We start from the raw sequence: 144,179 nt of genomic DNA on the forward strand, positions 1-144,179 counted from the left end.
TGAAATGTTAAGGAATAATAAATTCAAATTAAATTAAAAATCATTCACTTTATGCAAAATAGGAATCTATTGCCGCATGCAGTAAACATTTATTTAAACATTTATTTAATCTGCAATGCTAGTTATGTTTATTTGATTTGGACATGCAAGTTTACATAATCCCAACAACTTATACATTGTTTATTTATTGTGTGCTATGATGATAGGGCTAGAGCTTAGCTTTCTTAACATTATTAAAAATCTCACACTAACATGAAGGGAAGCACATGTAAATCAACAATAATTATGGGAGAAGAGAGAAAATGGTAAAAAGAAAAAATGACAGAGCCCTCAACTTCTTGTTGTTTTCAAAATTTAGCTCGGGTATTCTCACCCATTTCCAAAATGACATGACAATAGAGCTTGGCAGGGTATTAAATCTGTTTCATGCCAAGTAAATAAAGAGTTGTAATGAGTAATAACAATATTGATCTTTGAACGTGATGGAGATAATCCTTGGACGCAGTGCAGGGTTCCAATCCCTAAATAAATAAATAAATAGTAATGTGGGCATTACGATTTTGTACTGTGCATACAGTGGAGAGTTCAATTTTGCATCTTGGGGAGATGAGTTGGTGGGGCGTGGTAGTAAGATCGCTTTTATTGTGGGTAAGTGAGATGAAGTAATGTCATTAGCCATCAGAGATCAAGTCATGTCAGCCATGATCAGAATATTAACCTTAGATGCGGACAAAATCCACCATTGAATGTAGGAAAGGAAAGAAATAAAGAACATTTCACAATCTTCAATAGCCATAACATACCTAATAGGTTTCCAATGTTGACCCCAACACTCGTTTATGCATCACAATGATTGCAATCTTCACAAGCTTTTTGGAATATTAGGGATAGACTCGAATCGTATGCGAAGGTTTGCTACTTTGATGTTTATTATCTTCTGATTTATCATGTTCAAATGTTGTAATGTCATGCTGTTTGATAGATTGTGTGTTTTTCTCAAGAACATACCTGCAAATTGTGCACGTAGATCTGAAGCTCTCAAAAGGAACAAATGCAAAGGATAAACCAATTGTTCAAATGCCATATTGTATATCTTTAGAGTTGATATTTTATTTTCTATTATATATAAGATTTAGATGTGATATATTAATTAAATTTTAGTGAGTTACTATTGGTGTAACTTATTCATGAGAAATAATAAATTGCTGTAGTCAATCTATTGATTGTAAAGGAAGTATAATATTTTATCTATCATGGGAAATAATGCTAGAGAGAAAAAAACATCCTAATGATGCACAACTACTTTCCCCTAATGTTTAAAAAGACAAATTACGTGGTTCCTTATTTACCCATTTACAAACAAAAATTAACAAAATTTCCTTCCATAAAGGCTATCAATGTAAAGTGGCGACGAGTACTTACTCATGAGCCATGGTCCAGCCTAGTTCCATAAGGGCCCGTTTGGTTGCCGGAATACAACCAGAATAGGAATAGGAAATTAGAATATGATTTGTATTCTTTGTTTGGTGCGTGGAATAGGAACAGGGAATAGGAATACGTATTCTCATTTTAGCCCCAAAATGAGCTTTTGTCCATTCCAAAAAATACCTGTAATTGGAATTGCTATTCTTGCATTCATTTTAACTTTTTCAAATTTAATTAAATTTTCAAATCCGCTTTGACCTGGGGTGAGCGCTGGAACTTTGTTTTCAATATTTTCAAATATTTCAACGATTTTCCAATGGCGCCGGTTGTAAGTTAACCCTATTCCAATTTAAGCTTGCATAACCAAACAAGGGATAAACAAGATTGGATTGCATTTTTTCATTCCTATTCTTCATTTTCCATTCTCATTCAAATTTTCTATTATAATTCTCAATTGCTACGCTTGCAACCAAACGGGCCCTAAGTCAGTGTGATTGATTAAAGCGAACAGGTGCGGCAAATCTTTACCCAATATCACACAGGTACCCTCGGGCGTGTATTTCATCAAACGATGTGCGGTGTTGTATAAGTGACATTGATCACGTACAGAAACGGAATAAAAGCACATTTGTGATGAACTGATTAAATTTAGCGATCCACACAGGGGAAGCTAGATTTTTGATGTTTTCTAGTGGTATTTTCTCGTTGAGCTTCTTATGAGAATTTATTGAATGGCACATGTCACCTATCATAGTTGTTTGTTGCAATCAATACCCTTTTATTAAAAAAAATATCATACGAGCAAAGCGTTTGGTCTCTTTGAGTAGTTGCAATGTCTGTATCTGGAATGGCGGATTCTCCTTCTTCCCAGGCAGAGGCAGAGGTAGAGGCAGAGCGTGAGAGGGTCTCTGAAAAAGGTGGCCCCTCCTCGCCCTCCAAGAAGCGGCCCAAGGTAACAAGTGTTGATGATCACGAGCCTTCTGCCAAGAAACCAAACAATGAAAAAGAAAAGGCAAAAGTGGAGAAATCGGCGAGGAAGAGCGGCACAATATGGGAAAATACTGATGAGATAACATTCTTGGAACATCTTGTGGCCGTGTGTAACGAGCGCGAGTGCATTCCCAAATCTTGCTTTTTACGAGATTGTTAGGCCCCATTTAAAGGATGATTTCAGCAATGACCAGCTTTATAATAAGAAAAGATTCCTCAAGTCTAAGTATTACGCTCTGAAAAGGAAGAAGGAGAATATGGAATCTGGTAAGGTCGGAGGTCATGAGAAAAAGGAGGAGAAAACTGATGAAATGGCAGTTAGGAGAACAAACGAACAAGTGGGCAATCCAGAAGAGCAGCGGGGAGAGGAAGAAGAAGCGCCTCTGCCTCAAGTTGCAGCAGTGGTACATCAAGTAGATGCTGTTTTGCTCATCTGCATATGAAGCCCTCCTTAATTGGTACACTGCACAGTTTTTTTGTTCTTTGTTCAGACGCGTTTTTATTTTTATTTACTAAATGTTTTCCCTTGCCGCAACTAATGCGTGCTATTATAAAGTTAAAAAAATAATTATTGTGATGATGGTTATGATATTATTGTTTAAAAAATTAGGAATCGGTAGTGTATTATACAGTCTTTGTTTAGGTTTACATTGAGCACATTTAGACTTTAGTTAGGGTTCAATGATAGTGACAGTTGACAGATTAAACCCAAGAGTTCTTCACCGGTTGCATAGTATGCTGTCATTAACAGTTTAGATGATCAAAATATGATATTGTTATTGTAATTTAGTTGTTCGGTTTTGAAGGATATATTTTCCAAACTATGATACTGTTATCGAAATTTTGATGATCAAAATATGATATTGTTATTGTAATTTAGTTGTTCGGTTTTGAAGGATATATTTTCATTATCTGTATCTAGGAGATGTTTACACATTTGAAGCATTGAACCTTTTCATGAACTTATTACTTATCTATTCAAGTGTTATTTTAATATTAGTGTGCTAATTCTAAGATTAAGCCTATATGATTAGATTTGTTATCTAATTTAGAGAACTTAAAGTATGATACTATTCTCATCCGTATCAACAATACATCATTTTCCCATATGATATTATTTAACATCTCACCCTTGATGTTTCCATCTCCATAGATTTAATTAAAATGATATGGAAAAAGTAAGGCCACTTGGCAATGGAATTGTAGCAAATGTAATGTTGGTTCTCTTGGTGAATAAGAATAATTCCAACTATGTGTTAATTGCATTCTCACCAAGGTGCATTAGTTACACACTATGAATTATATGTTATGCAAATTTGAGTTTAAGGCTAGTTCACTTGTTCCTTCGCATGATTTGCTCTTTTAATAAGAGTGTATTTTAGTATAAAGATTGCATTACTATACATACTATAAATTAATCAATGAGAAATAGTTTATTCATTTTTAGCAGCTATGTTTTCTCTCTTTCTGATCTGTGAGCTCGCTTCATTCTTTCAACAAGATTCTTAAGATTCTTATTTGTTTTGGCTAGTTACAAAATCTTTCATGGTATAGAGTAGGCATGCTAGAAAGGAAGATTTTTACTTTATTTGTAGGCATTGGAGATCAGAGTTAGTTTAGTATGATTTTTTTCCCCCCCATTAGATTGTGGGTTGTTAATGTGTTTTCTTTTGTAATGACAAATTGAGATATAGTTTTATTTTTGGGAGAGATCAATTGTAATGCTTACCCCTAGTTTACTTTTCATGTTCTATTGTCGAATTCTTTTAGGTGAGCTTTATGGTTATGTTTTGTGGTTAGCGGTACTTGATTATTTGATTTGATTGGATGTTATTTCATACTCAGTTTATATCTTTGATGACCTACTTGTCATGTGTTCATGATTATTCTTTCGATGATCATACATATATCTTCATATAGTGATTTTACTTATTTCATGATGATAGTTAGATTGATTATTTATATGTAGTCTTCTATAGTTATTTACCCCATACTTGCATATATATGGTGTACTTAAATGTTTTATTTTATGTTTGATGTTTCGGATGTGGTTGAGGGAGGGAGTTGTAGTCACTTGCTAGTCAAGATTTACACGATGTACTACTTCTTACCATTGTTTGTTTAGTTTAGATATATATGTATATGTACATTCTTGGGTTTTATGCAGATTGTAAGAACTGGGCATCGACTTATCTGAATTGTTAGGATGATTGTGTCATATCATAGTATCTCAATAAGAAAGAGGGGAGATAGTTCTTGAGTCCAAATCCTGAACTTAAGCCAATTGTCTTAAAAAATAGGATAAGTATTTGAGTAATGTACCTTTATGAATTTGTCAAGTGATGTGAATTCAAGATTTTGACCCTTTGAGTTTGATTTTATACCCTTATTTTTTAGATGGGTTTTCTTATTTAGTTTTTGGATTTGTTGTGATCTCTAAATATTGTTATTAGTTAAATTAATAAAGATATTTTTTAAAAATGTCTTATTTGATAAAAGTAAGTGGGAATGATTTAAATAAATTTTATTATAATTTATAGAACTTTATGATTAGATTTGTTATCTAATTTATAGAACTTTCAACAAGTGTTTTGTATATTATAAACTTCTCTTATAAAACAACTGGTTATAGAATATTGAAACATTTTAGATAATAAGTTAATAGGTAGAATCAAAGAAAAAATAACAGAATTAGATTTTTGTATTCTATATAAACATTTCAACAATTGAAATCAAACTTTGTAATATAGAGAATTAGTTAAGATTTAAAGTGAGCAATCTAAATGAATTAATTGAGGAGATAAAAAAAAAATATTGCTTTTCATAAATTAAAATTTATTATAAATAAAATTTCTATCTAAATGAAAATATATTAAATATGTTTATTTTTCTTCTATTATACAAAATTTTAACAAAAAATTAAATCCATACTTATATATAACAAAAATAGAATTTATTACCAAAACTTTAGTAGAACATAGAATAAAGCAAAATTTAAATATATTAAAAATACTTACTAATTATACTCTTTTTTAGTCTTATTTTTTATTTCTAATATATTTACTAAACCTCTAATTCTGATAAAAATAAATTTTAAAAAATAAATATAGTAAACAAATGAACTTTTTTAATTCTTAGATGATTAAAAATTCAACTCTTAAATTACAACTAACATATCTATATGAGTTATATTGTGTTCTATTTGAAAACATGTATCACAATGTTATAATAACATAATCATTTGAGGTCTAGGTTTAAGAATAGTTCAAAAATATAAAAAAATATTTTGGTAGAGAACATATATAATTATTCACATTATTATTTTAATTATTTTCAAAACTAAACTATATACATGAATTAATTGATGAGGTAAGAAAAATTGCTTTAACATATTCATAAATTAAAATTTAATATAAATTAAATTTCTATCTAAATTAAATTATATGTGATATGCATATATTATTTTTCTTCTATTATAAAATAATTTAACAATGCATTTTATACATATTTATTTCCTAAACAATTAATAGAACTTATTACCAAAACTTTAGTAGAACTTTAATAGACCATAAGGTTGGATAAAGAATTGATTATTAAAAAAATAAAAATAAATAAATAAAAATCACTTTTTTTTAATTTCTAATATATTCACTAAACCTATAATTCTAATAAAAACATATTTTTTATAAATGCATATAATAAGTAATATACAACAAATGAATGTTTTCTTCTTAGATGCTCCAATTTCAATTATTAAATTACAACCGACATATTTATATAAGCTATATTGAAGTCTACCTTATTTTTAAAAATGTTAATAATTTTATTACTATTTTAGTTAAACATTTATGAGAAAAGATAAAATAAAATATTATTCTCAATAGAAAATAGTTATTAATAACAAATCATAGAACTTTATGTTTTAACTTATTAATAGTCAATTTATTATTTAACAATTTTTAGGGTGTGACATGTATATATTTCTATCAGTTTATTGTTGCATGTACACAAACATGCAACTGCTAGTTATTTTATTTGTAGACATTGCAGATCCAAGTTAGTCTAGGATGATTTTTTCCCCCAAATTAGATTGGGGGTTGTTAATGTGTTTCTTTTTGTAATGACAAACTGAGATAAAGTTCTATTTTTGGGAGAGATCAATTGTAATGCTTACCCCTATTTTACTTTTCATGTTCTATTGTCGAATTCTTTTAGGTGAGCTTTATGGTTAGCAATACTTGATTACTTGATTTGATTGGATGTTATTTAATACTCAGTTTATATATTTGATGAGCTACTTGTCATGTGTTCATAATTATTCTTTCAATGATCTTACATGTATGTTCATATACTGATTTCAGTTATTTCATGATGATAGATGGATTATTTATATGCATTTTTCTATGGTTACTTACTCCATAATTGCACATATATGGTGTACTTGTATGTTTTACTTTATGTTTGACGTTTTCAATGTGGTTGACGGAGGGAGTTGTAGTCACTTTCTAGTCAGGATCTATATGATGCACCACTCCCTACCACTGTCTGTTTAGTTTAGATTTATATGTATATGTACATGCTCGGGTTTTATGCAGATTGTAGGAACTGGCACCGACTTATGTGAATTGCTAGGACGATCGTGTCGTATCATAGTATCTCAATGGGAAATAGGGGAGGTAATTCTTGAGGCCAAATCCTAAACTTAAGCCAATTGTCCTCGAAAAAAGGACAAGTACCTAAGTAATGCACTCTTTTGAATTTTTCAAGTGATGTGAATTCAAGATTTTGGCTTTGAGTTTGATTTTGTACCTTATTTTTTAGATGGGTTTTCTTATTTAGTTTGTGGGTTTGTTGTAATTTTTAGTTATAATTAAATTAAATAAAGATATTATTAAATGATTTAATTTAATGAAATTTTTACAAATAAAAATCAAATTTGAATTATATTTAATTAATTGAGAAATTAATTAAATAGAAGAAACAAAATTTAAAGATTTAATTTAAAGTCCAAATTTGGTGTACTTATATTTATTATTAATTAATTTAGAAGTTTCAATTTAATAATGATCTCTCTCTCTCTCTCTCTCTCTCTCTCTCTCTCTCTCTCTCTCTCTCTCTCTCTCTATATATATATATATATATATATATATATATATATATATATATATATATATATAGATTGTAAATAGCCGAAGCCTAGATTAATTATTATTAATATTTGTTAGAATTTATTTTTAATATTATATGTTAAGCAAAGTAGATTCGAACTCAAGACCTCCCACATGAGAGGCTTGCAAGTTATCGTTGCATTGTAGGCTTTTTCCTAATCTCTCTAAAAATTATTATTAGTTAAATTAATAAATGTATTTTCTAAATATGTCTTATTTGATAAAAGCAAGTGGGAATAGTTTAAATAAATTTTATTATAATTAAAACGCAAAAATATGCATAAAGAATTAAATAGAGTAAAATAATAAAAGAAAAGGCTTTTGCATGTTTGTAAAATTGAAGCCTTGGGTTGAGAAATTCTTTATTAGGAGATTAGAGCTCATTTCTCCACATAGGTTTTGGAGAGAAAAATTTAGAATTAGAGCAAAAGAATTGTTGAATGTTTCGAAGGGTTCGGATTTGCATTCATTCATAGGTTGTCTCAAATTTTAGTTGTTGTTTTGAGGTAGGGTTTGAAAATTCATTGTAGAATTTTAATGAAAGATTTGTCTACTTTGTGTCTTCTGGGCGCTTGCATAATGCATATTATTATACTGAATTGAAATTTGGATAAAGAATTATGTTGTATATTTTGAAAAGAAAACTTATTAATTAAGAAAACTTGGCCATGGAAAAACTGTCGAAAATTATTATGACTATATTCTTTTAAAACCCTTTTCTAATATAGATAAAATTCTATTAAAGACGATTGGAAGTAAACAATAAATTGAATAGAAAGGCATTCAATTTTAAACTTGTCATTAGAATCATGTGATTATCATGAATTTTATAATTATAGATAAATATTTTTCTTATACCTAAAATGATTTGATTGCAAAATTTATTGTTAAAACAAAAGATTAATTGAGAGAACATGTTCTTCCATAGATTTGTTTTGAATCATAAGAAATGGAACATCATTACCCCTTTGAAGGAGGAAGGAGCGAGGACCCTGAAGGAACAAGAAGATATGGGAAGACACACAGTGGAGTTCTTCACAAATTCTTATAAAAGGGAAGATGAGCAGAGCAACAATTTAATCAGGAGAAGCATGCTCAACAATATCCCAACTGTCCTAGGGGGTGAAGAAAATGATAAGCTCAAGTAGAAAGTCTCAGAAGAGGAGGTTAAGAGTGTGGTGTTCTCCATCAAATCCTATTAGGCTTTGGGCTCGGATGGCTTCTTGCTTGCATTCTTCTAGCACTTCTAGGAAGTGATAAAAAATGAACTTATTTGGGCCACTAGGGATATGATCAGAACTGGGAGGATGCTAAGGAGGATCAATAAAACCTTTATTATCCTTGTGCCTAAAATCCAGACACCAAGAACCATAAGGGATTTTAGGCCAACCAAACTTTGCAATACCATCTATAAGGTCTTCTCTAAGGTGTTAGTTCACAAGGTTAAACCTTTCTTGGACATGGTTATTGGGAGCTCTCAAAAGGGGTTTGTCCTAGGATGTCAACTCCTAGATGTTGTGTTTAACACACATGAAATCATCCACTAGGTGGACAAAAGTGGAAGACCGGGTATGGTCCTCAAACTGGACATCTCCAAGGCCTATGAAAGAGTCAATGATTCTTTCCTCTACGATGTCCTAAAACAAGTGGGGTTTAGTAAGAACATTGTGAATATCATAAAAACTATGGTGGAAACCACCCAATTTGAGGTGTTGCTTAATGGGACTCCCTTGGGCAACTTTCAAGCTAGAAGAAGCCAGAGACAAGGTAATCCTCTTTCGCCTTAGCCTTTCATTATGGTGGATGAAGTGTTAGGGTTTAAAACCAGCTACTACTCTAACACCTGAGGTCTATCCTACAATTTGTGGATGACACTTTTCTTTTCAGAGAATCCTCTATCTAGGAAGCCAGCACTTAAAGGACCCTCCTCACCAATTATGATAATTTCTCAGGTCAACAAATTAACTTGGTTAAAAGTAAGATTTATTTTTAATACACTTGAGGTTTTGCAGGCGAAAGTTAAAAAGATACTTGGTTCCCAGTTAGACAACATCCCAGATACATACCTTGGCCTTCCTCTAACTACCAAGGAAGTATATTCTACCACTTTTTGGAACTCTATTATAAAGAGAATGCAAAAAAAGATGGCTCGATGAAAACGGAAATTATTAAGCAATGCAGGTAAACTTCAACTCCTGGTGGCGGCTCTTCAAGGAATACTAATATACTTCCTTTCAATTTTCAAGACAAACTCGAATATGGTGGATAAACTTGAAAAGTTACAAAGGAACTTCCTTTGGTCAGGCACAAAGGAAAGAAACAAATGGAGCCTCATTAGTTGAGAGACTATGTGCAAACCTAAATATAAAGGGGGCCTGGGAATTAGAAGAATTGCTAATACGAATAAGGCTCAACTCACTAAGGTTAGGTGGAGAATGGTTGAAATAAGATTGGTTGGGGAAGGATCATGAATGCTAAATACCTAGCTAACACTCTTTAGATAACCTCTTTAATAATGACCTCCCTAAGGGCACGAAGATTTGGTACAAAATCCTCAATTGCAAGCCCCTCCTATGGAAGGGTGTGAAATGACTGGTTGGGAATGCTAAAAGTATAATATTCTTGGAGGACAATTAGATAGGGGGGAAACCACTCATCTACAACTAGTTTAGTGGGCTACAAGAACCCTTAAAAAGGAATATGGGAACAAAGGTGGAAGATTATATTGATAATCAAAGGAAATGAAAGCATCCACCTTGGATATCCCTAATAGAGAGGATACCCTTGTTAAAGATCTGTAGGAAATGATGTGCCACCACACTCTCCCTATACATGTACAATGGATGAGGCGGTTTGGGATAGGAGGGCCAATAGTTGGTTCTCGGTTGGCTTTGCTTACCAACTTATTTTTGAGAATGCTCAGACCTTGATTAGTTGGACCAAGGTCTGGAATAAACACTTATTGCCAAAAACCATTTTTTTGTGGTCGACAGTCATGCATGGTAAGATCCTTACTATTGACAACCTCCAAAGGAGAGGTATTTAGATAACTAATCGATGCTACCTCTCCAAGGAGGACAAGGAAAGTATTGCTCACCTCTTTTTGGAGTGCCCCTATTCTTTAAAAGTCTAGTCCTACAATCTAGAATAAATTCTCAATGGGTTAGGTCATCAATAAAGGTTTGGAATAATTCATGGAGAATTGGGACTTCCCCTTCATCTTCCCATGGGTCAGAGTCCTTTGGAATCTCCTCCCCCAACATTTTTTTTGGGGTTTTTGGAAGGAGAGAAACAACAAGGTTTTCAGGGAGGAAAGGGGTGAGTTAGTGGTGGGAGAAACTTTGAGTAAGCTCATCACAGAGAATGTTATGGTGGAAAAATTTAAAGTGCCATAGAAACCCTCGAGCAAGAAGGAGATGGATATTGCTGGGAAGTAGAATATTCTCCCCAACTTCCAAATTTTTGATAATTCAAAATTGGTTGCTAGAAAAAATACCATGGTTACCAGGAGACCTGTCTCCCTCCTAAAAGTCGTGTCTCGGAGACTTTTCGCATCTCCGAAGACCTCAAAAAAGGTTGGAGACTTCACGAAAAAGTCTCTTGAAGTCTCCCTATCTCCTAATCCAAAAAGTGAAGTCTCCCCGAAGTCTCTTGGTAAAATATAAATGTAAAATATAATATTAAATAATTTTATATGTTTTAGCCCTCATTTTAAAATTTTCAATACAAAAATTAAGACCATTGACAATTTAAATCAAATGATTAAATCATTTAAAATATTTTTGAAGAGTGATGATTTTTTGGAGAGCATGATAGCTGAAGACCTTGAGATGGATGATCACAACCTTGTGGAGTAGATAATAGTACCATCGACATACTAATACTAGATATAATTATGTTTTTGGTTTATTGTACAAAGTGTTCATTTTTGTTTGCATATCAGCAATTCAACATCAAACTATACTTTTTTGAATTTAAAATTTGAATATGTAATGATAATCTCAGCGATTATCAATCTGATATGATGGTGATCATATGCAATATTCAAAAAAAAAAAATATCCATGAGATACAATATTGTGATCATGTGAGTTTTGAAATCTTTAACTCTATGAGTCTATTTTAATTTTTATTGTGACATTACTATTATTATTTACTTTAGTCTTATAGTATTACTATTTTCAAATTTTGTATTTACTTTTAGTATTAGACTCTTTAAATTATTAAAAAAAATTATTAAAAAAAAATTGCTGTCTCCAAGTATCCCCGTCTCCTATTCGAAAAATTATCATACCGATACCAGTACCAGTACCGAAGACCTCAAAGTCTCCCCGTCTCTCGGTGACCTTGAAAAATACCCGATTCCCCCCTTTGGGTCCATGGTCAAACTAATTTTTGATGGTGTTGTGCCAAAAGAGGGGGGGGGGGGGGGGGGAGTGATAGCTGGAGGTATACCAAGGAATGAAAAGGGTGATGTGTTGGTTGCCTACTTAGGACATTTGGGTTAGGGAACCAATAATGCGACAGAGGCTACTACCTTACTTTGTGGGCAAAAATTCTCTATGGAATTAAAAGTGAAAAGAATATTCGTAGAGGGGGACTCTAAACTCATCATTGACTCTGTTCAAGGGGTTACTTAGCCCGGGTGGGCCCTGCATCACATTTTGGGTGACATTTGGCAGTACCTCACAACCTTAGATCATTACGACTTACAACACACCTACATGGAAGGCAATGCAGTGGCAAACACTTTGGTTGGTTTGGGGTTTAATTTGGAGAACATAAAAAGCTAGAAGAGTGCTGAATCATTGCCTAACTATATAAATTCCCAAATTATTAGGGAAAAGACTCCTCTAAATCAGGTTAGATGGCCTTCCAATTTTGGAGAAGGGTCCATTTTGGCAGAATTGTTATCATTATGATAGTTAAGATTGTCTTGAGTTTGACAAGATATTTTGCAAGGATTGATTATGTGGATTAATTCATGAATGGGCATAGAGAAGGGGATGCAATTAATAATACCGAATTCAATATTTGTGCCATCATTTTTCGACATTATGGCATGATTACGAAAATAAATCACATTACGACTAAGGCTAGATCTTTAAGGTATTTTTTGTGGATTTCTTATGCTCCTATTAATGATACTTTAAAACAGTTAGTACATTCTAGAATTAACAGTCTTGTGAAGCATAACAAAGACAGTTCTTTTATAGTTGGTTATTGCATTTCTAGCTCCACCTTTGTGATTTTCTAGGTGCAAATGAGAATTACTAAGATTGAGGAGGGGGATATCATTGAGAAAGTTGTTCATATGGGTGGAGATATGACCAGGTTGGAGCCCACTAAATTGGAGGACCTCTCTAGAAAACATGCCACTTGGATTCTATTGAAGGAGGGATGGTTCGTACCCTACATGCAGGCTATGGAGGGCTACAATAAGAACTGTTTACGACAATTTGTTGCTAGCTAGAAGGATAGGCATGCGGGCAATAATGACATTACGTTCTAGGTGAATGAGGAGTCTATTGCCATGGTGATGGGATTGGACATTGCTGGACGAAAATGACATAAAGTTACGAAGGAGTGATGAGGCAATGAGGCTCCAGACCATTATAGCAGTGGTTTTAGGAGGGATAAACTGCTAGAAGCTTGGGATGATGTTTGTCTGATAATCATGAAATACCTAATGCTGGAAGGAAGGCACAATGTGTATTGATTTTATCACTTCCTACTTCTTAACTATTTTTGCAACAGGGAGCTTATTTGCATATTTTTCTTTTTAATGCATGTGCTTGAAGAGATTGTGCTGGATGTTAGAGAAAAAAGAAAGAAAGGGGCTGACTTCACTATCCTTCACCAAGGGCTCATGTTTCTCCTTTTCCAATTTCACCTATCTCTTTTCCCACCCCATGTGATTGCATTTGACAATGTTCTCCCCCCTAGGGCTCCCCTATGCTTGGAATTTGTGGGTGGAAGTTATGCCCCACCCCTGAGCCTTCCCCTAGCCAAACCCCTTTTAAGGGTAGGAAGAATAAGTTGGCCTTGGAATAGACTGCTAACAAGAGAATTAAAATGAATAAAAGGGTGGGGGTGAAAATTGGGGATTCAAATGAGGAAGTTGGTGAGGGTAGAAGAAGGTCGTGAAGATATGCTAAGACCTGTGGAAGAGTTAAGCAACTAGGTTGTCGCTCTCAGGAGGATGAAGAGGATGATACTAACTCTGAAGAGAGTGACATGAACTCGAGGAATGACCAAGAGAAGGGGAATGATGAAACAGAGAAATATACTAACCCACTTTTAATAAAACATATTTTAAATTATTATGAAATAATCTAAATTAAGTATAACTTATATTATTTTACTAAAGTTTGAAATTTACCAAATTTATATTAACTAAGACTTAATTTTAAAATTGCAAACTAGAACTAATTTTAACATTTAATTAAATTTTTAAATAAAATAATTTTATCTTTATATCATTTATATAAATGAAAACTAATTTATAACTAAATAAATTCATAAATTATTTAAACAAACTAACTCATACTAAAACTAGAAAAAAGATTCTTATAAGAAATCTTACTTACCCTCCCTCTTAATTTTGATTTAAAGATAAACAATAAGTGAAGAGGTTTAGGCCCACCTCCCCTCTTACCCACGTGAGAGTAAGGAATGCTTGCTAATTTTAAATAGAACAAGATAGTCTATGTTTACTTTAATTATGGCAAATAAAATGTCTTACGGACATTTTTTTTCACACAGATTACTTTCTCGATGAGTGAACTACCCAAATGACCCATTTCCCTTTCCCACCACACCCCATCCATCATCCCATCTCTATATGCCATCCCCCATCCCATTCAACTTGTTGTTTTCTTTATCTTGAAAAATTAAGATTAACTAAATTTAGTGTCATTTTTTTTCAATTGATTTTTAATAAATTGAAACACTATATTGAAATGCTATATGATAAATTTAAATCTGTGAGCTCACAATCCTAAAATTAAATCAAGAAATAATAATAAAGTTATTTGAGGCTCATAAATAAAATAAAAATTTAAATAGAATGACCAAATTAAATTAAGAGATCTATTAATCAAGAAAAAATAATTTCACCCTCTATTAAATTTTTAATAATATTAACTTATTTGTATATTTTATATTTAAATATATTCACTTTATTTATTTATTTATAAAATTTTAATAAAATAATAAGTGTCACATTCACAATGTTAATAATAAGATTTACTCTAAGCAATAAAAGTAAATCAAATATAACAAAGGTTCTAGGAAATTTAATTGTTCGATGATAGATGTTCATGAACATTTTTAGTTAAAATAAATAGAAATCATTAAAAAAAATTAAAAAAGTTATTTAAATACGTATAAGTTAATTTATTTTTAAATTTTTTAAATTTAAAATATTGGTAAATAGAAAAAAGATATCTATAAAATGCATTATATTTTTTTATTGTTTTAAAATTTATTATATAATTTTTGAAAAATAATATAATAATAATAAATTTTTTGAACATTATGTTTATCATGTTTTAACTTATAACAAATCATAAGATATTTATGCTTTAGATAACGGTAAAAACAGGTTTTGAAGGGACTCCAAAACCCTTTCACATCCTCAAAAAAGAAAAAAACAAGCCATCCATTAGGAAAGAGTTCTTAAACCTACTATAAGCAGTACCAAAAATAGGTTTTTACAGGGACCTGAAACAACTAACAAAGTCCAAATAAAGTACCCAGGTTTTACAAGGACCTAGAACCATCAATATAGTTTAAAAATTAAAAGACAGAAAATAGGACCAAACACAGGAACCAGAAGTAACAACCAACAAACAGGACCTGAACAGGAACCCAACTAGAAAAGAAAACCCAGGAAACTATTGCAGTTTTGTAATCATCATAACTGCCTCCTTACCAATCTTAGCCATATCTTGGATGGAGTTAGCAGATGAAGAAGCAGCAACAATCAAAGCTTTCTTCCTCAAACTCTATCTTGTCCTCTTGCTAGGGCCCTCCGAAGATATGGTTCCTTTATTTGCTCTTTTACCCAATGTCACCGTAGCAACACAGATGCTTGAAGTTACCTCCTCCATTTTTGTTCCACTTTCCTTGATAAGCATTCTAATATTCTGCTTGTAATGCTGAAGTTTTTTTGGTATATCTCCCATTTGCACCTCCATGTGTTGAATAATAGCCCAGTTAGCCTCTTGGTTATGTTGCAAGGTTTACACTTTCTTCTTCAGCCCCATTATTTCATTATATATCCAGGAGTCGACTTGAAGGAAAGAGTCAACTTTTTGTTTGGCAGAGTGTAGGAAGGAAAGTTTGGTTTCCCTCTCCGAGGAGTCACCCGTGTCATCAGCAGTGGTGTGTGGGAAGGGGCCAACTTTATCAATTTGTACCTCCCCATCCAACGACTCCTCCTCAGCAGACTCCACAGGGACATGTTGACTCGGGACCTCCTTATCTTGTCCCTCAGTCTCCTTTACAGGAGTGGAAGCTATCCCCATGTTTTCCTTCTTACTTAAAATGGTTGGATCATCGATTAAATTTTCTTTCTCTTTATCACCTCCCCCAGACACAATATGAGTACCCTCATTATAAGACTTACTTTGTTCCGAGTTATCCTCGGTAGTATATTCCTCTCTCCCTTCCTCCTTTTTGTCTTTCGTATCTGGATAACCATCCAGGTTAGAGCTAAACTCTCCAGCATCCGTCCCTTCCTCTTCCTTAGGGACATCCTTATCTGAGCCTTCAGTACTCTCCACCTTTGTATCCTCTTCCACAATTTTTCTTCGAGAGTTGGAGGGTTTCAGTTTAGCCTTAACTTTGTCTTTAACATTCTCATCAGTTTTACCTTTTAAGGGTTTAAGATTCTTATGCTTACTAGTGGAAGGAGACGAATCAATGGATTTATTTTTACAAAAACCCTCAATGAGAAAAATTAGACCTTCATGTGAGATGGGTCGAGACTGTTTCTTTCTATGGGCATTCAAACTTTGGAGCAAAGAAAACTGCAAATAGAAAGGGAAGGAAATTATGTCCTTGTACCTGAAATGGTTAAGAAAGACAAAGTAGAATTTGTGCACCTTTTTATTCCTTTCATCAAAGATAAAAATAATCACGAATACAACCAGTTACATCACGCCAAATACCTTTAATCTATTGCACATCAAAGAAGTCTCCATTTTTCTCCAATTGCATCTCCTCTTCATCCCTCTTTGAAAATTTTTTGTAGGCCGCATTGGAAATACTGGTATGCTTCGAGAATTTGATACCTTTCATGGGGAGACCAGTGACCTCGGCAATGAATTCCTCAGTAAGCTTTACACAAATTTCATGTAAATTAACTTTGTTGTCCACCCAGTTTTTGAAGAAGGCGGTGGTGACATGGGATTTGAATCTATGCAACTGCTCCAGGTAGCTGATCACCTTCCCTTTCTGGAGAATCTTCCAAATGTCCTACCTAGCCTTCCAATTGTCACTTTTTTTGGTCTCCTACTTCCTCGATTCACCCCCCATATTACAAAGTGAACAAAAAACTAGAGACACCCAAATACTGATAGCAGAGAGGTTGAAATGACACTAGTTTTTTGTGACACGATGTCGAGGTCACCTTTTTGATGATACATGCAGAGAACATATAACCTTCACATGAATGTACCTCCTTGGGGATGGTAATTTAATAGTCGTAATGCCACTCCTGAAAATCATTAAATTTCTAATCCAAGCAAATATTTCCCACTTTGGAATGAATAACATCATAATTAATAATCGCTTTAAGATCAACATGCTTGATTAATTCATCAAGGCACCTCATATTTTTCCCTCTTTGAATTGCATAATTTTCTATCCAATCAACGAACCCTTTGGCTTCTTTATAAGTATGGGAAATGACCACTTTTTCAAAAATTTGAAATAAGGTTTTGATTTTCATAACTGTAGCCTCTATAGACCATGAGATAGAATTTTTATTATTAAGGATATTAATAATATTCAGAAAAATCACCTTCCAACCATAATTTGGAATACCCCAATTCAACAGCTAAAATAGTGGTATAAAGGGAAGCAGTAGCTTCAGCAATATGGCTATTGGAGTGACCAATAGGGATAGCAATAGCATCAATAACATTTCCCACATGATCTCTAAGAAGACCTCCACATCCTGCTCTTCTCGAGTTACCCTTAGCAGCTCCATCAAAGTTCCCTTTGATCTATTCATTACGAGGAACAAGCCATTTTATGATCGATCTAGGATTATCAATTTTCAACTTAGATCCTTGAGATCTTAAAGGGTAATCAAGTTGGAAGGTTTGAGTAGGCTCCCTCTGGGACTTAAAATTCTCCTTGAAGGATCTGATGATATTCTGACCAAGCACCCATCTTGGAAGATCTTTATTTTTGAATATCTTGTTATTTCTTTCTTTCTATATGCCCCACCAAAGGTGGGGAGGGTTAGTTTCCAAAGAAATTGATCATCAGGATCCTTTGAGGGGCATCTCCAACTCTTGAAAGAAAGATCCAAATTGTTTTGATGGACCCATGTCATACCCCAAAAATTCAAAATCTCAGTGCAGAATTCCTGGGTAAAAGAGCACCTCAAAAATATATGATCTCTATCTTCAAGTCCCTTTCTACATAAAGAACACCTATTTACCAAATTTATACCTTTTTTTTGCAAGTTGTCAAGGGTCAAAATTTTGTTTTGGAGAAGAGTCCAAAAGAAAATGTTAATTTTGGGTATGAGACCCTTAATCCAAACTTGTGACCAGAGAGGTTGATTACTTTTATCCTGAGAAGCAAACATAGAAGCGACTTTAAATTGCCCACTAGGATCAGCATTCCAGATAATCTCATCCTCAAGATAAGGGTAAAGAGAGATAGCATTTAGGGATAATTGAATATTATTGAAGCCTTGATCAACATTAGTTAAATACACCCATGAGTCATTCTGCCAGTAATGACTAACAAGAAGGCCAAATCTCTGCTTGCATCGATCAATTAAGGCTTTGTCATGAAAATATTTGATCAAGGGATGGTCCATAAGCCAGGGATCCTCCCAAAATTTCACTTTTAGCCCATTACCAACTTTCCAAGAACAACCTTTTCCTAAAGTTTTCTTGGTCCCCTAAATAGCTCCCCATATGGAGGAAGAGTGAATAACATCAGAAGAGTCGAGGTAATCAGGAAGGGAAATAGCATTGAAGAGATACTTATGTTTCCAAATGGTACTCCACTCTTTGTTGTCATGGTAAACTCTCCATCCCTATTTGGCTAAAAGTGCTTTATTCAAACTTTTGATTTTTTGAATTCGCAGTCTGCCTTCACTGCGGGGTTTACATACTTGATCCCAAGCAATTAGATACATTCTCCTTTTTTCCTCAGAGCCAGTCCATAGGAAATTTCTTTGAATTTTATCAATTGACTTAGCAATTTTAAAAGGAATTTTGAAAAGACTTAGATATGTTGGCATTATGATACATTTTTGTCATTAGTTACAACACTTATTGGATTCTGAATACTTACTGAGCTCTCACCGGACATTCCTTTGTAAGCCAAGCTTTACCTAGTTCTCAGTGTTTACCGAGTGATCGAGGTGAACAAAGAAGTCAGTGTTTACCGAGTGATCGAGGTGAACAAAGAAGCCAGTGTTTACCGAGTGTTCGAGGTAAAGAAAGGAATCAGTTTTGACCGAGTGAAGATGTACTTAGTATTGACCAAGAACTTCATGATAACCGAGCTCCTGAGGTTATCAAGGAAATTTATTTTACCGAGCTCAGATGGTTATCAAGGAAACTAACTATCACCAAGTCACAAGGTTCTATCGAGTGTTTCCTTTGATCACCGAGCTACAGTTCAGATAGAAGTGTTCACCGAGTGACATCTCTTCTACCGAGTCTCCAGTGGTTACCGAGTTCAGAACTACTCGAAGTGTTTAGTATGGACCATGTCTTCACTTCTACCGAGTGCATGACGATGCCGAGTAACGCAGTGGACACCGAGTATCAGAAGGACACCGAGTCAGTTCAGTGAACCCGAGTTTTTACCTTGGGCCAACTTTGTATAGAGATTTGCACTTGTTATTTTGGCCGACCTTGCATGTATTGTTTATTTGGATGGTATATATATGCAATGTATTGTATTATTCAAATGCAATGGTAATGAATGAAAATGTGAAAGTGTGAAAGAAATACATGCGTGCGAAAGTATGTGTGCTGAGTTGTGAAGGTATTCAGCAAGGTCAAGTTTTGGAGCAAAAAAGTTTTATCTATCACATCAAGGTGAATCAGAGCATAGCAGATCTTATCAGCAATCAGTTGTAATCAGATCCACTATTTCATTCTAACAGGTGAATCAGTTTTTGTAAATCCTTTAACAAGGTAGACTTAACAGTCTTTTGTAAATCTCCTAATAGAGTGCATACTTTATTGTATGTTTGTAAATCCTCTAACAAGGTGGATCTAGCGACCCTTTGTGCTCCTAACAGGGCAGATCACCAGAAGTGGTCATTGTAAGCCTTAACCGGCCAACTTCATACTGCAGTAATGAAGCTTTGTGGGTTTCATCCCCACCCTAGTTTTACTTTCTATTTGAAAGGTTTCTGGGTCACCAGATCTGTGTGTTCAAGTGTTGCAAATGATTTTGTTTCAAGCTTACAATAGGTTACTTGGATGAATGGTGAATATATCAGTATGCAATTTTATTGTTTGAAATATTAAAAGTTACTGATTCACCCCTCCCCTCTTAGTAACTTGTCATATCTTGAATATTTTCAACAATTGGTATCAGAGCAATAAGGTTCTCAAGATAAAAGTTTCACAGCTTGAGCAAAGATCAAGGACAATGGAGATATTCAGACTTGACAAAACTATTGAGAATGAAAAGCTAGATCTGAAAATGGCCATGGCTCAACTCAATGAAGCAAAAGAGCATCTTTCACAATCCTTGAAAAGAAGAAAAGAACTTGCAAGGCAAATGAATGACCATCAGTATGTTGAAGAAAAGATTGAAGATCTCTCACCATCAAGTAGTTCAGATGAAGCTGACAAAGCAATCAAAGAACTTTTGGAAAAGAATGGATCTCTGCAGGAAGAAGTAAGAAAGCTTAAAAGGGAATAAGAAATCCAGTCCATCAGGCTATGTGAAATCTTGGAGCAAAGGAACAAGGCAGCTGAAGACTTAGAGGTAAGGAATAATCAATCCTCTCAGCTTGAAAATCTTGTAACTCAATTATCTAATGCAAATGAAGAAATTATGAATCTAAGATCTGAGAATGAGAATTTGAGAAATGACTTAATTACTGAAAGGCAAATCAATGCAAGCTTACAAAGTGATCTAATCTCTAAAAAACAAGTCAATGAGAGAATGGTAAAATCTCAAAAGGACATGGATCAATTGAATGTGCAAAATGAAGAAAACTTTCATAAACAAAATGGTAAAGCAGGCCTTGGATACAAGGAAGAAGGTGAATCCTCCAAACAGGGTACTCAAAAGAATCAAAGACCTACTTGCAGCCACTGTGGTAAGTTAGGTCATACATCTAACAGGTTTTGGAGCAATGGAAAAGGCAAATTTAATGGAAAGTGCTACAATTGCAATCAGCATGGACACAAAGCCAATGAATGCAAAGAGAAACCGAAATTTGAAGGTAAATGTCACAAATGCCAAAAGCAAGGTCATAAGGCATCACAATGCAAATCCAAATCATTTAATCTAGCTGAACAACTTGTCAAAGAAATATTTGGTTGGGACTACAACACTTGATGCAGATGTCATTATTGTGGAGAATATGGTCATACTGGCATAAACTGTACAAAGCATCACCTAAGAAAAAGGGATACCACTATAAGATGTTATACATGTACAGAACTTGGTCATATATCTAAAAAATACATGAACATAAAGAAAGTCGAGGATGAGAAGAAAATCAAAGTAGACAATATTCGGAAGCAAATGAAGCAGCAATGGATTCCTAAGTCTACCGAGCCAGATAATTCAAGAGATGGAATGGTCACTCAAGAAGTGAGTGACTCTACCATTTCCAATTAAGACTCATCAGGATAAGACCAGGACTGTATCTACAAAGCAATATCCTAAGCAGTCCTAGAATGAAAATATGATCAAATCAGTATTTCAGATACATCAGGATCATGGTCGGTACATGACCTTACCGAGCTCAGTCGGGTGCAATAAGGCTTCTTTCACCAAGTTGCACTTACCGAGCATGGTTGGTTCTTCTCTTACCGAGTTAAGGTCAGTTTAACCTATTTTCTTTTGGTCACCGAGTTGCGAAGTTTAAGCTGAGCTAGTGGATGAAAGTCTGTCGATCGCAGCTACCTCCGTACTGAACATTAATGGCAAATTTTTCATCAAAAGGGCAGATTTTGACCTCATTTTTCACCGCGAATTCGAGATTTACACAAAAAAAAGGGCTTTCAAGCGAGTTCAAGTGATTTGAAGAGATTTTCCAGCGAAGTATTCTTACGAAACCTTCTCACTCACCGAGCAGCAATGGCATCCGCAAGCACCAGCAGCAGCAAGGCGAAGAAGGGTTCCGAAATGCTTGTGAAGGGAATGGAATGGAAGGCACCTATGTTCAAGCTCGTTCCTGCCATTGCTGAATCGCTCGATCCCAATGGAGCTCAATCACAGATTCCACCCAAGGTACTCCTCGTGAATGACATTCGCACTCATTTTAAGTGTGCTATTCAAGAAATAGGGACATTGGACATGGATAATGCCCTAGCGGAGTTATGTGTAAATGGTTCTCTCAAAATCTAGCACAAGCATTTGGAAACTAAAGGTTTGACTCACATTGCGCATATGCCTAGAAACTTCCAAACCAAATGGATTAGGTATATCTTGAGTCGAGTGCATAATGGTCAGTTGTGGTTGGAACAACCCATTTTGATAACCAAGAAGATGATTCACAAAATCACGGGTCTCCCGATGCTCAGCAAAGCCAAAACCACCAAAACCCTAGGACGGGATGAGTTACAGAGGCAAACCCTAGCCGAGTGGGATGGTAGAGGTTTGAAGGTTAACACTGTAACAGATCCGGAACTAAGATTTGGCATACATATTATTGCATATAAGTTATATAGTTCCAGCAGGTTAAATAGTGTACCGTGTGAAGCTATAGATTTGGCCCTGAAAATTGTAAAGAAGAATCTTGAGTTTGATCTATCAGAAGTAATGTTGAAGCAGTTAAACAAGAACATGGACAGTATAAGGACATCGAAGAATAACCCCTATAAATTTGGATCTCTGTTAATATGTTTACTATTTTATGTACAAAAATTCTTTCCATCAAAGGGAACCGTAGAATGGAGAAAAGATGTCCCAATTTTGTATCAGATTAAAGAGTTTATAGCAGAGATGGGAGAAAATTTTGATAGTATCATGGATAACTATTTTGAAGACTTTAAGGAGAGGATGAATAACCGATTCAGAATTCCTCCTAGGCTTGTTGAAGAATATAAAGATGATATATGTTTTATGGTTGACTGTGACAAGGTGTACATACAAGCAGTTAGACCCCGAGTTGCATGGGTGAAACCTCTTCCATATGAGGTAAATATTGATGAAACAAGGGATATCATTGAAGCACTGGTAAATGAGCCAGTAGACCCAAGGCAAAGGATTTTTGGTACTTATGATGAAGCAAAGGCCAGAATTGAACTGGAAATCAAAATTCCACAGGCCATCAACAAAGGTAAGAGGAAAGTGGCCAAACTGAAAATTGCAATGGGTCCTCTTATGCTCACCGAGGGAAAAGGTGAAGATAAAGAAAGTGAAGAAGAAGAAGAAGAAGAAGGAGAAGAAGAATCAGAAAAAGAGCAACCGGCAAAGAAGAAAGGCAAGGTAATCATTACCAAGCCCAAGAAGCAGCCTACAACAGTATTTACTCGGAGGACAAGAAAAGGTATTCAAGAACCTATATTGGTCAAGCCTACACCTACATTCGAGAAAAGGCTCAAATCATTGGAAGAAGGAGCTGGCATCACAAATTTCAAGGCATTGAAATTTGAGACAAGGACTGATGCAGAGAAAATGCAGATTGAGGAACTGGTACTTAACAAAATGGGAAAATGGAAATACTCCCCGGACCAGATTGCTCCTCATATCTCTAAAGAACTACTGGAGAGAGTACAGTCAAGATGGGAGTTAGCCACCAAGACGGTAAAAGATATATATGAGAAATCCCTGAAGAATCTTTGGCCTAGTCTCACTGGAGCAAAGGTAAAATCTGAATTGAAAACCTATGAAGGTAAAATGATGATCAGATTCCACACTTGTTTGATTTTGATCAAAGATATAGAGCATGTTGTAAATGATGCTACAAACATGTGGAAAAACATCTATCATCTACATAAGCCCAGTGTAGACCCAGTAGAAATAAAGGATGATGACAGCAACAACAACAGTGATGAATCAGATAGCGCTCCATCCATCATAGTTACACCAGGAGAGTTGCATGTAATGATGGAAGACAAAGAGGAAGAAGCTGAAGAGGAAGATAAGGAGGATGATCCGATAAAAATTGCAGCAATAGTTATTGCATCCCTTCCTCACTCCCCAGCTAAACTTGTGACATCATCAAGGTTGGAGTCAGCTTCAGCAGGTTCATCTACACCAGATTTACCATCTACACCTGCCATATCTCAGCTCTAGGTATCATCAGTGGAAGTGACTACCACTTCGTCTACCGAGCTGCACCCCTCTTCATCTACCGAGTTGGCCTCCTCGACTCCATCATCATTAGTTGGTATTGCTGTGAGTTCTCCAATTTTGACTACTCCAATTTGTTCTACAATTTTGTCGCCATCTACTTCAGGCACAGTGAGCTTAGATACTATATTACCGAGTGTATCACCATTTTTGGCCAGTACTCAAATTTTTGATCCTGTACATACTCCTATTGGCACTCAACCCTCAAGCATCCTAGTTTTTACTGCTAGTCCTTTTTTCTCTACTGTTGTTTCTATTCCAAAGGTCAAACCAGTCATCTTAGAAGTCAAACAAAAGAAACCATTAAGACTTATGATCATTGGAAAGGAAATTCCTGAAGACATTGACTTGGACACAAAGATAGTAATTCCAAAGATTGACTTTGATAATGCTACCATTGAAGAAATGAGGTATGCTAGTCAACTTATTGAGAAAAAGGCTACTCAGATGCAGTTAAGATCGGAAAGGGATAAGGAATACAGGATAATTGAGGATGCCCGGAACATAATTACTGAGGCTATAGGTGTTGATGTTGATACTTCTCAACACATTTTGATTCAATTGGAAGAGGCAGTTAATAAATTCAATGAAGATGCCTCCGGACAAGAAAAGCTGATTGAGCGTGCAGCAAAGAAATTTGATAATAAGGTGTTGGGGCACATTGCCCAGAACATTGCAATAAATTAGGTTGCATTAACCTCAGTTTTGGCAGATATGGAAAATTCTTTTAATAATGTAACATCTCTTTTTGCTAAGCTTTGTGATGTTACCGAGTACACTAAGGGAATAAGAGAGAAACTAAATAAAATTGATGAGGATCTAAAGGTGAGCACACAGAACTTGAAGCTTGACCCCAGTTCAAGCTCATCTCATCACCTCAGGATCAAATTTTTGTCAGAGAAGCAAGCAGAGCTGTTGAGAGAAGAGGCAAGGATCCGATCTACATTGATAGATATCCAAAACATGATCCTTCCCATCATGGATTCAATGCAGAAGCACATTGCACATTCAAAGACATTAATCCATGATAATAACTTCTCCATTGCAGACCATGTGATTGAACTTTCGGATGAAGTTCAAGTAGCTCTTTCCACCTACAAAATTTTGCAAGAGAATTGGGATAAGACTCTCCAGCTTATTCTTCAGGTACATTCAGAGTTCATCTCTCATTTTGGTGTTTCTATATAAGTATATATATTCTTTTATTCTTTGGCATTATTTTCAAAAAGGGGGAGACTATTGTTGGATATGTATACTATGGGGGAATAAGTGTTTTCGAAAAAATTGTACAAAGGAAGAGATATACAGCTCATGTAAATACTGTATGTACATTCTATGGGGGAGTTGTATATAATGAAGCTATGTATATTCAGAATCAGTCATCAGCATGTCAGATAAATTTTGTCTCATAAGTGTTTTTGTCACTAATGCCAAAGGGGGAGATTGTTGGCATTATGATACATTTTTGTCATTAGTTACAACACTTATTGGATTCTGAATACTTACCGAGCTCTCACCGGACATTCCTTTGTAAGCCAAGCTTTACCTAGTTCTCAGTGTTTACCGAGTGATCGAGGTGAACAAAGAAGTCAGTGTTTACCGAGTGATCGAGGTGAACAAAGCAGCCAGTGTTTACCGAGTGTTCGAGGTAAAGAAAGGAATCAGTTTTGACCGAGTGAAGATGTACTTAGTATTGACCGAGAACTTCATGAGAACCGAGCTCCTGAGGTTATCAAGGAAATTAATTTTATCGAGCTCAGACGGTTATCAAGGAAACTAACTATCACCGAGTCACAAGGTTCTATCGAGTGTTTCTTTTGATCACCAAGCTACAGTTCAGATAGAAGTGTTCACCGAGTGACATCTCTTCTACCGAGTCTCCAGTGGTTACCGAGTTCAGAACTACTCGAAGTGTTTAGTATAGACCGTGCCTTCACTTCTACCGAGTGCATGACGATTCTGAGTAACGCAGTGGACGCCGAGTATCAGAAGGACACCGAGTCAGTTTAGTGAACTCGAGTTTTTACCTTAGGCCGACTTTGTATAGAGATTTGCACTTGTTGTTTTGGCCGACCTTGCATGTATTGTTTATTTGGATGGTATATATATGCAATGTATTATATTATTCAAATGCAATGGTAATGAATGAAAATGTGAAAGTGTGAAAGAAATACATGCGTGCGAAAGTATGTGTACTGAGTTGTGAAGGTATTCAGCAAGGTCAAGTTTTGGAGCAGAAAAGTTTTATCTATCACATCAAGGTGAATCAGAGCATAGCGGATCTTATCAGCAATCAGTTGTAATCAGATCCACTGTTTCATTCTAACAGGTGAATCAGTTTTTGTAAATCCTTTAACAAGGTAGACTTAACAGTCTTTTGTAAATCTCCTAACAGAGTGCATACTTTATTGTATGTTTGTAAATCCTCTAACAAGGTGGATCTAGCAATCCTTTGTGCTCCTAACAGGGCAGATCACCAGAAGTGGTCATTGTAAGCCTTAACTAGCCAACTTCATATTGCAGTAACGAAGCTTTGTGGGTTTCATCCCCACCCCAGTTTTACTTTCTATTTGAAAGGTTTCTGGGTCACCAAATCTGTGTGTTCAAGTGTTGCAAATGATTTTGTTTCATTCTTACAGTAGGTTACTTGGATGAATGGTGAATATATCAGTATGCAGTTTTATTGTTTGAAATATTAAAAGTTACTGATTCACCCCTCCCCTCTCAATAACTTGTCATATCTTGAATATTTCCAACAAGATAATAAGTAGGAATGCTTTGGAGACAGGCTTTGAGAAGAGTTAACTTACCAGCTTGGCTTAAAATAATTTCTTTCCAACCTGCCAAATTTTTGTTGAATATGTTAATAAGATCTTCCCAAAAAGCATCAAGGACCTTCAAGCCTAGGGAGAGCCCCATGTAAGAGGATGGGAGAGATCCTATAGAACATCCCAGGATTTTAGCAATTTTAAATTTTTTGTTTGTCATAGGCCTTAGCAATGTCCACTTTTATAATGAAGCCCTGATTGTTAGAACAAGACAAGGAATGAATATTCTCATGAGCAGAGATGATAGAGTTAAGGATTTGTCTACCAAGGACGAAACCATTCTGTTGTTTCGCAATAATCAACGTGATCACCTGAACAAGTCTAGAGGTGAGAACTTTGGAAATAATTTTATAGAAGGAATTACATAGGCTGATCAGTTTAAACTGATCTGGAGAGTTAGCCCCAACTTTCTTAGGAATAAGGCACAGAAAGGTGGAATTGATTTCCTTAAGTATTTGTTTTTCCCCATAGAATTCCTTAACAACATCACAAACATCTTTACCAATAACTTTCCAAAGCTTTTGGAAGAAAAACATGGGAAATTCATCAGGAGCAGGGGCTTTATCTCCTCCCAAAGAGCTTACAGCTTTGAGAATTTCATCATCCTTAGGAATTGAACATAACATTTTATTCTATTCCATTGTAGTCAGTGGAGGAATCACTTTGATGAATTCAACCTGACTATCCACATTGATGTTGGAATCAGCCATCATAAGGGAGGAGAAAGAGGTCACCATCTCATCCATGATAGCCTTGTCTTCAACAATTTTCACATCTCCATTTTTAAGATATGATATGTGAGTTTTGGCCCTATGCTTCAGAGTGGAGACATGGAAAAACTTTGTATTTTTATCTCCTTCCCTCAACCATATCAATCATGATCTTTGTCTCCAATAGATTTCTTCTTTAGTGATGATGTCATGGTATTGGGCAAGCTTTTCATTTTCTTCAAGGAGGAGATCAGAAGTATTTATGAACTCCATTAAATCCAATCTTCCTTCCAACTGAGTAGCATCACCTCCCATTTTCTCATGGTCATAAAGAGGGACATTAAAATTTTCCACAATGATCCATCTTCCAGAATAGTCTTTTCTTATAAAATTAGAAACCAAATCCTAGACCTTTTTCCTTAGATGCTTTGTGTTTGGAGCATAAATATTCACAATATACCAATCTTCCTTCTGTTCTGAACTAGTAATTTTGGCTATCATAAGGTGTTTACTAGCAATCAAAATTGTTCCAGAGAAATAGTTCTTCTTCCATAACAGCAGAGTTCCCCCTGATGCCCCTTCTGAACTGCAAGCATTTATTGAATAGTTATTGAAAGCTTTAATATGTTATGCTTTCTCTTTATTCATCTTAGTCTCTTGAAGCAGGAGAAAATCAGGCTTTTGTTCTCTAAAAAATCTCCTAACAATGTCCAATTTATGAGTACTGTTCAACCCCCTAATATTCCAAGTAATGATCTTCATATCCAATTTTTAGGAGTAAAATCCAGAATAGTTGCTTTCCTACCATCAATAATATTCTGCATACTTTCTAACTCTCTAATTTTCTTAGTAGATCTTCTTCCTAGTTTGACCAGGGAGCCAACATCCAGTTTCACCTTAGTGTGCTATTCTATTCTTTTCCAAGTTTTTTTCGAATTAGAAACAAGAGGTTTTTCCTTGCTATGCTGATCTATTTTGTTGCTTCTAGTCTCTACCCCCTTCGTATTATTCTTTTTTTCAGCCCTTTTCCTTTGTTTTGGTTTATGAATTGAGCTATTTTCTTTCACATTATCTAGGGGAGGAGGCTTCACCATAGAAAGGTCATTTTCTACCTGGGTTTGCACCTGAATCTCCCTAGATTGAGAAAAAAGAGGATCTCCTTCCTCAGGTAAATTTCCAATATCAGCCAAGATTTCACCATTTTCAAGCACAATTTTGTCATCAATATCTCTCCATTGTTCTTCTATTCTCTGATAAATAACAATTTGTTTTGATAAATCTGCCCAATTTTCCAATTCTTTTTCAGGTAAACTGGTTTCAAACTGTAAACTAGGACCTTCTTTCTCAGAGTTGGCTTCCTTAGAAGTGAGCTCTTTCACTGCCTCAGCTTGTGGAACTTGAAATTTTTCGTTACTTTTCTATTCTTGGCATTGGCCTTCTTTGGGTTTCCATACTTTCTTATGCTAAACCTTGTTCTTTTCCCCTTCCAAACCACTGCTAGCCTAGTTTTTTACTTTTGGAAGGACTATTTTTAACCAAATGCCCCTGCTTCTTACAAGCATAGTAGGAATTAGGAAAATCTTCAAAAAGGATTTCTTGAGTTCTTTTACCCAACTTGGAAATCAAATCCACCTTTACTGGGAGGTGATTCAGGTCTTCCACCTTAACAAAAAGTCTGGCACATTGAAGTTTGGATCTAGAAGCCGTAGCATTATCCATAGCTACAAGCTCTCCAAAAAAACTAGTGATACCTTTAAGGATTTCTTCATGCCAAAATTCTAAAAGGAGTCCAGGAAGTTTGGCCCAAATGGGAGTGGTTAAGAAGAAAGAATTTGAAAGATCCATGTTGGGTTCCCAGTTTTTAATGGTGAGAGATTTTTTACCTAAAGACCATGGCCCTCCACAAAGAACTCTATCCAAGTCTTCTTTACAGTTGAAGATAAACTAAAAGAAGCCATTCAACATGGGGGCAATATCTACCTCTCCTCTAATAACCCATTTCATTTTCACCATCTTTCTAAGTGATTCAAGATCTGGTCTAGCGCCTAAAAATTTTCCAACCTAAGTGAAATCCATGGAAGACATGGAAAAATCAACTAAAGGGTCAGGAATAAAAACTTGAAACTCACCTTTCTTCCAGCAGGTCTTGGCAGTCACTGACGTGAAGAGAGTCTTTCTAGTTGGTTTCCTTCCAAACAGGGATGACCAAGTTTTCTGTTCTGAGACCCCTTGCTTCTACCCTCCAAAGGGCTTTTCCTTGAAAGAAACAACATTTTCTTTCTCCTTCTCGAGATCTTGTCCCGACACATGAGAAGCGGACATAGAATCCAAAGGTGGGACACAAACCCCACACAAAGGTTCAAAACGTCCTAAAGACTTTCCATTGTCCACATCAACCAAAGATTTTGACCATGTAAACTTCTCAGTATCCTCTATTGTTCCCCCAGGGTTTGTACCACTAGCCAGATTCTCCCCAACTAGTTTCCTGCCTGCATGCAAACTAGCTAATTCAAATTCTGAAAGGGCACCCATCAGGCTTTGTTTACATATTCATCTTGTTAATGTGTTCTTGTACTTTCTTATATAGACTTTTGATATCCAGAAGATATTTATGTTAATATGGTAATTTAGAACATTATTTTATTGATGTAATTAAGTTTAATTTAATTAAAAAAACTATTAGAATAAATTATTTCACTAAGAATTTAATATAAAATTTAGTATATTCTAAAGTTTTATTTTACTTAAAAATAAATAAAATTATATTACCCTTATACATTAAATTTTCTTTCTCTAGATAAAATGGTTAAAATCTGCTAAGAAAGTTAGTCAATTTTTAAATACTTGTCCCACTCAAAAGTATATAAAATATTTATATTCATCTACAAGGTATTATTCCAAGAGTCAAATTCTAAATAGAGTTAAAACAATCATTAGATAACTCATATTACACTAATTCAAAAAATGATTATCCAAAAATATATGGACCATGACCCTTCATTATAGTAACATCCATACGTGTAAAGACATGAACTAGTTATTAAATGAATTTACAGAAGAAAGATTCAAAATTGATTAATTTTGAATATCATAATGTTCTTACCATCTCTAGTTCACATTGCATTTACTATTGTTGATGTTTCTTGATTAAGATCCAAATATAGTTTTTGACTATTTTTTTGATCGATTAACATTGCAAAAAGATGTACATTTCACAAATCAGTTTAGATAAAACCAATATACAAATTAAATACTCAAAATTAACTAAATCTTACTTCATGTTTTTCTTACCATCTCTCATTCACATTGCATCATCCATTGGTGTATGGTTGAGATCAATAGAATAGGCAAACATATGCTCTTCTACTTTATCATTTAAATCTATAATAACACACAAATTTAAAATTTAAACTTAATGAACCAAATAAAAATTAAAGATTTACAATGAAATCCATTTAATAATTTTTATACCATATCCAATTTGCATTCCATCCATTGTTGTTGATGTTTGGTTGAGATCCATACAAAAGGTTAACCTATGTGGATCATTTTGTTTTTTAACATTGAAAATTGAAATAATGTTCACATTCAATGACAATAAACTTAGATAACATTTTCAAGTGTAAAAATATATAATATAAGTAGTATATAAATTTTTTAAAATGTGAATGACCAGAAATGGATTGTTGAAATGTTTCCTCAGGGGAAACATTCAACATTGATGCTTCATCTCCATAAATTGTATCTAATTTGTTTGCATATTATAGAAAATATGTTAGATACATGATTAAGTAATTTTCTATAAATAAATAGATAAATAAATTTAATAGGTAAAAGATACCATCTACGAGGTGTGTTTCACTTTTTATTGTTTGGTTTAGATTAATTGGAAAAGGTAACCGACCTCATGGATTACATTCTTGAGCATATGAAATTGTAATTCAACATATAATTAATAAATGAACTGATAAAAAGTCATACTTCTATAAATTAACAAAATATTTTTGAATGAATGTACTCACCTTTTTGTTCCCTGCTAATAACAGTTTCTTTTTGTATTGCTATACCTGAGCGATTACTACCCTTCTTTTTCTTTTTCTTTGTACATCCTTTAGAGGGGAATTGAAAGGTTTCTTGCTCAACTCTTTCACTTAAGTTTTGACAAATGGTATCACACCATTGTTGAGTAGAATGTTGTTTGTGCATTGTGCACTTTGACAAATATCTATATAAATTTGAAATAAGAAATAGTGAGGTTTGATTATCATAAAATAATCTAATATTTAACTATAAAAATATTGTAGAGATTACCAGTAGTGATATTTTCATGATTAAGACTCCCTCTCTCATCATGGTCACCATTTGACAACAAAGCAACATTGTGTGCAACTTAATAACATTAAACTAGTTACATTTGACACGAATAATAGTAATAATTAAATATTTTAAAAATAAACATGTGTGAAATAAAACATACCTATAACTTGATATTTCACATTTGTTTTGTCTCACTTTAGAAGATCTAAAATATTTAATGCATGTTTGCATGTGTTTCCTTTTTTTCCCCAGTGACAATCACATACATGCAAATTAGGTCCACATTTTTTGACAAAATACCATTTTGTTGGAATTGTTTGGCTTCTTATGTTATACACATTATGGAGGTGATCATTAGGATAACAATTTGTATTTGGTAAATTGTTTTTTATATTTCTAGTGCATTTTTATAGTACTGTTCTTTTTTGAAGTTTGTTACAAACTGAGATAACTCCAAAAATCTTTTATTTTTATAGAATGGCTCTACCCTATGAAGAAATACATGGATGAGAAATTTCATTCTCCTTGTGCAATTCTTAGAATGATCCAATAAATAATGACCCTTGATGTGACAATGGTAGGATTCTATTGAAGCATTGGTCTCTTGATTTGAATGAGAAAACTTTCAAAAATTCTTGGCCCACATTTCTACAAAAAAAAAATAATGAGGTGACACAAAAATAGCTAACATGATGTAAATGCATATAAATGTAATGAATAATCACATGATCTTTACCAATATGACTCTTATGATGACATTGAGTTTTTTGAAAGTAATCAATAAAAGTCTTCTTCTCTTTGAATTCCTTCGTGAAATTCTTTCTTACGTGAGTAGTAATGTCTTCATAATCACTCATTGCATACATAATCTATCCAATTTGAATATTTTTATTTAAATTTCTTTATTTCTCACATGCCTAAATTATAATGTAAAATATCAAGATACGATGTTTCAAGGTCTATAATATTGATTTATTTCAATTTAAAATTCACTTACATGTACACATTCTTCAACTACACCTTACATACATGCCAAATACATAAAAGTATTCGAAAACTGAAGGATAGCCTACAAGTTCAATTATAGTATTTTATAAATAGTATTCGAAAAAAATTAAATTTTATACTTATTCAAACAAAATAAAAAATATAATTTTATAAACTAAATATCAAGAAATAAAAACCTGATTGCCTCAATCTCAACACTAGCATCATCTATCATGAATGCATTAACATGCTAGTCTTCTTTGGAATCTTTTCCTATTTTATACACCTCACTTATCCATTCGTTTATATCCTCAACTTTATTTCTTGAGGATATGGCCCATGCAATAGGAACACCAGCCTCTTGTTCATTGAATACAAGTAAAGTATATAACTCAAACTGTACATTATTACACTATAGCAATAAATAAAATATATGTATGAAATTTAGAGATTATAAATATCAATAATAACTTTACATTCCATAGATATGGGTATCACATTTTTACTTACACTATATATATTTGTAGAGAATGTGGAATCCATTGTAATGAGTGAGTTATGTGAATGTTTTACCATCATTTCTCAAATTGATAGTGTTTGGATCCCTATAAAAAATGGAACATATCTCATGTTGTTTGGCCTCTTGTAGTAGAAAATTTTTTTAGTGTCCTCTGGATGCCATAAGCTTACACTTTTGGCATCATCTTTGTCTTTCTAAAATCAAAGGGATTAAACTCTCTTCCATGCATTCAATACATATTTTCTTAACAAACATGTATCCCTTTTATTCATTAAATTAGTTAGACTATTATCTAAGTTGGTTTTTCTCACATATTGTGCCAATTCTAACCATTAGTAATAAAGATTCAATGTAAGATTGGCATTCATTTGATAATATTGGTGCAAAACTGCTATTTGGCACCAATAGGGTCATCCTTTCCATGACAAAAGTCACCATTAGTGTCATGATGGGTAAACTCATACTATGTAATTATAACAACATCTAGTGTTGGAAAACTAATTGAAAAGATCAATGATGAAGAAGATTGTTGTTAAGAGAATATTTTCAATCATTGTTTTTTCATTGATGTCAAACCAGCTATGTGTAGGAATGACATTTTCTTATAAGATCCAAGTACTATCACTTAGTTGATTAATGATGAGGATTTGATCAACAGTATGTAACAAGAGTAGCTAAGGGAAAGGTTGAGTTATGATATTATAATGAAGTACAAGGATCAGTTAAGCCAATGGTTAAATGATGTATTGATAACATACTTGAAGATATAGAGGTTGGTCACACTTAGAAACATAAGAGGAATAAGTTGTAATAAGGTTGACTGCGAAGCTTAAACTAAGTTCATTAGTGGATGCCAAGCAAGCTAGTTGAAGCCAAGCAAATTCGTAGTTGGAGCCGAGCAAATGAAAAATCTAGTGTGTGCCAAATGAACTTCAGGTGTCGAGTGAAGTTCAAGTGCTAAGAAAAGTAATAGGTGCTGAGCATAAGAAAATCTTAGTAGGTACCAAGTGAACTTCAGGTGCCAAGCATCACTAAAATGTAGTTGATGTCAAGTAACACAGTATGCACCGAGCACCAGTATTTCAATAGTGCCGTGCTACTGCATTATTGGAATTGTCAAAGATTTTCCAAATTTGAGTCGACATAGTTGTTATGGTTAATTTTGTGAACTAGTTGGAGGATAAGGATGGTGAGCTGGTGGCACAAAATTTTGTGTAAACCATTTTTGGACAAATTCAAAAGGATTATTCAAGAAGTTTCTACAAGAAACATAATATGGGTTAGATTCAATGAATCCTATCTAATCCATATGAATTGAAATTAAAGAAAGAAAGAATCGAGTGGGAAAAGGAACTCCATACTTCTATTTAAGGAGTCACATACCAAGAAGCAAATGCTACTACTATTAAAGTGCCAAAATTGTGAAGTGATTAGAAGGGTGTCAATGACAAGGCATCTAGGAGAAGGAAGAGCACAAAGGGTCTACTTTGATGAGTGGTCAGAGAGAGATGATTGCACTAGTACATTGAGCATGGAGACTCAAGGAGAATAAGCTTGAAAGGAGGGCAAGCTGAAAGAGCTACAAAGACTGAAAGTTAGGCAATGTGAAGGAGCTGAAGAGTGATATAAAATCTGCAAGTTGAGTTGTATTCTGTAATCAGGTCAAAACCCCTTAATGTTACTCTCTAGAAATTGTATCAGTTAGGATAAAGGAAAATACTATGGACTTAGATTGGTTTAATAGCCATTTGTAAATCTTTTAACAAGGTGGCATTCCAAGTGAATATTTTAAAGTCCTTTAACTAGGCCCACTTCTATCAGGGTGGATAAATCCTCTAACAAGGTCACATTTAATAGTGTTTTGTAAGCCTTTAATAGGGAATCACTTCAGAAGATTGAGAATTGAGTAGCATGTTACTAGTGGTCTTTCCCAAATTGGGTTTCCACGTAAATCATTGTGTTATGTGTTGATCTTTTATGTGTTATGCTTGCATGTTGATTTACAGTAACTTGCTGAATAGGAAAGATAAAAGCTTGGATGAATGAATAGTTGAATAGGGTCACTACACTTAGTTAAAAAGTTTGAATTGGACATTAGGACCTTGAACTGATTCACCCCCCTCTCTTAGTTATTCTAAAGCATTTCTAACAATTGGTATTAGAGCCATCTGCTGATTTAATTTCAAGGTACTAGAAGGAGGAAGATCAAGATGTCTAAAAGAGAAGCTCCCAAGCTCAACAAATACAACTTTGTTGCATGATAGAGTCTGATGAAATTGCACCTTGGATCAATAGGTGATTATGCAAAAACCTCTATTGAAACAGAACATGTAGAATTAGTTGGACCTCTTATTGTAGATGATTTGAACAAAAAGAAGCACAATCAAGCAATGCTGGAGATTGCCTCTGCACTTAGTTATGTTGAATATGATGAGATCAAAGGATATGATACTATATTAAAGAACTGGAAAGCCTTGTTAGATATCTATGGAGGAGATCAAAATGTTCAGAGAGAAAAGAGAGAAAGCTTCAGAGGAAATTTTGATGACACAAAGATGGAGGAAGGTGAAAATGCTGCTCAATATGGATCCAGAATAAAAGAAGTGGTAACTGCAATAAGAAGTTTAGGTGGTCAATTAAAAGAAGAGACTATCAATAACAAATACTTGAGAACCTTTCTCCCTATCTATGCTATTAGAGTTTTAGCCATCTAAGAGTTAAGGTGTATACCAAGAAATGCATTGACCTTTTAAGGAATAGTAGAAAAATAAGAAGGAAGATGATAGTAGAGACTACAAGGACAAAGGTAAAAGATGCTACATTGTTGAAGAAGATTTTGATGAGAATGATGATGAAGTAGTCTATGTGGCCGTGAAGGATGAATCGGATAAAGATGAAGATGAAGCAACAACATTCGTAACTTGTGTGAACAAGAATGACAAGTGGATCATAGACAGTGGTTGCTCACATCACATGATAGGAGATAAAAGTAAGTTTATTACCTTTACTCAATATGATGGAAATAGTGTTAGATTTGGAAATGATGCTCCATGTCAAATAAAAGGGAAAGGTTCTATTAAACTTACTAAGAAGATTTCATATGACAATAAATACTATGTTGAAGGATTGAACTACAACTTGTTGAGTGTATCACAGTTAGGCAATGTAGGATGCAAAGTAGATTTTGGAAACAAAACTGCCAAGATCTATGACATTGATGGAAATCTGATAGAAAAAGGTGAACAAACTAGTAGTAATCTATTTTACCTAGATATATAAGATGCAACTTGTCTTATTGTTCGACTTGATGATGTGTGGTTATGGCATAGAAGATTGTGTCATGTTAAGTTTGACAATCTGATTAGCATCAGCAAAAAGAGGAAAGTCAAAGGGTTGCCTAAACTAAAGAAGTCTAAAAACACAATGTGCAAACAATGTCAACTAGGGAAGATGACTAAGTCTAGCTTCAAAAGAAAAACATATACTTCTAAAGAAGTACTAGAGCTAGTCCATACAGACTTATGTGGACCAATAAAAGTGCAAAGTTACCTAGGAGACATATACATAATGCTATTTGTAGATGACTATTCAAGGATGATTACTACTATGTTTTTAAAGCAAAAATCGGATGCATTTCAAATGTTCAAGTGGTATTTGGCCAAAGTTGAAAAAGAAATAGGGAAGAGTCTAAAATGCCTAAGGTCAGATAAAGGAAGTGAGTTTACATCAAAAGAATTTGAAATATTTTGTAATGATAAAGGTATCTAAAGGCAAACATAAACACTAAGAACTCCACCCCAGAATGGTATTGCTAAAAGAAAGAATAGGTCAATGATAGATTGTGCAAGAACCTTGATGATGGAGAAAAATGTTGCTCTAAAATATTCGAGAGAAACTATAAGAACTACTATTTACACCCTAAATAGAGTCCAAGTCAAGAAAGGTACAAATGCAACACCTTTTGAACTATGGTATGGTCACTCACCTATTGTAAAACATTTCAAAGTATTTGGTTGTAAATGCTACATTCTTAAAGATACTAGAAATGGAAAATTTAATGCAAAAAGTGATGAAGGCATATTCCGTGGCTACTCCACTCGAAGTAAGGTATACAAGTGTTTGAATACTAAATTGATAAGATTGTGGAGAGTGCAAATGTGAATTTTGATGAGCATGTAGAATTTCAAGTTGATGATTCTAAACAATCAGAATACTATATATATTTTGTATACTTCTTTGAAGGAATGCCTACTAAAGATGATGCTACTAATCAATTTTGGAATCGACAACAAATTTTAGTATCAATCGAGTTACACCTAGTAAATGCTGAGTTGCATTCAGAAGCTGAGCTATAGAATGAAGGAAATGCACATTGTGATTCTAAAAATAGTATACATGAAAGAAATGATGAAATACTAGATGGAGAAGAGAAAAATGACTCTGAAGTTGAAGGATCAAACATGGAAAGAAGAATAGAACCAAGATTAGCCAAATATGTAAGAAGACATCACCTTGCAGATCAAATAATTGGTGACAAGGATGCAAGACCAATGAAAAGGAATAGACTAAGAAATTAATCATGTTTTCTAAGCAAGGTTGAACCTAGAATAGTGATAGATGCACTACAAGATGATGACTGGTATAAAATGGAAGAGGAGATAGATCAGATTGAGAAGAACAAAACTTGGACCCTAGTTCCTAGACCACTTGACAAGAATGTAATTGGTATGAAATAGGTATTTAGGAAAAAACTTGATGATAATGGTGAGATAAAAAGAAAAAAGGACATTAGTTTGCAAAGGCTATGCACAAGAAGAAGGACTAGATTATGGGGAAATATTTGCTCCTGTTGCAAGAATGGAAGGAGTAAGAACACTACTTGCATATGCTGCATACAAAGGTTTCAAAATCTACCAAATGGATGTCAAGTCTACCTTTCTAAATAGTATACTAGAAGAGGAAGTCTATGTTGAACAACTAGAGGGATTTGTTGATGAGAAGAATAAGGATATGGTTTGCAAACTACATAAGGCACTCTATGGTTTGAAACAAGTACCTAAAGTATGGTATGAGAGATTCCACAGATACCTTGTGAAGATAGGATTTGAAAGAATAGATGACAACAAAAACTTGTACATCAAGGCTTAAAAAGGTAAAGACATTTTGATATCTAAAATCTTTGTTGATGATATAATATTTGGAGGAAAAGATGTTCTATGCAAATTTTTTTTTGATCAAATGAAACATGAGTTTGAGATGTCAATGTTTGGAGAAATCAAGTTCTTTGTTGGTTTACAAGTACATCAATTGAAACATGGCATATTTGTGACCCAATAAAAATACACCAAGGAGATACTCAATACATTTGGATTAGAAGAGTCAAAACCAGTTAGCACACCAATGGAAATAGGATATAAGTTATCCAAAAATGATGAATCAACTAAAGTAAATCAGAAAATGTATAGATCAATGATTGGAAAGTTGCAATATGTTGTACATAATAGACCAGACATTGCATTAGCTATTGGGATAGTGGAAAGATTTTATGCAAATCCAAAAGAAAATCACTTGATGGCAGTAAAGAGAATACAAAGATACCTAAAAGGAATTGATGGCTTTGGTTTATATTACAAGAGGAGTGAAAAGTTTGAGCTAAGAGCCTATATTGATGTAAATTGGGGAGTTAATATTGATGATAGAAAAAGCACTAGTGGAGAAGCACTTTTTTTGGAAAAAAAGATTGATTACATGGACAAGTGAAAAAGCAAAATTGTACCTCACAGTCCACAACATAACCTGAATATGTTGTAGCTGCTATAAATTGTACAAATATTGTATGGATCAAACATTTGCTAAAAAGTATGAAGGAAGAGGTAAATGAGCTTGTAATACTTTATTGTGATAATATAAGTGCTATCAACATATCAAAGAACCCTATAATGCATGCTAAGACCAAGCATATTGCAATTAAGTATCACTATGTAAGAGAATTGGTGGAAGACAAACAGGTGAAGGTGGAATATGTTATCTCAAAGGAACAGATTACTGACATCTTCACAAAAGCACTACCTAAAGATACTTTTGAGTATCTTAGAGGTAAGTTTGGGGCGATACACCTAGCCAAGGCTACTTAATGAAATGCAAGACTCCCCTGCATCAAATGAATTGATTGTTGAAATATTACACATTGATGCAGAGGATACTTACTTTAGGATTCATGCCTAAAGTAATTGAAATAATGAAGTTCCAAATCAGTCACAAGCAAGGTGACAGAGGGAGAAAGTGAAAGAACTTGCAAAAGCTACACTTTCATATTAAGATGCTGAAACAATATGTCTTTGGCATTATTTCCAAAGAGGGAGAAGTAGTGAGAAATTTATCAACAACAAGAGAAAGAGTAAAAAATTTCAATGGATAAAACATTTGATCAATAGATTAAGGGAGAAGATGAAGAAACTGCTTAGAACATAGAATAACAGAAGATGAGCAATACATACAGAGGGAGAAACTACAAGAAGGAAGAAAGGAAAGAGAAAGGATATAGTAGCTAAGAAGGAAAGATAGAAGTAAAGAAATTGGGAGAGTAGATCAAGAGAAGGAGATGTGAAAACTGATGGTAACACATTTTTTTTTGGCATTTGACTTACTATTCTAACCTAGTTAGTACATGGTTAAATAGTTTAGTCTGATGGTTGATCAATTTGGTTTGCCATCAATGCCAAAGTGGGAGATTGTTAGAAAAATGATTTAAAAGATCATTGATGAAGAAGATTGATTGAAAGAGGGAGATTGTTGTTAAAATAATGTTTTCAATCATTGTTTTGTCATTGATATCAAACCTGCTATGTGTAGAACATTTTCTTATAAGATCCAAGTACTATCACTTAGTTGATTAATGAAGAGGATTTGATCAACAAAATGTAACAAGAGCATCTTTTCCCGCCCCATGTGATTGCATTTGACAATGTTCTCCCCCCTAGGGCTCCCCTATGCTTGGAATTTGTGGGTGGTAGTTATGCCCCACCCCTGAGCCTTCCCCTAGCCAAACCCCTTTTAAGGGTAGGAAGAATAAGTTGGCCTTCGAATAGACTGCTAACAAGAGAATTAAAATGAATAAAAGGGTGGAGGTGGAAATTGGGGATTCAAATGAGGAAGTTGGTGAGGGTAGAAGAAGGCCATGAAGATATGCTAAGACCTGTGGAAGAGTTAAGCAACTAGGTTGTCACTCTCAAGAGGATGAAGAGGATGATACTAACTCTGAAGAGAGTGACAAGATCTCGAGGAATGACCAGGAGAAGGGGAATGATGAAACAGAGAAATATATTAACCCACTTTTAATAAAACATATTTTAAATTATTATGAAATAATCTAAATTAAGTATAAATTATATTATTTTACTAAAGTTTGAAATTTCTTTGAATTTTATCAATTGACATAGAAAATTTATGAAGAATTTTGAAAAGACTTAGAGCATAAGTAGGAATGCTTTGGAGATAGGCTTTGAGAAGAGTTAACTTACCAGCCTGGCTTAAAAGAATTCCTTTCCAACCTGCCAACTTTTTGCTGAATTTGTTAATAAGATCTTCCCAAAAAGAATCAAGGACCTTCAAGCCTAGGGGGAGCCCCAGGTAAGAGGATGGGAGAGATCCTATAGAACATCCCAGGATTTTAGCAATTTTAAATTTTCTATGGATAGGAGTGTTAATGAAGAACACAACACTTTTACTCCAATGAACCCGTTGTCCAGAAGCGACAAAATATAAGTTAATAGGTTGCTTTAAAATCCTAGCTTCCTTCACTTTAGCCTTACCCATGAAGATGGTATAATCAAAAAATTGTCCATGAGGACAAATTAAAGGATGGGAAGATGGTTGTAAGCCCTTAATCAAACCTCTTTGGACCAAGCCCCCGATAAATCTCCCCAAGCAATCAGCCATAATAACAAAAAGGATGGGGGATAAAGGATCACCTTGTCTCAGCCCTCGAGAAGGGAAAAAGAAAGGAGAGGAGCTACCATTAACCAAGACCACAATAGAGACAGTAGAAACCAATTGACAGATCAGACCCACAACCTTATGGTCAAAGCCAAAAGCAAGAAAAATATTACAGAGGAAAGACCAATCCACTCTATCATAGGCCTTAGCAATGTCCACTTTCATAATGAAGCCCTGATTGTTAGAACAAGACAAGGAATGAATATTCTCATGAGCAGAGATATTTACTAGCAATCAAAATTGTTCCAGAGAAATAGTTCTTCTTCCATAACAGCAGAGTTCCCCCTGATGCCCCTTCTGAACTGCTAGCATTTATTGAATAGTTATTAAAAGCTTTAATCTGTTATTCTTTCTCTTTATTCATCTTAGTCTTTTGAAGCAGGAGAAAATCAGGCTTTTGTTCTCTAAAAAAATTCCTAACAATGTCCAGTTTATGAGTACTGTTCAACCCCCTAATATTCCAATTAATGTTCTTCATATCCAATTTTTAGGAGTAAAATCCAGAATAGTTGCCTGCCTACCATCAACAATATTTTGTATACTTTCTAACTCTCTAGTTTTCTTAGTAGATCTTCTTCTAGGTTTTTCTAGGGAACCAACATCTGGTTTCACCTTAGTGTGTTTATCTATTCTTTTCCCAAATTTTTTCAGATTAGAAACAAGAGGTTTTGCCTTACTATAATGATCTATTTTGTTGCTTCTAGTCTCTACCCCCTTAGTGTTCTTCTTTTTTTCAGCCCTTTTCCTTTGGTTTGGTTTATGAATTGATCTATTTTCTTTCACATCATCCAGGGGAGGAGGCTTCACCATAGAAAGGTCATTTTCTACCTGGGTTTGCACTTGAATCTCCCTAGATTGAGAAAAAAGAGGATCTCCTTCCTCAGGTAAATTTCCAATATCAGCCAAGATTTTGCCATCCTCAAGCACAATTTTGTCATCAATATCTCTCCATTTTTCTTCTATCCTCTGAAAAATAACAATTTGTTTTGATAAATCTGCCCAATTTTCCAATTCTTGTTCAGGTAAATTGGTTTCAAACTATAAACTAGGACCTTCTTTCTCAGAGTTGGCTTCCTTAGAAGTGAGCTCTTTCTCTGCCTCAACCTATGGAACTTGAAATTTTTCATTACCTTTTTGTTCTTGGCGGTGGCCTTCTTTGGGTTTCCATACTTTCTTATGCTAAACCTTGTTCTTTTTCCCTTCCAAACCACTGCTAGCTTGGTTTTTACTTTTGGAAGGACTATTTTTAACCAAATGCCCCTACTTCTTACAAGCATAGCAGGAATTAGGAAAATCTTCAAAACTGATTTCTTGAGTTCTTTTACCCAACTTGGAAATCAGATCCACCTTTGCTAGGAGGTGATTCAGGTCTGCCACCTTAACAAAAAGTTTGGCACATTGAAGTTTGGATCTAGAAGCCATAGCATTATCCATAGCCACAAGTTCTCCAAAAGAACTAGTGGTACCTTTAAAGATGTCTTCATGCCAAAATTCTAAAAGGAGTCCAGGAAGTTTGGCCCAAATGGGAGTGGTTAAGAAGAAAGAGTTTGAAAGATCCATGTTGGGTTCCCATTTTTAATGGTGAGAGATTTTTTACCAAAAGACCACGACCCTCCACAAAGAACTCTATCCAAGTCTTCTTTATAGTTAAAGATAAACAAAAAGAATCCATTCAACATGGGGGCAATATCTACCTCTCCTCTAATAACCCATTTCCTTTTCACCATCTTTCTAAGTGATTCAAGATCTGGTCTAGCACCTAAAAATTTGCCCACTTAAGTGAAATCCATGGAAGACATGGAAAAATCAACTAAAGGGTCAGGAATAAATACATGAAACTCACCTTTCTCCTAGCAGGTCTTGGCAGTCACTGACGGGAAGAGAGACTTTCCAGTTGGTTTCTTGCCAAACAGGGATGACCAAGTTTTTCATTTTGAGACCCCTTGCTTCTACCCTCCAAAGGGCTTTTCCTTGAAAGAAACAAGATTTTCTTTCTCCTTCTCAAGATCCTATCTCGACACATGAGAAGCAGACATAGAATCCAAAGGTGGGACACGAACCCCACACAAAGGTTCAAAACCTCCTAAAGACTTTCCATTGTCCACATCAACCAAAGATTCTAACCCCATAAATTTCTTAGTATCCTCTGTCATTCCCCCAGGGTTTGTATCGCCAACCAGATTCTCCCCAACCAGTTTCCTGCCTGCATGCAAACTAGCTAATTCAAATTCTGAAAGGGCACCCATCAGGCTTTGTTTACATATTCATCTTGTTAATGTGTTCCTGTACTTTCTTATATAGACTTTTGATATCTAGAAGATATTTATGTTAATATGGTAATTTAGAACATTATTTTATTGATGTAATTAAGTCGAATTTAATTTACAAAACTATTAGAATAAATTATTTCACTAAGGAATTAATATAAAATTTAGTATATTCTAAAGTTTTATTTTACTTAAAAATAAATAAAATTATATTACCCTTATACATTAAATTTTCTTTCTCTAGATAAAATGGTTAAAATCTGCTAAGAAAGTTAGTCAATTTTTAAATACTTGTCCCACTCAAAAGTATATAAAATATTTATATTCATCTACAAGGTATTATTCCAAGAGTCAAATTCTAAATAGAGTTAAAACAATCATTAGATAACTCATATTACACTAATTCAAAAAATGATTATACAAAAATATATGGACCATGACCCTCCATTATAGTAACATCCATACATGTATTGACATGAACTAGTTATAAAATGAATTTACAGAAGAAAGATTCAAAATTGATTAATTTTGAATATCATAATGTTCTTACCATCTCTAGTTCCCATTGCATTTACTATTGTTGATGTTTCTTGATTAAGATCCAAATATAGTTTCTAACTATTTTGTTGATCGATTAACACTGCAAAAAGATGTACATTTCACAAATCAACATAGATAAAACCAATAGACAAATTGAATACTCAAAATTAACTAAATCTTACTTCATGTTTTTCTTACCATCTCTCATTCACATTGCATCATCCATTGGTGTATGGTTGAGATCAATAGAATAGGCAAACATATGCTCTTCTACTTTATCATTTAAATCTATAATAACACACAAATTTAAAATTTAAACTTAATGAACCAATTAAAAATTAAAGATTTACAATGAAATCCATTTAATAATTTTTATACCATATCCAATTTGCATTCCATCCATTGTTGTTGATGTTTGGTTGAGATCCATACAAAAGGGTAACCTATGTGGATCATTTTGTTTTTTAACATTGAAAATTGAAATGATGTTCACATTCAATGACGATAAACTTAGATAACATTTTCAAGTGTAAAAATATAATATAAGTAGTATATAAATATTTAAAATGTGAATTACCAGAAATGGATTGTTGAAATGTTTTCTCAGGGGAAACATTCAACATTGATGCTTCATCTCCATAAATTGTATCTAATTTGTTTGCATATTATAAAAACTATGTTAGGTACATGATTAAGTAATTTTTTATAAATAAATAGATAAATAGATTTAATAGTTAAAAGATACCATCTACAAGTTGTGTTTCACTTGTTATTGTTTGGTTTAGATTAATTGGAAAAGGTAACCGACCTCGTGGATTACATTCTTGAGCATACGAAATTGTAATTCAACATATAATTAATAAATGAACTGATAAAAATTCATACTTCTATAAATTAACAAAATATTTTTGAATGAATGTACTCACCTTTTTGTTCCCTACTAATAAGAGTTTATTTTTGTATTGCTATACCTGAGCGATTACTGCCCTTCTTTTTCTTTTTCTTTGTACATCCTCTAGAGGAGAATTGAAAGGTTTCCTGCTCAACTCTTTCACTTAAGTTTTGCCAAATGGTATCATGCCTTCATTGAGTAGAATGGTGTTTGTGCATTTTGCTTGGATTGAACCATGGTGATATTCATCTCATAGGAATGTTTTCCGACACAGATATTGCTTGAGATTTGGAAGAGGAAGTGAGAGATGTCTTGACATATTTTCTAAATCTCTTAATACATTCACTATTTCGGAGCAATGAACTCACATAATCAATGGAATTTTCAAAGTCTTAATTTGAAGCATCATATATGTTATTTGGATTAGAAACCTATTTTTTGGTCTTCACCAATGAGAAGTCCAAGAGCATCATGATCTTTGAATTAAACAAAAATATCTATATAAATTTGAAATAAGAAATATTGAGGTTTGAGAATCATAAAATAATCTAATATTTAACTATAAAGATATTGTAGAGATTACCAGTAGTGATATTTTCATGATTAAGACTCCCTCTATCATCATGGTCACCATTTGACAACAAAGCAACGCTGTGTGTAACTTAATAACATTAAACTAGTTACATTTGACACAAATAATAGTAATGATTAAATATTTTAAAAATAAACATGTGTGAAATAAAACATACCTATAACTTGATATTTCACATTTGTTTTGTCTCTCTTTAGAAGATCTAAAATCTTCAATGCATGTTTGTATGTGTTTCCTTTTTTGCCCCAGTGACAATCACATACATGCAAATTAGGTCCACATTTTTTGACAAAATACCATTTTGTTGGAATTGTTTGGCTTCTTATGTTATAAAAATTATGGAATTGATCATTAGGATAACAATTTGTATTTGGTAAATTGTTTTTTATATTTCTAGTGCATTTTTATAGTACTTTTCTTTTTTGAAGTTTGTTACAAACCGAGATAACTGCAAAAATATTTTATTTTTATAGAATGGCTCTACCCTATGAAGAAATACATGGATGAGAAATTCCATTCTCCTTGTGCAATTCTTAAAATGATCCAATAAATAATGACCCTTGATGTGACAATGGTAGGATTCTATTGAAGCATTGGTTTCTTGATTTGAATGAGAAAACTTTCAAAAATTCTTGGCCCACATTTCTACAAAAAAAAATATAATGAGGTGACAAAAAAATAGCTAACATGATGTAAATGCATATAAATGTAATGAATAATCACATGATCTTTACCAATATGACTCTTATGATGACATTGAGTTTTTTGAAAGTAATCAATAAAAGTCTTCTTCTCTTTGAATTCTTTCGTGAAATTCTTTATTAGGTGAGTAGTAATGTCTTCATAATCACTCATTGCATACATAATCTACCCAATTTAAATATTTTTATTCCAATTTCTTTATTTCTCACATGCCTAAATTATAATGTAAAATATCAAGATATGATGTTTCAAGGTCTATAATATTGATTTATTTCAATTTGAAATTCACTTACATATACACATTCTTCAACTACACCTTACATACATGCCAAATACATAAAAGTATTTGAAAATTGAAGGATAGCCTACAAGTTCAATTATAGTAGTTCATAAATAGTATTCGAACAAAATTAAATTTTATAATTATTCAAACAAAATAAAAAATATAATTTTATAAACTAAATATCAAGAAATAAAAACCTGATTGCCTCAATCTCAACACTAGCATCATCTATCATGAATGCATTAACATGCTAGTCTTCTTTGAAATCTTTCCCTATTTTATACACCTCACTTATCCATTCATTTATATCCTCAACTTTATTTCTTGAGGATATGGCCCATGCAACAGGAACACCAACCTCTTGCTCATCGAATAGAAGTTAAGTATATAACTCAAACTGTACATTATTACACTATACCAATAAATAAAATATATGTATGAATTTTAGAGATTATAACTATCAATAATAACTTTACGATCCATAGATATGGTTATCACATTTTTACTTACACCATGTATATTTGTAGAGAATCTGGAATCCATCCCAATGAGTGAGTTATGTGAATGTTTTACCATCATTTCTCAAATCCACAATGTTTGGATCCCTATAGCAAATGGAACATATTTCATGTTGATTGGCCTCTTATAGTAGAAAAAATTGTCTGTATCCTCTGGATGCCATAAGCTTACACTTTTTGCATCATCTTCATCTTTCTAAGATCAAAGGGATTACACTCTCTTCCATGCATTCAATACATATTTTCTTAATAAACATGTATCCCTTTTATTCATTAAATTAGTTAGACTATGATCTAAGTTGGTTTTTCTCACATATTGTGTCAATTCTAACCATCAATAATAAAGATTCAATGTAAGATTTGCATTCATTCAATAATATTGGTGCAAAACTTTTATTTGGCACCAACAAGGTCATCCTTTCCATGACAAAAGTCACCATTAGTGTCATAATGGGTAAACTCATAATATGTAATTATAACAACATCTAGTGTTGGAAAACTAATTGAAAAGATCATTGATGAAGAAGATTGATTGAAAGAGGGAGATTGTTGTTAAGAGAATACTTTCAATCATTGTTTTTTCATTGATGTCAAACCTGCTATGTGTAGGAATGACATTTTCTTATAAGATCCAAGTACTATCACTTAGTTGATTAATGACGAGGATTTGATCAAAAACATGTAACAAAAGCACCTAAGGGAAAGGTTGAGTTATGATATTGTAATGAAGTACACGGATCAGTTAAGCCAATGGTTAATGATGTATTGATAACATACTTGAAGATACAGAGGTTGGTCATACTTAGAAACATTAGAGGAATAAGTTGTAATAAGGTTGACTGTGAAGCTTAAACTAAGTTCATTAGTGGATGCCGAGCAAGCTAGTTGAAGCCAAGAAAATTGTTAGTTGGAGCCGAGAAAATAAAAAATCTAGTGTGTGCCAAGCGAACTTCAAGTGTCAAGTGAATTTCAAGTGCTAAGCAAAGTGATAGGTGCTGAGCATCAAAAAATCTTAGTAGGTACCAAGTGAACTTTAGGTGCCAAGCATCACTAAAATGTAGTTGATGCCAAGTAACATAGTATGCACTGAGCACCAGTATTTCAATAGTGTTGAGCTACTGCATTATTGGAAATGTCAAGGATTTGCCAAATCTGAGTCGACATAGTTGTTACCTTGAATTTTGTGAACTAGTTGGAGGATAAGGATGGTGAGCTAGTGGCACAAAATTCTATGTAAACCATTTTTGGACAAATTCAAAAGGATTATTCAAGAAGTTTCTACAGGAAACATAATATGGGTTAGATTCAATGAATACTATCTAATCCATATGAATTGAAATTAAAGAAAGTAATAATCGAGTGGGAAAAGGAACTCCATACTTATATTTAAGGAGTCTCATATCAAGAAGCAAATGCTACTACTACTGAAGTGCCAAAATTGTGAAGTGATTAGAAGGGTGTCAATGACAAGGCATCTAGGAGAAGGAAGAGCACAAAGGGTCTACTTTGATGAGTGGTCAGAGAGAGATGATTGCACTAGTACATTGAGCATGGAGACTCAAGGAGACTAAGCTTGAAAGGAGGGCAAGTTGATAGAGCTGCAAAGACTGAAAGTTAGGCAATGTAAAGGAGCTGAAGAGTGATATGAAATCTGAAAGTTGAGTTGTATTCTGTAATCAAGTCAAAACCCCTTAATGTTACTCTCTAGAAATTTTGTCAGTTAGGATAAAGGAAAATACTATGGACTTAGATTGGTTTAATAGCCATTTGTAAATCTTTTAACAGGGTGGCATTTCAAGTGAATGTTTTAAAGTCCTTTGACTAGGCCCACTTCTATCAGGGTGGATAAATCGTCTAACAAGGTGACATTTAATAGTGTGTTGTAAGCCTTTAATAGGGCATCTCTTTAGAAGAGTGAGAACTAAGTAGCATGTTACTGGTGGTCTTTCCCAAATTGGGTTTCCACGTAAATCATTGTGTTATGTGTTGATCTTTTTATGTGTTATGCTTGCATGTTGATTTAAAGTAACTTGCTGAATAGGAAAGATAAAAGTTTGGATGAATGAATAGTTTAATAGGCTCACTACACTTAGTGAAAAAGTTTGAATTAGACATTAGGACCTTGAACTGATTCACCCCCCTCTCTCAGTTATTTTAAAGCATTTCTAACAATTGGTATTAGAGCTATCTCCTGATTTAGTTTCAAGGTACTAGTAGTAGGAAGATCAAGATGTCCAAAAGAGAAGCTCCCAAGTTCAACAAAGACATCATTGTTGCATGATAGAGTCTGATGAAATTGCACCTTGGATCAATAGGTGATTATGAAAAAACCTCAATTGAAAAAGAACATGTAGAATTAGTTGGACCTCTTATTATAGATGATTTGAACAAAAGGAAGGAGCATAATCAAGCAATGCAAGAGATTGCCTATGCACTTAGTTATGTTGAATATGATGACATCAAAGGATGTGATATTATATTCAAGATGTGGAAAGCCCTGTTAGATATCTATGGAGGAGATCAGAATGTTCAGAGAGCAAAGAGAGAAAGTCTTAGAGGAAAGTTTGATGACACAAAGATGGAGGAAGGTGAAAATGTTGCTCAATATGGATCCAGAATGAAAGAAGTGGTAAGTGCAATAAGAAGTTTAGGTGGTCAATTAAAAGAAGAGATTGTCAATAACAAATAATTGAGAACCCTACTCCCTATCTATGCTATTAGAGTTTTAGCCATCCAAGAGTTAGGGTGTATACCAAGAAATGCATTAACCTTGTAAGGAATAGTGAGAAGACTTACTGCATTTGAGTTGTCCAATTTTGACAACTATAGACCTGAGAACCTTGAATCTACTCTCAAGGCCAAGTTGAAAATGAAAGACACTAAGGAGGTGACATCAAATAAGAAAAGTAGAAAAGGAAAAAATACATCTAGTGATATCAGCACAGATGAGGAAGATGCGGAATAGTTGGAAGCACTACTAGCTAGGAGATTTCATAGAGACAAATGTAAATTCAAAGGTAAACTCCCTATCATTTATTTTAATTGCAATGAAGTAGGTCATATTTCTACAAGATGTACATAGAAGAAGAACTACAAAGAAGGAAGATGATAGTAGAGACTACAAGGACAAAGGCAAAAGATGCTACATTGTTGAAGAAGATTTTGATGAGAATGATGATGAAGTAGTCTATGTGGCCATGAAGGATGAATCGGATAAAGATGAAGATGAAGCAACAACATTAGTAATTTGTGTGAACAAGAATGACAAGTGGATCATAGACAGTGGTTGCTCACATCACATGGAAGGAGATAAAAGTAAGTTTATTTCCTTTACTTAATATGATGGAAATAGTGTTAGATTTGGAAATGATTCTCCATGTCAAATGAAAGGGAAAGGTTCTATTAAACTTACTAAGAAGATGTCATATGATAATACATACTATGTTGAAGGATTGAACTACAACTTGTTGAGTGTATCACAGTTAGGCAATGTAGGATGCAAAGTAGAGTTTGGAAACAAAATTGCCAATATCTATGACATTGATGGAAATCTGATAGGAAAAGGTGAATAAACTAGGAGTAATCTATTTTACCTAGATATATAAGATGAAACTTGTCTTATTTTTTGACTTGATGATGTGTGGTTATGGCATAAAAGATTGTGTCATGTTAACTTTGACAATCTGATTAGCATTAGCAAAAAGAGGAAAGTCAAAGGGTTGCCTAAACTAAAGAAGTCTAAAAACACAATGTGCAAACAATGTCAACTAGGGAAGATGACTAAGTCTAGCTCCAAAAGAAAAACATATACTTCTAAAGAAGTACTAGAGCTAGTCCATACAGACTTATGTGGACCAATAAAAGTGCAAAGTTACCTAGGAGACATATAGATAATGCTATTTGTAGATGACTATTCAAGGATGATTACTTCTATGTTTTTAAAGCAAAAATTTGATGCATTTCAAATGTTCAAATGGTATTTGGCCAGAGTTGAAAAAGAAATAGGGAAGAGTCTAAAATGCCTAAGGTCGGATAGAGGAAGTTAGTTTACATCGAAAGAATTTGAAATATTTTGTAATGATAAAGGTATCTAAAGGCAAACATAAACACTAAGAACTCCACCCCAGAATGGTATTGCTAAAAGAAAGAATAGGTCAATGATAGACTATGCAAGAACCTTGATGATGGAGAAAAATGTTGCTCTAAAATATTGGAGAGAAACTATAAGCACTACTATTTAGACCCTGAATAGAGTCCAAGTCAAGAAAGGTACAAATGCAACACCTTTTGAACTATGGTATGGTCACTCACCTATTGTAAAACATTTCAAAGTATTTGGTTGTAAATGCTACATTCTTAAAGATACTAGAAATGGAAAGTTTAATGCAAAAAGTGATGAAGGCATATTCCTTGGCTACTCCACTAGAAGTAAGGTATATAAGTGTTTGAATACTAAATTGACAAGATTGTGGAGAGTGCAAATGTAAATTTTGATGAGCATGTAGAAGTTCAAGTTGATGATTCTAGGCAATCAGAATATTATAAATATTTTGTATACTTCTATGAAGGAATTCCTACTAAAGATGATTCTACTAATCAATTTGGGAATCAACAACAATTTTAGTATCAATCGAGTCACACCCAGTAAATGTTGAGCTGCATTCAGAAGCTGAGCTATAGAACGAAGGAAATGCACATTGTGATTCTAAAAATAGTATACATGAAAGAAATGATGAAATACTAGATGGAGAAGAGAAAAATGACTCTGAATTTGAAGGATCAAACATGGAAAGAAGAATAGAACCAAGATTAGCCAAATATGTAAGAAGACATAATCTTGCAGATCAAATCATTGGTGACAAGGATGCAAGACCAATGAAAAGGAATAGAATAAGAAATGAATCATGTTCTCTAAGTAAGGTTGAACCTAGAATAGTGATAGATGCACTACAACATGATGACTGGTATAAAATGGAAGAGGAGATAGATCAGATTGAGAAGAACAAAACCTGGGCCCTAGTTCCTAGACCAGCTGACAAGAATGTAATTGGTACAAAATGGGTATTTAGGAAAAAACTTGATGAGAATGGTGAGATAAAAAGAAAAAAAGACATATTAGTTTGCAAAGGCTATGCTCAAGAAGAAGGACTAGATTATGGAGAAACATTTTCTCTTGTTGCAAGAATGGAAGGAGTAAGAACACTACTTGCATATGCTGCATACAAAGGTTTCAAAATCTACCAAATGGATGTCAAGTCTACTTTTGTAAATAGTATACTAGAAGAGGAAGTCTACATTGAACAACTAGAGGGATTTTTTGATGAGAAGAACAAGGATATGGTTTGCAAACTACATAAGGCACTCTATGGTTTGAAACAAGTGCCTAAAGTATGGTATGAGAGATTCCACAGATACCTTGTGAAGATAGGATTTGAAAGAATAGATGACAACAACAACTTGTACATCAAGGCTTAAAAAGGTAAAGACATTTTGATATCTAAAATATTTGTTTATGATATAATATTTGGAGGAAAAGATGTTCTATGCAAAGATTTTTTTGATCAAATGAAACATGAGTTTGAGATGTCAATGTTTGGAGAAATCAAGTTCTTTGTTGGTTTACAAGTACTAGACATCAATTGAAACATGGCATATTTGTGACCCAATCAAAATACACCAAGGAGATACTCAAGAAATTTGGATTAGAAGAGTCAAAACTAGTTAGCACACCAATGGAAATAGGATATAAGTTATCCAAAAATAATGAATCAACTGAAGTAAATCAGACAATGTATAGATCAATGATTGGAAAGTTGCAATATGTTGTACATAGTAGACCAGACATTGCATTAGTTGTTGGGATAGTGGCAAGATTTTATGCAAATTCAAAAGAAAATCACTTGATGGCAGTAAAGAGAATACAAAGATACCTAAAAGGAATTGATGACTTTGGTTTATATTACAAGAGGAGTGAAAATTTTGAGCTAAGAGCCTATACTGATGTAAATTGGGGAGTTAATATTGATGATAGAAAAAGCACTAGTGGAGAAGCACTTTTTTTGGAAAAAAAGATTGATTACATGGACAAGTGAAAAAGAAAAAAATTGTACCTCACAGTCCACAACATAAGCTGAATATGTTTTAGGTTCTATAAATTGCACCAATATTTTATGGATCAAACATTTGCTAAAAAGTATGAAGGAAGAGGTAAATGAGCTTGTAATACTTTATTGTGATAATATAAGTGCTATCAACATATCAAAGAACCCTATAATGCATGCTAAAACCAAGCATATTGCAATTAAGTATCACTATGTAAGAGAATTGGTGGAAGACAAACAAGTGAAGGTGAAATATGTTAGCTCAAAGGAATAGCTTTCTGACATCTTCATAAAAGCACTACCTAAAGATACTTTTGAGTATCTTAGAGGTAAGTTAGGGGTGATACCCCTAGCCAAGGCTACTTAAGAAAATGCAAGACTCCCCTACATCAAATGAATTGATTGTTGAAATATTACACATTGATGCAGAGGATACTTACTTTAGGATTCATCCCTAAAGTAATTGAAATAATGAAGTTCCAAATCAGTCACAAGCAAGGTGACAGAGGGAGAAAGTGAAAGAACCTGCAAAAGCTACACTTTCATATTAAGATGCTGAAAAAATATGTCTTTGGCATTGTTTCCAAAGAGGGAGAAGTAGTGAGAAATTGATCAACAACAAGAGAAAGAGTAACAAAATTAAATGGATAAAAATATTTGATCAATAGATTAAGGGAGAAGATGAAGAAGCTGATCAGAACATAGAATAACAGAAGATGAGAAATACATACAGAGGAAGAAACTATAAGAAGGAAGAAAGGAAAGAGAAAGGATATAGTAGCTAAGAAGGAAAGATAGATGTAAAGAAATTGGGAGAGTAGATCAAGAGAAGGAGATGTGAAAACTGATGGTAACACATTTTTTTTTTGGCATTTGACATACTATTCTAACCTAGTTAGCACATGGTTAAATAGTTTAGTCTGATGGTTGATCGATTTGGTTTGCCATCAATGCCAAGGAGGGAGATTGTTAGAAAATTAATTAAAAAGATCATTGATGAAGAAGATTGATTGAAAGAGGGAGATTGTTGTTAAAATAATGTTTTCAATCATTGGTTTGTCATTGATGTCAAACCTAATATGTGTAGAATATTTTCTTATAAGATCCAAGTATTATCACTTAGTTGATTAATGAAGAGGATTTGATCAATAACATGTAACAAGAGCATCTAAGGGAAAGGTTTAGTTATGATATTGTAATGAAGTGTATGGATTAGTTAAGCTAATGGTTAAATTATGTATTGATAACATACTTGAAGATACAGAGGTTGGTCACACTTAGAAACATTGGAGGAATAAGTTGTAATAAGGTTGACTACAAAGCTTAAACTAAGTTCATCAATGAGTGTTGAGAAAGCTAGTTGAAGCCAAGAAAATTCTTAGTTGGTGCCAAGCAAATGAAAAATCTAGTGTGTGCCGAGTGAACTTCAGGTGTCGAGAAATCTTCAGGTGCCGAGTGAAGTTCAAGTGCCGAACAAAGTAACAGGTGCCAATCACTAGAAAACCTTAGTAGGTACTGAGTGAAGTTTAGGTGCCGAGCATCAGTAAAATGTAGTTGATGCCGAGTAACACAGTATGTGCCAAGCACCAATATTTCAATAGTGTCAAGTTGCTGCATTATTGGAAATGTCAAAGATTCACCAAATCTAAGCCGAGATAGTTGTTACCTTGAATTTTGTGAACCAGTTGGAGGATAAGGATGATGAGCTAGTGGCACATAATTCTATGTAAACCATTTTTTGGCAAATTCAAAAGGATTATTCAAAAATTTTCTAGAAGAAACATAGTATGGGTTGGATTCAATAAATCCTATCTAATCCATACAAATTGAAATTAAAGAAAAAAAGAATCGAGCAGGAAAAGGAACTCCAAACTTCTATCTAAGGAGTCACATACCAAGAAGCAAATACTACTACTACTAAAGTGCCAAAATTTTAAAGTGATTAGAAGGGTGTCAAGGATAAGGCATCTAGGAGAAGGAAGAGCACAAAGAGTCTACTTTGATGAGTGGTCAGAGAGAGATGATTGCACTAGTACATTGAGCATGGAGACTCAAGGAGACTAAGCTTGAAAGGAAGGCAAGCTGACATAACTACAAATACTGAAAGCTAGGCAATGTGAAGGAGCTAAAGAGTGATATGAAATTTGCAAGTTGAGTTGTATTATGTAATCAGGTCAAAACCCCTTATTATTACTCTCTAGCAATCGTATCAGTTAGGGTAAAGAAAAATACTGTGGACTTAGGATGGTTTAATAGCAATTTGTAAATCCTTTAATAGGGTGGCATTCTAAGTGAATGTTTAAAAATCATTTAACTAGGCCCACTGCTAATAGGGTGGATAAATCCTCTAACAAGGTCACATTTAATAGTGTGTTCTAAGCCTTTATCAGGATGGTGTTTTCATAGGGCATCACTTCAGAAGAGTGAGAATTAAGTAGCATGTTATTGGTGGTTTTTTCCAAATTAGGTTTCTTGGTAAATCATTGTGTTATGTGTTGATCTTTTTATGTGTTATGCTTGCATGTTGATTTACAGTAACTTGTTGAATAGGAAAGATAAAAGCTTGGATGAATGAATAGTTGAATGAGCTCACTACACTTAGTGAAAAAGTTTGAATTGGACATTAGGACCTTGAATAACTAATTCACTCCCCCCCACCCTCTCTCAATTATTCTAAAGCATTTCTAACATTTGGTCTACCATACATAACCCTAACTAGAAAATGAGCTTGATAACCACTTTTTTGGGTAAATCTTCTTTTCCTTTCAATGTTTTTAGGTTTTCCTCTATTGTCCTTAGGGCCATAAGCACACCAATATCTGTGTATACCTGAAAACAAAAATAATTGACCTGATAAAAATGTATTAATAGATATGACATTTAATTACTGTATTAAATATAGGCAAACCTCGTGTATATCTTTGTAGTGTGGTTAGTAGGTTTTTTTGAGATGGACTCTTTATGCTTCTTAAGTACAAATTCTATCTCTATACTATCCAAAAACTCTTCCCCTTTGACACAGTGAGGGAGCTTTTAAATAGAGATTGCAATACATAAGTCCATATCACCACCATTTCCAATTGGTGTCCATTCAATATTATCACTCAAGAAATGATTTCCTTGGTTTGGAATATCTTGTTCACCTATTTCAATGAATGATTCCCAAATTTTTTTGACTCAATCTAAGTAATATTAAAATAATTAGTGACTATCATTTTCAAAATGTAGAAATAAATCTATTAGTTTTCTAATCACTCAATAGTATCATTCTCTTTACCTTAGTGTTTTTGATATAAAAGGAGCCAAAACTAGGGGTGGCCCTTTACAACAGTGGTGGCACAAAAGCCAGCCGATAACCAACAGACAACTACACACACTGCTCCTAATGTTTTACATAATTATCTTTACCTTAGTGTTGACACTTACTATTGAATTCACACTAAGAACCAATTTACCAATATACAAATTATAGAGATATAATTAAATATTTAAACAATATAAAATGGTAGATACAAAGGTTCAAAGTTTTTTTTTATATATATTATTATAAGTAAATGTACATGGTATATTGTTAGATTTTGTATTGCATGTGATGTGATACAAGATAATTCAAGGTGGACTATAGTGAGTTGACTATAGTAATGACATAGGAAGAGGATTTATTTTAGGATATTCTGATTTTGGAAAAATCACTAAATTTCAAAGCAATACTTTTCTATATGATTGGACAGTAGTAGTGCCTTACGAAAGAAATTATGATGTTTAAATTTAATTAATTGAAATATTTTAGACATGTCTTCCAATAACCATAAAAATCCTTAGCCATGTGAAAATGAAAGATACAAAAAACTATTAAATGGAAAAGTTAGAAAATGTTTAACTAAGAATTTTAAGTGAAACCTTATTTTTAGCTTTGTTTAATTTTTATGCAATCTAACTTGAAGGTGCTAGAAGACTAAGAACATTCACTATTCTAGCTTTGTTTAGAAGACTAACATTAGTTGAAACATTAGCTATAGCTTTGTTTAGTTTTTAAGTAATCTAATTTATACTTTATTTCAATTTGAATGATGGATAAAAGACTAACACTATTCATGTGGGATCATGTTTTATATATTGGATTATTTAATAAATTTATATGAAATATTTCTTAAGTAATATTTTTCTTTCATTCAAGCTTGATTTATTTGTAATGATTCGAGATCCTAACCAATTTTTGGGACAGCATTAGTCAATATAATTTACAGTATAATATGAAAAAATTAGAAAATAATTCTATGAAATTCGTAAGGAATGTAGTAGAATAATGTTAACAAACTAGTTCTAAATGTATTTAAGAGAATATTAAAAAATTATAATGATGAATGATTTTACACTTATTCAACAAAAATTTATTTAATTCTTATAATATTTAATGATTGGTGGTCTCAAATTCAGACACTTCATTTCAAATCTAGTTTATATATAGATTTGTATAATTAATATATTTGTATCTTTTGATATGAAATTATTAAAAATACCAAACATGCACAAATGAAAATAAAGATTACAATTTACCAACCTAATCTATCCTTGCTTTTTTACTTGAATAACTTCCAATCAAGGAATCAACCAAAACCCTAAACTTTAATATATATAGTTTTAGTCATTTAAAAAGAAAGAAAAGTTCATTTTTAAATGTAAATAAAACTTTAAAATTTTGAGTCTACATATTATTTTTATCCTTATAATTTTTGTATTCATTTCTTTTATCTAACATGAAAACTCTAAACATTTCTCATTGATTAAAAATATTTTTTAGAAAACATCATATATTTAACTCATATTATAATTTAAAATAATCCAAAATCATTATTTAGAATTTAAAAACAAATCAATGAAAATAGTTCAAGCTTAAAATAAAATAAATCATCTATAGCTTACAAACATGAATATACAATTGAAAAAATAATTTATATAGAACTAAGGGATTAATGATTCACAAAAAATGCAAGGATTTCATAATAACAAACATATAAATCTAACATAAAAAAATTTAAATAAAAAATAATAAATTACTACTGAGATCAACCACTCTAGAAATCTTGTTGAGAAGATAAATTTCAATTTATTAAGATCAATTGGTAAATTTGTGCGCCAAAGCAACTTACTAAATGTTGAAGATATGAAATACATTTATGGTGAGTTAATTTTAGTTTTTCAAGACAAAGAAAACACCAAGTTCCATAAGTCCAAAACCCTCAAAGCTTCCATAAGTCCTTTTGCTTCAACTCCCAAAATTTTCTCTCTAAAATTTATGTGTGAAATAATGAACTAAAATCCTCTAATATAAAGCCCTCACTTCTCTTTAGGGTTTCTATCTCTAAAAACTCTGAAATATAATTATTTTATTTAATTAATCCATAAATAAGCAAATTTAACTCACTTTTTAATTAAATAAACTCTTTCATTTTATTTTCCCACTTTATTATTTAATACAATCATGGTAAAAATAATTATTTAATATTTTAATCAATAAAGCTAATTAGACTACATTATTTAAATGCAACTCTAATTTTGATCAATATTAATTAAATCTTTAGACTAAAATAATATTTAATATTTAAATTCATTTTATTTAGTTCTCTAATTTAGGACTTTAAATTAAATACTTTTATTTAGTCAAATACAAGAAATGAAATATCGACTTATTTTAGTATTTTTCTCTTTTAAATTAAATAATATTAAATAATTCAAATATTAGTGATTAATCCAAATATCATAAATAAGCATTTTACCAAGCAAATCACAAAGTCAAACCACATGAAATGCATAAGGAAATCAACCAACCCATTCATGTCAAACAAGACACACACACAAAGACTCATAGGTTTGAAAAGGGTAGATGGTCAATTATGAGTCCTCCTTGCAAGATAAGTATTTGGGCTATGGTTGGGATTTGACCCAATCATTATCTTCCCATTATTACCATTTAGTTATTGTGATAGGGTATGCTCATCCTGAAAAATCAAGGAACTCAATGCTTGATACCTAAATTATGCATAAAAGATAAGCATACACACAGACACCGACACACACACACACACACACACACACACACACACACACACACACACACACACACACACACACACACACACACACACACACACACACACACACACACACACACACACACACAAAAAAAAAAAAAAAAACTAAACAGATAATGGTAGGGAGTGGTACATCATTAGATCCTGACTAGCAGGTGACTATGACTCCCTCCCTTAACTAACTTAGGTAGAAAAGTAAAACATACACGCACACCATACACATACAAGTATGGGGTGAGTACCATAATTAATCATGAGTAAAATGAACATCATATTTCTATATAAATTTATTAATTTTCATGAATACACAATCATCATTGTTTAAAGACATAGTGTAAGATATAATTATGAAAGCAATTGCAATTACTAACTATAAGTCCTTAAAAAATCATCATAATGAAAGTATTCAATCTAAACATAAAATCAAGTCATGGAATACTATCATATAAGTATAAATCAAATATATCTTAAACTAACACATGCATGAAAATATGCCTAAAATAGTTCAAGACACATAATAGAAGGGCAAAACATGGGTGGGCACTACACATTTGTTGTGAAGATGAACAATTCAAAGCTATAGGTTTTGCCCTTTTTTTTACCTACAAAGGGGTAGAATGGAATATAACTATGGTGAACATTACCACAATTACCGAAAGAGAAAGATGTTCTTCATTGCCTAGTCAATTCTTTTGCATTTTACTCATTTTTCTTAAGTGAATACAATTCATACATATTTATATGGTGCATTAGTTGATATTGGAAACAAGTTTGAAGAACCAAAATAAGGTTAGTATTGAAGTATATGGCATTAAGATTTCTAGTCAAATGGATGGTACATGTTTTCCCTCTAATCAATTCCATGAAGTTAGGAAACATTTGAGACCACACCATGACTTTGATCACATTTTTTTACTCTATAGTACATCTAATTTGTTTTCCCTTGTCAATTAAATGATACACATTGCACATCAATGTTCATCTTCAATGTCTAAATGTGGTGGCTATTTTAATGATATCATCAAATCTCTTATTGCAACTCATATAAAAAAGAACATGTTTTATGCTACCTCCAAACACAAACTTAGAAGGCAGCTTGATGGTGTTCACTAAGAGTTGTAGGCCACCAATCCTATTGAGATGGAAATTCATGTAATTAGGGACCGACATCTAAAGAAGATATTTCCTTATAGTTTTTTTCATAAAGATATGTATTTAAAGCAAGGATCTTTTGTGCTACACCATTAAACTTGGTGGATGTGTAATATGAAGGTCTTTGAGTGATTTTATGTACTTCACTATGAGCTATAGAGTTAAGGGAAGTCAATATTATTATTCAATGATGGATATGTCATATCCATGGTGTACATTTTTAGTTGTGGTGGAGCAAGACCCACATCATTTTGTAAGAAACAAACATTGGGAATTAATTAATTAATATGATTTTTCTTGTCAAGTTAGTTTGTTATGCTACTTTGTTGAGTGTCTTAGTGAATATTTGTAATATATTTTTGTGGAAACATTAGATGTTGAATCTATAAGAAAAAAAAAGTAATTTTTTAAAATATGCTTTTAATAGGTTTGTTCAATAATGTCTTTGATAGACAATAATTGGATGTAGAAACAGAGTATCCCTCTAGAGACATTAGTTGAGATTAAAATAAATTATCTCTAATGACATGAAGTTACTTTTGTTTCCTATTGTCTTATAGCAACTATATCTTAAGACATATTTTAAGGCACTCAATTAAAGATGAGATGTGAGATGATACACAACTTTTTAACTGTTGCAAATGAAGACAATTGATAAAGGAGTTATCTTAAAAATTTCTTTATTCCTCCTATAGGTAGTAGTGTGTATCACATATATTAGATATTATTGTACTTACCATAGGCTAGATCTATTTTATTCACTTTACACAACTAATGAATTAGTTCTGCACATATGAACCAATTACAGTGAAGTATTCATATTTCATTTTAATATTTCTAAAGTTTCAATTTTTTTAAATCAATTAAATCTATTTAAAAAAATAGTTTATCTCAAATATAATTAGGTCAAATTATTTGGTCATATAGGACCCCTTTTTCAAAACTTTGTCATGGTGCATTTTTAATCATGACATTTTAGGAGATTATTTATAAATATAAATATGTAACATTGTAATTAAACATAATTGCATTCATTTATAAATATACATATATAGGTCCACTGTAATCAAACATAATTTCAATCATCTATAAATGTAAATATGTAAACATTGTAATGAAAATTAATTGCACCCATCTCTAAATATAAATCTGTATCAAATATAATTTTATTCATGTAAAAAAATTTAAAAGCATGATGTATTTGGTTTTTCCATAGATGTATTGAAAATTTGTGCTTCAAACATTTAAATTTATTAAATAAAATATAAGTTAAAACTCTAAATTTAGGGCAACAAAAATTTAAAATTATTTATTTTAATAGTTATGATTCTAATTAATTATAAATTTGTCTTAAAATGTGCTCAATTCATTAAATCAATATAATTAACTTCTAAAACATATATTTTGATAGCTACAAAACCTATTTTAACATTTCTATACAAAAACTACATAATTTCCAATAAAATATTCTACTTGCACAAATTAATTGATATAATTTTTTTTTCTAAAAACACACACACTAATAAAGATGGTTGGGTGATCAAAAGGGTGATTGAAGAAATTAGGCATTTGTTAACTATCTTGAAAATATATAACTTGCACCATATTTATAGGGAGGGCAACACAGTAGCAGATTCGATGGAAGCATTGGGTCTGAGTGTGCAAGGCTTATGTTGTTGGAGAGAAATTGGAGAGTTAGCAAATTTGGTAAAAATTTTAGTGAATAAAGACAATACCCATGATTGGGTCCACTTATATAGATTTTATGGCTTTAAGTGACAACTCAATGCTGAGTCAACTGATGGGGCTAGTTCACTATGGACAAATGGCAAGGAATGAGGAAAAGGGTACTTCCTATAATAAATTTGTCTGGTTCAAAAGGGAAAGTAAATCAAAGTATGATTTGAGGGTATTTTTAAAGATTTTCTTTATTATAAATTTGTACTAGATGCCTAGTAATAATTCAAATTTCAAAAGGCTTTGACTTCTTGGAGATGATGAAAAAAAGTGGTATTGAGGAAATGATAGATGTCACATGATAAAAAGTCAAAGAAGTGACATGGTATTCATTATAGTAAAGGATTTTATTTGTACTTTTTGCAACTTACATTTTTGCATAAGTGTGACTATGTTTTTTAAATTTGCCTATAGTCTAGAGCTTGGAAAGGAGTGAGATTTGTGGTGAAAGTTTTTGCAATGGGGGAATATTTTTTGTGTATTGAATCTTCAATGATTGAGGATAGTTCTTATAAACCCCTAACCCGTTACATTCTTGGGGAGGATGATTGATCCCATTTATGGAGGCATTGAATGGTTTTGATGAGAGTTGTTCTCAACAATTTGTGAATTCTTGAGATGATAGAAAGGTGACGGTTAATGGAATTACATTTCAGGTTTCTAAGGAAATTATTTCATTGGTGACAAGGCTTGTAATGAAAGGGAGAAAATGTTAGAAGGTGACTAGGTATATGGATGAAGCTAGCCTTAACCGCTTCTTCTAGGAGGGTGAAGAACCCATTCGCCATCATGGAGGGTTTTTGCATGAAAAGGTTCTGGAGCCATGTAATGAAGTTTTCTTGGTGTTGATGAAATATCTGACCCTAGAATGGAGGTATGGTGTTTACTACTACTACCATTTCCCCTCCTAAATAATTTCTCCCATCATGATTATACTTATATTCCTTTCTTCCTATTGCATCAATTAGTTGATATTGAATATCATGTTAAGGAAAATATGAAAAAGGGGGTTAATTATACAATCCTCTACTAGGGGTTGATGTTCCATCTTTACCAATTCCATTTGGCCCTATTGCCCCCTATAATTGTGGAGGTTGATATCCCAACTCTTCATAACCCTCACCCCCACCATATACCTCTAAGAATTACCAGGCCTAAAGGCCCTACCCCTCAACCTTCACCAAGTGGGTCCCTTGAGGAGAGGAAGATTTTACCCCTAGTAAAAAGGTGAAAATGGAGAAAGGGAAAGAAAAGGAGTTGGAGGACTCAAAAGAAGAGGCTAAAGGTGGAAGGCGAAGGTTTAGAAGAATAGCAAAAACTAATTCCAAAAGGAAGATGAGGTTTGTTGCTTCATAGCAGGAGGATTCTAATTTTGAAGAGATGAACCACCTTGAAAAAAGAGTGAAATAGATGAACTATGGCTTGGGGAATGAGAAGGAGAAGGATGTGAAAATTTTAGACTCTTCTATGTCAAGCTTAGATGGTGAGGATAATGGGAGCAAAGAGATGACCCATGTCTCTACTTCTATTACCATGGGCAGAGTGAACCATATGCAGGACTAGCTCCTAAAAATGATGGAAAGAGCCCCCTCCCCTATGACGGTGTCCTCTCCAAATAGGGTGATACCTAAAGAAAAGATTATTTCTAACACCCTAGTTTTGTAGAATAATGACAAGGACATGGTGAAGGGTAAGTTAGGTGGTAAGCTAGAGGTTTCTAAGGAGACCCATAAGTTGGAGGCTAAAGAATTGAGAGAGAGGATGTAGGCTTTGGAGGAAAGGGTTAGATTTTTTTCTAAATTCACCATCAAGGTGACACATGCGATGGACACTACCCTACACCTGGTGAAGGATAACCAATAGGAGTACTTGACTCACAAGGATTCTAGAATGTTGTTTGATTTCCTGATAGCATATTGGGCCAACATCCTCCTTAAAGGGAAGGATGAGAAGAATCCAAATTATGACCTTCTCCTCTTTGTATTTTGTGTTTAATGGTTTGCTAGTTTAGGGACTTAGTCACTTTAAAGGTTATTCTGCCTTTGTTTAAAAATTCTTTCCTTTGAAGTAGAACTATTTTAGGAAATCTTAGTAGGATGGCTGGTTGATTTATTATTATGCTCCTTTGAATGATGTTTTTGTTTTGATAAGTAGTAGTAGGGGGTAATTTTGTTTGGTTAGTAATATATTGGTTGGAGGCCAACTTGTCTTTGTAAGAGCCCATTGTAGGGGTACCTTGAAACATAGGGTCCTCACCATTTTCAATTTTTTTGCGATTCGCTCCATGAGAGCCTTTGTAAGTAGAATAAGGGTCCGAGGATCTACGTGTGTTTTGGTAACAATAACTAGGGTATAGGAAGTCAATAAATGTCCTTAGAATCAAGGTATTCCTTTCCATAAAGAAATGAGTAACCTAGAGAATAGGGCTCTGGCCTAAAGAAGTCCCCCTAGCATGGAAAACATAAAGGATGGCCAAATTAGCAAGTAGGAGGTGAAAAAATTTGAAAACAAGAAAAATTGCAAAAGTTGCTATGCAAGAAATGTTGCAATTTTGCAAAAAAGTGTTGATTACCCTTGCAAACATGATGGAGGCTGATGAAAGATCTAAATATGAGGAGAAAGACCTAGGAGGACATATATATTCTTCTCAAACCCTAAAGTTGGCAAAAGTTACATGTTAGTGTATAGACTATATGCTATAGCATGAGTTTTTTATTGTAAAAAGACTATAATAGAGAGTGCAGAAGGTTTTTGAACATCATTTTGACTGCTATACCAGTTGGCATTGTAAATAGCTTTGTTTGGAACTTTTTTGTTTCGATAGGTTAGACTTGGTTGTGTCTTATTTCATTTTTTTGAAAATCTTTCTTTTCCAGCTAGTTTGTTGTCCTGTTTAAGGCAGTTGGTGTTCAAAGAGATGTAACTGACTACCCCATTGCAAAAATAGTATAACCTCTTGGGCATAGTGAGTGTACTTTATTTAATTCCTCTTGGAAAAATTAAGGGCCCTAAAAATCCATGAAGGCATTTTTAAGCTCTTGCCCTAGGCGGGCCAAAGCATGTGCAACTAGGGAATATTGAGTTTATAGAGCTTATTATTTGCAGGGTTGTCGAGATTTCTAGAAGAGTGAACATGAAGGTTTAAAGGGAGTAAGATAAGGTCCTTTGGGTAGAATTAAAAGGTGTTACCAATCCATTAAGGCACCTATCAACCTCAAACAATAGGTTGACCTTGAAAACCTTAAAAAACCCTTATATTCAACAAAGGTACTAGACACTAAAAAATGGTGCGCATCTATAGTTTCATCACATTTTCATATTAACTCATCCCATTTTCTCATTCCACTAATTTTGATCTCTTGGACAACTTTATTATATTTCAACATTGTTTGTCATCTTCATATCATCTTTCGCAACAATTTCAGATCATTTCAAAACCATTTCAACACCATCAAAAATCATAATAAATCAATTCAAAATCATATCAAATCAACCTTGAATCACCTTCTACCCAGAATCACCAAAATCAGTCTTAATCAACTTGAAACATGTTAGATACCTTAAATCAATCATCATCTATCCAATCCTAGGCATTTTTGTTGCTTTTAGTGCCTTGGAAACCTATCAATCTATCAAATTTTATCAATCTAACCTTAGTACTATCATGGCTCTTAGTGCTAGGTCAAACTGTTATTCACATAATCTAATGTTTGACTTTTTTGAGTCTCTTGGTGTCAAATCATGACATTATCAACCATTTTAATAACATTGACAACATCTGTCGATGTTATTATGATCAACCTTATCAACTAATTGCAATCCTATAGAATTTTACAATGTTAGTTAAATGTTGCATGTCCTTAATTAATCACATGTGCCCTTGCCATGCTATCAATTTTTATAAATCAATCAATTTGACCATGGATTTGGTCTACCTATCATCATCCTAGTCAATCTACATTATTGTCATATTTTCATCAAAGGATACTGTCACACCTATTTGATCAAATTGGCCAATCATCTACTAATTTTCTCTATAGGATTAAATAACCCATAATTTAATCCTATGTCATTTCACTATTTATTCCTCCTAACTAACATCCTCAATTAATTAATTGATCCATCATTTTCAAACCATGGAAATTCACAATTTCTTAAGTCTTTTTCCACCATTAGTTCCATTTTTACTAATTTTTATTTGTGTGGATGTATGGATTTTTAATTCACATATTCCACATAATATTGACATCATCATGACACATGGGCATGACACATCATTGATTCTCCATTTACACTAGGATATGATATGTCATAATCAATATATTCTTATTTCTTATGCATAACTATATTTGGCTTCCATTGTCATAGATTCTTGGCTTTAAGTGGATTTGAGGTGTCACATGATGCATCATAGATCCTCTTCCATTTTCAGTCATGTTTGACTTCCAAGTGTTATACAATCCTACATTTGGCATCTTGTGTCATATGTGTCATGGATTCTCAAAGGAATCTCTTGCCAAGTTGCATATCCAAGGTGACAAGTCCAATGCTCTCACCTTGCGGGTTGATTATAAATTGAGCATTCTTCCTCTCATTTATGGTCCTAGGTTTCTAAGCCTTATGTCTTTTTCTCTCTCAATCTTAAATCAATTATTCTACTATTCTCATAGCCTTATCATTGTCATAGAATTTTTCTTCCTAATTGTGTGCACTATAGGAAATTGGAGCTACATCACATGGAGAAGAAAGAACATGAGAGCTAAAAATGCAAGAGGGGATTTTAACTTTGTGTTGTTTCCTTTTTTTTATTTGGATTTCATGGTATACTAGAGGGTATTAATGTATTTTTATTGAGTTTGTGATTTTCTCATAGTATGTTATATATTAGCCTGTTTTCTAGTCCTATAGTACTATACACCACTTTTGAGGTTTAAAACCTTGAAAATTTGAAAGTACTCATGATATTAATAGGGGTCTATGAAGATAGTTTGGAATTCTTAGTTGAGAAAATTTGAGGAAATCCCTAATTTCTAGGAATAAGAGGGCTAATTGGGGCTCTTTCTTGTAGTCCTATTTTGAAAGGAAAATGTGAAGTCAATAAGAAGTTCAACCATAGTGAGTTAATTTTGAATAAAAAAGAAGTGTATTTCAAGGTCTTACATCTCCTCCATGACCTTGAAAGTTGGGTGTGAAGAATGGTTAAAAATACCCAATTTAGTTGGAAGACATTGAGCACCCTCCATCTAGTGTGAGAACCTGGCAGATGGCAAGAAGTGAAGAGTGATCAAGATAGTGGAGTGGGATTTAGGATTGGGGGATCTTTGCTAAAAAGGGATCCTATAGGTCCATTTGGTGATCTAGTAAGACACCTTAGGTCTCAAAGGTAGACTAGAAACATAAAATTTTGATTAGGTCATCCCCACTCTCCCTATCAAGTTTCATTAGAGCCTTATTAAAAGGTGTGGGAAAAGAAAGTGCAAAGCAAGGTGAATGTTTTTACCTATTGAATCCAATGGTTCTAACAAGATGGTGACCAACGATGAATTGGCTAAGAAGGTAGAAGAACAAGAGAAGAAGGTAGAAGAGGAAGAAGAAGACAACAAGTCTTTGAGAGAAAGATTGGCACATCTTGAACAGTTGTTAAGTGAAGTCCAAGACATAGCAGATAAAGTCAAGGACAAGATGGAGCAAAAAGAAGATCAAGAAGCCAAAGAGAAAGAGATTAAGTTAGAGGAAGAAGCCCCAATACCAGACCCTATTATAACAGAGGAGCCTTTCTTGAAGGCACTAAAAGAAATGAATGGTAAAGCCTTGGAAGGCATCCCTTTATTCAGTGGTAAGATGGATCCAGACCTCATCACATAATGGATTGAAGGAATGGAGAACCATTCTAAATGTGATGGTGTTTTTGATGCTCAAAAATTCAAGGTGGAAAACTCAAGGTTAAGAGGTACTACTCTAACCTGGTGGAAGTTTTTTCAAATAGAGAGGGAAATAGAAGGGATAAGGCACATTATCACTTGGAGAGGAATGGTGGCTAAAATTAGGCAAGCTTATATTCCTAAAGATTATGAGATCTAGTTGCATAGGAGAAGACAAAATCTTAGGCAAAATGATATGGATGAGCACTCTTACACTGAAGAGTTCCAAAAAGTATGCTTATGATCCAAGGTAGTAGAAGATGAAAGCATTAGATTGGCAAGGTATATGAATGGGCTCAAGTGGTCCATCCAAGAAGACATGAGTCTTCTCACTCCTAAAATAGTCCATGAATGCTACCAAATTGCTCTAAATGTAGAAGAGAAAGGGAAAAGAGAGCAAGATCATACCTTAAAGAATAGAGGAAGAGGTAGGGATAATAGAGGACACAGGGGAAGCTATGGAGGTATAAGCAATGATAGTAGATCCCAAGGTGAGTCCAAACCAACTAAAAAAAGTGGAGAAACTAGTTAGAGAGGTGGTTCAAGTAGAGGTAGAGGAAGAGGTAGGTCACCAAGAGGAAGGGGACCATCCTACTTTTCTACAATGAAGAGTTACCACTATCAACAACTTGGACACCCTACCTATAGGTGTCCTAAAAGGGATAAACAACACAAGGAGAAAAGAAGATAGCATGCATCCATGAAGATGCTTTGAGTGTGAAGTCACCTGATATCCAATTGAATTTTGAAAGTGGTGAGAACTTAATGATAAAGAGGATCCTAATTAAAGAACCAATCAAAGGAGAGCCAAGCAAAGAAGATCACTCTTTAGGGTGAGATGTAATATTTGGGGAAGGTTTGAAAATTTATCATAGACTCAGGGTCTACTGATAACATAATTTCAAAGGTGGCCATAGCTAAACTCAAGATTCTTAAAATGCTTCATAGCACTCCCTACAAGGTCACCTGCCTAAATAAGGAGCAACATGTTTTGGTGAATAAGCAACCATGGTTTGAGTTCACCATAGGAGAACATAAAGACAATATTATATGTGATGTTTTACCCATGGATTTCTATCACCTATTATTAGGTAGACCATGGCATTTTGAAAAAAAATCCATACACAATGGTGAGTTCAACTCATACACCTTTAAGAAGGATGGAGTAAATTATGAAATTCAGTCCTTACTTGAATCAAATAACCAAGGGAGTGGACCTAATGTGTTGATTTTGAAGGGGAAAGAGTTCATGAAAACTCTTGACAAGGGAGGAGTGGGTAATGCTATTGTGGTGAAACCAAAGGAGGAAAGAGAGACTAAGATGGAGGACATACCTCATGAGGTGCAATAGATTTAAGATGAATTCAAAAGTATTATATCAAGTGGAACACCTACAGTCTTACCATCTCAAAGAGAAATCAATCATCAAATAGACTTGGTTCCAGGGTTATCTCTTTTAAACAAGGAACCTTACAAGCTAACTCCTGAATAGAATAGGGAAGTTGCAAAGAAAGTACAAGAGTTGATGGATCAAGGGTTGATAACGAAGAGCATCTACCCATGTGTTGTGCCTACTATTTTGGCACCTAAAAAAGGAGGAGTATGGAGATTATGCATAGACTCTAGAATCATAAACAAGATCACAATCCGATATAGATTTCCCATACCTAGGATTGAGGACTTAATGGATTGCTTAGGAGGGGCTAAGTACTACACCAAGATAGAACTTAAAAGTGACTATCATTAGATAAGAATAAAAGAGGGAGATGAGTGGAAAATATCTTTTAAAACCATTGAAGGACTCTATGAATGGCTAGTCATGCCATTTGGCCTCTCCATTGCTCCAAGTACATTCATGGGGCTCATGAATGAGGTGTTGAAAAAATCCATAGGTAATTTTGTGGTATTTTACTTAGATAATATATTAATTTTCAGCATTAGTAAAAAGGAACACCTAGAACATATTAGAATTATATTGTATAAGTTCAAAGAAGAACACCTAAGCATCAATCTAGACAAGTGTGATTTCATGGAGTAGGAACTAGTCTATTTAGGCTTTGTTCCATCTCAAGAAGATCTTATAATGGATGAAAACAAATTTGTAGAAATTTGGGAAACTCCCAAAAATGCTAGTGAAGTGAGGTGTTTCCATGGCCTAGCTCAATACTATAGAAAGTTCATCAGCAACTTTAGTGAGATATGTTCTCCCATGATGGATACTATCAAGGGTGGAATGAAAACCAATTTTGTGCAGACACCAACAACAAACAAGGGATTTGAGACATTGAAGAAAGAGGTAGCTACCAAGCCTATCTTAAGGTTACCTAATTTTAATGAACCTTTTGTTTTAGAATGTGATGCTAGTAATATAGCAGTGGGAGGAGTCTTAAGTCAAAGAAATAGACCAGTCGCTTTCTTTAGTGAAAATATAAATTTAGCACAAAAAAATACTCTTCCTATGATTTGGAACTCTATCCACTTGTTCAACTCCTTAAAAAATGGATGTATTACCTCTTGCCCAAAGAGTTTGTAGTGTTCACTAATAAACAAGCTTTGAGTTTCCTCAACTCCCAAGAAAAATTAAGCCATAGACATGTCAAGTGGGTGGAGTATCTAAAATCTTATAGTTTCAACATAAAACAAAAGAAGGGGCAACTGAATAAAGTAGTAGATGATTTGAATAGAAGGCTGCTCACTGTTCAAGAAATCCACGTAAGAAGCACAAGGTTGGATAATTTCAAAGAACTCTATCAAACTGATGGAGATTTTGCAGCAGCATACAAGGTGTGTCAAGAGCACCTAAATCACCTTCATGGTGAGTTTTTAGACTATACATTGCATAATGGGCTACTCTTTAAAGGATGGCAGTTATGTGTGCCAAAAGGATCCATGAGGGAGAACCTCATTCAAGAAAAACATAATGGGAGTTTGAGTGGCCATTTTGGTTTGAATAAGACCTTGGAATTGGTTCAAAGGTACTACTATTGGCCTAAAATTCAAAGAGATTTCAAAGCTTATGTTGAGCAATGCATCATATGTTAAAGAGCAAGGGGGACTTCTACAAATGCAAGACTTTATTAGCCTCTCCCAATACCAAGTAGACCATGGGAATATGTAAGTATGGATTTTTTGGTTGGTTTACCTAGAAAAAAGAGTGGTTTTGATAGCATCTATGTAGTAGTGAAAAGATTTAGCAAAATGAGTTATTTTATTCCATGTAAGGTCACCCATGATGCAAATCATATTGCTTACTTATTTTTCAAGGAAATTGTGAGGATTCATGGTTTGCCAACCAACATTGTATCCTATAGGGATAGAAAATTTATGGGACATTTTGGAAGTCCTAATAGAAAAGACTAGGTACCAATCTATCGTATAGTTCAACCTACCATCCTCAAACTAATGGTTAAACTGAAGTGGTCAACAAAACACTTGGAAACTTGTTAAGATGCTTAACCAAGGAGTATGGTTTGACATGGGATTTAGTCCTTCACCAAATAGAGTTTTCTTATAATGACAACATTAATAGAACTACATGAAAGAGTCCCTTTATAATTGTATATGGGATACATCCTAGGGGTGTATGTGAATTGAGAAACCTAGATGATCAAGTACCTAATAGTGGTTATTCTGAAGATTTTTTTCAATCCATGAAGTGCATGAGTAAGTAAAATAGTCCCTCATTGACAACACAAAGATGATCATGGAAAAAGCTTATTTTAAGAAGAGAGAAGTACAATTTGGTGTAGGGAACTTGGTCATGGTTCACCTAAACAAAGCAAGAATGGAAAAGGAAACCTCAACAAAGTTGCAGATGAGAAGACTTGGACCATGTCCTATACTTGCCAAATATGGGCAGAATTCTTACAAGGTTGGGTTGCTAGATGATCTAGCCATTTCCCCCATATTCAATGTAGCAAACTTACTAAGTATAAAGGACCTCTTACTTAGGTGGATCAACATGTGGAGGAATCTTAGAAGGATGCTTAAACAACAGCTTTGCCCCTTAAGCCCAAGCTTCAAGTATAGAGGATATTGGACTCTTGGATTCATACCAAAACAATACATGGCACTTACAAAGAACATCTTGTCAAATGGCAATGAAAACTAGACTCAAAGGCTACACAGATCCCTAAGAATCAGTTCAAGCTTCAAGATATAGATCTCTACCCTTTGTCTCCAAAGGGTACTTAGCTTCTTTGCTGGGGAGTATGGTGCAAGGGCATCTTGAAACATAGGGCCCTAACCATTTTAATTTTTTTTTGATGTGTTCCAAGAGAACATTTGTTAGTAGAATAAAGGTCTAAAAACCTAGGTGTGTTTTGGCAACAATAACTCGGGTGTAGGAAGTTATTAAGTACCCTTAGAATTAAGGCATTCCTTTCCATAAAGAAATAAGTAACCTAGAGAATAGGCCTCTATCCTAGGGAAGGGTCCCTAGCATGGAAAAGATAAGGGATGGCCAAACTAGCAAGTAGGGGGTGTTAAAAGTTGAAAACAAGAAAAATTGCAAAAGTTGCTATGCAAGAAATGTTGCAATTTTACAAAAAAACTGTTGATTACCCTTCCAACCATGATGGAGGCTGATTAAATCTCTAAATATGAGGGAGAAAGACCTAGGATGACATATACATGCTTATCAAATCCTAAAGTTGGTAGAAGTTACATGTTAGTGTATGGACTGTATGTTGTAACATGAGTTTGTAATTGTAAAAAGATTAAAAAATAGAGTGTGGAAGGTTTTTGAAGATTGTTTTGAGTGTTGTACCAGTTAGCATTGTAGATAGATTTTCTTAAAACATTTTTTTTTTCAATAGGTTAGACTTGGTTGTGTTTTATTTCATTGTTTTGAAAATCTTTCTTTTCCAATCAATTTACTGTCCTATTCAAGGCAGTTGGTGTTCAAAGAGATGTAACTCACTACCCCACCATAGAAATAGTACAAACTCTTGGTTATATATGGGAGTGTACTCTATTTACTTCCTCTTAGAAAAATTAAGGGCCCTAAAAATCCATGAAGGCATTTTTAAGCTCTTTCCCTAGGCAAGCCAGAACATGCCTAGTTAGGGAATATTGAGTTTATAGAGCTTATTGTTTGCAAGGCTGTGGAGATTTATAGAAGAGTGAAAATGGAGATTGAAAGGGAGTAAGAGAAAGTCATTTGGGTAGAAGGAAAAGGTTCTACCAATCCATCAAGGCACCTAGAAAACCCAAACAACAGGTTGACCTTGAAAACCGTAAAAACCCTCATATTCAACAAAGGTATTGTATGACAATTTTGAGGTTTAAAACCTTGAAAATATGAAAGTAATAATGATATGAATAGGGGTTATGAAAATAGTTTAGAATTATTAGTGGATAAAATTTGAGGAAATCCCTTTCTAGGAACAAGAGGGCTAATTGGGGCTCTTTCTTGTAGCCCTGTTTTGAAAGGAAAGTGTGAAATTGATAAGAAGTGCAACCATAGTGAGTTAATTTGGAGTACAAAAGAAGTGTATTGCAAGGTATTACATCTCCTCCATGATCCTGCAAGTTGGGTGTGAAGAATGGTTTAAAAGACTTAGTTCAGTTGGAAGACTTTGAGTACCCTCCATCTAGTGTGTGAGCTTGACAGATGGCAAGAAGTGAAGATTGATCAATATAGTGGAGTGAGGTTTAGGATTGGGGGATCTTTTCTGAAAGGGGATCCTATAGGTCCATTTGGTGATCTAGTAAGACACCTTAGGTCTCAGAGGCAAACTAGAAGCATGAACTTGTGATTAGTTCATCCCTATTCTCCCTATCAGGGCAATCTCCCTTGTTTTGGCTGCTTTATTATTCAAAAACAAAAATATAACTTGACACAAACAATTTCAAATTATTTATTTTAATAATCTTAAAATTTATTCTAACAACTTATTAATGAATCTCAAAAGCCTATTTCTATACAATAAAATAAAATTAAAATTATGTTATAAATAATTTTTTTAACTCTCATGACAAGTACATGCCACACACTTGTTGAGATATTATGTTGGTTAGTATTTCTAATTTCTAGTATTGAAAATTCCAATTGAACTATCATTATAGTTAATGTTTTATATTTTTATAATTATCGAGGAAGACATTTCTTGAGTTATCATTTTGGTTTTTATTATTTTAGATATCTAGTGAACAATTGTTATAGTTAATTATTCTCAATTTAATTTCAAATATATTTTATTATTCTCTATAATTTTTTTATGATTAATTATTTTATTAAACTATCATTCTTATTAGTAGTTAAGTTTCTACCAAAAATTTAAAATAACTATTGATTATTTTTTGAAAAATAAAGTTTTAAATAAAATTATTAAATTGGAATATAACATTTAACATATTTCTTAATTAAATTTTTATAAAATATAAAATATTATAGCTATTTGTAATTATAAAATTATACAAAATATACATACAATAGTTAATTCTAATTTCTGTATATTATTATTTTATCACATTTTGAACAATGTATTAGATTGTACACATGTATTTATACAACTGCATGCATGCACTTATATATGCATATATTATACTGGCTATACATGTATTATATTTTATATAATATATATAAAGAAAGCTGAGAGATATCCAGACTTTTAATTTTTAAATGTAATCATTTTAAAATATAAATTAAAGCCTCAATATCCCTAGACTTTCTTTATATATTATACAATATATGTATAGCTAGTAGCATCACAAGGAGAAAGTCCTGAGAATAAAATCCCAATTTGACTTTGTATTCATGTCTAGATTATATTTAAAATTTGATTTTTATAAGATTACACATGGAACCAAACTTGGGGGTTTAGATTTAAAGTACCAATCTAATATATGGGTTAGGGTTCCGTACGGTATAATATTTAGTTAAGTTTAGGGTTCTTGTTCAAATTTATTTATTATTTGACTAGTTTTGGAACTTAGGGTTAGTGTTCAATTTTTAAAGTGTATATAATTTCATTCTCGATCCCCATCTTAAAGTTCTATCTCATCTCTCTCCCTCTCCCCTTGCCTCCTCCTCCCCTTCTTTACTTGCTCTCACCACACATTAATGTAATTTCCATCTATCTTTTCCACTAATAATTCTCTTTTACTACATCTTAATTATCATATTTATCTCTATATATATCATCTTTTTCCTTCTCTCACCCTCACTATCACTTCTCTATAATCTCTCTCTCTCTCTCTCTCTCTCTCTCTCTCTCTCTCTCTCTCTCTCTCTCTCTCTCTCTCTCTCTCTCTCACTCATTCTATTTCTATCTCTCCTTAATTAGTTCTCTTTCAGTCTCTTCACTCACTTTTCTCACTATATCATTCCCCTATTAATTCTCTATGTCTACCCCTTGTATCTCACCCTCTTCCACTTATCTCCCACACATATCTCCTCAAAATTATTATATCTATTGCTCATATATCCCATGAAAATTACCACCTCTCTCTCTCTCTCTCACAAATCAATTTTTGGTATTCTATTTCCTAATTATTATCTTTCTCTATCAACATTGTCTCTTTCACCGTGCTCTTAAACCTTAAATTCTCCATAATTACCTTATATATATATATCTTACATTTATTCATCAATCCTCTCTCTCTTCCCTTACCAACATATTTATCTATCATGATTCTTAATGTTCCTCCTAAATCTATATCTCATCTCACTCTCTCTCTTCCCCCTATTACTTTCTCTTTCTCACTTTTTTCCTTTCTCTTCCATTTCTCCATCTCTTCCTCCTAATTAAAATATCTTTACCTAATGTCAGTCACCTATATCTCTTCCCAACATCAATTTCTTTATTCATTATGATCCTTAAACAACCTCCTCCTAAATATATATGCCATCTCTCTCCCTCGCCTCTTTTTATCTCTCTTTCTCATCTCCTCCTTCTACCCATTATCACTTTCTCCCCTTATCTCATCATATGTTCTTCCCAATTATAATCAATGTCTACTTCATCTCTATATATCTCTCCTCCCCTCACCCATCCTTTATCACCGTATCCTTTTATTCCATTACCTAATTATTTTACTCATCTCTCTCTCTCTCTCTCTTAGTTTTTTTCTTAAATATTCTATTTATCTATCAACATTATCTTTCTATACCACCCTTTGACATTTAATTCCCCATAAACACCCTCTATATAAACCTTATGTCTCTCTTAAACATCCCTCTCTCTTTCCCCATAAACATCTCTATCTATTTTCATCCCTACTTTTCCTCTTTAGGATTTGTGCCATCTTACTCTCTCTTCGCACTCTACTTTACTTTTATTGATTTTAAAATTTCTATTCTCTCTCATCCTATCTTCCTCCTAAATTAAATATATCTCTAGCTTGTGTCTACGAATCTCTCTCTCTCTCTCTCTACCCTCCCTCTCTCTAATGCCTAATTACTAAAATTCTATAGTTTCTCTCTCCCTCAACCCTTCATCTCTCTTCCTCATATATTTCCTCTCTCCCTTATTTCCTTCATGCCAATTATTTTCCATAAATTCACCGTAATTACCACCAATCAATACCTTATCACACTCAATCTCTCTCCTCTCCTCTTCCTTCCTCCATCACCATTTATTTCTATTACAACCCATACTTATTCTACTCATTACCATATTTTATCTATTGCCTCCCCCATCTCACCTTAACATCCCTATAATCTCTCTCTCCCTCTCCCCCCCCCCCACAATACCTAATTATTCTCATGGCTAAAGTCTATGGTTTTTTTCTCCCTCAACCCTTCATCTCTCTTCCTCATCTATTTCGTCTCTCCCTTATTTCCTTTGCCCCCTTATCTTTCCTTAAATTCAGCCTAATTACCATCAATCAATACCTTATTACACTCTATCTCTTTCCTCTCCCCTTCCTTCCTCCATCACTATTTATTTCTATTTTAACCCCTAATTATTCTACTTGTTATCATATTTTATCTATTGCCTCTCACATCTCACCATAACATTCCTATAATCTCTCTCTCCCTCCACACACACAAAAACATCTCTTTTTGTTCCATGTCAAAATTATGATCTATCTCTATCTCAAACCAACTATTACCATCAATCCCCTATAATTACCACATATATATATCTTATGGCTCACCTCCCTCTCACTTACAGACTAATGTCTCTATATAATTTAATCCCTAATTCTAAAAATCTATTTCATCTTTCTCCCTATCCCTCTTCTCTCTACTTCATCTTTTCCCACTCTTACTTCTCTTCTTCTTCTTTTTTCCAACCTCTCTCTCTCTCTCTCTCTCTCTCTCTCTCTCTCTCTCTCTCTCTCTCTCTCTCTCTCTCTCTCTCTCTCTCTCTCTCTCTCTCTCTCTCTCTCTCTAAACACACACACACACACACACACAAATGTCTCTTTTTGTTCAATGTCAAAATTATTCTCTCTCTCTCTCTCTCTCTCTCTCTAAGCCCCTATTAGCATCAATTCCCTATAACTACCATCTATCTATATCATATGTCTCACCTCTCTCTCATTTACCCATCAACATATTTGTCTATTAATCCCTAATTTCCCTCATTCAAAAAATCTATCTCATCTTTTTCCCCTCTTATTTCTTCCTAATAATCTTCAACCTAAAGATATATCTCACTTCTCTTTCTCTCCACCTCTCTTTGCTTCATATCTCCCCTCTCCTCCTTCAATTCTCCACCATCTCACCATATATTCAACATCTCTTTTTATTATAGAATACCTAATAATCTTCATCCTAAAGATATATCTCACTTCTCTTTCTCTCCACCTCTCTTTGCTTCATATCTCCCCTCTCCTCCTTCAATTCTCCACCATCTCACCATATATTCACACTTATTATAATATAAACCCCCTCATCTCCCTATATACTCCCACTCATCTCCCTTTCTATCTTTCTCCTCATTCCTTCCTTTAGGTCCATAACTATCTTACTCTCTCTATTGCTCTCTATTTCCCTCCTATAATTACTCTATTCTATTCTCTTTCCCTCCTTCTCACACCATCTCATCCATAAAATATTATCCTCCATGTCAACCTCACCCTCTAATTTTCTTCTCTATCTCACATATACTACACAAAATTATCATAGATTTTCTATAGAAAGCATCTATAATCTTCGTGGTTCTAGATACCACATAAGATATTTTTAATAGATAAATCTATAGGATTTAAAAAAAATAAAATGATGGACTCCATGTGTACTAAGAAGAAAGTTATTAGAGGTGGTTTGGAGAGTCCTCTATTCCAATAAAATGCCATGGATTCATAAGGGTAATCCAACCTACAAGATACCTTCATCTAACAAGTACTTAAAAATATTGATTAATTATTAAATATATTTGACATAATTGATTTTTTTTTACTTTTAATATTGTTATTAGAAATATTTAGTTTTTTTCAGCCAAATCATTGATAAATTGATGATACTTAATGGATATGCATATAAATATTATTGAGAGTTTTAAAAAATATTTAAAATTTATAGTGAATAGATCAGTTGGGATTTTTTTGAAACTAATATGTTGAGTAAATGGTGATATAAATTTTATATTAGGCCTACATATTATTTTCATAGTTGATTCTAGAGCATGATTCAAGAGGAAAAGTTGTAGATCTAAAAGTTTTTCCTTTATGCAATAACCAATATATGTATGCACTTTAAATGAATTACTATCATGTTACATATAGTTTAGGTTTATCTAATGCTTATATCTCTTCTAATTTAATTTCTCTTTCTTTTGAATTGAATTTCAAATTTTATAAAATTTAATATAAAAAAATTAGGACTTCAACATTATTATTTCATATAATTAAATTAATGATTTAAGATGTAAATATTTATAATATAAAAAATATGAATCATAAAATAGTAATAACATTAATGATAAAATTGTAAAATGGAGAGGTTGAAGGAAAAGCTAATGATTCTATTCCTGATCTCCAAGCTGAACCCCGGGACCTCCAGGTTGTAGTGGAAGCACTGGAAGGAGAAGGGAAAGAGACAACTGAGGACAAAACCAACCCTTCCAAAATGAAGGAAACCAAGGATAATCTCGAAGAGGCAAGTGTTATGGAGTCTCAAATCCTTGAGAGTTCTGAGGAGGTTGATTTGAACCTTTCCTCTATCCTAGACTCTATGGAGGAACAAATGGAAGGGGAACCATTATCTCAAAACTCCACACACCCGGTTAGTAGGGAACCCCCTATAATAGTGAATAGAATCTTAGAATGGTTGTCTGCTTCAACATCGAAACAACTGGCCAGGTTAGATGCTTTATTTGATTTATGTAAAGAAGAAGAAGAGCCACCCTGGACAGAAGTCAGAAGAAGAAAGAAGAAGAATAGACGGGACCCCTCTCCTACCTCTCCTACTTCAACTAGAAGCAAGGCCAAGGCAGATCTTGGTCATAAAACCAACCCGGTGGGAAGGAAAAATAAGAATGAAATTAGGAAGGAGGAAGCAAGAAGAAACATCATGGATGGAATGCAGTGCACCATCCAAGAAGCCTACCCATCAATTAAAGCGTGAAGATCCTCTCATGGAATATTCATGGACTCAATGGAATCCACAAGCAAGAAGTTGTAAGGAATATGATAAGGGATCAAAGGCTTGATATATTTCTTATTCAGGAAATTAAAATAAAGAAAGAAAATATGGAAAATATTAGATTCAACAACAACATGAATGGAATTGCCTCAAACTTAGAAGGTGCATCTGGAGGGCTGCTGCTATTATTCAATAATAGACATTTCAATATTGTGCCTGAGTATAATGAGGATAAAATCCTCTTCTATAGAGTTCAACATTTGAAAACTAATGATTTCTGGTTTTTAGTGAACATTTATGCTCCCAACAACAAGAGAGATAGAAAAAATTGCTGGGTCAAAGTTGGAAAGTTGGTGCAAGCCAGTGATATTAAGAAAGGCATTATCCTGGGAGACTTCAACTCTCTACTAGAGGACAATGAGAATATGGGAGGATTGCCCCCAGATTGGGAAAGTAAGCAAGATCTTTCCAATTTCATTAATGACTTAGCCCTAATGGATTTGGAGCTCTCAGGGGGTACCTTTACCTAGTCTAACAAGAGAGCTGGTCAGGACTGCATTCAGGTAAGATTGGACAGAGCTTTAATCTCCCTGGATTGGTTGCACTCTTTTAGCTATCGATTATCTCTACTTCCTAGAGTTGGTTCTGACCACTCCCCCATTTCTCTTTCGATGTTCCCTCTTGAGCCCAGGAGAAATTTCCCTTTTAGGTTCAATAAAATGTGGACTACTCACCCTAACCTATTGGAAAATGTCAAAAGATGGTGGGGGATTGGTGTTGATGGCTCAGCCATGTTCAGAGTCACCAAAAAGCTCAAAAATGTGAAGAGGATGGTTAAAATTTGGAACAAGTATGATTTTGGCCATATTTTCCATGACAAGGAGGAGTTGTCAGACAATCTATCTATTATCCAAGATAGTATATAGAAGGAAGGATATAATGAGAGTAACAAGGAGACTGAGTTGTTGATCTTGTCTGATCATCATAACATCATCAACAGGGAGGAAAAATTTTGGAGGAAAAAATCTCAAATCTCATGGCTTAAGGATGGAGATAAAAACATGAAGTTCTTTCATCTCTCCACCCTAAAACATAGGGCTAACAACAGGATCTCTGGAATCAGGAAGGGGTAGGTGTTGTTGTCTGAAGATCCAGACATCTTGACTGAAGCAGTCTCCTTCTTCTCTTCTTTTCTCTCCGAGGGACCCCTACTTTCCAAGGTGGACAAGGAGGATATCATCTCTTGTATTCCTCAGATTATTCAACCCCACCATAATAAACTTCTCTATGATATTCCTAATGCTTTGGAAGTTAGAGAGGCCCTTTTCTCCCTACTTGGTGACAATTCACCTAGTCTGGATGGGTTTCCAACCTTTTTCTTCCAAATGTACTAGCCGGTGGTTATGGGGGATGTGGTTAAGGTAGTTCAGGAGTTCTTCAAAGCTAGAAGTATTCTTAAGGAGATTAATTCTACCCTCGTGGTTCTCACCCCTAAATCCCCAGGGGCTGACTCTTTCAACAAGTTCAGGCCCATCAATTTGTGCAACTCTTTCTACAAGATCATCTCTAATGTTCTCACTTCTAGAATGCTTAAAATCCTGCATCTGATCATTTTGCAACAACAATTGAGTTTTGTTCCTGGGAGACAAATCTTGGACTCAGTGCTGATGGTTCATGAGGTTATTCATTCTTTAGAAGCTTCCAAGCAAGAAGGTGTGTTGCTCAAACTGGATCTTTCAAAAGCCTATGATCGGGTGGACTAGTCCTTTCTTGGGAAGGTCCTTCAGGCCTTTGGTTTTGACAATAAAGTGTGTAAACTCATTTCTCAATTGGTGTCTACCTCCTCTCTTGCTATTCTGATTAATGGAGCCCCCTCTGATTTCTTTAAACCTTCTAGAGGTCTCAGGCAAGGAGACCCCCTATCACCTATCCTCTTCATTATTTTAGCTGAATGCATTAGGAGGCTTATTGAACGTAAAAATTATGATGGAAGTCTTAAAGGGATTAAGCCTTGTTTTAGAAATATCCCCTTCACTCACCAACAATTTGTGGATGACACTATAATGGGGGGGGAAGCTTCTGTGAAAGAAGCTAAGACTATGAAAGAGGTTCTTGATACTTACTCCAGAGGGACTAGTCAGCTGATTAACTGGAACAAAAGCTCAACCTTCTTTGTTAACACCCCTGAAGTCAGACAAAGGAAAATTTCTAGAATCCTTGTTTTTGGGGTGGGCTCTCTCCCTTCATCCTATCTAGGGCTCCCCTTGGGCTCCTCTCCCCTTGACTCTTTCTGGAATGATATTCTAGACAGATTTAACAAGAAGATGGTTGGATGGAAAGGTGCCTCTCTCAGCCAGGCTGGGAAATGTTTACTGGTAAAATCCACTCTTCAAAACCTTCCCACTTATGCTCTAAGCCTTTTTGGAATTCCTGTGAAATTTGCAGAGAAAATAGAGAAAATCCAAAGAGACTTTCTATGGACCGGACTTGAAGGAAAGAAAAGGTACCCTCTTGTTGCCTGGTAGAAGGTCTGCCTCCCCAAGAGGTATGGTGGTCTAGGCATCATAAAGCTTACCCATCTCAATAAGGTGCTTCTTGCAAAAAAAATTTGGTGAATCTTCAATAACACTGGTGAATGGAGAGACATTCTGGAAAATAAATACCTTAGAAGACCCTCTCTTCATTTTACTTTATTCAATGAGGACATCCCTAAAGGGTCAACTATTTGGAATGGAATCCTGAAGGCTAGGGACTTGGCTAAGGCAAGGGTCTCTTGGAAACTAGGCAATGGGGAGGATATTCAGTTTTAGTCTGACAGGTGGTTATGTCAAGACCCACTTTCTAGCAACCCAATTTTTGAGAGATGGGTGCAAGAATGCACAGAACTATATGGGTTTAAAGTAAGCAATTATAGGGTTGGTCAGGAATGGAGAGATCTTTCCCTCATTTTTGAGGACTTGAAACCAATAATGACTATGCTTAATGCTTTGATCCCTAGTAATAATAAGGATGAGCTAGTCTAGAGGGATAATCCCAATGGAAGTTATTCTGTTGCTTCTGGCTACAGCTCTCTCTGGGGTTTAAAGGAGAAACCCCCTTGGGAAGATGCTTGGCTCACAGGCCTCACTCCTAAGATCAACATATTTTATTGGCTGGCCCTTCAAAAGAAAATCCTAACACAAGATAATCTCATGAAGAGATGCCATGTTATGCCCAGTAGATGCCTGCTCTATAAAAACCAGTCTGAGTCAGGAAATCATATCTTCATTCAATGTGACTTTGCTAGGTAGGTGTGGAATTCTCTTAATCAGGAAATGGAGATTCTCTAGTGTGGGCCAGATAATCTTATTGACTTTTTCAGTCATTGGAAAAGCCTCTATAAAATTGCAGGCTGGCAGGATAATTATGCCTAGTTTTTGCCTCACTTCTGCTAGAGCATCTGGAAGGAAAGGAAAAATAGAATTTTTAGGGACAGAGAGGATCCGACAATAATTTTGGGAAGGAAGATTTTGAAAAACATAAAAGAAAACCTTCAAGTGATGAAGGAGGAAGAAATTGATATAGAGGACAAGAAGACGGTTAAAGAAAAAGACAGGGATCCCAAAAGACAGGATGCCAGATGGATTCTACTTCCGAAAGGATGGTCAAAGCCAACTTTGATGGTGCTTCTAATGACAACCCTGGCCCCTCTAGAAGTGGTGGAATTATAAGAAACAATTTTGGGGAGGGGATTGTAGTTTTTGCTCTCCCGCTTGGAACCTAGACCAACCATTTGATTGAAGCCATAGCTGCGTGCAGTGTGGTAAAGCTTCCTTTTGAAGCTGGCATTTCCAAACTTTGGCTTAAAAGGGACTCCAAAAAAATAATTAACAATATTAATGGTATCTCCCCTCCCTCGTGGTCGATTGCAAATATAATTGATGAGACACATGCAACCCTCACAAAATTTGAGAAGGTCCACGTCACTCATGCATTTAGAGAGGCAAACCCAATTGCTGACTGGTTCACTAATAAAGGGGTGGAAGCAGACAAAGAGATGATCTGGCATTCCAAAAAAGATATTTTGATGGAGGCTAACTAACTAATCGAGCTGGAGAAAATCCACAAAATTATAGGTCAATCTAACTATAATCATGTTTAATAAAGAAAGAATGGATGTTGGTACAAGCCATAATAAGTTTCTTGGTTTTTGTAATCTCAAGGGATTTTCTCCATCTTGTCGACACATTTGGAGGATCATTATCATTTTCACTTGCTATTGTATCAAAGAGGCGAATGATGACGAACCCAATAATAGAAACAGAGCCAAAATCTTGGCTAGAAAAAATTGCAAAGATTGGGGCTCATGAGAATTGTTGAAGAAAAAATGGACATCATGACTGGAGAACAGAGCAGAAAGGAGCCAACGGGTGAAGTGGAGAAGTGGAAGAATATGGGAAAAGTTTGGAAAAAACTGGAAAAGGGTAGGGTTGCAAATTTTTTTGAGAGACTCCATGGTTTTGACCCTAAGGTCACCAACAACATGGTGAACTCATGGAACAATGCCAAGGTCAAGGTGAATGGGGTTTCTTTCCAAATCATAGAGGAGGTGGTTGTGGAGGTCACTCATATCTCTATGGAGGGTTTCAAATTGTATAGGGACAAGAAACTTTTGTCCAATGCAGTCAAGGAGTTCGTGAAAAATTTTGCAGAGATGAACAAGCTGGAAAAGAAAGAGTCTTTCTATGTGATGGAGACTATAAAGAAGTTTTGGAGGTATTTTTTATTTGCCCTCGTTGATTATGTTACCTTGGACCCTAGGTTTGATCAGGTCAGAACTAACCATTTTGTGATTTTAAATCATTTTTGCCATAAGAAAAGAATTTCCATTCCCTTTTACCTTCTCACTTCTATGAACAAGGAAATCTCTAGTTTCAAGAAGAAAGCCATTGTTAACCCTACTTTGCATGAGGGATTATTGCTCCTCATCCATGAGCATTTCAAAGCTTATTCTATATGCAAAAACCCTCCTCAAGTTGAGAATGTTGACAAAGGTAGCTCCATCTTTTCTTCTGACTCTGATGACATTAAGACCATTAGCTTGGAGTAGGAGACTGTTTCGTCAAGAAAGAAGAAAAAGGTCAAGCTAGGAAACTGTCCATGGCTACAACTCCCAGCAAGAAAAGCCCTGGGGATCACGACCAAGCCCAAGAAAAAGAGGGTTATGTTGAGGAGGAGGAGGAAATGGATACGAAAGATTCTGACAAAGTGTCAGAGGAGGAGTTGGAAGAGGAGAAACCTGGGAAAAAATAGAAGATGGAGTTAGTGAGAGTTGAGGAGACTAGAAATTAGAGGAGGGATGGTATTCCTCTTCCCCTCTCCCCTGTCCAATCTTAGCCTCCTTCGGAGGAGAAAGAGAATGTCATCACTGGTGAGAATGAGGGGGAAGTGCAGGTCAAAAATAGGATAAAGGCCTAGAAAAATTTCAATGTGAGGACTGCTACTATGGGGATTTTTAGGGAAGTTATGAACCCTCAGATCCTAGTGGAAAACCTGGAGCATCCTAGGCTCAATGAGCTCATAGACCTAGCTATCCTGACCATCTCAGACAATGCAAGGGAGACTAGAATGAACCTTTTGAATAATACCCATAGTAGTATGATTGACAACTTTAGATCAATCAAATGGCTCTTCCATGAGCTGGAGGAAGTAAGAGAAAGGGTATCCTAGATGGAAAGTATTAAGAATAAGACAGGTAATGATAGCTAGGAGGACCAGGATAACAGAGAAAGCTTAAATGAAAGGAGATTAAGAAATCTTGAAAACTACAACCATAACCTAGCAAGTCAGATGATTTCTCTCCTAAGTTTGATGAATGACAACATCCAATCCCTTGCTGGTAAACTTAAGGATAGGGGCTTGCTGGTGGAGGAGGGAGGACAGAACAGGGATAAGGGTAGGTCGGATGATGACAAGGCCACAATTAATACGTTCACCAGTATGGATCAGGGCATGGAGAAGGTCCAGGATCAAATGGCAAAGGAGCAACAAAAGATAGTCGAGGCAACTTAGACTATGCAGGAAATGGAGAAGATAACTAAAGACTAGTTTTCTTATCTTTTGTCTTTTCGTCTTCCTGGCTTTTGGCTTTTGGACAGGCTTTCTGTAGTCTATTTTAGTTTGTTTGTTTTCTAACCTTTCTAAGAGCCTTTGTTTTGGGTTGGGCCTTCGAGCTTTTTTCAGCTATTGGACCTCTATTTTGGCTGGGCTTCTTTGGCTTATTATCAGCCTTGTTTTTGTAAAACTTATGGGTTTCAGGATCCCTTAAAACCTGTTTATCTTATCAAAAACATTAATGATCAAGAATGATATATTCACATAGTTTTTCAATTTTTTAAATTTTAATAGTAATTCATATAGTGACTGTAATTTTTCAATCAAATTTTAAATTTTATAAAATTTAATAAAAATATTTACGATTTCAAAAGCATATTTTCATACAAGAGCTCTTGAAGAGCTTGTGTCCCTTACTTTGAGAAAGTAACATTGAAATTTTATACTTATTTTTTATTAATAGATTAGAATTAATTATCAATTTAACAATTAAATTTAGATTTAAATTGTGATTTTAAAAAAAATAATAATATATACCATCATTACATTTATCATTAATGTACAATTTAAATATAATTATAATATTTTATAATATAAATTCACCTCACAAAAAATATAAAAAATAACTTTTTTTAAGACTTTAAATAACATATTATTTTATTTTCAAAGTAGTAATAATTTAAAACATCTTATATCCCTGTTGTAAGAAAATTGGAAGATTAAATTATTGCTTAATGCATATGTAAGATTGACTCAATAAGCCTTTCTTGCCTATTTATTAGCAATTAAAAATAGATTTTAAAAATTTAGACAAGAAGGAAACATGTCACATTGTCATTTTTGAGTTGTGTTGGGAAGTGACCATTGATTTAGGCAAAGTGAAATATGACATCACTTACAAAATATGCCATTTGAATATTCTTGAAGTATTCTGTGAAGTATTAAATGCATCTTTATCTATAATATTTTTGTTTTCTTTTTTCAATAGGAAACAATGTATCCCTAGGAAATTGGTCTATGACCAATAAGAAAAAAGAAAATTGGATAGTTAAAATTGAATTAAAAAAATTATGCATACAAACTTTAGTTTTAATATTTTATTTTTGTATAAAAATTAATGTTGGGGTCTAATGAAAATATTAGTTCCCTGCCTTATATAAGGGACAGACTAATAATTAAATTTATTAATTAAGAAATAAATAATTATAATATGAAATATATGAATCATAAATTTTAATAACATTACAATGATTGAGAAATGATGTTTTGACATAGTTTTTCATATTTTTATATTAATAGTAATGCATACACTAACTATAATAATAAATAAACCTACTTCTAATCATAACACTAAACTTATCTCAAATTCTAATGAGAATTTTGAATATAATGATCATTCACATCTTTCAATACGTTGTGAATTGAAGCATGCTTAGCATTAAGTCAACTATAACAAAAAAAAATTAAATGTAAAACCTAAAAAATTAATTCAAACCCCAAACCAAATTAAACCTTAATGATCACACTAAATTATTTTAAAACCTAGCTATCTTTAAAATCTAAGAAAATCAAATCTTAAATGTTAACAAGTTAAATTATACTTATAATACTAAAATATAGAAAAGGTGGGTAGAGGTAATTTTACTAAACAAAATGTTTTGTTCACATTTTTCTATAGTTTCTTACCATAAGTAGCCTAAGGAGCCATATATAGTAGAGAATTGAATTCCAGACATCATTTTAATTAAAAATGTGCAACTTTTTATCTCATTTATATTAGGCTTTTCTTATTTCTTTTTGTAATTTGTTGTCCTCATTCTTGATCCTTTAATTTAATCACTACTATGAAACTAATTAATTTCAAGTGGGGGCTCTTTTCAAATGACTATTTGATCCACAAGCTTTATTTGCACATAATTTAAGCAATAAGATCATCGCAATATGATGTTCGTACTGCCTACCCCTAGTTTTCTTTTCATATTTTATTGCCAAATTCTTTTAGGCTAGTTTTATGGTTATGTTTTATGATTAGTGGTAGTTGGTTACCATATTTGATTTGATGTTATCTCATACTCAGTTTATATATTTGATGAGTTGTTTAATACTTAGTTATTTCATGTGTTCATGATTATTCTTTTGATGGTGATATATGCATGTTCTTATAGTGATTTTAATTAGTTCACGATGATAGTTAGATGAATGATTTATATGCAACTTTCTATGGTTACTTACCCCATACTTGTGTATGGTGTAGTTGTATGTTTTACTTTATGTTTGACAGTTTTGATATTGTTGAGGGAGGGAGTCATAGTCACCTACTAGTCAGGATCTACACGATACACCACTCCTCGCCATTGCATGTTCAATTTAGATTATATGCGTATATACATGTTCAAATTTTATATAGATTGTAGGTATTGGGAATCAAATTCCTTGAGTTGCCAGGATGAGCGTGCCTTATCGTAATATCTAACTGGTAAAAGAGGGGAGATAATTCTTGAGTCCAAAAGCTAAATTTAAGCCAATTGTCCTAGAAAGTAGTACAAGTATCTATGTTCTACCCTTCTGAATTTGTCAAGTGATGTGAACATGTCATTTCCACCCTCGAGTTTGGTCTAGTACTCTGTTCTTTAAATTGGGTTTTTGTATTAATCTTATGGTTTTTTGTGATTTCAATTATAATAAAATAAAATTAAAAGATAGTTTAATGAAAATTTTATAAAGAAAAATCAATATTTAATTATATTTAATTAATTGAGAAATTAATTAAATAAAGAAGTTAAGTTTAAAAGATTTAATTAAAGTTCTAATTTTGGCATAATTATATTTATTTAATTTAATAATAATTTATTTAGTAGTTTCATTTTTATAATAAACTCTAAATAATATTATTAGTTAAATTAATAAATATTTTATTAAAGATGTCTTTTGATTTAATAAGAGAGAGAAATAATTAATTTAATAAAATTTATTTTAATTAGATTGCAAAAGGTTTCGTGTGATTGCAAAACTGAAACCCTAATTAGGGAAAGCTATTTATTGAGAAATTAGAGCTCATTTCTCCACACATAGGTTTGGAGGAGCCAATTTCTGAAAAGAGGGTTTCAAAAGAAAGGGAATTTTTCTTGTGAGTTTTGTGCATTTGATTGTTTCACATCATCTCCAAGTAGTATATTGTTGAAGTTTTGCATAGTAATTCTTCTTTTGAAATCTCCGCTTTCTCTGTGATTGTGGATATGTATTTAGAATTTAATTGGGTTGAAACCCTTGTTTGTGGGTTTATTGTTCTTCATTTCAAAAACATCTATAAATGAATTAAAAATTGGAAACCCTTGTTTGAGAATCTTGTATTCAAAATTAGATTGTTTAGAAAATATAGAATTTGGAATAGGTTTTGGAAAGGAGTACTCAAATCTAGTTAATCAATTTTGATAGTTTTATAATTATTTACCTAGTAGATCTTTTATTAAATTAAATATAAAATATGTATAAATATATTAACATCATAGCAATTATATATTACTATTGTAATAATAATTTAAAAAAAAAAAAAAAAAAATTGAAACCGTGTTGTATGTTTTCTTGGATTCCGGATTGGGGGTTTTTCTTAAATTTTTTTTCTTTAAATTTAATTTGGGCGAGTGGGGGCCACCCCCACCCCCTTTCCTTTTTACTCATCACACTCATTGTAGTTGACTGCAATGGCAACCAAGGCTTTCATGCAGTCCTTGACTATTATGGCAACCGAGGCTGCCAATGCAGTCAAGTTGTGCACAGGCCTAGGGCTGTGTAGTAGCCAACCCATAGTTTGGGGTTTTGTTTTTATAGTATTTTTGTTATTTTTTAAAAAATTACTTATTATGTTATTATTATTATTATAGATTTTAATTATTATTTATAATAAAAATTATTTTTTATTATTGTTTTTTGGCAAAAGTAGATGAGCCACTAGAAATATATAAATATATATATTTAAAATAAAACTTGTTCAAGATCTCAATTGGGAAAGAACTAGAAAGAAAACCCAACATCGTCACAATATATACAAATAGCTAACATCAATATATACAACCTTATTATATCGATGAACAAAAATGAACAAAACTCATCTCATCCAAAATTTGAAATTTGTCAAATTTTACATTTTCATCATAGAACAGGCATGGTGACCTCGAATTCAATCAAGATTTTCAACAATTTATATGACATGCCTGAAGTATGGAAAATAGCCCAAAAGAAAATAGAAAGAAACTTCTATGCTATCTTTCTGCCATATTTTCGCTTGAAGCGTCCATACTAGGAGTGGATACCCGACTAGGATTGATAGGGAAGCCCCATCCAAGATTTGAACATGTTATAGGAGCAAACCCCCATCTCAAGCTCAGGCCCTTAGTAGTAGCATTTGAAATGCCAATGGAAATTCTAGTGGAAAATGGCACACCCCAAACATTTTCTTTGGTGACATCCAAGTGAGGTAGCCAAGTAGTTTCTTGTGAAACATGGTGGACAAAACCATGAGCATTAAGAGCTAAAGTCGACTAGCCTCCTAGTTCACTAACTGACTGAGTTGGGGGAGCCAAAGGTGTCTTCACAAATTTTTCTCATGCTTTAGACACTAGGATACCCAAAATATCAATCAGAGAAAATCCCATTTTCTTCACCTCCTCTGTCAGCTGATAACCCAGAGCACGTGTCGTGAATTAGGTTCTTAGTTAGGAATTGAGGATTATGCTTTTTAAAGGATTTTTGTAGTGCTTCAAATGTCATCATAGCCTCATGGTTCTTCATAAGTAGGGTTCTTGAGAATATTCTGCCTACTAGGGCATTTCCAGACCACAAATCATAGCTTTGCATTGCCCTTTTCAACTTGTTATCAATCTAGTATTCTGGTTAGACCACCTTGGTAGCAATAATTTTCAATCTTGACATTGACTGTAGGAGATCCATGGCATTAGACATAAATATGGAAACCAAAGTTGAAGGAAATAACACATTTCTTGTGGATATAGAAAAGAGACCCTCCCCAATTATTGTTTGAATTGCTCAGCAAATGTTGTAGGAGTGGACAATGAACATAGTGTCTTGGACTGCATTGTCTAGAGGGTGATAAATTGCATCTTCCTACTGCCAATTGAAGTTTGATTCTAATTTTTTAAGGAAGAATGCAGCTATGAAATTGGTGATAGAAATCACATTTCATGCACAATTCTTACGGGAGTGACATTTTGGAGGCAATTTAGATGGCAAGAACAAAAAAACAAAAAGATGAAGACATAAGAAGAGGTCCATTTATTAAATCAGAATCCAATTGCAATTTGTGTAGGGAAAAGTACAAAGCTGACACCCCCAAAATTTATGAATAAGCAAATTGATCTACTACCATATGTATCTAAATTTAGTCTTTCCATGTGCAAAGTACCACATGTCCAAATTGAGGTGAAATTGTACTTCAAATGATGTCAGCCAACAAGATTCTGCTCAATGAGGGAGATTTAGCATGATTTTACCATAATCTCACACATGATAGTCTGATTAATAAAGACACCATTTAATGTTTGGTACCCAATTTGAATAATGCTCAGTGACCAATGAGTGATGTCAGACTACCCGTGAGTGCTTAGTTATAACTATGGTCAAGTAGCTTGACATGAGTCATTTCTTTCTTAGCTTGGCAATCACACATGCAACTCAGTCATGATACCTATGAGTACTTAATGATAACAATAGCCGAGTAGCTCAGTATGTGTATCTTCCTTCTATGACTTGGCATATGTGAACCACACAACACATGAAACACACTCAACACCTGTAGTCAGTGGCTAACTCAACATTACTCAACATGAGTCTCTTCCTTTTGTGACTTACCATGTGTAGACCACTTGGTACATGAAACACACTTAGCACCAATAGTTAGTGGCTTGCTCGGCTTTACTCGACACACAAGGCATTCTGGCTTGCCCATCTTGAGTTGCAGCTTAACATGAATAAATCACTTAGCACATGTAACACACTCGATACCTAGAAACATTGGCTTGCTTAGTCTAAAGATCACTCGACACATATAACACACTCGACACCTAAATTCATTAGCTAGTATGGCACATGTGGCATTTTGGCTTACATGGCATCAATGTGACTCAGCATGTATAAATTACTCGACACATGTAACACACTTGACACTTGGAGTGACTAGTTTAATTAGCATCAGCTGTGACTCAGTATGTATAAATTTCTTAGCACATGTAGTACATGTAGCATGTTCAACCCCTAGAGTCGCTCAACACCTATAGGGAATTCTGGCTCAGCACCTATAAGAAATTCTGGTTCTACACCTGAAGTCACTCAACACCAATAACAAATTCTGGCTCCATGCATACATTGTACTCAACTTCTATAGGTCATTAGCCATTAGCTCTTGCAAGTCCTTATAATGCTCCATTACTCAACACATGTAGCATGCTCAACACCTAAATTCAGTCAACACCTGTAAGGAATTCTGGCTTGGCACCTTTAAGAAATTTTGGCTTGGCATCTGAAGTCACTCGGTACTAATAAGAAATTCTATCTTCGTGCATACATTGTACTCGACAACTATAGGTCATTATCCATTAGCTCCTAAAAGTCCTTATGATGCTCCATGAATGCAAAAGGATTTAGTGTAAAAGTTGTAATCCCATTACAACCTAAGTTGGAGAGATAATCCACCATTCTATTACCCTCTCTATATGTATGTGAAATTTTGACTTCTTGAAATTGATCAATGATATTCCAAATTTGTTGGAGCACATATTTAAGTTTCCAAGATGATGATTGTCTCTTAGTATAGGCTAAGATTATAACTTGAGAGTCACCTTCAATCTACACCTGATGGAAGTTCCCTATCTTTGCTAGAATTAGTCTTGAGAGCAATGACTGAGCCTTGACCATATTGTTAGTTCCTATCTAGACAGGGGTACCATTGTAATTTTTATGACATTACCAATGGAGTCTCTAATGCAAGCACCCAAGCCTAATTGTCTTGGATTACCTCTAGAAGCTCCATCAAAGTTGAGTTTGACAAAGCCAAGCATAGGTGGTTGCCATTTGACTATAGATCTATCTATAGGAGTATACAGCTTTGAAGAAGTGCCAATTCCAAGTGGAATAAAAATTGATTTCCATTCTCAAATGATACTTCCATCCCAGTGAGTGATAGCTGGGTTAAATTTGCATCTAATAACACTTGCATTAATAACTTTTGAGATCAATTTTTCAATGATTTGGAACACTTTCTCTAAGGATGATACTTCTTTTCTAAAAATCCTCTTGTTTCTTTTCCACCATATAGCACAAATTAGTAATCCAGGTGTACATTTCTAGATTCCTACAAAGAGGGCATTGGAGTAAAGAATTGGCCAAGCCTAAAATATGTCCCAAATATTATTTTGTAATGGGGTATAAAAATTTAATTTTTTAATCCAACATTGGTATGCAAATTGGCAACTTACAAACAAGTGGTCAATTGATTCATCTTCCTCACCACACAAAACACACTTGAAAGGAGGGACAATATTCATCCTAGCCAATCTATCACTTATAGATTGTATTTATGGCTTGGTTATGGGTTGTCTTTGCCCATTGATCTTTCATTATTGATGCATATTCAGATTGGTGGCTTGGATTTGGGTTGTCTATTCCCTAAGTCACATGATTTTATCTTCATGTAGAAGGGATGAGATGTTGTTACCAGGGACAGTCATGGTGGAGGATTGTGGTTGACTATGCTGACAGGTTGGACACTTTGAGAGATAGATGCTTGGTTTATGGATGTGATCATGGTGTCATGGATTTTGGCATGACATGATTGGATATACAGGTACATCCTTGATGTTCATTAGCTTAGATTTTTTGATATAGTTATGGTGGTATATCTTCTTGGTTGAGGATCATGGTTATCTGATTTCTTTTGAGGAGCTCATGATGTGCACTTTGAGTTCTTTGATGGTTTAATGCCTTGGTTGATTCTCATGGTTAGAGGATGGGTTTCATCATGATGTCATGGACAACTTGGATACACGGTTTAGTGGGAGTTTTGTTGGCATTGATATATTTATTGAGTGTTTGCAGATGTTGGAGGTTTGTCTTAGATCCTATTGCTACAGAAGCGTGTTTGACATTTGCATGGTGCACTTGTTATCTTCATGGTGTGTGAAGATGGTTAGATCTTGAGAATTCATGGAGTTCTTGGTTATCTTCATGGTATGTGGAGATGGTTCTTCCTAGTATGTGGAGATGGTTTTCTTCATGGTGTGTGGAGATGGTTGCATCTTGAGGACTCACAGGGTTCTTGGCAAAGGTGTGGTTTATGCTTTTATTTGGCATGTTATCCTTGGTATGAGGATGGTTTCATTATTATGTCATGGTATACTCTTGATACGCGTTTAGAGTTGTGACATGTTATGGTGTGTTCATATGGAACATGTTATCTCTTTTTTTTAGTTGAGATGGTAAGATCATGTTGTCATGTTTATGTTCCTGAGGCCATGGTTGGAACTTTGGAATTGATCTTGATTTAGTTTCTTGGTATTGAGTACACTGATCATAAGCTAGATACTTCATGATATTGCTATGTTGCATTTGGAGTTGGCATGGATTGATTGGTTATAGGTTCTCATGGATACTTAGAGATGGTGGTGACGCTGATTTCTCTTGGATTAGAGAAGTATTTGTTGGGATGGTTGATGGTTTCAGCAGGAAGTCCGAGGGGCAATCACCTGATATGGACTTGAGAGGAGATTGTTCTTAGATGAGTCTTGGTTGGAGACTTGGGTATCTTGATGAGCATTCTCATTCCCCACTCTTGGTCTACTCGGCAGTTTGCTACTTGAGAGGTATAGCCCATTGTTTTCTCTCAGTTGCATTATATTTATGCTTGTCTTTCATGGATATGGATCTTGAGCTATGGTGCATGAGTTAGTTCTAGAGGGTTCATTTGAGAGATGGTTTAGCATTGGTTATCTCCATGTGCATATGGTGTTATGCTGGTTGAGTTTGGGAGATGGTTTTATATTGGGCATATTCCTTGGATTAGGAATGGTTATTCCTTGGTTTAGGAATGGTTTTATTGAGTTTGATCTTCTTGTGAGAGGCTTACATCCATGATGAGTTATATGGTATGGTTTGGGTGTTGTTGAGGCTTCTTGTTGGGGTTTTATGGAGGAGATCATACTTTCACAGTTTACATCTAGAGGTGTGTGTAGAAGAACATGATACAGGTTATGATTTGCATGGTTTCTCTGGTCTTGGTTATCTTCTTGGATGTTCAATTTTGCCTACATTTAATTTGAGATTGGTTGGAGATTGTGATCACTGGTTTGTGCTCATGTATGTCATGTGAGAGATGACATGGTTATTTCTTTATCTCTTTCCTTTGTTGGTTGTGGAGAATTTGGGAGACTATTGGAGACTTGTTATGAGAGTTGTTCTTGCAGGATATTGGATTGTGTATTGTTGATGTCCTTAATACTACATGGATTCACTTATTTGAGATGTGTTGAGTGGATTGGTTATAGTTTTGACATTATCTTTTGCAGTGGGAGCTTCTTGGTATATATGTGGCAGGTATTTCTCTTGAGGCTTGTGAGTGCAGGTTGTAGATTGGATATGTCAGTGATATGAGATTCACTTGTTATACCTTTGAGGTATGGATAGTTGGATGGGTTTGGCACTTTGTTGTGGGTGCTATTTCAGCTATGGATATTTTGACAACTACAGATACATGTGATTACCTTTGGATCAGGTTTTTTGTGCTCGAAATTTTTAGTTGGTACAGGATTTTATGATCTTCTAATGCGACAGGTTGGGTGGTTTTCTCTTTGGATGGCTTCTATGTATGTCCAGTGGGAGTGGTATAATAGGAGGTGAGATCATTCATGTTCGAGATGCTGGATACTTTGATTTTGTTGCGAGTACCAGGATGGAGCACTTGGTGTATTTTGATGCATGATGGTGGATGTGCTAGGAGGGATTGTTCCCTTGTTCATTTATGTGGCTACGGATTGACCCTATGCAATGTATACAACAAGTGGGAGATTGTTGAGATAATGGGTGTTGCACACATTGCATAATATTGTTATTTTATTATTTTATTTTATTATGTAATGTTGTGCCTAGATGGACGTGCAACATGTAAAGATTCCCATAGAATATTCTTGATGAGTTGTATTGTAACATTGTGAAAATATTTCATGTAATTATTTAATATTGGAGAAAAGAATTAAATTCCCAATATTAAATGTGGGGTCAGTGGGTTAGGTAGCACATGGTTTTAGCACATGGTTTATGTAATACCACTTAGTGGTTTTGTGGGACTTGCTACTATATAATCAGCCACAAGAGTAGTTGTTGTAGAGAGAGAAAGAGTGACAAGGAGAAGATAAAAGGCAAGAGTCGAGCGAGACAAGGCTTGACAGGTTAGCCAAGGGAGCATTTGTGAAGGTTGAAAGCATGGCATGGGATGTGTGGATTCATGATTGTTCACGTAGTTTGCTCGGTTGTGGCTATGGCCATGAAGGCTTCCATGGTTGTATGGCAATGGTATTTTTGCTGAATAATACATGGTGATGGATGCTTTTGGAGGCTAGGTTTTTTCCCTCAATGAGGGTTTCCCAAGGTATATCTTGTGTCACATTTTGTGGGTATGTTATCTATTCTCTTGCATGTGGATTTTCATTCCGTGTTTATTTCAGATCTATTATGGGTTATGTGGAAATGGTTATATTCTTTGTTACCATGTTTCCTTACATATTCCAATATTTAAATTCTTTGAGTAGTACATCTAGGTCACTATTTTCTTGATTCATAATATTAAATAGTTCTTCCTAAGCAATACAAAATATGATATTGTTAGCAATTGTAGAAGCAATTTGATCTCTAATTTGAAGGGTTTTCCAATCAACATAATGGTTTTTGACAGGATCCTTAGCTTTGAAGCAAACTAATGACATATCTAAAGGTGGGTGGGTCTTATCCAGATCCAAATGATGCCAAGAAGAATTTAATGCCAGTAGATCATGAGAATTTTTCTATTTAGCTAGCAAAACTTGTATATATGGTAAGACTGGCTATAAAAGTGTAGATAGTTTAGATGTAGTAGAAGGATCCAAGCTCTGATTATCTACTGAAGTGTAGGCACACTGAAAAAAGGCCATAGGGAGCTTATCATGGACTGTATCTAAAGGGGCATTATAGGCACATATATTGGGATCAATGCTATAATATGGACATACTTCTTGAACCTCATTAGTTGAATCTTGACATTGAGTGTTGAAGTAACCCAATTTATCTTGAAAATTTTGAATTGTTTGATCTTTCTAAATTATGATTGATTGGTCCCATGAACCCCATTGAGAATTTATAACCAAATAAGAGGGAAGAGGTTGTCACATATCTAGCAATAGACAAAGTCTAGCATCCAAATGTGGTTGATCATATGGAATGAGATCATGTAATAGTAAAATTCCCAATTTGTTTGTAAGAATTTCAGTGATCTAAGGATCCTTATACTCTAGAGTTAAAGAGAGGAAGGATATCCAATGTGGTAGAAAAGAAATTTGGAGAGATTTTGGTTTGAAATTTGAATCAAAATTAAAGTATATAAACTAGAACCACAACAAAACCAACCTTTCTGTTTATGTACCAAATCTCTAGTAGCTTTTGATTCAAAAATGGCTATGAAACATTTTGATTCAAAGTCAATATAGAAGATATCCCTTAACTTTGGTCAAGACGCATGAGCCCAATCTTTAATAGTAAAAAATAAGAGGGAATTAGATGAAAAATTACCAATTAAAGCATTTTTCCAAAGTAGCCCAACAAAGTTTTGTAGCATATGGCTAGGGAGTGTGATCAACCTAACGTTAGCATGTGTAACTTTTGAGATGGATTTGGCCATCACTTGATTCTTTCTCCATATTTTTTGTTTCTTGGTTGGTATGAAGGGGGCCCTAGGAGGATCTTGTATATCTTTATGGGGTGGTTCAGCAGGGGGTTCCTGACTCGAGTCCTTATCCTAGGTAGAATCTAGCTAGGAATGAAATGTTGGTTCTAAAGGAAACCCTTGACAAATATCAAAGATCGACTATTTGTGATTAGACCCATTCTTTTGGTTTTGCTTTGATTGCTTCTTAGCCATGTGCCCATTTTGAGACAACTGGAACTGAGCTCACATTTTTGCCTCCTTCGAGGGTTTGATCTTGGATCTGCTTGGTGCCGATTGAATTGGGATTCAATTTGAAATTTTCTTGTTCTTGGAGCCGTCTAGTGCCGATTGTTGTTGGAGTCATTTTGAGGCCTGCAATGAGGTTTCTCCTTTTTCAAAGCTTGATCCATGCCCAAAATATAGTTTATCCCCAAATTCTTGTTGATGGGCATTATGAAGAGGATTCACAAAAAAAGGTTTATCTAGCTGGACCACCACTTTCCCTTAGAATATTGATTTTTCACCTGAGAATAAGTGGGTTTCCCAGAAATGGCAATGTTGGAACTAAAGAGAATCATGCTCCTATGTAGTCGGCTGAACAACAAGATTTGAAGAAAAAATGCTAGAGAAGGCATCAAGATATGAAACCCTAGGTTGGTTTTGACTGTTAAATCCTGGTTGAGGACCTAGACCTATTTGCATGCCTGAAAATTCATCTATGTAGGCACTACCTATGCCTAAGACTTTCTCTCCTATACTTGCACTTGCAACTATACGTGCCATAATCTCGATGTTATTTATTATTATTAAATTATTAGTTATTAATTATTATTATTAATAAATTGACAAATATTATTGATTGATAATTTAATAATTATTTTTATTAATAATTTAATAATTATTTTTAACTTATAACAATACATAATTATAGAAGTTTAGTTGTATAGTGTCTTTTTAAAAGAAAATATGCATGTTTTAAAGTTATCATTGGAAATTGTAATTCTACTATTTTGAGAGAATTTCTTTTATCTTTATATGATTCAATTTGGTTATATGGTTCATAATATACGTACATAATTTTATACTAGGGAAGTTTTATGTCTTTCAAAGATTCAAAAACCTTAGTAATTATGATACCTTGGAAATGAAAACTGAAATCCTGTTTGTATATGAAACCTTTGTGTTTTGAAAACCAAATTAACTATGAAAATAGTTGTTAAAATTTTGATGAGATGTATGGTGTATTTCATGTTGGAGTTTGAGTTTTACTTAGTGTGTTGATCAGTTTTGGATATTTACTAGAGGCTTGAGGATTTTATTGTGTGATGATGTTATGGTTATATTTTGGTCATGGTCTTTTATACCCGACCATGGTGATGTGTCATGTATTTTCTATGATGAGTTTGATCAAATTTTTGTAATGCTTTTCAGTTGCTTGTGTACAACTAAGGTGAATGGTGTAACTTTTTTGGTGTAACCTTTGAGTTTTAATTAGTTATCTTTTGGCACTTTCTAGTTGGCTTGTATAGGACTATGGTGCATATTGTGTTTTATCTATAGGTTCTTTCTAGTTTCTTGTAAAGGGCTGAGGTGAAAATTATGATTTTATGAGTTGTACTTTTATGAGCCTAGGGTAGGTAATCTATGTGTATGTTGGGAAGTGGCTTGCAATGGAGTTCAAAGCCCTAAAGAGGCTACTCAATAACCCATTGTAAGTTGTTTTAATAAGTGATGATATTTCATTAAATGAGGGTAAAATGCATTAATAAGAGTCAGTGTTTTTCCTCAACACTAATACTTTATAGGTCAATTTTTGACCTTTTATTTCAACCAAGCCCTTAATTGGCTTGTTGAATATTTTTTATAAAAAAAATTTATGCCCAAGTTGGTCAAAATTTTGAACAAATTAGGTATTCCCAATATGGTTGAAATTTTGACCAAATTGGGTTCATAATAAAAAAAAGGAATAAAAGCATCATCACTTGTTTATTTGGTTAGAGGAGGTTAGATGTGGTCTATGTGTGTGGGAGCCATTTGAGGTAAGAGCTTGTAGCATTTTGCATTGATCCATTTTCATTTAGGTTTTTTTTCTAGATTTTCTCAACAAATACTTCAAATCATTTTTTCTTGTTTTAATGCACAACTATGATAGTCATGTCTTTGGAGTTTTAATCACTAAACATAATGAGGTTTGCCTTAATATATATTGTAGATACTTGAGTCTCTATATAACTTTGTATTGATTCTGGTAATGATCTACCCTTGTTGTGTACTTTATATTGATGTTATGATAAGGAAGGAAGATTGGAGGACATTTTTGTTAATATTTTCAAATTATTAGAATAGGTTAATCGAACTCAAAAATTAATACAAGTTTTTAGCAAACATCAATATAGTATACTATGAATTGTGAGTTTTGTTTTCAACTTTTGAAGGTTTGTGATTGCCTACTTTATCAAGGAGGACCAAAATTAGAAAATGATAATGTTTTAAAATACTTCATGCTATATCATTTATGTAAGTGACATAATCAAAAGATTTCAATTACTGCAAGTGTAAATAGAGGAACAAGTGAATATTGTAATTCCCTAACTTTTTTTGAACATTACTTTCTTTTTTAATTACCTTAGTTGGGCGATTTTGGTACAATATTTGCCTTGAGAAAGTGGCCCTACCAATCTTCAATGATATTGGGAGACCATTCTCTCCCATTATAAATTATGTCTCCCCATGATTCAATTCTTACTTCGGGCTCATTTATCATATCAATGGAAGAACTCCATGATTGCCCTTCTTTCTACTTAAGTTGTGGAGAAAATGGAATGGATAAGCTTATGCGAATTGAAGTCAGATTAATTTTTTTTATAAATGCATATAAAGAATGAATTTTAGAAGGAAAGTAGAACATCAATTTTCTTTTATATTTTTAATTAATGTTAGGGGATTTCATAAATATGATTTAAAACTTAAATTATTTAAATTTAATTGTATAGGATAAAATATAGATGATGAATAATAATGCACATGAAAAAGACCCTAAACCCATATTTTACACATACATATAAATTCTTATGATATGGGATGTAAATGTAGGAGACTAATATTGAAATAAAGAAATAAAAGGTACTTAGCTCTAAAAAAGAATTGACTAAAAACCCTATCAAACGATCTCAAAAATTGACAATTTTTGTGTTCCTTGACCAACATAGTGTGGCACAATCTTATCTCAAGGCACAATTGTGCCCCCCAAAAATTTGACCTTAACCTAAACTACTCAAAAAAAATAAAAATGTTTGTAGATCTTGAAAGTTTGACAAAAAGGGTATCCAAATCTAGACTATAATTTGTTGTTCCAAACTGTATCTGCAAGAAAAATGTTTTTGTTTATTTGATGGGGGGTTTTCCTTAAGCAGACCCTAGTTCAGGATCAACCTTGAAATGTAATTGAAACTTCAATAAGAATAAACAAAGTAAATGGAACTATTCGCTTTGCTTATATTGAAATCCTTATGGAGGATTCAAATCCTTAAATCCACAAGTATGGATGCTATAAATGAATGTAGTTCTTGATAGAATGTCAGATGTCTCAAATAAATGGCATTAGATCTTCAACACTAATCTTGAATTGATCTTGGATTAGGAAGAGGCTTGAATGGAAATGAATGAATCTTCAACTAGAGGGCCCATTGGAGCTTGATTCCTTCAATGGCCACTAATGGATCTCCTTTATAAATTGAATGCTTGAAGATGGATGCGTTCTTGAACTTGATCATGAAAGAGTATAACTTTGTCTTATCTCCTTATGCCTTGTTAAGTCTTCTTGAGCATTAGATAAAATGAGAGTAGGAGGCTTCCTTATATAGAGATCTAGAGAAGAAACTCTAGAGAAGGCCAACATGGGAGCATTAAATATCAATTAACCTTAACACCTATAAATGGACCTAGATGAAATGAAATTTAAGAGTTTACCATTTCAAAGACCAAAATAGTCGATCTGAGAGCGGGAAAATAATTCTTTTTGAAACCCAACATAAAAAAAACATGGAACCTTAAGATTTGAACTTGGGGTTAGGGATGAGATCAACCCTACCTTAGGTTAGGGTTTAAGTTGTCTTTGACCTAGGTTAGGGTCAAGAACTTTACCAAAAATCTCATCCTTGATCTTGAGGTCATCCTTGAACTAAAAGTCAAGAATCTCAAGATTTTAGTCCAGAATGCCAAAAAAGTGCATAAAGAAATGGAAAATGGGGCAAAATAGGGGAAAAATCTAGATGCAAGACAAAGACCCATTCAATGTGCTTGACATGACCCCAAACCACTTATTTGGAGGCTAAACTAGTCCTAAATGGAAGGGCTTCCATTTTCTGAGAATAGAGATCTTTTTAAAGGTGCTTATTGCATCTTAGCACAACCAAAAAATTGATCTAGCTTTGTACATATTATAGAATCCAAATAATAAAACAATAAAACTCACTGAACCCATTCTAATGACTTACCCCAAGATCTTGAACAAAAAATAATGAAGAATAGGAGAAATAATCATCCATAGCTTTTATTTTAGCATTCATTTTTTCAAGATTGGTCAACATCCTCACTTGCTGACCTCTCATGTCAAGTAATTTCTATATTGTTTCAACACAATGTTCTTGCTTCTGAGATAAAAATTCTTGAGGTGTATTTTCCTATAGAACATTAATTTTTTTGAACAATTCACTGAGAGGCATAAATGTTGTCACAAATATAGAAACTTTGATCTTCTCTGGGAATTTCTGCACTATTGATCTCAAAGTCATGCCTCCAACACTGTGACCCACCAATATTACCTGCACCAAAAAAATTAAAACTAGATGAAATTAAAATAGATAATTTATTGAGGGGAAAAAAGAAGAAGTGGTGTAGAGATCATACTTTTTGGTGGGGAGGAAGAGAGTTGGACAACTCAATAATTGGTTGATTTATGTCAAACCATGTTTGAATTTGATGGACATCCATTGGATGAATTCCATAGAAGGAAATATCTATTATAGTGGCATCATGGCCTACCTTTTTTTAGGAGAGGAAGAAGTTTGTACCAACACCAAGCTCCATGACATCTTCCAAGAACTGACACAAAGTGTGCATTTTCCCCTACTATTTCCTTTGGCTCCATCATTGATTTTATTCAATGAATTGACTCTTTCACAAGAGTTAATTATAAGAAAAGGAAGAAAAAATACCATAGATATATGACATCATGTCATGTCATGTCAATAGAAGAAAAAAATGCAACACATCCATTTCACAAGTAAGTCAAAGAAAGTAGAAAGTAAAGGTTATTTTCATTAGAACTTGATTGAAAACAATGACCACTAACATGTATCATCATTTTTGAAAAGAGAGACCATTAAAGGGAAAGGGAACAAGTAAAATGGATATATTACAATATTTCATATGAATTGAAAAAAATTTCTTGAATGATGAGATATGTCCGAATCATATGATCAAGTAAATCAAGAAATCAAAGATCATTTGCATTAAAAAAATTGACAATTGACATGACTTATTATTTATACATCACATAATCTCACATTTCCTCATATTGAATATATAAATTACATTCAAAACTAACAACTTCAATGTTTTTTGAAATAACTATCTACTACCAACATGTGTCATCAATAGTTCATTAAAAGAAAAGATGAACACATATAATAGATATATCATTTTTGGAACAATTGATTAATTGTGTATTATCTTTGATGTTATACAAAATGTCATGTTATTATTAGTTAGTGTATGTTGAGCTCACTCGGGCATTGCAGACAGTTTTTCGTGTATACTGAGCATTCCAAAGTTTGCCTAGTTTAGAAGGCAGTATCTATTGAGTTCACTCAGGCCTCAAAAGAAAGTTTATGGAAGATGAGTGGTAACCGAGCTCACTCGGTTAATAAAGAAAATGTTGGATGGAACCAATGTCAACTAAGCTCACTCAGTTACCAAAGGAACTTTGCATATATGTAGTGTTGACTGAGTTTACTTGGTTAACGTAGGAAAATCACTTCTGAGTTAGTGTCTATCAAGTAGGGTTGACTAACAAATGATTTTCTTGTTTTGGCATATTAAGTTCAATTGATTTATCTGTTTGTTCTAGCCAACTAAGGAGATGAATATTAATTATTCTAAGTTATATTCTAGTTGACTTGACAATATGAAAGGTATAAATATAAGGTCAAGTTGAGAGTTAAAAAAAATGCATGGAAGATAGTTGGAGATTTAATGATGCAAAGAGGAAGTGAATTAGAAGGATAAATAGAATATCCTTGTGGAGATAAAAAGATATATTTGATCAAGAAGGATCAAGTTCACAAGCCAGAATTGAGATCTTTAATCAAAAATTTAGTTGCATTAGAAATCAGGTCATGTCATTATTACTCTCTAACCATTGTAGTAGTGATCTAAATCTCTTAATAGTGTTGACTTAACAACTATTTGTAAATCCTTTAACAAGGTGGCATTTCTATTGAAGTGTCTAAAAATTCTAACAAGGCCACTCTTAATAAGGTGATTAAATCCTCTAATAGGGTCACACCTAATAGTGTGTTTTGTAACCTTTAATAGGGTTGGCTCCTAACAAGGCTCACTTCAGAAGAGTGTAAATCAGTAACTAGTTGCAATTGGTGGTTTTTCCCAAATCTGATTTCCACGTTAAAATCATGATGTCAAATGTGTTCATGTTATTTCTCTTATTTGTTTGCACCTAGATTAAAGTAACAATAATCACACATAATATCTTAAGATCTAAATATTAAGTATTTGTCGAGCATTTCTCAGTGTTTACCAAGTTACAACATTTTTTTGTGTTTGTTGAGCATCAATAGAGTTCACTTTTTAGATTTTATTTTGTACTACCATCCAATGGATCTAAGATTTATTTTAGCGGTAATTGATTAACCCCTCCCCTCTTAGTTATTCCTCTTATATCTCAAACAATTGTTATCAGAGCTCTTTGTGCTTGTAGAAAAGGTTTCAAGGACCTAAGCTAAAGATAAGGTTGTCTTATAGAAGAGACATTCCCATTTTGAAAAGAGACAACTTTGTAGAATGACAAGGACTTAAGAGATTACATCTAGCAACTATTAGTGATTCAAGTTGTAATATCTTGATACCAAATACAAGAATTCTATTGGAAAATTATTAGTTGAAGACATTATTGAAAAGAAAAATCATAACATAATGATGATTGATATTGCATCTATTCTTAATTATGTTGAATTTGATGAAGTCAAAAGTTGTACTACAGCTCATGCAATGTGGATCAAATTGAAAGAGATTTATGGAGGAGATAAAAATGTAAGAAGAGATAAAGTAGAATGTCTCAGAGGTCAATTTGATCAGATGAAAATGAGGGAAGATGGAAACATTGCAAAATATGTGGAAAGAATCAAAGCAAGTGTGAGCACAATCAAAGCATCTGGAGGAGACATTGATGAAAAAATAGTTGTAAGAAAGGTACTCAGAACACTTCTTCCTATTTATGCAATTAGAGTGTCTTCTATTCATGAGATCAGATGTGATCAAAATAGAAATATAATTTTGGATCCTCTAGTTGGAAAATTGATAGCTTTTGAGTTGGATAACTATGATAACTATGTTCCTAGCTCCAAAGGTAGCGAGTCTACATTTGAAGCCAAACCCTCAATTAATAAAAAGAGTAAGAAATCAAAGGTTGATCAATCAAGAAGTGAAGGAGAAATAGAAGAAAGTTCTGACAGTGATCTTGAAGTTGTTGAATCCCTACTTACAAAGAAATATTCTAAAGGTAGAGGAAAATACAAAGGTAAGATTCCTCTAATCTATTTTTCTTGTGAAGAATTTGGTCACATTGTTGCAAGCTTTCCAAATAGAGAAAACAAGGATGAAAATAAAATAAATAAGTGCAAAGGCAAGAAGGAATTCAAAAACTACAAGGACCACAAGGACAAAGGTAAGAACTCTTTTTTTATGGCTAAAGACTTTGATAGCAGTGAAAATGAAATGGTATAGATTGTTGTAAAAGATGAATTTGATGAAAAAGGAGATGAGATGGCACTTATCTCTCATGTTAGAAACAATGATACATGGATTATTGATAGTGGCTTCTCACATCATATGACTAGAGACAAAACAAAGTTTGAGGACATGGGATATTATGATGGTGCTAGTGTGAGATTTGGAAACAATGAACCTTTTTGCATAAAAAGAAAAGGTTGTATCCAATTAACTAAATAATAATCTAAAGCATAACCTACTGAGTGTGGCATAGTTGAATAACATTGGATTCAAGGTGGAATTTATAGAGAAGGCCAAATTGCTGGATGGAAAAGGAAATTTGGTTGGATTTAACAAACATAAAAAAGGTAATCTATTCTATCTTTCCCTTAATGAAAGTTCACATTCTATTGCTCAAGTAGAAGAAAGTTGATTATGGAACAAAATATTATGTCATGTAAACTTTGATAACCTAGTCAAGATAAGAAAACACAAAAGACTAAGAGGTATTCCTAGCTTGAGGAAACCTAATATGAGTCTATGCAAAAATTGTCAAATTGGTAAGATGGGAAAGACTAGTTTCAAAAGAAAGAACTATCATTCTGAAGAAGTCTTAAAGCTTGTGCATAAAGACTTATTTGGACCTATTGGAATAAAGAGTTGCAGTTGAGAAAATTTTTTCATTCATTTTGTTGATAACTATCCTAGAATGATGATTGTAATGTATCTAAAATAAAAATTTGGAGCTCTTCAAAAATTCAAATGGTAGTTGGCAAGAGTAGAAAAAGAAACTAAAAAAAACTTAAAATATTTGAGATCAAAAAAAGGTGGTGAATTCATCTCTAATGAATTCAATGAATTCTACATTGAAAAAGGTATTTGGTGATCTCAGATTGGTTTTGACAATTGAGTGTCAACACACTCAAGTCATTTACTAATCCATGCCAAACTAGTAATACATGCTGAGTATAATATGTAAATTCAAAACCATGCTAAGTTGCAATGAGTGCCAAGTCACTCAAGTGTCAAGTAGATAGACCATGTTGAGTGCTTCAAGTGTCGAGTAAATAGTAGATGCAGAGCAGTTTAGGTGCTGAGTTAGAATTAGAATTACAGTATGTATCGAGCATCAGTAACTTCAAGTGTTGAGTAACACATATTGGACATACTTGTTTGTGATTGCACAAACAACTATGTAAACTATTTTTTAGTTGACCAAAGGATAGAATATGATCTTTTGAAGATAAGGACGGATTTGTATGCAGATTACCTATGTAATTACATGCAAACAATTAGAAAGTAGGAAGGATTAAGTGGCAAAAAGGATGAATCTCAGCTGTAGATTCATACCTAACCCTAAGTCTTCTAGTCTTCTTAAGGAAGAAAAAACCCTAAACTTTATATGAGAATTTAAGGGATTAAAGGAGAAGGATAGAGAAGTTCGCATGCAAAAATAGAGAATTCATGGAGACTTAAAAGTTATAGAGAGTGAATTGTAGAATCAGTTAGAGGAGAACAAGAATAGAAGGATACAAAAATTGTCACATCAGATCAGGAAGGATCAAGAAGAACATTGTATGGATTTGATCTTTAATTAAGAAACTAGAGCCAATCACAAGATCTATGCTGAAACATCCTAACAAGTGATTTTAGTTAAATCTCCTAGGTAGAGTAGTCCTAAAAGACAATTGTAAATCCTTTAACAGGGTGGCATTCCAAGTGAATGTCTAGAAGTCCTCTAACTAGGTACACTTCTAACAGGGTGTTGAAATCCTCTAATAAGGTGGGACTTAATAGTCCTTGTAAGCCTTTAATAGGGCATGCATTTCATAGGGTGGATCATGATTCATGGTCAAACCATTGTAACCTTAATTGGCTACACTTTATTATTGCAATAGTGAAGAATTGTGGGTGTCATCCCCACCCTAGTTTTACCTTCTCTTTGGAGGGTTTCTAGGTAATCATATTTGGTGTCAAATGTGTGATTTCTTATATGTTTACATGATTTAGATATATGTGCTTTACATGTTATTTTAGTTTATCTATTGAATGCATGAGATAAATGAGTGGTGAATAGTTTTATGGGTTCATGTTTTAACTACTGATTCACCCCCTCCCTCTTAGAATTTTATCTTTCATACTTGTAATTCTAAAAATTGGTATAAGATCCTAGTTCTCAGAAGGATAAGCTTTGCAACTTAGAGGAAAGATCTTGAAATATAAGTCTACAAGCTGGGAAAGACCACTGAAAACTAGGAGATTGAAATACATCTTATACTACACCAAATGAACGAATGTAGAGATGCTTTGAAGAGTTCCTTGAAGAGAAGGAAAGAGATTGCTATAGCAGAACATGACACACAATAAAAAGAGATTGAAGCCACAAAGATATTTGTAGATGGTAACTCCAACAAATTTTATGCAACAATTCTAGATTTAATGGAAAAGAATAGAGCACAAGATGAAGAAATCATAAATCTCAAGTTGGAGCAAGAATCACAAGCTATACTACTATGTCAAGTGATTGAAAAAAAGAAGAAAGCTATAGAAGACAAGACCATAATTGAAGAAGACAAAAAAATTTGGCAAATAGATTGGAAGAAAAGTAAACAGAGCTATCTAGAATCTCAAACATGTAATTGGATACCTTGATCCAAATGATGAATGCTCATCATGAGTTCAATGTCAAGGACATTGAGATAACTACATTAAAGTTCTAGAATGAACAACTACAGAATGATCTAAAGAGAGAAAAAAAATTGCTAAAAGATTCAACAAGCCAAATGAAGCCATCAAGTACTTTGAACAATTGTTGAAATCCCCTAGATCCAATAATTAGGTGGCAAGATTAGGCTACAAAAGTATTGAAGAAGGAGAATCATCCAAAGTTGTTGAATAAAGGAACAATAAATGTAAGAACTTCAAACCTACTTGTCATAGTTGTGGTAAGAAAGGAAATGCTACTAATGTGTGCATGAGCAAGAATACAATTAGAATGCTAAGCCTATGAACATGAATCATTGTCATAAGTGCAACAAAAAAGTCATTAGGCACATAAATGCAAAACTAAAACCATGCATGCACCAAGATTTGAAGGATACTGCTACAATTGTCATAAGTATGGACATAGAGCATTTGAATGTAGATCCAAATACAAGTTGTCATCAAACAAGCCAACAAAGGTAAGAAGCTATGAAAAATCTTATAATATGGATTACAATATTAGATATAGATGTCAATATTGTTAGGAATATGGACATGTATCTAAAAACTACATTAGGACTCACTTCAGTGGTAATTATGAGAGGTGGTTGAGTCAAACTACATGTTTCAACTGTTTGAAAATTGGTTACATCAGTAAATGTTGTCCAACTAGGTCCAAGGCACCAAGTTGTGAATTTGATAAAGGTAAAGGCAAGACAGATGTAGAACACATTAGGAATGAGATGAACAAGACATGGAAGAAGAAAGATGGTGGTAATGCATCAAATGGAGAAGGGATCACTTCACCCAAAGGGGTGAGTGGTCACACCTCATCAAACTAAGCAAACAAGAGGTATGTGGGATAGATACTTAAAGTATTATAACATGTATTAGTTCCAAAAGTAAGATAGCATTGAAATGATTACATTAGCATAAATAAAGATACAAAAAGATGTGGTAGATTCAAGGTAGAATTTTTAAGTTTTCATGTTGTTGCCTAGCATGGAAAGATTTCAATGAAGGTCAAGTAAAATACTAGTGAGTGCCAAGCCGCTAGTCAAAGATAATTGGAGCCAAGTCCATAGTAGCTGCTGAGTAAGGGAAATCTCTTTAGATGTCGAGTGGAATAGAAATCATGTTGATGCCAAGTTTATAGCTGTACAATAACCAAGCATTAAATGTGAATTTTTGAAGGGTATATGGTCAATTTTCACCATTTTTTCGTCATTACAAATTCAAGCAAGAGCAAGTAGAGAGAAGAGGTGATTTATAATCTAGTTTGAAGTGTTTGCAAAGATCCTAGTGATGATCAAGCACCAGTTCATCAAATTTTTGAGGTATTCTTCATAAGCCAAGTTATGCAGTTTAAAATTTATTAAACCCTAGTTTGACAAAATGGTTTCCAATTCAAAGAATTTGAAGGAGAAAGAAGTTTTTGATGTCCAATTAGTTAGTAATGAGGTCAACAACCAAAATTTAAAGCCATCCTAGACATTGGTTATAAACAAGACCCATCAAATGCATTATTCATGATTCCACCTAAGGTCATAATGGTCCAAGGCATAAGAAAATGTTACAATTGTAGGGTAAAAGCTCAAACCCATGTCACCATTTTGTAAAGGAAAAGGCTAACAAAAGTATAACTATTCACCTTCAATGACATAAAATTGGTATTATTATTTTGAATTTGAAAATGAAGTAAACTAATAAAATGTGTAGAAATGGATGAAGTTTAGGATTATAATTTTTAATAATTATTTGGAATAAGAATTGATATAGTTTCCTAATTCTTATAGATAATTATTTAACTGCTAAAAAATGCTGAAAATAGGGGTCTAGTTCCCACCATAAAACTATATGGAAATAAACTTATTTCCCTTTCATCTTAGACTATGTTATAGATAACATATATAGATAGAACAATAAAAACATAAAATTAGCTTTAGACCTATATTTTCTCTTTTATAATGATTGAAATTTCTACTCACCTAAAATTGATAGTTTTCATCTCCCACCACATTTTTCAAAGTAAATCTATTCTAACCAGGAGAAAAATATACATTTTAAAAGAGGGCTCTCTCCTCTAGAACGTCATATAATTTTTAAATTTTTAGTATGATTTCATATTTTTTACTTTCTCAAAACTGACATATTTTCAAGTGTTAAAATATGTACTTGTAGAATTTTTCAATTATAATATACTATATCTAATTAAAACACTATTAATTCTATATTAGGATATTGTTGACACTAAGCTCTATAAAATGGTGTTTATATGTTATTCAAAAAATATCATAAAAAATAGTAAGATTTATTGAAACACCACTTTTCTAAAATAATCTTATTTCTTTAGTAATTGGATACAAACTAGTATAAAACATGTATTTAATAGACATTTTCAATTGCAAAAGTGTGAGACCATATATAACTTAGCTAGAATGAATTTATCTAGATTATATGTTTGAACAAAATTCATTTTTAGATAGAAATACTGAAATTCATTCATTTTGATAAGTTAGCCTAAAAGGTGACATAAGTTTGTACTTTTACCCTGCAAAGTAGGAGGTATAGGTGATATGAAAATAAGGAAAGCTTATGATAAGTTGTGTGAAAACATTGTTTCAAACGAAGAATTTAAGATTGTTGAGAGAGAGGGTTTGACCCATGCCCTAGACTTCCCCACTGTCTTCAAAATATAATGGATCAAGATAGTGTTAAGTAGGATACATGATGGATGTATATGGTTGGAAGGAGGACCAATCAAGATTTCAAAAAGAATTGTTCATAGGGTGACTGGTTTTCCTACCTTAGATCGGCCAAAGACCCTACAAAGTTGTTGGAAATATTCAAGACTATGCTAGGTTACTGAGAGGAGGGTTGAATTAGTAACCTCTAAACTTTATCAAATTCAACACTTTATAGCAATATACCAATTATCATTTATTGAACTAATTACATTAATGAGAAACTAAAAACATAAAATATTCATAACACATGAACACAATAATTTGGTGACCCAGAAACCTTCCAAATAGAAAGTAAAATTAGGGTGGGGATGATACCCATAAAACTTGAATACTAGAATATAAAGTTGGCCTATTAAGGCTTACATTGATCACTTTTGATGATCTACCATGTTAGGAGCAATTAGGACTACCAGGTCCACCTTGTTAAAGGATTTACAAACACACAATAAAGTATGCACTTAGTAAAGAGATTTTGAGAAAGACTTCTAAGTCTGCCTTGTGAAAGGATTTATATTGATTCACTTGTTAGAATGAAATAGTAAATCTCTAACTTACAACTGAATTGCTGAAAGAGATTCCTTGAATAACTGATCACCCTTTATGATGGATATGTCTCTGCTACTCCTTTTCTGATACAACCTTCAATATATATACTTTATCTTCTGCTTGATTGCATTCACATTCTTACATACTTATTATCTTGCATACTACATTGGATATGATACAATATATTACACATATAAACCAATCCAATTTACAAAAGTAAAAAGTCGGCCAATATACAAGTTAACATCAATATTACAAAGTCAGTGCATATGAAGACACTCAGGTTCTGAAGACTGACTTGGTGAAGTTTTGATACTTGGTGTCCACAGTCATTACTTGACATCATCATGCATTTAGTAGAAGTAGAAGCTTGGTTCATACTAATCACCTTAAAGTAGCCATGAACTTGGTCTGCACTGGTGACTCAGTAGATACTGTGTCACTTGGCATAAACTGAATTACTAGTTTACCATGACTTCACTCGATAAATACTATCTTTGCATATGGCTCAATTAACACTAGATTTGCATCACATGAACTACTAGCTCAATAGAAACTGCAAAGCTCAATAATCACTAAAGTGCTCAGGTTGAACTACTAGACTTCACTTTGCCTAATTCTACTTAGTTTGAATTGCTGCACTTCACACTATCTGAATTCCCTTGGTAACCATTGGAATGCTCGATGGCCATTGAAATTAGTCCAGAAGACTCAGTAGCAACTGTAGAATTTGGTGGTTACTAAATTACATGGAAAACATTGTAGATTTTTCAATGAGCTCAGTAGCCATACAAAATCTAGATAAGTGTTGTCACTAATAAAAAACTTGACTGAAATGTCAATAATCTCCCCCTTTGGCATTAGCGACAAAAACACTTACTAGCAAAAACTTATATACATCACCATGTGATATTGGCTCAATAGAGTATACTATTTTGAGATTTTTCAAAAATTTTCTTTGTAAGTATATACAATATACTGTATAACATATGTATAAAATTCTCTGTTGCTATATACATTTTCTTCCATCTGCATGATTCTTCCCCATACAATATACATAGTGTCTCACTATACATAGTCTCTCAACCCTTTTGACAATAATGCCAAAGCTTTATTCAAAACTTATTTACATGGAGACACCAAAATGAGATAGAATCTTAGAATTTACCTTAAGAATGAGTGCTAGAGTTTTATCCCAATTCTCTTGTAAAATCTTGCATGTATGGAGAGCAATTTGCACTTCTGCAAAGAGTTTTATCATGTGATTTGCAATAGAGAAGTTAGTGTCATGGATCAAGGTTTTTGAATAAGCAATATGTTTTTGCATTGTATCAATGATAGAAAGGATCATATTTTGAATATCTATCAATGTAGAGTGGATCCTTGCTTCTTCTCTCAACAACTCTACCTACATGTCTAACAAAAATCTAATCTTCATATGATGTGCAAAGCTTGAACTAGAGTAAAGTTGCAATCATTGTGCACTGACTTTTAGATCCTCATCAATCTTTGCCAGTTTTCACTTTATCTCCTTTGTGAACTTGTAACATCACATAACTTCACAAAAAGTGATGTCACATTGGTGCAAGAGGATTCAAGATTGGTCAAAATTGAGGAAAGCTCAACTTGTTGAATAGCAATTTGCTGAGCAATGTGCTCAAGCACTTTATTGTCAAATTTCTTTTTTTCTTTCTCAATTAGCTTATCTTGACCACTAGTGTCCTCATTAAACTTTTGGATTGCCTTAACTAATTGCAACAAAATTGGTTGAGAAGAATCTATCTCAATACCTATACCCTCATACAAAATGTTCTTGGCATCATCTATAATTTTATATTCTCTATCTCTTTCTTCTCTCAATTTCTTCTGCTTTGCCTTGTTTTGGAGGAGTTCGCTAGCTATATGCATTTGATCCAAAGTGAGATTATCAAAGTTCCATTTGGGAATTTCTTTCTTCTCATCTAGGTCTATATCCTCCTCTATCTCCTTTTCTCTGCCCAAAAATGTTGTACTTAGTTGAACCTTGGGTTCAACTGTCCTTGTACTTAATGCCTTTGTATCTAGGATGGAAACAATTGTAGATATACTAGGGCCTGCTATAACAATTGATATAGTACTAATTGATGGGATACTAATAGGAATGCTTCTTGAATCCAAAACTGAGGAAGTCATAATTAAAGTATCCATTACTAAAGTAGACAAAATTGTAGTATTCAAAACTAAAGTACTTACTGCTGAAGAGCTCAAAATTGTAGAAGCCACTTTATTCATTGCTAATGATTGCAACTTGGGAGCTAAAGAAGAGGGAGGCTGCAACTTGGCAGATGAAGTGGTAGACACTTTTATTAATGATGTGCTGAGCTATGTGGGGGCAAATAGTGATTGGACATTTGAAGTACCTGTAATTATCACAATCAAACTTGCTGAGGCTATCTCCGAGCTTGATATAGTTGTTGATTTGCTTGAAGAGTGAGGAAGTGAAGTAATGACTACAACTACTATCTTCATAGGGTCAGTCTTCTTATCATCTTCTTTTTCTTCCTTGGTAGCTTCTTCCTTTTTATCTTCTTCAACTTCCTCATTGTCAAAATGTGTGGGCTTAGTATAAGTTTCTTCTTCATCATCATCACTATCATCATCCTTAACATCTACTAGGAAGTTACTTTTTTTATGCAAATGATAAACATTCTTCCACATACTTGTGGCATTCTTAACCACATGCTCTATATCCTTGATCAAAATTAAACAAGTATTAAATCTAAGAGTCATCTTATCTTCATTTTTCTTCAAGGACTCTTTTACCTCAACATCTATCATGCTAGGTAGCAATTGCCTTAGGATTTGTGCATAAATATCTTTTTCTATTTGCATTGAAAATTCCCATCTTGGCTTTATTTTCTCTAATAATTCATTAGAGATTTGGGAGGCTATCTAATCTAGTGAATACTTCCATTTTTGCATTTTTGTTAACACTAGTTCTTCAACCTATTTCTTCTCTACCTTTGATTTGATGCAGAGCCACACCTTGGAAAGCTCAGGAGGAATACTCACTCAACTGAGTTACTTCAAGGGGCATGACACCAATCAGCCAGGATCAAACTCGAACCAAACTCAAGATTCGATTAATCAAAATATATAAATCTCCATAGTTTATCTTTACCCGCACACCAAGATCTTTTAACCCAAAATGTCCTCAAAGAAAATATATTTGCACTTTTACAAGAGAGACCAAGATAGAATTGCTGCCAAACTCCATAGTCGATTATCTATATCCTTTCTAAGGCAAAAACTAAAACTTTCTCTATTACCCAAATTCAAATGCCTCTCTTACATAGCCAACCGGCTTATTTAAATTTGACTCTCCTTTTCTAATAAAAGGATGAGAAACATTTTTTCGTCTTCTATCCAAGAAAAGGATAAGAATCTGAAACTGCCTACTACCTATTATTGGAATCTGACAATCATGTAGTAGGCCACATTTTAAATATCCACATTTTTTTTCATCTTCTATCCAAGAAAAGGATAAGAATCTAAAACTACCTACTACCTATTATTGGAATCTGACAATCATTATCTACGAATTAAAACTATTCTAATTTAAAAAACCTATACCTGGTCCTAGGTGGCTATATCTGGAGAGCTCATCAAACTGCTACTCTAGGTATGCCACCACATGTAGGACATTTATTGAAAACATTAAATTTAAATATTGAAAATATAAAACATTTCTTATTTTATTTCCCGCTCTACTACTGTAGCATACTCCCCTGTAGAATGAATCTCAAGTCCTCTTGAGATGATGTGTTGTAGAAATGAATCTCATTCTTCTTTCGAACTTTCCAATTTCTTTGAACTAGGATGAGCATATCTACAAGAAAAACAAAAATAATATCCAACTTCTCCACCTTGTAGCTTTGATTCTTTAATGCTGTAAATGTCACAGAAAATTCTCCAGCATGATTCACTATACATAAAATCTGCATCCCTGCATAAACATTATTAGAAGAAAACATATCATCAGCATTAAGATTATTTGAGTTCTCTTTTTGAATATGAGCTTCCTTATACACCATGTAATGTGCATCATATCTATCTTCATCAATAGTAACCATAAACTTATCTACTTCTTGACTATCAACTAGTTTCACATCTTGAATCTTAAGAATCGTATTTATCTCTTCTTCCTTTATTAAACATTTATCATCATCTTGATCTTCTATAGTAATCTCACTTTCAAATATCTCTTTCTTATTACAACTTTTCTCAAGAACAATAATAGTATTGCACTCGTTCCTTTCTTCTTCAAGCTGAGTTTCCGTACTACCACCATTCCTTTGCCATTCTCCCATGATGGCTGTAAACTCTTCCCATAAATCAGATTCTTCTTCAGAACTTGCTGCTACACAATCTTTAGCTCCATCCTCATGCCATTGCTCTTGACATTTCACTACACCATGCATTTTGAAGGCTTCATTATTTTCCTCCAAACTCTCTTTCATAGGAGTACCTTTCAGCATTGTACTCATCTCTATTTTCAAAGGACACATTATTGTTCCAACCATAAATTTATCACACTCAAATCTCATAGGACTTTCCTCTTTATTCTTCTCATCAACATTTACTTGCTACACTGCTTCTTGCTGCAATTTATCTTCTTTCTGCTCTTCATGTTCTTTCCCTTCCAAAGGACAACTTACATCTATCATTGTTGAGATTTCTATACCAACTTCACATACATCTGCACTCTTTATGGCTGCCTTCTCTGTAGTTTCATTTGCCTCTACCAAAACTTCTTTCACTTCCTCTTTCACTTCATCATGCATTGGAAATGCTATCCTATCAATAAGACCTATACTTCTTGATTCCTTCCATGTTGTATCATCCTTCAATGGAAGCAAAACCATCTTCTTCCCATTCTTGTTGATGGTATATGTGTTCTCTCTACAATCATATATGGTTGACCTGTCATATTGCCATGCTCTTCTTAAAATCAAGTGACAATATTTTAAAGGCATAATATCACATTCAATGGTGTCAAAATATGGTCCAATGTTAAAAGAAACATATGAATTTTCGAAGACATGAATCCACTATTCATCTCCTAACCCATAAGCTCTGTAAGGTAAATCATGAGGTACTCTTGGAAGATTTAGTTTCTCAACCATTTCTACTGAGATTATATTTTCAAAGGAACCACTGTCAACTACAACTTTGCATACCTTATTCTTGCACTTGCACTTTGTTCGAAATATAGAATGTCTTTGGCTATAGCTTTGTCTTTTTGCTTCTTCTTCTTCCATTATGATGCTAGGTTATTTTCTTCTTATCTAGTCTCCTAGACTTCTTCTCAGACTACTTCTCTCAATCTTTCACAATCACACAAACATATACACAACTACTTTTTCCCAAACCTTTTGCTGAGATCTGATACCAAAAATGATGCAGAGCCACACCTTGAAAACTCAGGAGGAATTAGTCACTCAACTGAGTTGCTTCAAGGGGCATCTACAACCTCCAGGATCACACACTAAAATCAGATTAAAAACAAAATTTTGAAAATAAAATCTCCCAAAATATCTTCTTGCTACCTCCGGATAGACCCATGCACTGAGACTAATTTTTTGCAAACATACCGAATTCGACCCAAAACTAAAACTTTTTAATCTTCTGCAAACTATCAACTTGTTTCTAGTGAGAAGATAAGAAAAATCCATTCAAAACTCAGACCATCAAAAACTTGCACAAAGACAAAATAAAAAAACATTCCATATCTCTCCAAATTTGATTCGTCTTTTACATAGCTAACTGGCTTTCATTTAAAACTGACTCTCTTTTTCTTATTAAAGGATGTGAAACATTTTCTTCTTATTTTAGAAAAGAAGAACGTCTTCTATCCAAGAAAAGGATAAGAATCTGAAACTGCCTACTACCTATTATTGGAATCTGACAATCATTATCTACGAATTAAAACTATTCTAATTTAAAAAACCTATACCTGGTCCTAGGTGGCTATATCTGGAGAGCTCATCGAACTGCTACTCTAGGTATGCCACCACATGTAGGACGTTTATTGAAAACATTAAATTTAAATATTGAAAACATAAAACATTTCTTATTTTATTTCCTACTCTGCTACTGCAGCATGATCTTGTTTCATACTTCAAGGATTTGAAGTTGGCTATACCTGCACCTTCTTCCATTTAAAAAAAACAAAATCTTGGAAGTTGGGAGGAGGCTTGCTAAAGATAATATCACTACCTTTCTTCTTGGATCTCCTTGTGAAGAGTACAGTGGATGGTTTAGATGGCTTTGTGATGATTTCATTTCCTTTCTTCTTCAAGGGTTCTTCTTCCTTTTCAAACTCATCCTCTACCTCTTAATCTATATCTTCTCCGTTTCCCTCAGTTAACATAAGAGGTGTGCTTGATTTTAGTTTTGCTATCCTCCTCTTGCCTTTATTAACTACTTGTGGGAGCTTTATTTCCAGCTCTATCCTTGCCTTTACCTCATCATATGTTCCAAAGTGTGGTTCCTTTGTATCAATAGGTTCATTAAATAGAACTTCAATAATGTCCTTTGTTTCATCAATGTTTACCTCATAAGGAAGATGTTTTACCCATGCAATTATGGGCTTTACTGCCTAAATGTAGACTCTATAACTATCTACCATGAAACAAACATCATCTTTGTAATCTTCTACAAGCTTCTTAGGTATTCTAAATCTATTATTCATTTTCTATTTGAGTACTTCAAAATAGTTGTCCATAATGCTAACAAAAGTTTCTCCCATTTCTGCAATGTATTCATTAATCTACTATAGTACATGCACATGTTTGCTTCATACTACCATGCCTTTGGATGGAAAGAACTTCTAAACATAGAAGAAAAAACAAGTCAACAGAGAGCCAAATTTTTAGGTGTTGTTCTTGGAAGTTTGAATACTTTCCATATTCTTGTTGAATTGTTTCAACAATAGTTCTTCCATGTCATAAGACAAAGTGTTCTTCACAACTTTGTAAGCTAAGTCCACAACTTCACTTGATACATTATTGAGGCAGCTCAAACTATATATCTTGTGAGCTATAACATGTATCTTGAATTTTAGTTTTGCATTAGTTACGTTGCTGATTTTCATGCCTCTACCATCCCACTTGGCTCGGGTTATCTTTTCTAGCTTAGCCTGACCTAGGGTTTTGGTGGTTTTAGCTTTCGTGATCATGGGAAGGCTAGTAATGTGATGAATCATTTTCTTTGTGAGTACAATTGGTTGCTCAAGCCATATTTAACCATTATGTACCCAATTTAGAATATATTTGATCTATTTGATTTGAAAACCTCGGGGCATGTGAGGAATGTGGGTCAAACTTTTGTCTTCCAAATGTTTAAGTATTGGGTTTGAGAACTCCATTAACACATAATTCACCTACGGCATCATCCATTTCTAGGGTTCCAATTTCCTAAATAGAACACTTGAAATGAGTTTGAATATCATTAATAAGGAGTACCTTAGGTGGTATTTTTGATTGAGCTCTACTTGGGTCGAGGGTTTTTGTGATCAAGGGAACAAGTTTGAAATCTGGCAGTTTCCATTTGACTCCTCAAACCAACATCTTAGAGCCTTTTTTCGCTCTACTAGTACTGGTGCCTGATGCCATGCTTACTCGATAAATTATCAAAACCTTGAAAAAATCTCTGCAAATTCACTTGAAGTTGCTTGATTGCACTTAGATTTCATAGTGAAGAATGAATTAGATTTCATGCTTTTTGTTAAAACTTCACCATTAATGCTTGGTATGAAGGTAGCTGAGTTGACATCATGCTTGAAATTATGCTTGATAGGCTATCATCCACTATTCAGTTGATTACTTAGTGAATGTTTTGTGACTCGGTAATCATATGTGACTTGTTACTCCCGACCTTGGTCGCTAGAGTCTATGACCTAACCTTACTCAGTAGAGAGGGTAACTCGGTGATAACTAATACTAATCTTCCTCAGTGATCCTTTTGTATCTTGAATAATAATTTGGATCTTTGTCACCTTTCAATTTGGAACTATTTGAATGTGATCTTGATAACATAGTTCTAGTTATCCTTTGGAAACCTAGTTGAAAATGGTGGAGTAACCCACTTCTTGAGTAGTTGAAAATGGTGGAGTGTACCACTTCTTGAGTGACATGACCATCATTAATTGAAGTAGCTTCCTTAGTAGATTTAGGAATCCATTGCTGCCTCATCTGCTTTCAAATGTTATCTACTTTTTCTCTCTTTTCATCTTCAACTCTACTTATATTCATGTAATTCTTGGCTAGATGAACAAGTTCGGTACAAGTAAAACATCTTATGGTGGTATCTCTTTTCCTTGTGTGATGTTTAACACAATTCATGCCAATGTGTCCATATTCTCCATAGTAATGACATCTACACCAAATGTTGTAGTCCCAACCAAATATTTCTTTTACAATTTGCTTTGCTAGATTGAATGACTTAGTTCTGCAATCCGATGCCTTGTGACCTTGTTTCTTGCATTTGTGACACTTGCCTTCAAATTTTGGTTTCTGTTTGCATTCATTAGCTTTGTAACCATGTTGATTGCAATTGTGGCATTTTCAATTAAATTTTTATTTACCATTACTCCAACATTTCTTTGATGTATGACCTATCTTACCATAGTTATTGCAAGTAGGTCTTTGATTCCTTTGAGCATGTTGCTCGGAGGATTCACCATCTTCTTTGTATCCAATTCCTACTTTACCCTTTTTTCTATATAGATTCTTCGCATTCAGTTGATTTAATTGATTCATGTTAGCTTGGGATTTCATTATTCTTTCATTGATTTTCTTTTCAATGTTTAGGTCATTTTTCAATCTTTCACTAATTTTCTTTTCAGACCTTAGCTCATTTTTTATTCTCTCATTGATTTGTCTTTCCAAATTTAGATCATTTCTTAATCTTTCATTGATCTATCTTTGGCTCATGATTTCCTCATTTGCATTGGAGATTTGATCCATAAGATCTGCATGCTGAAGGGATTGGTTCTAGATTTCATTATTTCTTCCATCCATTTCTTCTTTCATCTTGTTCCTCTATTCCAATATTTCACATAGCCTCACTGACTGAATTTGTTATTCTCTTTTGAGCTTTCTTACTTCTTCCTGTAGGGAACCATTCTTCTATAAGAGTTCTTTCATTACATCATTTGTTTTAATTGAATTGCTTGAAGGGAAAAAGTCTTTAATTCTTTCTTCAATATACTAATGATCATTCATTTGATTTGCAAGTTCCTTCCTTCTTTTAGGGGATTGAGAAAGTTTCTCCTTAGCTTTCTTGAGTTGTGCAATGGCCATTTCTAGATCCAACTTTTCATTGTTAATTGCCTTATCAAGTCTGAATATCTCCATGTTCTTGATCTTTTCTCAAGCAATTAAACTTTCTCATGAGAACCACAAAGCTCTAATACCAATTGTTGGAAATATTCAAGACTATGCTAGGTTATTGAGAGGGGAGGGGTGAATCTATAAACTCTAAAAATTTATCAAATTCAACACTTTATAGTAATATACCAATTATCATTTATTGAACTAATTACATTCATGAGAAACTAAAAACATAAAACATTTACAACACTTGAACACAATAATTTGGTGACCCTAAAACCTTCCAAATAGAAAGTAAAACTTGGGTGGTGATGATACCCACAAAAATTCAATACTATAGCATAAAGTTGACCTGTTAAGGCTTACATTGATCATTTCTAATGATCTTCCCTATTAAGAGTAATTATTACTGCTAGGTCTACCTTTTTAAAGGATTTACAAACACACAATAAAGTATGCACTTGGTAAAGAGATTTTGAGAAAGATTGTTAAGTCTACCTTGTGAAAGGATTTAGACTGATTCACCTATTAGAATGAAATACTAGATCTTTGACTTACAATTGAATTGCTGATAGAGATTAATTGAATTACTGATCACCTTTTGTGATGGATATGTCTCTACTATTCCTTTTCTGATATGACCTTCAATATATATACTTTATTTGCTGCTTGATTACATTCACATTCTTAAATACTTATTTTCTTGCATATTGCATTGGATATGATACAATACATTACATATAATACCAATCCAATTAAAAAAATTACAAAGTCATCCAATATACAAGTTAACATCAATATTACAAAGTCGGCCCATATAAAGACACTCGAGTTCTGAAGACTGACTTGGTGAAGTTCTGATACTTGATGTCCACAATATTACTTAGCATCATCATGTATTTGATAGAATTAGAAGCTTGGTCCATACTAATCACCTTAGAGTAGACTAAAACTTGGTCTACACTAGTGACTTGGTAGATATAATGTCACTCGACATAAACTGAATTACTATTTTACCATGACTTCACTAGGTAAACACTATCTTTGCATATGGCTTGGTTAACACTAGCTTTGCATCACATAAATTATTATCTTGGTAGAAACTACAAAGCTCAGTAACCACTAGAGTGCTCGAGTTGAATTGCTAGACTTCACATTGCCTGATTCTACTTAGGTTGAATTGCTACACCTCACACTAACTGAATTCCCTTGGTAACCACTAGAATGCTCGGTGGCCACTGGAATTAGTCTAGAAGACTTGGTAGCAGCTATAGAATTCAGTGGTTACTAAATTACATGGAAAACACTATAGATTATTCAATGAGCTCAGTAGCCATACAAAATTTAGATAAGTGTTGTCACTAATAACAAACTTGAAAGAAATGTCAACAAAAGTGACTCAAAATATGTAATTGAGAAGAACATAGGTGCAAAATGGAATAATCATAGAATGAAAATAGATACCATCATAGATACATTACTTGACTTTGCAATTAGGGTAATTTCTCATAAACTTTATCAATCAAGTAGGTTAAATAGTGTACCCTACATTGCAATTGATGTTGGTTATAAACTTGTCAAGAAAGATCATACTTATGATCTTGTAGACTTCAATAACAACAAATAATGGAAAATCTTGGAGTAATTGGGAAGATAAAAAGTGCATAATGTAAATTTGGATCAATACTTGTGTGCATATTTTTCTACGTACAAAATGAATTCTCATATTTTGGTAAAATAGGTTGGAAGACCAACATATTAGTGGCTGTACAAATCAATGAATATATTGAGCAAATGTGTGAGAACTTTGAAATAGTTATGACAAGCTATTTTGAAGACTTTAAGAAGTTTATGAAGTAGAGAATGAGGATACCAGTCTCTTTAGTTGAACAATTCAACAATGACATATGTTTCCTGGTAGATACTGATTATACTTACATTCAGGCTATTGTACCTAGGGTAAGATGGCTAAGACCCTTAGGATATGAGATCAATTTTGATGAAGCCTTAGTTTCCATCACTACACTGCTAACATAGGATATTGATAAAAGTGCCAAGATATTTGGTAATTATGATGTTATGAAATCCAAAGTTGAAATGGAGTTAAAGATAACCTCCACAATGAAGAAGAAAGACAAATTGGTGAGAAAATTAAAGGCCAAATTTGGAGAAGGTGCAAGTGAAGTGGAAGAATAGGAACAAGCCCAAGAACCTCTTGCTTTGAACCAAGGCATGGCCGAGGAAGGTGCCAAGGAATAGCAAACCAAAGAAGCACCAATTCAAACATAACCTGAGAAAAGAAAGGCCAAGGCACAACCTATGGCAAATACAAAGGCAAAGAAGTCTACTAAGCCCAACCTAACAAAGCCAATAACACCAACAACTAGGGTAAGCATAAGGGCCACTACATAAACGACCAAAGAGAAATCCAAAAAAAAAAACAAAGGCTACTAAACAAAAGGGCCTAGTACAAAAGAAACAATGAAGAAAATACACTGCACAACAAAAAATTGATGATAAAAGGATAGAATATGAAGATACAATCTAGTTTAGAGTGGTAAGTCACACACCAAAATATGATCTTGAAAATATCTATAAGAATGTTAAGAATAATGCAGATTTGACAAGTTTGTAAAATATTAATTTTTAAAAATTTGGTAGAGAAGAACAAAATTTGATTGAGAAATTAATATATGCAATGATGTCTGAATTCAAGAACACCCCACTTGAATTATGTAATACAATACCTAAGGATTTTTATACTATTGTGAAAATAAGTGGCATTATTTTTTAAACTTGGAGAAATAAATCAGAGAATCCACACTAGCCCGGGTGATGCTAGAATTGACAAAAGGAAAAATTGCCAAAGAAAATAAGAAATATGGTGGATAGTTTTCACCAAAATATAGGACATTTAGCATCCTTTAGAACAATATTGAAGATGGTTTCAAGAAATCCACTCAAATGTGGAAATTGATCTATGGGTTGACAATTGTTAAAGAAGGAGAAGAAGATCTATTTGAAGGTAGAAACAATGGAGATGAAGATGAGGACAAGGAGGAAGAAACTGAAAAAGATAATACTATTGTGGAGGAGACATAAAAGGAAAAAGATGACATGGCTATAGCTAAAAAGCAATAGGAAGAACATAGTGTGCAAGAAACACAAATGCCTATTATGAGCCATGCACATGACATAAGCATGCCTATGGAAACTATAACCATTAAGGATATCTCTAATGTCTCTACTCATAACATCAATCCTTTAATTGTAGAAGACCTAAAGAAAATTCTTGACCAATCCACACTACAAGCCATATTGTGTGAAAATCTAGTATTGGTCAGTGTTGATGAACTTCAGAAGGTAGAAACTAACATTACAAGGGATAAGATGAATACAAAAGAACCACCTTCTACCATCCCTTTAGCTACTAGTGTTCAACCTTTAATAAAAACATCAATAGACACATCCACAAAGGTTGACACAACTATTGAAGTTGATTTGGTTGAACAACAATAGAGTACAATAGAATAGAAAGAAACAACAAATGATCAACCTAATGCACAAACACATGGTGTGAGTCAAATCATTGTAATTGATCATAGTAGATCTAAATAAAGTAAGGACATACCAAAGGATAAGGAACAAGAGGCCATTCAAGCATTGGTAACATTACCAACATCTTGCACTGCTACAAAAGTCCTTTAGAAGCTGAGCACTGAAGCTATACAACTACAGATCTCAACACTAGGCTCAAGTTCCTCCAAGGTTGATAAGGTAATTCACTATGGAGATTCAACTCTAGATGAAGAAATAGTGATACCTAAGTATGATTATGCAACCATAACATTAGAATCGATAGGCATAATGTGACAAGCCTTGGAAAAGAAGAAAAAATAGGAAATACTCAGAAAAGAGCATAGATAGAGGAAATCATTACAATAAATCAAAGACATCTTCTTAGATGCATTTAGCTTTCCAACACCTAAAGAATCAAAGCCACTATTGGAACAATTATCAGAAAGTGTGGAACAGTTGAACAATGAAGACTAGGACACTGATGTGAAACTTTTGGAATGGACTAAAGGGAAATTTCAAGGGAAAGTAAATGAAAAGATATATGGTGACATAACATTGATGAAAGTTGAATTGGATACAAAAATTGAGAAAGTGAAGAAGGTACTTGAGAACATATTCTCATTGTACACCAAACTATGTGATCCCACACTCTACATTCAAGAAACAAGCCATAGAATTCTGAGTTTGGAGAGAAATTAAAAAGTATCAGGTATGAAACTACCTCAAAATCTAGCTCAAAGTGAGAAGCATTTTCACTCATTGCTTCAATCAAAAAGTCAACTAGCTGTGTTAACAATAGAAGAGGCTAATATAAGAGCCAAGTTGACTAATATCCAAGCCTCCCTTACCCCCCTTATGGAGATACTCCATAAAAAACTACAATATGCATAAATTTTTTTGAAGAAAGATCCTAATATTTCTACCTTAGATAGACTAATTCACCCTGTAGCAGAGATAGCAATCCAAATAAAGTCATTAGATGTTGCATGTGACAATTGGGATGCTACTTTGAAAATAATCATGGAAGTCCATAAATCTTTTTTGGACAAATACACCATAAGTGTATAAACCCATTGACATAAGTTTCAAAAAGGGGGAGATAAAAGCAAGGGGGAGATAAATAAGCAAGGGGGAGATAAAATAAGAAAGAAGGGGAAATTTTAAAAATAAGAAGAAAAGGGGAGAATAAGCAAAATAATGAAAGCAGGAGCAAACACAACAAAGAAAGAAAGAATAGAAATAGAGCATATCAGGTAAAGAGTATCACCACATTTGAAGTCAAAGAGTATCAGCAAGAGACAAATCTACTTAGAAAGGACAATAGATTTTGGATACAAAATAGGCATATTAACTCAGGGGGAGTTACAAATTTTTTGAGGTATATAGTCTATTACAAAATTTTGCAATTTTGAAGTTTTGTATATAAGCCAAGTTGTGAATATATTATACTCGAGAAGATTAGATAATTATGCAAAATTACATGTTTTTGACACACATGTCGAAGGGGGAGATTTTTGATCTTAGATTGGTTTTGAAAATTGTGTGTCAACATACTTAAGTCATTTACTAAGTTCATGCCAAAGTAGTAATACATGTCGATTATAATATGTAAATAAAAGACCATGCCGAGTTGCAATGAATGTCGAGTCTCTCAAGTGCTGAGAAGATAGACCATGCTAAGTGATTCAACTACCAAGTAAATAGTAGATGTTGATTAGTTTAGGTGCCAATTCAGAATCAAAATTACAATATGTGCCAAGCATTAGTAACTACAAGTGCCGAGTAACATTGATTGGACATACTTGTTTGTGATTGCAAAAACAACTATGTAAACCATTTTTAAGTTGACCAAAGGATAGAAAACATTCTTTTGAAGATAAGGATGAATTTGTATGTGGATTCCCTGTGCAATTACATTCAACCAATAAAAAAAAGGAAAGATTAAGTGGAAAAAAGGATGAATCTTAGCTATAGATTCATACCTAACCCTAAGTCTTCTAGTCTTCTTAGGGAGGAAAAAACCCTAAACTTTATATGAGTGTATAAGGGATTGAAGGAGAAGAATAGAGAAGTTTGCATGCAAAAATAGAGCATTCGTGGAGACTTAGAAGTTATAGAGAATGAATTGTAGAATCAGTTGGAGGAGAACAAGAACAAAGGGATACAACAATTATCACATTAGATCAGGAATGATCAAGAAGAACACTGTATGTATTTGATCTTTAATCAAGCAGCCAGAGCCAATCACAAGATCTATGCTGAAACATCCTAAAAGATGATTTTAGTTAAATCTCTTAGGTGGAGTAGTCCTAACAGATTGTTGTGAATCCTTTAATATGGTGGCATTCCAAGTGGATGTCCAAGAGTCCTCTAACTAGGCACACTTCTAACAGGGTGTTGAAATCCTCTAACAAGGTGGGACTTAATAGTCCTTATAAGTCTTTAATAGGATAGGCCTTTCACAAGGCAGATCATGATTCATGGACAAACCATTGTAACCTTAATTGGCTACATTTTATTTCTATATTAGTGAAGAAATGTGGGTGTCATCCCCACCCTAGTTTTACCTTCTCTTTGGAGGGTTTTTGGGTAAACATATCTGGTGTCAAATGTGTGATTGCTTATATGTTTGCATGATTTAGACGTATGTGCTTTACATGTCATTTCAATTTATCTATTGAATGCATGAGATGGATGAGTGGTGAAAAATTTTATGGGTTCATTTTTTAACTATTAATTCACCTCCCCACCCTCTCTCAGAAGTTTACCTTTTGTAAGGTCCCTCCTCCTATGTACTTATCAAATATGAATCCTCTGTTAAAACTATTATAGGAGATTGAAACATGTATGAAGTAATGTTTTATGTTGTGAATGTCCTAATGAAATTGAGAGTAGTTAATACATCCATGTTTTAATAATTAGTGATTGAAGAACTACTACATTATCTCAAATTGTTTAAACACAAAAAATTTCACTAATGATGATATGATGCATTTTCACCTAATGATGAGGGTGTTGATTTTTGTACCTTGATGATTAGGTTTATGCTTTTAGATAGTTCAGTATGCCCTATTGATGATGTATATGATGTTTAATTATATGCATACCTAACGATGATTATTCTAGTATTTTAATCTAAATTAATGAATAAAGTTATGTCATATTGATTAGGTAATTACTGATGACTAAGTATTCTCGTAGTATTAGGATTTCTCGAGTTCAAACTTGTACATTATATGGAGATGTCTACTCTGTGTCTTAATGATAAGTATTCAAAACTCACTTTAATCCTATGTCTTCTTTCTAAATCTTGATCAATGTAGCATGTATCATCTTAGTAGGTTAAATAACCTAAAAAATATATATTTGTTGGTTTGTTTTTGTCTCGAATTTTGGGTATGACATTTTGGTACTAGAGCCAAGTTTTGCGATACTAGGGCAATAATGGGTCCATGTTAAGTGTGGGCATTTAAAATGTACTATATGAAGCAGAGATTTCTCCTTGCAAAAATTTAATAAGAAAATATATTTCTTCTAAAGTGTGACACTAATAATTAAACCTAAGTAAAATTTGAATCGGTATTAACAAATGTAAATCGTTAAACCATATCAAATAACCTGATCTTAATGACTCAAAATGAATGATTAGATGCAAGAATGTTATATTAAAGTATATTATGATCTCATTAATAAATCAAAATTATATTTAACATGACCAGCTCGAGGGAAAACTAAATTAAGAACCCTAAAACAAATTTGAATCATGAGAGTGGAAATGATTAAATAACATATAAGTCAAAGAGAAAGTGTTTCTCATCATCTTTAGTAGAAGTCAAATTTTGATTGACTTGATCACTCATGGAAGCATTATAGTTCATATTAAGTATGGAAGTGATCGAGTAGACATGTATCAATCTAGAAATTTCAAACATAAGTAAAGGAAATCTACGATCTTCATAATCTAATTTTGTACCTTCGGATTGAGATATTGAATAGATAAAATGAATGGTGAGTAAATAGGAAGGTAACTATAAGAATTTGGCTTAGGCCAGAATTCACCCAAGACCAAGGAACTCAAACACAAGCACATAATAGACCAAAATAGAGAGAGTATGATCATAATGATGATATTCATTCAATATGCCATCTTGAGAGTACATTAGGAGTTCTTGTATATAAAGGCCTCAAGAGAGTGTCTAGAATGCATAGAAGTCAACAACATGATAAGTCATACAACCAGGCACATGTCCACTAGATATGGGTTATCCTCCATTAAGCACATAAGTAAGTGCAATTATGTGAGGATAAGTCTACAATGGTGTAGTACAAAAATTAGTGGATTAGACAAAATGTGCTAAATTAGGAGTGCAAATAACTATGTTGTAAACATGACAACTCAGTGAATGATGCAAACTCCTATGTTGTAGACACCATGTGCATAATTAGAATTGTATACATCAATGAAAGTACACAAACTCCTAAGTGTCTCGCCTAAATAAATAATAAAATAATGAAAATTAATTAAATAATGTATTAACGTAAGCAAACTTAAGTAAGTGTAATAAGTAAATACTTATCTACACCAACACTCCCCCTTAAGTGCAACTTAGGGGAATTCCCTTAAGCTTACAAAATCTAGGATGGAATGCAATATGGGTCTCAACTACTAGGCCATGTTAGGTACCCATGTACATAATTATATGCAATCTCCCATAAAGTGGAGAAAGAGGGAAAAACTCATGGGAAAAATCCTCCCCCAAAAAGAGAGATGAATAGGGATGCATCGATGGATGGAGTAGTCAAGACCCCCCCATTATGACATACATCTAGTATATACATAAGAGAATGATGAGAAGAGGAAGAGAGACATGATAGGCTCCCCCCCCAAAGAAGAATGTCAAATAGTGATTGCTTTGATGAAGAAGTTGATCTGAGACTATAGAATGGTGTTCCTCTCCTTAGGAAGAAACATTGGAAAAGGTACAAATGAGATGCTTCTATTGTGTGTGGGAAGAATCCCATGGATAAGTGATGTCTCTAAAATTTTCTCAATTGGATGAAGAACCTATCCCAAAGAATTGTCTATCTCTACAATTGATGAAGAACCCTACTACACTAGCTGATCATAAGTATCCACAATCACTTCAACCTGTGACAATTGATCATGTAGAGAATGAACAAGAGAGTCAGATGGAGCCCTCATGACAACTAAAGAAGGTGTTTTTGCATCAATAAGAAGAGGTAGATCATCAATACTATCCTCCAAATCTATCACTGAAGCTGTACCTAGAAGACTAGCTGTACCTTGCTATTTTGGACCTATCACTATGGCTATGTATGCATGTGGATTGAACTGATGTAGTGACCTCTCACTGCAACTATCGATAGAACCCCATGTGTCTGAATCTATTGAAGCACTATCACTGATGTCACTATTAGTTTCGACATTGTATTATGTGCGAAGAGGAGTAGAGGACAAGCAAGGTGAACTTTTTTCAAATTACACATCCTTCTCCACCAATATATGACGTGTCTCTGGATCTAGAAGTCTATATGCCTTCACACTATCTTCATAACCAATGAAGGTACAAGGCTTAGATGATTGTGCCTTGCATCTCTTGGAAGATATCTTTGCCCATGTAGGACAACCAAAGACTTTGAAGTGTTTCACTATATGTTTTCTATCGCACCATGCCTCAAAAGGAGTTTTTCCATCTAAGGCTAGATGAGGAGAACGATTAAGAATGTGAGTGGCACTTGAGATTGCTTCAACTTCTAATGATAGATCTAGAGACTTGGCATGTATCATGTAACTTGCCATAGACTTAAGAGCTTGGATCCTCAAAGCTACAATATCTATCTTATGCAGACTAAATTCTAGCAGAGTCTAAAGATCAATTCCCTCAAGTCTACAAAGGTCCATAAGTCTTCTATTCACATACATTGTTCCATTATGCACTCGAAGTACTTTGATAGCTTTCCTAGATTTCTTTTCTAAATGAGTCTTGAAGTCTAGAAACTTGTCCAACACTTCATTCTTATTATGAAGAAAATAGACCCAACTGAACCTTGAAAAGTCATCAATGAACCTTGAAAATTCATCAATGAAGTTAAGTATGTAGCAACCTTGGCTAAATGCAAAAGGAGCTGCTAATACCATGTGAACCATCTATAGAACACATAGTGCTCTTAAAGACCTCCCTCTCTATAAGTTCCCCTCTGGATGCATGTCCATTGAACCTGTTGAACATTCACCCTTAGAAAAGTGGATTTGAGGTAGACCTTTGACCATTCAATTTGTGAAAATTTGCTAAAGATAGTGGTAGTCAAGATGACCATATTGCTCATGCCATTGTTTGAATTTGATTGTGTTAACAAGGCTTTTGAAGGGTACTTGGGCACAAAATGGGAGAAAGAGTACAACCTTTTTTTATGATTCACTTTCCCCATTGCAACCAATGAGTCATCTTTAAGACTATGCACTTTTACTGAGTTTGGAAGGAATTCAACTCTATGTCCATCTTTGAGGTGAGTGATTTGGTAGATTGAAACGAGATTTGAACTTAGGTTAGGAACATAGAGAAAATCTTGAAACTCTCCATTTTCCATTTCCACATTTCCTTTCCCTTCAACTTCCATTTTTCTATCATCTCCCATGAAGATTTATGGTACCTTAGATTTCTTCATTGAAGAAAAATCCCCCTTTGAAGAACCCATGTGATATGAGGCACTTGAGTCAAATATCCATTCCTTTGAAGAGTTTGAATTTGCCATAATTTCTTGCTCTTTGCCCTTGGAATCTAAGGAAGACCCTTTATCCTTACAAGAATTAGGCAATGGAACATTATGTTTCTTCATGATGTTGGTTAACTCATCAATCTTCTTAAGGGAATACTCATGTTCTTCATGACCCAATTTCTTGCAATAAGCACACTTCTTCTTCTCCTTATTATTGTGCCCCTTCTTGTTGGAATTTAAGGACTTTCCTTGTTGATTGGATTGTGGTGTTGTCTTTTCTACATCCACAAATTTTTTCTTCCACTTCTTCTTACCCTTTCTTTTATTTGAAGATTGTCTGGCTAAATTTTGAGAACTTTCATTGTTGGCCACCAAGCTTTTGACTTAGGTGATTTGAGAATCCCCATTGATTTCAACTTGTTTTCTTCATCATCCAATAGTTTAGCATATTTATCAAAAGTGGCTTTCTTATAGGTAGACCCTAAGGTAGTCTTTGAGGTGTTAAAAGAAGATACAAATGTGGAATATTTTGATGGCAGCTTGTTATGAATGAGATAGATCATTCTGTCATCTTTGATTGAACTCCCATAATCAGTAAGCTTTGTCCTTATTTCATTCAACTTGATGATGAAATCCTGTATTGAGTCATATGACTTAGGATCTAAGGAGACAAGCTCATCTTCTATTTTGAAAAAATCCTCTTCAGACACTTTACCATAAAGGTTTTTGAGGGTATCCCAAGCTTCTTTGGTTGTAGAACACTTCTTTATTTGATACAAGATCTTATCATCTACCCCAAAACATATATCACCTAGGGCTTTCCTATCCATTGCTACCTAAGATGAAATATCACTTTCTAAAACTTTATCACCTGCTAGTTTAGGAATACCATCTACATATTGTAAAACTCCATTATGCATTAAGTGATACCACATTTTTATGGACCATGTAGCATAGTTATGAGGAGTTAATTTAGGAAACTTAAAGTTGCCCATAATGCAAAAAATGAAAGAAAAGTGCAAAAAAGAGAGAACACAACACCAAGAACACCCCCCCTTTTCACTAAATCAAGAAACACTTTATCAGTAGTGTGATTACAATGGACCACTTACCAATTTTGGCATTTGTGCACTTTTGATTTTACTTGTTGCAACCTCTTAATAGATTACAAATATGGAACTTAACAATGTGCTACAATTCTGAAGCATTACAAAGCAAAGAAAGGGACTATTGCTAAAAGTGACACTTTTAACCACAAAACCCTACAGTCTGATAGCATATTTGGAAAATAGACAAAAAATAATGCACTTTCAAAAAAAATGAAATCTATTTTCGACTCTAGATGTGCCCATACAGAGCGTTTGAAGTTGCAAAATGCAAGATTATGCAGGTACAGTCACCAAAAAATGCAATTTTTGAACAATCTGTGCACCACAACTAGAAATGAGCTACACCATTTAAAAGCTTAGGAAATTCTACCTAATTGAAAAAAAAAATTGCACCTAATTTGGAGTTTGGATGTCTAAGTTATGGCCTCCTAAATTTGGACTATAAAAACCAAAATCAATTTGGAGAGGGGTTACAATAGCGAATGATGAGGTTAAATTTGACTATCATACAACCATCAAAATAGGTCAATTTGGCCTTGGATTAACATCCAAATGGGTGTCAAATTTAAGTTAACAAAAAGATGACATCAGCACACCTTGCCCCTATGATAATGTTAGCATGACATAGTTATATAGATTATGACATCATCTATATAGAATGTTATGTTAGTACTAAAGACAAGTGGTAAAAGAAAATTGTGTGCCTACCTATGTGTCATAAAAAATCTAACTGGGTAGGTATGATGGCTGATGTTAGATTGCTACAGATATGGCATTGCCAACTGGGCTCCTGACTGGGATGATGATGGAGGCCAAAGTCACTGTTTGACTATGTAGTGATTGGTTGCCAAACTATTGACTCGTGTCAGATTTATGAAATCCATGCTTGTAAGGAAATGTTTAGGCTGTCAAAGAATCTAGACGTGATGGCCAAAATCTTTCCACGCTGCTGAAATATCCAAAAGATGTTGTTGAGGGTATTTCATTAGTCCCACATTGATGGCATTAGTGCACTAAGTGCGTAATAAATACAAACTGCCATGTTTTGCAAAATAGAAGAGCCCATAGGGTATGGGCTAGCTTGTTCTACTCACCGATGGAGAAAGCTACTTATCCGATGGGATGAGGTCACTGATTATATTGGGCCATGGCCTGATGTAATATGATGTGTAGTACAGCTCTGTCATGGCCGAATTTAATAAGGCTGAAAGGTGAATAAAGATCCTACTATTATTAACATTTCCCTACGATAATGAATTAAATAATTTGTAGAGTTGGGGTATGACTGCCCAATTTTGCATAATTTTTTCCTGTACAACTATAGCCTGATTGGGCAATTTTTTTTGAAAAATATAGCAAAATTACAAAGAAATTAATTGCAGATTTGAACAATAAATTATCAGATCAATAAATTGACCATGCCTGAACTACAAATTGGGGTCTCCAAGTTTTGATTTGCAAAAAAATTTTGCCTCATGGTCAACTTTCACCCAGCATAGGTAAATTTATAGTCAATCTTCATTGAACAGATGCTCCAGATGCAACAATGAGGTTAGATCTAGCTTAGATGCTCCCAATTTTTGTGGATCCTCCAAATTCATGTCAAGGTGTTGAAGCATGAACAGTCTTGAACGGCTATGTATAGAGAATCTCCCTCAACTCTAATACCATGTAAGAATTTGGTTTAGGCCAAAATTCACCCACGACCAAGGAACTCAAACAAAAGCACATAGTAGAGAAAAATAGAGAAAGTATGATCAAAATGATGATATTTATTCAATATGCCAGCTTGATAGTACACTAGGAGTGCCTGTATATAAAGGTCTTAGTAGAGATTCTAGAATGCATAGAAGTCAGCAACATGATAAGTCATACAACTAGGCACATGTCCACTAAATATGGGTTATCCTCCATTAAGCACATAATTGAGTGTGATGATGTGAGGATAAGCCTACAATGGTGTAGTATGTAAATCAATGGTGTAGATGACATGTGCTAAATTAGTGATGGGGACACAACCCAACAACAGAATGGACACAATAGAAAACAGAAATTATATTAACTGAGAAGATAAGCTAGTATAAACAGTGCAGAGAAAATAAACTTCAAAACATGCCCTACGGGCTTAAAATAGCATAAATCTGGAGAATATTTCTCCTTTTAGCACCTCCTCTCAAGCTCCAATCCGAACTGCCTTTTACAATGCCAAAAATCTCCTTAAATAGACCCCAAAGGGTTAAGGACTAGGAGTACATTCTAGAAAGTGCTAGTAGGCATCCAACAACAAAATAGAAGGTTCCAGAAGTTGCGTTAGAAGTCGGTGCAAATCTAGAAGAATCTAGAAATGGTAGCCGAACTTCTGGGAGGCATAACTTTTGAACCGTAGCTCTGATTGATGAACCGTTTACATTTTTAGAAAGCTCTCGAAGCGCTCTATAGTCCCATGGACGAGCTTTGTGCGTCCCCCATTTTTTGACCCTTTTCAAGGTCATTTAATGCCCCAAACCTGACTTTGAAGCATTCTTAGGAGGTCTCCAAAACTCAAAAAACTGCAATAACTTTCAAACCGTGGGGCCTATTGACCTGATTCTTTTTCTAGAATGCTCTAAATCATGATTATATTCATCTGGCCAATTCACACTTTCTAGTTTACCAAAATGATGGCCCAAATACATGCTCCTATTTTTTTGGGATTTTCAAACGCACTGATAGTTGAACTATGAGAGTTGGAACCTTTATTTGAGCCAAATGGGTATCCAAAAATGTAAAGACATGAAACAGAAACTAAGTCTAAGTACATTTTTTTTTTGGGTGACATAGGATTGCCCTTATACCTCTGGATGCTCCTACATCAGACACCCAGGGTAGATTGAAAAGTGACCCTGTCACTTTATGGATGGCAGAGGAAATCCCAAATGGGAAACCTCAGCTGCTGAAATCCAAGTTGAGTCCTCGATCGACCGTCCTTTCCATTTGACCAAATACTCTTCATACTGTCTATTTCTGGTACTCCTACCCACATGATGATATAGAATGTCTTCTATCTCCTCCTTCTTATAAGCAAGAATTGGACATGGCTCTAAAACCAGCTCCTCATCTGCACCATCATCATGATACTCTTTTAAATCTGCAATGTTGAAAATGGGATAAATGTGAATACCATCTGGCAGCTCCACCTTATATGCATTTCCTGAGTTATGTTTCTTCAAAACATTTTAGGGGCCAAATTTCTTCATTTTTAGCTTGTTGTAAGTACCAACTGGAAATCTTTCTTTTTGTAAGTGCACCATGACTAGATCCCCTACTTGGAATTCCTTATGTTTTCTCCTTTGATCAGCCCTAGCTTATACTCTTGATTCATCTTGATAATGTGTGCTTGAACCTGCTCATGTAGACGCTTGATGTGTTCAGCAAATTCCTCAACTTTAGCACTTGTCCTTTCCCCTTGTTCTATCTTCCTCAATTCTGGTGCAGTCCTTGGGCTATTCCCATATACAATTTGAAATGGTGATTTTCCAGTACTCCTATTTACAGAGTTATTATAAGCAAACTCTGCCTGTGGTAGAATCAAATCGCATCCCTTGGGCTTATCTCCAACTAAACATCTCATCAAATTTCCCAGACTTCTATTTACCACTTCTGTTTGCCCATCACTCTGTGGGTGATGCGTGGAACTGAATTTCAAGTCTGTTCTCAACTTCTTCCACAATGTCCTCCAGAAATACCCCACAAATTTAGTATCTCAGTCAAAAACTATACTCCTTGGAAGACCATGTATTCTTACCACCTCTTTGAAAAACAAGTCTGCAATATGGACAACATCATGAGTTTTGTGGCATGGAATGAAATGTGCCATTTTGGAGAACCTATCAACCACCACGAATACTGAGTCATTACCCCTTTGTGTCCTTGGCAATCCAAGAACAAAATCCATACTTATGTCCTCCCATGGCCTTGATGGAACAGGCAATGGCTGATGTAGGCCAGTATTTTGACTAAACCCCTTGGCAACTTGACAAACCTAGCAACTTTGTACAAACTTCTTCACATCCTGTGTAATTTAAGGCCAAAAATAATTTTCTCTAAGAATGGCAATGGTCTTATCTTGACCAAAATGTCCTACCATCCCTCCACTATGTTTCTCCTTAATTAGATTTTCCCTCATGGAACTCCTTGGAATGCACAATTGACTACCTTTGAACAACGTGCCATCCTGAATCAAATAGTCTAACCACTTGGTTCTATCTACAACAACAGGTTCTTTACAAGCTTTCCATGCTTCAACAAAATTAGGATCCTTGGGGTACAAATTCTTGAGTTCATCAAACCCAACTACTTCAACCTGCATTGTTGTAAGCAACAATTGTCTCCTACTTAGTGCATCTGCAACCTTGTTAGATTTTCCACTTCTATGCTTCAACACAAATGTATAAATCTGCAAGAATTCTACCCACTTCATATGCCTTTGATTCAATTTACCTTGGCTATTTAGGTACTGTAATGCCTGATGATCAGTATACAAAACAAATTCCTTTGGCAATAAATAATGCCTCCATTTCTTTAGGGCCTAAACTATTGCATAGAACTCTTGATCATAAACCGAATACTTCTTCTTTGCATCATTCAATTTTTCACTAAAATATGCAATAGGCTTACCTTCTTGGCTTAATACAGCCCCAATAGTGCTACCACTAGCATCACAATCCACCTAGAATAATTTTCTAAAATATGGAAGTGCCAACACAGGCTGTTCAGTCACCTTCTTCTTCAGCAATTCAAAACTTCTCGCAGCTGCTGTAGTCCATTTGAACTCTTTTCTATCCCATCTTATTGTATCAGTTAGAGGTGCACATATGCCACTAAAATTCTTAATAAACTTCCTATAAAAACTAACCAGACCATGAAATGGTCTTAACTCAGTAGCAGACCTTGGAGTAGGCCATTCCAAGATGGATTTTACCTTCTCTAGATCCATTTTTAGACCTTCAGGTGATATAACAAATCCCAAATAGACTAACTCCCTTTTTGCAAAGACACACTTCTTTAGATTAATTAACAGTTTCTCTTCCCTTAGCCTTTCAAGGACACTACGAATATGCAGTAAATGTTCTTCCAAAGTCTTTTTGAAAATTAAAATATCATCCACATAGACAATAACAAATTTTCCCAAGAATTTCTTAAGTACCTCATTCATGAGCCGCATGAAGGTGCTTGGGGCGTTCGTCAATCCAAAGGGCATGACTAACCACTCATAAAGACCCTCCTTGGTCTTGAAGGCTATTTTCCACTCATCTCCTTCTCAAATCCATATCTGATGATAGTGACTCTTCATATCTATCTTTGTGAAGTACTGAGCTCCACTCAAGTAGTCCATAAGATCATCCATCCTTGGTAAAGGAAATTGGTACTTGATGGTTATCCTATTTATAGCTCGAGAATCTGTACACATCCTCCACTCTCCATCCATCTTTGGTGCAAGTACTACAGGTACTACACATGGACTCAGGCTCTCTCGAATCAAGCCCTTCCTCAACAGCTCTTGAACCTGTCTATTTAGCTCCTCTGTTTTAGTAGGAGTCATCCTGTGAGCAGCCTTGTTAGGCAAACTAGCTCCTGGAATCAGATCTATTTGATGACTGATTTGCCTTATTGGTGGCAATCCATCTAGAACATTATCAGAGATAATATCTCCAAATTCCCCTAGTAAATCTAAAACTTCAAATGGTATTTCACTACTACCTTCTTTATCTTTCCTAGGAATCAAAGCATAGCACATACGCTGATGTTTCATGCCATCTAAAAACTTCCTTCCATCAACAAGATAAATCCTAGCACTGCTACATACCTTTTCACCTTCCTTTTTCATGGGCTTCAATTTCTGGTGAACTCCATCCTTTATCAGAGAGTATGTGTTTGCATGTCCTTCATGCACTGCATGTCTATCAAATTGCCATGGTCTACCCAACAATAGATGGCAAACATCCATCGAAATAACATCACAGAGAACTTCATCATGGTAACTCCCAATTTTGAATTTTACTAAACATTGTTCGCTTACTAGGACCTTATGATCATCTTTTACCCAAGAAATCCGATAGGGCTGGGGATGTTTCTCCCTCTTGAGCTTCAACTTAGAGACCATCTCCTCTAATACCAAGTTATCAGTGCTACCACCATCAATGATCACATCACAACATTTATCCTCACACTTGCATCTGGTACGGAAAAAACTCCTCCATTGTCCTGGTTCATTCTCACCACTTAGTAAGACTCTTTCATTTACCAAGGTCTCTCCTCTTTCTGCATCCTCTGAATGTGATGATTGTGCATCCTCATCCATGTGAGCAACCCTAGCTTGGCCCTTAGCTCTCCTATTTGTCCTTCCTTGTCATTGAGGGCATTCAAAGGCACGATGACCTTCTTCATTGCAATGGAAATAGGTACCACGAAAGCCTCCTCTTCCTTGTCCACGTCCTCTACCTCTTCCTCTTTGATTTCCAAAGTCTTGATCATGAGAGCGGTTGAAACCCTCATTCCTCTGGTTACTGCTAGTACCCTCATCTTCATTTTTCTTTTGAGTTTCATTACGGCCTCTAGATGATCTACCGCTTCCCCTTCCTCCTTGACCACGCCCTCTTTGTCTTCCTTCAAACCTTTTACTCAGCTTCTCTTCAACTTGTAGGGCAAACTGGTATGCTTCATCAATGCTAGTCATTCTTACCAGACTTAATTCCTCCTGGATGCTAGGTCACAACCCACTGATATAACGAGCAACCTTCTCCTTATTTGCTTCTGCATGCCCCGATCTAATCAGGAGTCGATAAAAATCCTCTGTATATTCTTGGACTGATCTTCCTACTTGCTTTAACCCATGCATCTTCTTAAACAGATCAAGCTCGTAGTCCACAGGAATGAACTGCTTCTTCAATTTGTCCACCATGTGATCCCATCTTGTGATCTTCTCCTTTCCTCTTGTAAGTCTTTCCATTTGAATCTCTTGCCACCAGATTTTGGCATGGCCTTTTAGTTTGGCCTTTGCAAACTTAACCCTATCTGGGTCCCTTATATCCTCATACTCAAAGTATTCTTCCAGTTCATTGATCCAATCGATCAACTCATCTGGTTTCAAATTTCCCAAAAATATCCCCACTTCAATTGTAGGTCTTTTCCCAAACTTAGTAATGGCCCTAAAAATCCTGTCCTCTACAGGATTCAGAACTTCCCCGTCAACTTCCATTACTTCCTCTTCATTTTCATCCTCACTATTGTCATTTACGGCAACATTTGCTCCTCTACGAAGCTCCTCTTGCAATGCTTGTACCTGTCTCTGGAGGGCTCTAACCTCCTCAGGATCAATAGCTCTGGCCCTTCCACCACACTCTCTTCATGTAGGCATCTTCTAACTCGAACCCATAACCACACAGTCCTGGTGCAAACTGCCTCATAGTCGGCGCTCTGTCTACACACTCAGGAAAACTCACTCTAATACCACTTGATGGGGACACAACCCAACAACAGAATGGACACAATAGAAAAGGGAAATTATATTAACTGAGAAGATAAGCTAGTAAAAACAATGTAGAGAAAATAAACTTCAAAACATGCCCTATGGGCTTACAATAGCATAAATCTAGAGAATATTTCTCCTTTTAGCACCTCCTCTCAAGCTCCAATCCGAACTGCCTTTTACAATGCCAAAAATCTCCTTAAATATACCCCGGAGGGTTAAGGACTAGGAGTACATTCTAGAAAGTTCTACTAGGCATCCACCGACAAAATAGAAGGTTCCAGAAGCTGCGTTAGAAGTCAGTGCAAATCTAGAAGAATCCAGAAATGGTAGCCGAACTTCCGAGAGCCATAACTTTTGAACTGTAGGTCCGATTGACAAACCGTTTACATTTTTGGAAAGCTCTTGAAGCGCTCTATAGAGCTATGGAGGATATTTTCTCGTCCCCCATTTTTTGTCCCTTTTTGAGGTCATTTAATGCCCCAAACCTAACTTTGAAGCATTCTTAGGAGGTCTCAAGAACCCAAAAAATTGCAATAATGTTCAAATCGTGGGGCCTATTGACTTGATTCTTTTTTCTGGAATTCTCTAAATCATGATTACATTCATTTGGCCAATTCACACTTTCTAGTTTATCGAAATGATGGCCCAAATACATGCTCCTATTTTTTCGGGATTTTCAAACGCATTGATAGTTGGACTATGAGAGTTGGAACCTTTATTTGAGCCAAATGGGTATCCAAAAATGTAAAGACATGAAACAAAAACTAATTCTAAGTACATTTTTTTTGGGTGACACAGGATTGCCCTTATACCTCTGGATTCTCCTGCATCAATTAGGAGTGCGAATAACTATGTTGTCAACATGAAACCTCAGTGAATGATGCAAACTCCTATTTTGTAGACACCATGTGTATAATTAGAGTTGCGTACATCAATGAGAGTATACAAACCCCTAAGTGTCTCACCTAAATAAATGATAAAATAATGCAAAATAATTAAATAATGTATTAACCTAAGTAAACTTAAGTAAGTGTAATAAGTAAATACTTATTTACACCAATAGTAATAGTTGAAGAGAATATCATGTTACCAAGTTGTTGGGATACCTCTAACCTATTAAGAAATTAAAATATATTGTTCTAGCAATCCTCAAAATGAAAATGAAAAAACTCAACTGAAATCTACAAGTAACCTTTGGAAACCTCAAACGATAGGATTACTAACATGAGAAGCTATTGAACAAGTGAGTTAGCTAGGAACACTCAAAGAATAAAAGAATCTTAGTTCTACTATGAGTAGTGGAACCCTAGTCAAGGATTAGATCTATATAAAAATATGGTGGTAAGAATGGAAATTAAATGGTGGAAAAATGCAAACTTTAGTGATAAGGTTATGCGAGTTTAATTATGTCAGCAGGCTTATTGTACAAGCATGAGTAAAAAGTTTTTAACTATCAAGTGAATGTTCGTAGACTCTAACATTGAAATTCCTGGACTAGTTATAACCCTACAATATAGAGTAAGTAAAGTCATGATGAGGTCATCAACCTAACATGAACTAAAGGTTTATGTATTAGAGTTAAGAAATAAGCAGATTATAAGCTATGAGATATGATAAGTACAATGATGATGACCTATATCATTAGCAACGAGATAGTTGTAAGAATGAATGAGTAAATATTTGCAACATCCTGATAATGGTTCTATACCTACATAGTTGTAAACCTACAACCTAAGGATGAAATCATAAGTCATCCATAACTAGGAGACATGGAATATGGAATTATAGATAAGAACAATAGCATTCAGTGCATTCTCGAAAGATAATTAGAACTTGTGTAAATGACGAAATAACATGGGTAGTGATGTATATATGTATACAAGAGTATAGAGGATTTGGTGAGATTAATAACTCAACTTCAGTTGATATATTGTGGTGAAATTGACTTAAGAAAGGTTATGGGTAGAAGCCCTAATATAAAATTATAGTGAATTGAGAATAAGAGATTTGATATTGTAACTTCAACTTAGAGTACAACTCTAGTGACACTAAAGTTTCCCACATGTTTAGATTCTTCAAAATGAAGCCATTGTAACAACAAGAGCATCTAAGGGGACTTATATTAGCATCCTCATATTTGCACTTTTGAGTGAGTTCTGATCAAGCCAAACCCCTTAGTACAGTAAAACCCTAGTCATAGGAAAATGTTGATAAAGTGAGCTCTGTAGTTAGTATGTGGGATCAATCATAATTTGAGTGACACAATCTTTAGACCACCATCTAATTTCAATTCAAGATCCCTGCAGTGTATTTGGAAGACCTAAGATTTCTCCTTGTCTTTAGAGATCCTAGTATGGATGCATTATGTCATTAATGTAAATTTTGTAAATAATTGTATTTATTTCCTTATTTGTCTAATTTCAGATATTGGTATTTTAATATTCTTTCCTTTTTTCCAAAAAATGTGATGTGGGGCTGTTTAGCCAACTTTGTTATTGATGATTCTATTTTGCTTCTAGGTCATGTCTTCACTTCTTGATTAAAATTTTACTATTTTGGCCACTCTTTATTTCTTTTATTTTGAACATTTTGCATTGGATGTTTCATCCTTGATGTTGAATTAAAATTTTCAAGCAATTTCTTGTGAATTTTATTGGCAAAGCGACATATGATGAGCCTACCAAAGGGATTCTTGACAATCACGTGGATGCACAATGTTAGGGTATGGGGTTATTAGTGAGAATATTCTTACCCCACCCTCTCCCAAGACTTAGAGAATAGGACTAGTGTTATTCATTGACTATTATGATTAATGAAATTGCACCCCAACATCAATTTGGTTAAGGTTATGAGTTAACCGAATGGACTTCTAGATGGAAAGGTGCATGTGTAGTGATGGACTTGTTTGAGTGTCCTATCAAGAATCAATGTGTCATGGAAACTCTAAAGGGAAAGTATTTAAACTTGAATAAAGGTACAAGTTGCTTAATATGAAATGTCATTTGTGGAAGTTTGGTACAACTATTACCTAATAAGAGGGTATGTAGAATTTAGAATATCTTATTATATTATTATTATTAGAGACTCTATAAGTATTGTATACTACATTATAATGGTGCTTATATGTGACCAATATGTTTTAAGGAGTATTTGACCATAGAAAATGTAACCATGTTAGAGTTTTGGATTGACCTTTGCTTTTAGTAAGAATAATTAGGTAAATATGTTATCTCCCCTGAGTATGTATGTGAATTAGTAATCATTATTTTAATAGGAGTAAATTTTGGTACAAGTTTAGACAAGGTCTATCTTGGAGTGGACATTTTAGTTGTGCGACTTCTAGGAGGAAGTCAAAGGCTACTGGGGGAGGATGTAAGGTCCCTCCTTGTATGTACTTATCAAATATGAATCCTCTATTAAAACCATTATAGGAGATTGAACCAAGTATGAAGTAATGTTTTATGTTGTGAATGTCCTAATGAAATTGAGAGCAATTGATACATCCATTTTTTAATACTCAGTGATTCAAGAACTACTACATTATCTCAAATTGTTTAAACATTAAAATTTCACTAACAATGATATGAGGCATTTTCACTTGATGATGAGGGTGATGATTTTGGTACCTTGATGATTAGGTTTTATGCTTTTAGATAGTTTAGAATGCCTTATTGATGATGTTTATGATGTTTTATTATATGCATGCCTAATGATTATTATTGTAGTATTTCAATTTGAATTAATGAATAAAGTTATGTCATATTGATTAGGTAATTACTGATGACTA

At 34.0% G+C, this 144,179-nt stretch overlaps 1 pseudogene; it reads right to left on the reverse strand.

The window, feature by feature from the left end:
• Positions 1-43,700: 43,700 nt before the first annotated feature.
• LOC149573315 (salicylic acid-binding protein 2-like) lies at positions 43,701-103,228 on the reverse strand (annotated as a pseudogene).
• Between the last annotated feature and the right edge of the window lie 40,951 nt (positions 103,229-144,179).

This window comes from Cupressus sempervirens, chromosome 2, assembly GCF_028749045.1.
Source record: "Cupressus sempervirens isolate cs-2001-9-10 chromosome 2, ASM2874904v1, whole genome shotgun sequence".
Taxonomy (NCBI): Eukaryota; Viridiplantae; Streptophyta; class Pinopsida; order Cupressales; family Cupressaceae; genus Cupressus; species Cupressus sempervirens.